Here is a 144,179-nt window from a genome sequence, read left to right on the forward strand (position 1 = left end):
TGCTGAGTGTTACTGTGATTTCCTATGACAGCCATACACCAGTGCAACATTCATTTAAAGCACAAAGTAAGCTTTGTCCATTTCTTTTTGTTAGCGTGCATATACGGGTGTGTGTGCATATGAGGCAGGCAGAGACTAAATGAATGGAGAAAAGTGTGCGTTTCCCAGCCAGGTGGAATCAGACAGCGTCGTCTTTAAATGACAGATGAGCTCGGAGACCATCTACATACATCATGTTTTGCTAGACTGATCAGGAGGAAGAGAGGGAGACAGACAGAGAAATCCCTCGAGCCCAGGATTTTGGACTTAATAATTTCATGAGAGGCTGAACACTGTGAAAATTACACCAGACAGACAGAGGAGCCCGCTTATTTTCAGCACCAGTTGGGTGGTATTTTCGCTCAGCCTCCCCGACTGCTGTTTTCTGTTGAAATACATCGCTGGGTCAGACACACAAGCTCTGTGCTGTTCCCTCCATTTTGTCCCATCTGTTTAACATGGCGCATTACTAACACAATCAGCAGATCTTGGCACGGTGTGCGCCAGACGCTGGTGGAACAACTGCCACAGAAGCCTGTGTTTTTACACCACGTTTTCTTTCTGTGTCAAAGGATTCATTTAGCGATTTTATTGCTCCTGTAGGGGCAGAATTAATCTCTAATCTGCTTTCGTGTTACACACTCGCCAGACGTCTCAGGTCACTGACTGGTCTGTTTACTCTGGATTGAGTTTCACCAGCTATTTTTAAATGAAATATAAATTCATAGTAACAAGTAGTTTCAAACAACCATATTGTACCATTAAAGGACCTTGAGTGGGTGCAAAACCATCCTGAAAATGCGAAAGGCCGTATGCAGGGCTAGTGTTTGGATTGTCCATTCTGGGCTACTGTAGAACCATGTCAGTGCAACATGCTCACATCTGTAGATTTGAACAGCTTACTCTAATTTTCAAGTAATTATACACTCAGGAAAAAAACATTCTTATGAATATTATATTACATTTAGCATATCTGTATTCTAGCATATTCTGCCAATAAACCCACACAAATCTTATAAACACTTTTAGCTAAAGAAAGTAGCTAGTAGTGTGTTAATCAGCTACAAGGAAAAATCTGTCGCACCATCCAAACATAAGCAGTCTGTGTCAACAGAAAGTCATTGCAGTATTACAAGCTGTGAAATACTTTCAAAAGTAACAGTTTTAGAGTCAAAAGGGCTGTTAAATGTGACAGTTCTTTGTAAATGTAGAGAAGACTTTGTTTTATTCAGGTTTACATGCATACATGGACAAACATGTATGTTTGTCGGTATTAGCTCATTATAAGGCAGTTTGGAGAGAAGTACACCTGATGTGTGAAGTGTCTCACTTAAGACAACCATATGACCCTCTATGGCACAACCCAGCTGTACTTACTGGGATAAAGTCTGTTTACTGGGATCAATGGCTTATAAAAGGGATATATAAAACCAGTGATCTGTCCCTGGATGGAGTATTTTTTTTATCATTTTCTGAACTTTTCTCATCTGGAATATAGAGGTAATTTTGGAAGTACTGAGGGACAAATCATGCAGGATAAGGACCCAGCGTTGGACCTTTTGGATCTACTTTGTACAGGGCAGCTGTGTTCTACAAAGCCTTTAACGGCTTACAGAAAGATATTTGTAAAAATCTGAGGATCATTTGGCAGAAGGATCGAAACTGTGAACTGAGTGATGAGGAATGGTTGAAAATTCTGGCAAATACTGGAAAATATATAAAGGCAATTTATTCAATATAAGTTACGATTTCTAAGCTCCACGGGAAGGGCTTACTTACCTTTAGAGGTCATGGGATGTTTTTTTTTTTGCTCATAACATTGCTGGGACACTGTAATGATACTGTTGTGGTTGCTAAACAGTTTTGTTTCTACGCCTGTGTATTTACCATTGGCCTATGGATATATTATTGTGTATTATGAATACTGTCTGTTTGTGTATACTTAGATAAATAAAAACCTAATTACAAAAAAAAAAAAAAAAAAAAAAACGTCATGCAGGCACTGTAGGGTCTCCTACACTCTTGGAAGGGGAGACTGAGGCAAGGTCTCAATATTCTATAAATTTGTAACATGTACCAAACTTCTATATTCATTTCCAAAGTTTTGCATCAGTGTTCCTCACTTCCCGTGCCTTGTAAACTTTTTTTCCTAACCCAACTGTGATGTACATAATATGAATCTCTCTTGCATAATGAGTTGACTTAACTGTGCTTCTATACACGCGCAGAGACACACACACACTCACATTCACATGCACGTACTGTATGTACACACTGGTATGCACACACACACTAACGTACTTTCATTGCATTGCTTGTTCATTGTTTGCCTGTTTCATGTTGCTTACTTTATGTCTACTCTTTGATCCTATGCTTGCCTGTTGGCTTTTGTGGATTACATGACTTTTGTACTTCTTTACTTAAAAAGCTTTTTGAGGTGAGATTCCTCCTATAAGGCTCAACTATAAATCTATAAATATTCTCACTTGCACAATTTGCTTCTTTCCCCTTTTAATGTTGTGTTTCTGCTGTTCTGTTTTATTGTGCATAATAAATAAATAAAAAATACTCAGCAGTTTCACAGGGCAGCTACTGTTTGGTGCAACCCATTGTAATTTATCCATGCCGGTGGCCTGCACTTATATTTAGAGCTATTTACTGCGTGGAAAATGTATCATAGCTTTTATTTCTGTGATTTATTAATTTGGTCTGTCTATATTTTATCCTATTCTATTACAAGTTTATACAAACTCAATTCCAAAAAAGTTATGATGCTGCGTAAACAGAATGCAATGATTTGCAAATCTTTTTCAACCTATATTTAGTCGAATGCAAAGCAAGATATTTCATCTTCAAACTATAAACCTTATTGTTTTAGTAAATATACACTGAATCTGTGTAGTTTTTGTCTGCACCAGAAATGGTGCAAGCGTCTTCTGAGGGACGGGCGGCATCTACTAGTGTGGTTTTTGGTGTGCCGACAGCGAGAAGCGTCCATGGAAACGACTCATCTCGAGCAAACGATGGCGGCTTCTGAGGAGGTTAGCGTAAATACTGCAATAGCATCAGTTATATCTGAACTGGTGAGTATTTCTTCATCGAGAGAGGAGCAAAGAGCGGCACTGAAGGCTTTTATCGATGGAAAAGAGGTTTTTTGCTCTTCTTTCATCCAGCTTCGGCTTTGGATGGGTGAGTTGATCTGATTGGTTGAAGTAAGCCTGTGTTAGACATGACAGATGGTTCATCCAATCATGGTTATCACTGTGTTACATAACCTTTTATTTTAACATCACTCAGAATAGAAATTCTGACAAATTGTATTTCAATTTAAGAACCTAATTTTGAAGTTCTGGAAGCAAAATTCTTTCATAATTTTGCAAACCAACTGGTCTGGGATCTCAGGTCACAGGTCTGGACTGCTGGCAGGTCAGTCCAGTACCTGAACTCTTTTGCTACGAAGCCATGCTGTTATAATACATGCAAAATGTGTCTTGGCACTTGTCTTGCTGAAATAAGCAGGGACGTCCCCGAAAAAGACGTCCTCTGGATGGCAGCATCTGTTGACCCAAAACCTGTGTGTACCTTTCAGCATTAACAGTACCTTCAAAGATGTGATAGTTAACACCAACACCATCACGGTGGCTTTTGTGCACAGTCCTTTTCCTCTTTAGCTCAGAGCACACTACATCCATGACTTCCAACAGCAATCTGAAATGTAGGACTCGCAGACCACAGCACGCTTTTCCACTTTCCGTCAGTCCATCTCAGATGAGCTCATTCCCAGACAAGTCTGATGTTGATATATGGCTTTCACCTTGCATAGTAGAGTCTTAATTTGCATTTGTAGACGCAGCTTCAAACTGTGTTTCTGTTTTTATCTATGTTTTGCACAGCATACCAACTATTTTGGCATCTCGGGTGTACAAATTTATATTTATTTTCCCACTCATAGTTTTTAGATGTTGTTCTGCGCCTTTTATAAAGTACTTTACACCAGGAGTGCAGCATCATGTAGGTTATTTTTTTCATGATTTTGGGACTTCAGCACTGTTTTGTTTGTGTGTGCTGTCTGAATTCCTCAAGCTTCCTATCTCCCATGGCACTGGCCATGTCCGTGGCTCTGAGAACCATTTGTTATGCAGGTTCATGAGATCAAGTGGGTGTTTGTCATTCCCAAGCTCGCTCCTTCACAGTGGTTGGCTGCCTGTCTCCCTGCGATACCACAGTGAGGAGAAAACAGCATGACACAGGCCACGGTCGTCTGCCTCACAGAAGAGGAATGTACAGAGGCCACTCATCTCATTGCTCTGATTTGCTCCAATGTTACATTGATTTCCTGGCAAGATGGTCAGGCAGACGGTGTTTGCTCCAGCAGTACAATTCTGCTGTCAGTCATGCAGCAGCTGCTCGTGCTCTGCTGGAGATAAAAGAGATGCACATGGAAAACGGGGCTCACACAAACACACACACACACACACACGCACTCATCGACAGTCATGGCAGGCACGAGTGTGACCCCACAAATAGTGATGAGGTCATTACAGCCGACACAGGCAGAGCGGGAGCCTGGAGGCTGTGCGGCACTAAAACAGAAGAGAGTACAGCATGTTCTTCAGAAAGGCCAGAGGTCAGGACGTGCTAGTCCCTCTGCTTGTCCTCAGTGGTGGAGACAGAGGACGGGGAGCTGGTGACATCACACAGGGCCACTCGCACTGACTCACAGACACTAATTATGGTTTCAACCTCCTGCTCTGGCTCAGTTTGACTCCTTTCCACCTCGCCGCTGACATTTCCACCTGCGACATTTTGACAATCTCTCTCAAATCTCTCGTTTGCTCTTGCTTGCGCTCTTTCTCTCACCTTCCTCTACGTCTCTCTCACACTCGCACTTCCTGCATGCAACAATTAAACAGGCCTACATACCACAGCATCATTTATATTCTGTTTTAGTTCATATCTTCTAAGTATATTACATACACTTAAAATTGTGCTGTTCTACAATTTAATTACAACTAAAATATACTGTTTACAAAACAAGTTGTTCTAAAATAGTAACCTTCAAATTAACTATACATTAACACATTAGAAGAATATTGGTGATTAGTCTGACAGCAAGTACACTCAAGTTTGCTATAATTTAATATTTAGCCTATTTATTTTTCCCCAGGGTGGCCTTGCTCTCTGATTATCTCTCCGTGGACCTTGCCCTGTTTAGAAATCACATTTTTAAGAGCAGAGAAGCAATTGTGAGCTGCAATGACTAGAGGAATCGAACTGAATGTAGATAACGCTCTACCACTTGGCTGAAAAAAGGTGCTAGAGTAAATCAAGGCCTTCTTTTTGATATCCTGTAAAGGGATGATCCACCTCATATCCCGTCCAAACAGGTGAATAGAGAGCAGTGGAGAGGTTACACAGTGAAAGGCAAGATGAAGCGAAGAATATAACGAGTAAACTTTGTGAAAAAGAGGTTTATATATAGCGAGAGGAAGGGTTTGGTCTGCAGCAGCAGTGGGTGGGTTTCTGTTTGTGCTCCCGGTTAGCTCTCAGCTGGCTGATATGAAGGAGCCTTGGCAGAGCAGTCAGCCAGCAGCCAGCACACCTGAGGAGTAAACATGACAGATGCTGATAGACCCTGACACAGACTGATAAGCGCTCTCCCACAATCCCCCAGTGCTGTCCACAGCAGTGCAGAAACCTTATCGTGCCGTGCACCATGCCAAGCCTGCCTTCCCCTCGCATTGCCACCATCGCAGCCAGCGCCGTGCGACCACCCTGATAGGCGGGCAGCGCAGAGCGATCCCCTCCCAGGGCGTGACGTAGGCCGCGGCTGGAAATTATACTTGACTCCTGCGATTATTCATCTCATCTCGGTAACCAGCATATTTTATTAACATCCTGAGGCTTGATTGAGCACCACTCCAAATCCAAGTGTAATGATGTAGAGCGGGCTATCATAGACGGAGAAAATGAGTGATGAGATGCCAACATTACAGCAGTTCTATGCAAATTGGCTAATAAAGATATCTCTCTATAAAATCATGTGTAGGCCAAGAAATAATCAAATCAGACACATTGGCTGGTTACTGTAAAATATTTCTTTACAAGGAGAGCCACTGGATGTAGTGCACACAGTTATTCATGGGAAGATGTAGTAATATTAGACATAATGACTGTGCTGCAGTTAAAACAGTAACAGCACTTAAACGCAAGTACTGGAAGTAAATGTATAAGAAACATGTGAGCAGTTACACCAGGGTCCAAGCACCCGATGCAACCCAGGACCAAAGGTGGTTTAAGAGACGTTTGTTTTATGTTTGGGCTAACTTAGATTGCAGATCTAAGGTAACAGACGATGAAGCACCTTCAGCAATGCCACCAACCAGAGAGATTATCTCACATAGACATATGCAAAGTTTTTAATCAAGTATTGTTGTGTGATACTTGTATTTTATATCTAATATAGTATTTTTTTTTTCAGAAGCATAAAATAATGGTATTGTGACCAAATGTTTCTTAATAAAGAAACAATAACTGGGATAATAAGTCCAAACCTTTCAATTTAAAAATTATTATTTATTTAGAACATCATGTTATATATTTATTAGAGTGGGTTTTAAATTGGGGTCGGGACCAACCAGGGTGCTAGAGTGGGTTGTATGGAGTCCCCAAGAAAAGGAGGAACAGAATATTTTTAATTACATTTATTGGAAGTTGCTGAGATGCAGTTACTGTGATTTTCTTTCACATTTGTATCTACATCTGTATCTTCACCTTTCTAAAAAGAAAAATAAATAATTCAGAGAGGATTCCTAGAGACAAAATCCTCTCAAATTTGGGGTCTGTGGTCTGATATGCATCTATTGTAGAGGTCCTTGACATGAAAAAGTTTAGGAACATTAGATGCAACCAGGTGGCTTTACAACAAGATAACAGACAGAGAAATCTACATTTCTGGAGAAACCCACAAAAGCCGAAATGCTTAATAATTCAGATTTGATGTTGCCTGTTCATAGATCAGAGCCTGCATGTCCCAGTGGAAGTTGCGGCTATTCAGAACGTTCATGTTTTGGCATAGAGCAGATCAGATCACCCTCAGTAACTGACTGAAATTCCAACAAGTAGCCAGTATTATGTTCAATTTCAAGTCAACTTCAAGTCTTCCTCATGCCTAACTTTAGTGGATCATAACATATTGGTTAAGGAATTACTCTGCAGATGCTCTGTTTTAAGATCAAACCAAACTTTTCTATTATTATTCCGAGCCACAACAACCGCCAAAATGTGGCCAGAACAGATTAGTTAAGCATTATTTTTAGCCTAGCAGTTGGCCAGTTAGAAAGAATAAGGAGTCAGAGGGTAGAGATAACTAGGCCTGCACACTGGTGTAGCAGGGGTCCATGCACCCAGCACAACTCAGAAGGCATTTAAGAGATGTTTGTTTTAATGTTGTTGTAGTGCACACTCCTACGTTTTGCTCCAGTGTTGGAACATAAAGTTAGTAATAAGTTTCCCGCTCTTTCACAAGTGTTGAGATGTCTCCTAGTGTACGTACTGTCTTCTGCATTACACTTAAATAAGAATAATCGCTAATTCACACAGGCTAAACTCTTGGTGTCACTCACTGGTGCTTGTTAAAATGCTTATAATTTCTATTGACCTGTTGCCATTGATCTCTCTATCTGTTTATACACACACACCTAATCAATTGTAACCTGGCTCTAACTGATCCCTATCACTCTCAATTACGCCAATCAGAGTTGGGTCTGCTGATACCCTCCGGCCTCTAAATATGTGGACTCTGCATCATGTTAACTAGTATCGGATCCTCTGGTGGGCGGACAGGCTGGAATCAATAAAAGCAGAGAGGATCCCAGTGCAGAAGCAGCAGCACACCGCCGAGAGTGGGCAGGTCATGCTGCCGCAGGCAAACAGACAGTGAGTCTGCTGGGAAAGACGTATCTCAGCACCAAACAACAATGTACTATAGTATCCCTTTCTGCGTGACTTCTTAATCCTGTACTTGTCGTTGCTGTGGGCAGTAAACCATTTTGCTGTAACCAAGTGATTTAACCCTCGAGATTCCCAAAATCATGGAAAATATTTTAAGTTCTAGTCAAAGGAACATGGACATGTACTGTGGTGTGAAATAATACATCATGAAAGTTTGCTCTCATACAAAGCTCTGGTCTTTACAAGAACATGTCATTACTGCTGAAATTACAGCTTTGAACGGCTTAAGAAGCGCCTCTGTTCAGCCGACTGCTGCGAAGTCATCCTCTTAGCACAGGGGGGCTTTTATTTAAAAAAAAGCAACAACGACACATTAGGAGTGAGTGCTGGAAGGTTAAAATGGCAGTTCATGCAGAGACAGTACAAGGCAGCAACAGGCAATCAGCGTGCCATGACAAGCACTTGAAGATCTGTAAATGGTTGCATAAACCTCGTTAAAGGGAGAGTTCGTAGGATTGGATCAGGACATCAAATACCTCTCGCTGCAGACTGGGCCACAATTGCACACTCCTGACTGGGTCATAAGTGGTTTAATTTTTCCTAAAGCGGCCTTAAAGGAAAATTTGAGGGAGATCTTAGCCCAGAGGTCTCAAACTGGGCCCCTGGGCCTTTTGCAGCTGCCCCTCCTCCTACCTCCAGCCCCTGACAAGATGTCAAAAATATAATATAATCCAACCCACAAAATTACATTTTCATTTAATTATTTATTCTAGTTGTTTCACACCAATTTACACTGTTCTACAGGAATATAATCTGAAGCGTCATTACTCACCTAAACATGGAGAACAGGGAAAACTGGCCAACGTAGCTACAGAGAGGAGTTTGAGACCCCTGCCTGAGCCCAAGAGGTTTTATGCAACCAGACGCAGGATTTTAAATGCAGCTTTGAGTGTGTCAGTCAAAAAAGCACTCAGGCATAAGACAAAGGTGATCAGCTTCATGACAGTGCTCATCTTCTTCCAGTGTGTCTTCCTGAGACAAAGCAGTTGGTTGCTGTTATCTGAAAGACGTGCAATTGGGAAAGTGCGAAAGATGACTCAAACGCTGCATTAGGGCCTGTTTGTCCAAAAAATATATATATATATCCGCTCTGCACCATCCTCCATTTCACTCAAGAGGAAAATGGCCCTCTCTGCAATGATGGCATAAAGACTGTGTGTCATATTTAATGCCAGTCATTTTCTGACACGTTGGTTGGTCCGCGGTGATGTTGTGCGTAATAGCCAGAGGCATAATGGTTATGGTAGGAGTGGGGTTAATAAAAAAATAAGAAAGGCTTGGAACTGGAGTGAGCAGGAAAGCCTGCTCTCTGTGCCTCCATCTGAGTTGCGGGGTTTTTATACCGCTCTCTCTGATCCTCTCTGGCTGCATCATTCACACATTCATCCTGGAAAAATAGAGCTGCATCTGTCACATTGTCACTCGGTGAATCGTCCTCCATCTGAATTACCTCCTTCAAAAATATTCAAAAATGGAGAGAAAGAGGGAAAAAAAAAAGGTTCAGATGAAAAAGTCGCCTGCCCATTACTCCAAACCCAACCGGTGGAGGTGTTGTCACGGAAACCAGCAGCCACTTTTAACAATCAAACATGCGTGACAGTTCATTTTCTCTCCTGGATTAGAAGTGCTAGCGCCAAAGTGCGAGCGGAGAGACAGCGAGGCCGAGCTGAGTGTGACAATCGAATGGCAAAGGCACAGACGCTTCACGACTAGAGGCGCAGTGGAGAGAATTAGCAACTACTAATAAGATCAGTGGGTGGCAGCTGTCTGCTCACCATCTTCAACATCTGTTTATCACATCAAACAATTCAGGAATTTACAATTCAGAGGAGGTAATTCCGCATGACAAATGTTTACATGTTGCTGCTGCAAAAAAAATGGAAATCACATATCAATCCATCGCTCCTGCTCCTGTCATCTCGCCCTGCGGCTGGCATCAAGAGATATCCCGCTTCTTTAATATGCACTTTAGTATAATGTTCATGCAAATCATGTTAAATATTCACATCCAGTCAGGCTGTCTCAGACATTCATAAATGTGGGTAATGAAAAATGTCAGCGCGGGTCATATTCAGGCCAGGCGTTGTGAATTCAAAGGTTAACATCCAAACCAGTGTACAGAAGAGATTGGCAGACGTGGTTATGGGAAGATATTTCCATATTGCATAAAGGGTTATAGCTATGTCTCGTCTCACAAAGGCGTAAAGTCTGAGTACGCCCATGTTCATTCATACCTTTAGCTCGGTGAACATATGCCGTATATGTGCATGACCGTAATGGGGGATTATAGCAACAGACCACCCAGTAAGGTAAAGTATATGGTGTGATTGCCCAGCCATGACCTGTGTGAGAAATAAATTACAATGCTGACGGAACATCACATCCTCTTAGCCCGAGGAGGGCTGAAAGACGAGGGTTCTCCGTGACACCATTTCTCTGCGGATTGTTAAATGCCACTATTTGATCTTTTCCATTTATGAGTAATATTTTTTCCCGCTGCCCCTAAGCACTGTGCTGTGCTAAGCTACATATGGCAGGCCAAGTCAAATACTGGGGCAGCCACTGACCTCCAACCATCGTATTATGCCTCCCACGAACCTCCAAAGCAAGAGTTTGAGGTTGTTTGACCTGCAGTTACTTACAGTTGCAGTACCATCCTCGAGTCTTATTTAGTCCAGGCATTTTACCCCAACTTGTGGATTAATCTCACCCAAATTGCAACATAAACTCAACAGATTTTTTGTTCTCAATGGAAAATATAAATATGGTCCAAACAAAAATGAGAGCAGGTATTTTATGAAAAGTACTGAACTTCACACAACTTGCTAAAGAAAATCTAACAAATGTTTATAGCTCATAAAAGACTTCCAAGGGGTGATTCAAAGGTGTTTCTTACCTTTACATCTGTACCACTTTTTTCTTTCCTAAAATAATAATTTAAACCAATATCACTATATTTATATACTTGTTTGCAAGGCAGTAAAAAATTGGCACTAATCTATATAAATGTAGGCATTAATTAACACAAAAACAAAATCAGGTATCATTTTATTTTTAAGGGATGTGGGTAAGATTGTCTTTACACTGCCATGTCATGTCATGTCATGACACCTGTCATGAACATGCTTATGACTATAATTCTATCATTTTTAATGCAAAGTTTGCATTGTTTGAGATGTCTTTGTTATTACAACTTGACATTAAGTCAAGGCAAAAATGTCCTTGTTATGACAACTTCACATTAACTGAGACTGACAGCTGCCAGTTTGATGACAGTGAATACAGTACAGATATGATTTTTTTTGCCAGGTTTTGCTCCTGGCACCCTGCGGTTGAGTCAGCTAATTAGCCATCTAGCTCCACTGCTGACTGAGCTAACTAGCTAACTAGCAATGGTCAGGTTGGTCCACAAAGACCAATACAGTATCTACATATATAAACAGTGGTAAACTTTCCCACTCTTAACTGTCTGTTAGAAACTCTGTCAGCCCAGTACGGTACTGTGTTGTTAAACTGGCCTTATGACATTTAATGACATCATTATGACCAAGTCCAAGTCCAAATGGTAGCACTTTACTTAAAGTCCAGGAGATCATTTATCACACTGTTACAAAAGCATTTGAAACTGTAATAACATTATTAAGAATAATCGCTAATTCACACAGGCTAAAATATAGCTCTGGCAACAGCTCTTAACTGTTGGTGTCACTCACTGGTGCTTAACTGACATCTTTATATACTAATTTACTTGAGGTCAAGGAAATGACACACTTTTAATCATCTCCTGACGGCCAGTGTCAAAAACCAACCACATATGACAGTTAAACTTAATATTAAAACATAAAACTAAACAGTTTCGTTAAGTAATATCAAGCTGACATGACAAAGACAATACCAACTTTGCATTAAAAATGATATAACTGACCGAACGACATTCAACAATCTTGATAAAGACTCCTTCATGTTCATAACAGGTGTCATGTGTCAGGTGTGGTTATGGTAATGACATCCTTATGTACACACCTTCAAATAAAGTGTGACCCAAAGTTATTTAAATATAACTTAAAATAGTAATTTTATATTGCTTTCAGAATATTCATGACTTCTAAACCTTGTTAAAAAAGATTGTTTTCATTACAAAGGTATTGCAATAAAAGAAACCCAACAGGTCATTCTGGTCCACCTCTCCATCTAAAGGCTAAGAATTTCCTTATGCACATACACTGTACTGCGTCCAACTCCGTGTCTCATGGGAAACACAGTTTCTGGATAATTGTGGACAGCACTAAACCCTTTCTGGGCATCAGGCAAGAAGACATACACAAATATATATATATATTTTTTAAACTAGGTGACAATTGGAAATCGTGCCATCACTAATTTCAGTATTTTTCAATACTTTCCCTGACTTTGAGACTTTTGTTATGTTTAAATTTATGAGACTAAAACAATTGACACAGTCTCTCTTGCAATTTGTGTGGGGTCATGTCAGATAATGCCTACACTAATTGTGTGTTTTCAATTCAGGCTGAACGTTATGAATCCAGCTTCTTCATTCACTCTTCCTCCCTCACCTTCCACTTCTTCCTCAAACCACCCTTGAAGCCTCTCTTCCTCTTCCTCTCACTCGTTCCTCCGCCTCCACCAGCCGCACGTACGCGAAGACAGTGGGAGATGTCGAACGCAGAGCAAAGATCAGGGCTATCTGTTTGAACATCTTCTGTGTTCACTCTTTGATTTGTCTTTTTGTTTGGCGAAGGCTGCTCCCCCGCTGCGCCTGCCCTATGCTTGCTTCTCTTTTCTGCTCCAGCTCTACTCCACCACTTCAAATGGCATGGCGTATTCAATTAGATATGCCCCGAGCTGACAGCCTGATCGAGGCTGCGCTTCTCTCACTCTGTGTGTTTTTTTCATTTCACTGCGACTGGAGTGCTCCTCCCCAGAGAGCTGCACAACACCTCCTGTCACCTCACCTTCCAGAGCTCCTCCATGCCTCCTCATCCCTGCCACGATCACCCTCTGATGTGGAGCAACACTGCCCCCACAGGTGCGTTTGGGTCAGGCAGCACTTTTTTCACTGCAAGGTGGAGAGCAGACTGTGATTTATTGACTGACTTGAGGGGCTCGGTGTCATATACAATAATGTGGGATGTTAAATTCCATCAGTTGAAGGGTCCTTTTATTCACAGCGTACAATGTTAAAATAATACAGAAACTTAGCAGAATCAACTAATCATTGCTCATTACTTTAATGTAAATATCCAAGATTTCTTTATCCAAACATTTAAATTAATTACTCTTACAGTTTGTAGTATCTATGCTTTGAACACTTCAGAACAAGTTCTTCTAACTTGAAGTCTTGACCTGAAATGATGAGTTTAATGAATGAATGTACAATCAACTCATTAATTTAAGTTTTTAAAGAAACATGATCAGCATATCAGCAATTTAAACTGGTATCAAGTTTATTTGATTAGGAAATGTATTTGTCTTGAATCAGCACAAAATTACCTCAACTTGTCTTTTCTTTTCAAATTTAAAGTCAAACAGCTGGGGCACTAACTCTTTTAAATTAAAACAAATAACTTATTTCTACAGTTTCATCTAGGATCCGTGGCATGCATGGAAATCTTCCTGTATGATTATACCTCCGCCCGCCGAAGGTGCCGGGCTGGAGGCATACTGTTGTCCAGTTGTCCGGCCGTATGTGAGTCCGTGCATCTGTCCTTCCGTCCTTCCATCCGTCCGTCACAGATTTTTGCTTGCGCGATAACTTTTGAACGGGTGGACGGATTTGCACCAAATCTTGTGTGCTAACACTCTATAACAGGTACATGAACTGATTAAATTTTGGAGACCAACGCTTTTCGAGCAAAATGGCCGCCTAACAGACCTGTCTCTAAAAACACACTTATGCCAATAACTTGGTCAATTTTAAAGCTTTTTTATATTTGACTTTGATATATTTTTGAATAACTATGTTGGATACTATTAGGTAATAAAGGTAATAGCTCTTTTCTCATTAACTGTATACTGTATCAATAGAGCCATAATTCTCAAACTCCTGGGACAATGACAATAATGAATCAATGTTTTCAATCAGGTGTAGGGAACACAAAAAGTCACAGTTGTATGAAACTGTTGCAGGCAGAGGCATCAGAATCGACGCTTTAGCGTCGACTTCTACCCATTTTCATTTTTTTTTACAGTGTAGCATTTAAATTCTGTACATAAATGAGCCTGTCAGCTCATTAAATTAAGACTTCCCAGCATGCATTGTCAGAGACTCAAAACTCTGCTGAGACCCTTATTTTTATAGTTTGAAGAAAACATTAATTCAGTCCCTATACCCCTTAAAAATGTAATAAATTCACTGGGAGCAGATTCACATATTGTCTTTGTGCCGATGCTGGAACAAAGTATCTCCAACAAGAACAGCTGAAGAGGTTCTGTAGTGGAATGAAGAGCTGACTCTTCAAACTGTGAAACGTGAAAGACAATGAAATTTGTTTGCACGGACACTACAAGGACAATCCGTTTTTTTGTTTTGGGTTGTTGTTGTTTTTGTTTTTTTTACAGTATACATGCCCTTGATTTTGTAACAGATTCTCCACAGCTGTGCACAGATGTTTGATGGATTCCTCATGCAGGGTGTAATTTATGGAGTTTAGCATTGTGCCAGCCAATAGAGTACACACTGAATACTAAAAAGCATTTTGCGGGATACTTTTTCTATTTGTCATATTTGGTAAACAACACATTTTTCATTTCTGGCTCTGCACGTACGACTTCATCTGTGAAATTACACAGCGACTAAGAGGTGTAAATGCAGATCATCTGCCCTAACTTTTCTAATAGGTGAGGCATTTCATTCGCTCTCACATTATCCAACAGGTAAGAGTCCTCCTGCCTATTAATATTCAGCTTGATATTGTTTATAGAATACAGTCTTTTGTGCTTCACAGGTGGATAATTTGCTTTCTTGCTGGTAAATTTTGTCAAGTTTGCAAACTGGAAAATTGTGATGCACAGCGTCTTTCTAAGAAGTCTTTAGGTACATTTAAATACTCCCCTGCATTTAGAAAAGATATGTACATACATTATAACTGTTATAAGGTAAATGTTAAATAAGTCAAATTGGGTTTGACTTTCCATCTGACTGTTGGGGTTTTGATAAAATATTTGAATATCACTGAAAAAACTACTTTATTGTGATTTTTCACTTTGAATTCCATGTTAGGAATCAGAGCTGTACCATCCACTGCTGATAAAGATGCAGGTTGGTAATAATGGAAAACGTACCAGTCGACCACAGACATTGATACAGAATCTGTACTGATTCACTTATACGGTATTTGTTGTTGTAGTTACTGTTGTAATTGATAATGTGAAGTCAGTTCACTCAGGTCATAGTAGAACTACTACTCTTAGATATGTTCACAACAACCCGTTTGTACCAACTGAAAACTAAAATGCCTTCTGTCCCCATATATTTATTGGTCTTTACCACCTGACGACCAGCAGTCTGAGGAGTTTTTGCCTCCCTGATAGCAGAGGCAACAGATGCGGATAGTAGTTCTGCTATGTTTCCATGACATTTGCATGACATGATTCTGATGCTTTTGGTGACTTGAAAACCCAGAGGTGAAAACACGAGTTGACTTGGACACCAGTCAGACTCGAGTCACAAATATGATAATGTCAGACTTTTGATAAAATAAAAAAATAATTGCAGTCCTATTTGGGCGTCAGTGACTCATGACTTCACTTAGACTTGAGCCTTTTGACCTTGAAAAGACCTGACACCAAGCCCAAAGATGAAAAAGTATGTTATTTAAAAACATGAATCAATTCATCTCATGAATCAACTAATGCTAATACTATTATGCAGGCTGACATTAATTAACCCAGATCCACTTAGTTTGAACCAGTCTGACTGCATCCAATCAAGTTGTAGGAGAGAACAATTACAACACAACAATTAATAAAGAATTAAAGTCATGTTACAGAGCTTCAGTTGGAAAGAAAATATCACCAAAAATAAGTTTGTGTTTGTACAAAACAAGAGATCAGTCAACAAAAACGTGTGGTCAGAAACTCATAGACAGAGACAGGACAACTTCCAGGTTTGGTCCAGATTTGAAGTTGCACAAATAACAGTAAGAGGTTAATGTTAACATAGCAAGCAAGCTGTTCATACGTTAGCTTAACAGCTAAGTAACAGTGTAAAACAATGAGATTGGAAACTCACTGTTACATTGTTGCTTAGGGCACCAGTATCGATGCTAACCATTATATTTAGAAAATAAAATATTATATCATGTTAATAATATGCACATGAATAGAAGTTTAGCACTTGGGATTTGTCATAAACAAGGGGAGATCATAATAAATTTAATGAAATTAGTCAGATAAACTTTACATTTAAGCTACTGTCTAAAGAAGTGAAATCAGGGATATAGAGGGGAGAATGTAGAGCACTCACCAGCTACTGATTAGGACTTTTTTTTTTTTTTTTTCCAAATTTCAAAAGAAAAAAAGAAAAAGAAAAACATTTCAGAGGTTCAGTCTTTATCAAGTGGTATGAAGTGGATCCAGGCACAATAAACATATCAATCTCCTCTGGATGAGAAATGATGGTTTTTCACAGCAGCCATTTTGACTTGTTATAGCAGGGAAAAGGCACAGGTGTAACTAATAACACTAATGATGGCTCCGCTCCACTGAAACGCCCCAGTAAGCCTGCCAGCGAGCCAGAATGCAGCAGGACCCTGGAACTCGCTCACCTAAATGGAGAGCAGCCATCGTTAGTGTTATTAATTACACCTGTGTGTTTCCTGCTGTGGTCTGTCAGCTGTGAACGAGTCGAACACTTTTACTTTGGCCGCAAGTCTTTCACGAGTGACTGGCAACACTGACGTTTTGATCATTTCATGTAACGTTATAGCCTGAAGATTACAGACACACTTCTCTGTGGTGCGATATGAACAGTAAGTCTGTGTCGTGTGCACTGCAGGAGCAATTTCTTCAAAATCCCAGCAGGGATCTATAGAGAAATGAATGTTTGCAAAAGTCACCTAAGCCTATATTGAAGCTTTGCAGCAGGAGAATGCTTTCTACACTGGGACTTGAAAATTAGGATCTGTTTGACTGGAAAAATTGAGTCAGCCAGGTGCTGCGTACTGGACTATAATAAAGCTCGGCATAGAGCACAGCTCACACTATTAGAAATGAGGCTTCCAAGAGGGTTCTTCCTGAGGGGTCGACGTTCTACCCGAGACCATTTGCTTCTGAAGAACCATTTCTTGATGAAAGAGTGTGTAAAGGCTTTTTTTGTAAAATTGTGTTCAATTAAGAACCCTTTTTATCCAATGAACCCTTTTTGGAAGAAAGAGCTGAAGAACCATAGATGGTTCTAGTTAGTGCTTTTATTTCTCAGAGTGCTCTTCTCAGGGGAATCCGGTGAAATGAGAAATATCTTTGAAAAGCCTGCAGTCTGGTGATGTTTGTGACTGTGGATATCACAGTTTTATGGTTAAAAAAAAATAAATGAATGGATTATTGAGGATTTTCTTAACCTCTCCGGTTACTACTGCCAAAACAAAATGAGGGTATTGTGAGGAAAACACCCGGTAATTATCAATACTTAGAGCTGCTTACACCATAGCCTCTTAGTCACTGCATAATTTCAGGGAGAACAAACTGCTCCTGCCTCTACTGTTGCTCCTTTTTCTCAATTAATCTTTCTGTTTGTTCTCTCTGTCCCTGGCTGCTGCACTTTTTTATTTCCTTTTATTTGCCACCACTCAGCCAACAGCGATGCCTCTCAGTCGAAATTGAGGGAGAACATGAATTGTTTGCTCACAGGCCTTTTGAGGAACCTTGCAGCGAGGAGTGCCTCTTGGTCTAACAATCGAAGGCAGGTAAACCCAGCCGCAACATCTTCAATTCACTTATTTTCCCTATAATCTAGGAGATGGATGCGAGATCTGCCTGGCAGTCAGTCACAGCAGCACTGAGACGTCCCCCCCCCCCCCCCCCCCCCATCACACACAGCGTTCCCCTCTGATATGCTCGGACTGGTGTTTTATTCAGGCTTACTCTCAACGTTAAGATGTGGTTGTATCCACAAAGTGTGCACACAGTAATAGATTTATAAGGGAGCGTGTACAGGGTTGACACATGCACTCATGAGTGCACACAGACAAGTCTTTCAGGACCACAAACAATTGATTTTTTCCTCTCGTGTTCGTCGGCATGGCAGCAACGCACTTGCATCCACTGCTGGTATAGAGACACAGTGGCCTCATCATGTCAGCGCAGTGAGGAGGAATTAATGATGTTGATTACAAGATGCCAGTAAATGCTTTGAGTAAGTTAGTCTAAACCCATATCTGTATGTGAATGTTGGCTAAAGTAATCAATATTTTTTATATTAAGACGATGTACAGTCGGTTGCTCGTGGTGACCCAAGCATGCAGCTTTACTGAGCTGTTTTTTTAGCCTCTTTTAGTTCATTGTTTTGGTTTTATGGCCCACACATTTCAGATCATCAGGATAAGACTTTTTGAGAATTTTTTAACAGTAATTTTAGTTTAATGACTGGAGGAGTGGAATGAGAAAGAATCGGTCATTTAGGAGGCAGTGGGATGTAATGAAAAATGCTATCAAGTTGTATTATGGGAAATGTCAGATTTTGTAACGATGACAAAAACCAGAAAACTGGACTGATACCCACAGACTCGTGTGCATTACGCAGTAAAGGACATTGGAATTGAACACCGGGAGAATTGGACACGGCCTTTTGCGGGACCAGATCAGTTTAGGTATGAATATGAAAAAAAAATCAAATGATCCTTGTTCTAAAATATGTAACTCTGGGGGGTGAAACCCAAGGTTTATTTTTAGGGTGACAGAATTTACCCTATTTCATTAAAGGTCCAGTGTGCGAGGTTTACAGTTATTTATTGAACGAAAATGGCAGGAATGGGATGTAATACTAATAAGTATGTTTTTATTAGTGTATAATCATCTGAAAATATGAATCACTGTGTTTTTGTTACCGTAGAATGAGGTGTTTATATCTACAGAGGGTGTGGTCCTCTTCCACTGAGGTCGCTGCCACCATGTTTCTACTGTAATCCAGAACTCACGAAACAAACACTCCTCCTCCGACACGCTTGGAAGAAGTAGGGTGATGTAAGGTGTTTGCAATCTGCAAACTCACTGCACAATGCCTCTAAATCCTACACACTGGTCCTTTAAATCAGTCACTCCCAGAGACTGAGTCAGGACCCACAGGTGGGTGACAGGAGATTTGACTTGTGTTGCCAAATAGATAAAAGACTATGGAGGAAATTCCACTAATTTAAGATTCAAACTATTTTAACATTACTGAGTTATTGGAAATATTTCACCATAACATCATCATGACTTTGTGTGTGCTGGTGCTCCACCGCATGCAGCTGGTGCCCTTTTTATTTATTTCACCCCTGCCCTTAAATAGTCCGCCACTGCTCAGCTCTGTGACTGGAACGTAATGGTGTTACATGAGAGACACAAACTGGGGTTACATTTCACCAGTAAACCTGTCTGACCACACAAAGGAACTGGACAAGAAAGAGTCTTCTTGAGAGAACTCAGGTCAGATGAAATAGACTTCTCAACGTGTCCTATCAGTCAGTTGTCCTTGCAGTGGTATGCTGAGGAGGCAGCATAACAAGAGCATTAATACACTGAACTGAATGGAACATCAAAGACAACACCTTCCTGCCGCCTCCGTTATGAACTCATGCAACACGGAGCACTTGTGAGTTCAGCTCCCTTTGTCCAATCAGCACACACTCCTCATAAACTCCTTTATGCATGTGAGTTAGTGCTTATACAATACATACAAGGTTAAACCATTAACCTTGTACATAAACATTCTACGTACACAGACATCCTCCATCTATAAATGCACATTCTGTGCATTCATTCCGACTTCCCATGTCTTCATAATGTGATTTAAGTGTACATCAGGTACAGTTATATATTGCATGCCTTTTTTGTCCATCAGTGTAAGTGTATATTTCATTTTGTGCATACACTGGATTTTCAGTGCATCATGAAAGGTAAATTAATGCTTCTTTTGAAGGGGTGTGCATAAGACTGTTATAACCATGTCTTGACACCTGTCATGAACATGAAGGAATCTTTATGGCTATCATTAAGCATCATTCAGTCAATTATGTAATTTTTAATCCAAAATTGGCATTGTTTCCTTTGTTATGACAATTTGACAGTCAAGCCAATAATGTCTTTGTTTCAGACAACTTGGCATTAATCAAGACAAAAAGGTTTTTGTTATGACAGTTTGACCTTAACTAAGATGATATAAACTCAGAGAAACTGTTTAGCTTTAACTAGCTAATGTGGTTGGTTTTGACACTGGCCGTCATGTGACCATTAAAACTGTGTCATGAAAATTTCCTTGACCTCAAGTATCGTGGTACATTTTGAAGACACAGTACAAGACCAAGGTGACTCAGCTTACAGAGTTACCCCATAGACAGATGGCAGTTAGCTAGTTTACTCGTAGCTAAAGTAGGCAAACTGCTGTCTACTCTCATCTGGCGTTAGCTTGTTTGCTTGATTAGCTGTGGAGCTAGCCATAGATATACAAGTAGACTCCACAATGAATCATGGTATATTCAACATGGAGTAAGTATTTTTCTTTCTAACCAAGCTCAGTAGGTAACACCAGCTCAAAGTAACAGCAGACAACAGTTAGCCTACTTTAGCAACAAGTAAAATAGCTAACAGCTGTCTGTCTCCCAGGTAAGTCTGTAAGTAAAATCACCATTGATACTGTATTATGTTGTCAAACGGACCTTATAACATAATTGACGAAATGACACTGAATTACAACAGTCAGAAACTCCTTCATGTTCATGACAGGTGTCATGATGGTTATGAGAGTGTAATCACAGTCTTACGCACACCCCTTTAATAGAGTGTTACCAGAGGTGCTACTACTCCAATCTTGTGCATTGCGATTCACTTTCATTCATTTTATAGTCTTTATACGATATGTTCTTGTGTTGAAACTGTAGGTCATGTACTCATCTCATCTTGTGATTTTATTTATTCTTTGCCACATTCCAATTTCCCCACCGGGATCAATAAAGTTCCATCTTAATCCTGCTGTGCACAAAGAGATCTGTTACTTATGATAAACAAGACTTTGACAAACATCATTTATTTGTTGCCACGGATTAAATGGGCCCAAACCCAAACCTCTGCCTGATAAATCATCAAAGTGCAAGGCGTGATCTAAATATACACAGCAGATTTCTGCATGAATCAAAGTAAATGTAGAAAATTATTTAAAAAGAAAAAATCAAAGCAACAGCATATCTTCCTGAGTAAAATATTTTCAGTGCTCTCTCAGTATGTCTTTTCATCAAACTGTGTGAAACCTCACATTAACCAATGTGGGCTGAACCAAAAAAGATTAATTTAATCTAAGATTAGTCAATCTAAAATTTAGAAATTAAGCAACACTCAGTTGCACAATTGAACTGACTAATCTCAGTTAGTGATGTAAACTGAAATCAAATAGAGTTTAATCACTATGGAGATTATAAAACTATACTAGACTATAAAAGAATGACATTATTTGCTTGCTACCTAAATATTTAACCAAACGTTAAAACGTAGCTAAAAGTTTTTGTAGCCTACTTATCCCTGATGGGTCTAATTCCCTAATTCCCCTCCTTTGAGAAAAACGTGTTGACAGGGCACTTAATTTTCTTGGAGGAACTTGACTATTTTGCTCCATCTATCTAAAATGGACTGATGTTAGAAGTTTAACCAACTCAGGTGTATGTTTAAAATTAATACCAGATCACAGCTGAAACTGGAGTTTTAAGTTTTAGTGCAACAGAATTAATCTAGATTTGGAGTCAAAACTAAATATAAATTTAAAGAGAGGCTTAAATTTCATATTTTCTTACCTTGAAGCTAGTTTAAAGGTTTAGTGCAAAACAAGTTAAAGATAAACCGTGATTTAATGGGATTTAAAAAGTAATCCTTGTTGGTGCAACACAGCTATGGCGACGTGCCAGAACCTTAATTTAAACTTCTATACCCGTGTGATAAAAAAGGGGAAAATGTCTGGTTATCCGGATATTATAAATGTTGTGCTGATAATATCTGAATGCATGAATTGCATTGCATAGTGCTCTAGCCATTTCTGCTGTACTGTTGCTGGTCTTGAATCATGAATGTGAGGTGCTGCTGCCATCTAGTGCTTTAAATTAGCCGAACCTTCTGTTTTCAAGAGAGAAGGGAAAAGACATATTAGGCTACATTAGTAAATCCTGGCTAAAGTCTATGGATCTGCAGAGAATCCCACCGACTTACAGAAGTATACTGACAGCAACAGATTTGACAGGACACTACTCGGTCTTAAAGACAACAGTTGATAGCGTGGTGCTTGTGCTGAGCTTACTCAACATTTCAAATGTGATAGTCTAGGCCACCAAGGCACTAAGCAATTAGCCACACTACAGGGGACTTATCAGATTTGATGCATTTTGAACAAGACCAATATCTCAGCGTGTTAGCAATTCTTGGATGTGAAGGGGGTGAGTCAGTTCATGTTAATGCACGCTGACTTGGAAATTAATCAGTAGCTCTTCACTGTAGTGCCATTTCGTATTTTATCTACAGCTGCAGGGGTCCATTGTACAGCTTCATCGTGCGGCTCTGCAAACATCTCTTGAAGTCGTTAACAAAGAAATGTGATCACTTTATCATAAAATACAACCTCAAAAGTTTAGTTTCTGCATGATAAATTTGGCATCAAGCTGTCTGGTTTTGTTGAGTTTTCTTTTCATGTCAAATTGGAAGAGCTTTTCTATCCTTATACTTTTTCATCCCATCAACCTTGTGCACTGGTTTTCAAGGATACAAACCCCTCCCGGTGTTATCCACTTTTTTTTGCAGACGCTTAAACATATTACCTAAGCAGCAAGGGTAAAAACCCCTTTTGGAAATGAGGCTATGCACAGCTCTGCAGTAAATATCTTCATTACCATAACTTTGTTGACACTGCAATAGACCTTTTTTGCAGCAGCTATTTTGACATCAGACCAGTGATACTAATTAAGATTTCATCTCAATCAGGTCAAACAGTCATGCATGCTGGCTCAGTGGAAAGGCTCTGCTGCACTAAACACAAGACCTTAATTAGTATCACTGGTAACACCTGTATCAACCCCACTCAGGGTTAAGTTTTAAACTTTTCAGACCATTGTGATTGCAATTTAAGACCTCTTTCTTATCCGTACTGGCAAAAAGGCAAATGAAGCTTGCGTGTTTATTGCATCAATGTTGGGATTGATTTTGTAGCTCTTACAAGGTCAATACAATTTTCCCCAAAAACACATTTAAAAGAGATCTGTGAAAAATCTTGTTTCAGAAGGTTTCTAAAGGTCAGACTAGATATTAGATTTTACATACAGACCTAAAACTAATTGAGTCAAAAACATTACATTTCATAGGCATTAATTGCAGGTCAGTGCGATTTTAATGTTCAAGTAGCATCTCCATGGATTATACCTTCTTTTTGACTTTAGCAGATTAGATAACTTGAGCAGAATGAGTATTCATGTGCATCAAACCCTTTAAAATAAATGGTCCATCCAACCATCATGTGCAAACTGTTTTAAACTAGCAGTCAGGCAGAAACTACTTGTCAGTCAGAACAGTTATTTCATCATTTACATTAAAGTATACTGTTGCCTATACACCAGTATTGTAAAACTATACATATTTATTTGGTGTATTATAACTTTGAGAGTGACAGTGGCTATCAAACCCATTTATGCTCAGTAATTTGTTCATGTTGAGACTTTCACTGCTTAATTTCCACTTCTCCCTGCCTGTACATTGACATTTCTCCCTGCATCATGTGAAGAAAACAATGCATGAATAAAAACATGATACATTTATCTTGGACAAAAAAACACATTTATTTGCAGTGCTGAATTATCCCATCTTAGCTGGCCATCCAGAGATCACTTCACCCATCTGAGGAGGTGTCAGCGCAGACATTTAATCCAGCTGTGTAGAAATAAAGGCAGAGTGAGATACTCATTAGTTAAATTATTAGAGACGACAAAGTTGTCCAAGAAATCATACTTTCAGTGTGTTGTACTAACTTAAATAAATTTAAAACTACACTATGCCTGAAAAAAACATGTCGTGCGTGACAACTTTACACCCCATGGCAAGCAGACAGCATTGTTTGAACTTCACCAAACCACTCATTCAAACTGCTGACTTAGCAAGGATGCTACATTCCTGTTAGGATGCGCTTCAAAACGAAAACTACTGGAAAACCAATTGTCACCATGAAACATTAAAACTTAAATTTGTTAAAATACAAATGTACAGTAATGAGAACTATGTAAACCAAGTTTTAGCACATATTGTGGTCGCGCTTTGCCAGCAATTTAGCAGCAAAGTCGTTCACAATGACACTAATAATAGAGTATGGCTTTAGTATAAAACAAAGACAGTAGTACATACCTTGACAAAGCCGATGTCTTTAGCGTACTGCCTGAAGCACTGGCGGCACATGTTGAGCCCGTATTTACGGATCAGACCGTGTCTGTTCGAGCATACCCGGCTGGAAGATAGAAAGAAGAAAGAAAAAAGTGTTAGTGATTAAATTTGCATGCTGAGAGTAAATCCATTAAACGTTCATGCACTAACTACAGGCAGAGTGCGGAAGTTCACACAAACTTGCGACCGGTTATCGTTCTGTATGCATTTCTGGGTATCAAGGCTAACCGTGAAAACTGAAATTAGCTCCAGTACCGTAAAATTTATTCTACCAACTCTACAACTCAAGTAAAAGTGTTATCAGCTTAGTGGAGACTCAGTAAAAGTAGTTTCGTTTTAATAAAAGTGAGCGGCTAACTACACACAATGCTAGTGCTATCGAGTTGCTAGCAGGGAGCAACATCCTCCGCCATATTAGCTGAGGAGCAGCTTCCATGCGGTGTCAGTTTGGTGGAAAATTCTTAAGTCTTTTACGCTACAAACACGTTCAAACTGACTCGCTTTAATACAAATATCAATAATTGACACATTTCAAAGAGGACTGACCAGGATCGGGATCCCTGACCGAATTTTCTGGGGTGACTCCAATAGAGCTGCTGATGTCCCATCTTGTCTCTTTCGCTCGAGCGTCGGAAAGGAAGAAAGAGGGACGCGCCTGCGCACATGAAGCGTTCAGATCGTAGTGTTTCCGGCTGTGGCGGTGTTGTTTAGCGCCCCTTAGTGGTCGAAAACCCTGCGGCATGTAGTGGGACAAACTGCTGCTGGAGCCACGGTGAAGCCACTAAAACTGTCGCTGTTAATATCAAAACAGAGTTTACTGAATAAGCGGACGAAAACTTGGATATTTAGAAAAATAATATTAGCATAATGTGCAATATTACTTTTTAACATCATATGCAATATTGCTATTTCATGTGCAATATTAGTTTTTATTTCTTTTAAATATCATCACCAATACCACGTTTTTTTATTTAGTTTTCTTTTACTGTACTCATTTTAGTTTTAGTTTACTTTTTGCTTAGCTTGGCTTATGCTGATTTTTATTGTTCCATATTTACTGTTCTATTATGCACTATACACTTTATATTTATTACTCTTTAATTCTTATGTTACTGTAATTTTTGAGCAATCTGTAGTGCAAGTATTTACTTACTTACTTTTTACTTTGTCGTTCAGGTCTTGAGTAATTGGGACAGACATTTAATTTTGACTGACATATGTTTATACCAAAGTGAAACTGGAGAATACTAGTATCTGAAGTTCAGCCCAAAAGAAGTAGTCTTTCTTTATATTTTCCTTTTAATTATTTTTAAAGTGTTATGCCTATTTTTGCACACTTATGTTAGGAAAATATATTTTAAAAGCTTATGAACAGAATTTAGTAAAAAATAAATCATCATGCTGAACATGTATTAACGATAGATGATTTAAGGGGGTTGCCTACAGGAGTATAACAGCGCTGCTAGAAATAAATTGGTTAAATAAGCTACACATTTACGGACACAAATTATTTGTTCATATTTCTTTTGTTTTACTTTGAAAAGTAGCTGATAAATCAAATTAGAATATCTACAGTTGCACAGGCAAAATTAAAAATGTATACTTTATTAACGAATAACAGCTGTTACCGTATCTATATTGTTAATGGAAGATTTGATTGAAAATACTGGTGGAGATTAATAAGAAATGAACTAGACATGGAGTGGACAGTAAGCAATAATAACTGAATTACGTGAATAAACGAGAAATATTTCGACAGATTAATGGACAATGAAACCCTAGAGAGCACCCACTGCGATTTAACTATATTAAGCCATGTGTTTTAATAAAACTGTTAGATAAAACATTTAAAGACAAAATTTAAAGTACTGCTGGTCTGTTTTCCAGTTTCGGTTCCAAATTTGTTTGCACGACCACTGTGACAGGAAGAGCACAATGAGACCAAAATTCAGTTTTTAGGTGGATTTTCCATGTAAATGTATAGATGTGTACCTGCGAACTACTTAAAGCTATAGTGAACCTATTTCAGCCTATGATGAGCCACAGAAAGACTGTCAGCATCAGTGATACATGATATTTAGGGTGTCTTGGGTGCCCCCCGCTGGACCAGTGCATTGTGGGACAGCGGCAGGCAGTGGTTCCGTATTTGGGCTTTTTTACCACAGCTAGCCGAGCTGACAGACAGCAGCATTTCCAATGCAGCCTGCTGGAAGAAGCTATGGAGGAGAATGGGACGCCGCCGTGCTGATGTTTGTCGCTGAAAGGACCGCTCGGCTGCTCCAGTTTTAGGTGAGCGGTGTAAATATGGAGGTTGTGGTGCGACATGGACGCTGTTGTTGACGAGGTTTGCTCCGGTCTGGACGGGGCTGCACTGCTCGTAAGTTGCTAGCCGAAGCTAACTTACTGTTAGCATCTCCAGGATGCTCGCTGTCATAAAAGAGCGAAGCCGCGACGCCAACTGTTGTTTTCGGTTGAAACGGGAGCGTTTCGTGTCAAGTCGGTGAATTAACGGCGACGGTTTCCCGTGTTTGAATCGGCGAAAGCTGTCGGTGGCTCGGTGTGCCCGTCGGCGGCCAACACAGGACAGAAAAACTAACGCTTAGTAGGCTTCTGGTCAAACATTGAGCGTTTACACAAGAAAGGAAACGGGATAGACGCAGACACTGAAAATTAAAGCAGGTCGAGTTTTAGTCAAATTAATACAGTGGACTGTAAAAAGGCAGCTGTACTTTGACCTGAACAACGAACGTTTCACTTGGTTTGACAAGAGTATGGAAACCATTGAACATGGAAAACCCATGTAGAAACAGGCTCATTGCATATGTGTGGTGGTTAGATTGCTTTGGCTTTTAAATCAGCTGGAAAGCCCTGTATTTAAAGTAAATTCAATTATTACTATTAAGAAGGCAGAAGATGTTTTTTTAGTCAATAAAAATAAGATATCCAATAATTTCACATGTTAAAAATGAAGTTTGTATAACAAGGGTTGCACCATATTTAATTTTTGCAGATATCTGAAATACTGATATTTCATTTTGGCCAATGGCTGATGCCAATACTGATAGATGTACATATTTTTTTCCACCTAATGAATAACAGTGAGCATCAGTTTGAGAATTATGATGTTACGCCTTCTCTTTTCTCCTGAGGTGCCTGTTTCTCTTTGTTCTTCTTTGTCGTAATTATCAGGAAAATGATTCTTAAGATGGCCAACTAAAAATCTAAAAAATATATTTTCTGTTGAAGTACATCCAAAAACTTCACAAACTTTGGCTTTTATAGAGCCTTCTTCCTGAGACTTGAATTTGACATAATTCATCAAATCAGATTATTATACCCAATAATTTTGATAATTTTATAATTGGAATAATAGATAGCTGTTTCCTATGATTATATATCATGCATCTTTGATTACTAGGGCTGGCTATTGTTTAAAAAAATGTTGATACCAGTACCCTTAAAGTGATACTGATACCAATAATAGACAACATCATTTAGTAAAATTAACATATTATGCTTACCTTTCTGTCCAGAGTTGGCTTTTTCTCTATGTACTTCCCACATTCATTGTAATTATCAGGATAATGACTCTTCAGATGGACAACCAAATGCAATTTGGCTCTGATGCTGAGCAATTTTTGCAAGTAGCAACTTTGCTATCTGTTTTTGACACTTAAAAAAACCTCACCACCACCACTCACGTTACACAATGGGAATAATGAAAGAATCATCATATCAGCTCATCACATTGTGCATCCCTGTTTTATAGAAAAAAATCAAATATTAATATTAGGAATGTACAATATGGATTTTCTTTTTTGGCTGATACAGTAAGATAAACAATAAGATAACCAGTAACTTAACATGTTTATATTTTAAAAAGAAGCTTGTATAACCCGTACTTTATGCACGCACAAGTTTGTGCACACCTGAGGGTAAGAAAGGCTAAGATGTGAGCATAGATGGATGATTTAATATTTCATAGCTCTGAGTGGACCAGATCTAACTGACATCACTATCACAACAAAAACATAGAATAGATTTGACTCTTCAAATTCTATTATTAACAGTATTAACTTAACAACTGTAACTGTGTCTTTTACAGAGCCTTATGCCTGAGATTTCAGTTTGACAAATCAGATTATTATAGCCAATGTTTATCAGCATTGACCTCATAATTGGAATAATAGATGAAAATATAATTTTTACATGATATTTATCATGCATCGCTAATTGCTAGGGCAGGGTACTGGTTAGAACATGTTGATACCAGCATCATTACCAGTACCCTTATTGTGACACTGATTCCAGCAGAGTACTTTATTTAGTACCTTCTTTTTTCCCTCCTTTGTTTGATGCCCATCATTTGAATGTTAGCATTCCTTAAATATTCCTTCCTCATTTTATGCATTTACTTTTCTAAGATGCCACAGGTGTGTAGTTTAGCCACACTTTCAAACATTATGGTAGCATCTGAGAGACCAAGCTGAACTTTCAACCTAGTCAAGTACACTGCGCTTACCTTCAACACACCACAGTCTGTATGGGTTGTAGTTGCTGTGTAAAGGACCAATCTCACGTTACATTATGTCAAAGAACGCTTAAGGTGATTGTGGCAGTTGGGAGCAAAACCATACAAAGTCATTTTTTTTCTAGATGTGGTTACAAAAGGGATTAAATTCAGGTGCAATTTGACTGGAGAAGTTTTGATACATCTTGGTATTGGGTTATTTCAGTTGATCCTTTTTTAAAAATATTGAATATCAATATCCAGCCCTACTAATTACGATGTTAGAGTACATGTTTACTGGTAGCATTGGTAGCATTTTGCTGAGTTTTATAGTAGCTACCAGGAATGTATTCATTATGTTATATTTGCCATTATATTATCACAGACTCTAATGGGTATCGAATGCCTAAACCAGACAGTGTTAGTGATCTTTCAGTGGAGGAGTCTCCAGGCAGGGAGAAGACAGATGAAGGGGTCAGGTAGGAAGCCAGAGAGCCCACTAATTTAATAACAAATAAAAGATGGAGGTTTGTTCTGCAGATCTTAGCAAAAATGGCTAATCAATATTGATAATGCAGTTAAGGACAGAGATTTATGCAGGGGAAAATATAGAAGCATGCAGCAATAATCAACTGATAATATAACTGAAGAGGCACAGGGAGACTAAGTACCAGTCAGGGTGATGCATGTATTAAACTGTGGTTTTGGTGATATTTTTCATACTGAGCAGTACTCTGTAATGGGAAATTAAATCATTGTTATTGTTGCAAGTACGCTTCCATTAGAGCTGGGTGATTCAGCTGAATCATATCATAAAATGATCTTATCATGTTATCGTTTTACAGATTTCTGCTGTCTAAATTAAAATCTAACGAAATTAGTTAAGCTTTGGTTTTAGTCCCACACTCTTATTAGCTTGTTCCATAGCCTCCTGCCACATCTCAATGTCTTTATCAACAAATGGAGTCTGCTCAGTTGTGGAGCAGAAACAATTAGGCTAGTCAATTATTTGATTAGCTGATATACAGAAAGTTAGTCAATAACAATTTTGATATTCAATTAATTTTATCATTTGTTTAACAAGCAAAAATAGCAATCATTTGTTAGTTCTAACTTCTGAAAAATGTAATTCCTTCATGCTGCGGACTGTTGAGTGGACAAAAAAAGACATTTAAAGGGATAGTTTGGATTAATTAATGTAGGTTGTATGAGTTTCTCATTGATGGTCAGTGTATTACGTACAGTAGATAGCAGCAGACACGCACCCAGTTTGGAGAAGCAGAGAGGGGCACAAGCACAGAAGCTAAGCTTAGTTGGACCTTTTTTTTAAGTGGCTCTAACACCTTTTGTTGCTGACCCTGTCCAGAGCAGTACCCTTTCTGCTTTTCCAAACTTGGGGCATGCTGACTTGAATCCACTATTGATAATACACTGACTATTGATAAGCACCTCATACAACCCCACATTAAATTATCTGAACTGTCCCTTTAAAGACGTTCCCTCACACTCTCAAAACCTGCCATGGGCTTTTTTGCATATCTTTGCCATATTGTGCTATATTGCATATCAGAAGTGATTATTATTAAGATTGTGATAGTGATTTCAACCACATTGCTCACCCCTAATTGCCACAATACCCCTAACTATTTATTGATTTATTTTCCATTTAGGTGGTTCATGCTCACTGCTACCCTGCTGCCTCCCAGCAACCGTCATGCCTTATGGAATATTCATCTGCCATCAATGACATTCCAGCTGGATCCATGTTTACAACAACAGTTCATTTTGCCAACAATTAGCCTCATAACAGCTTCTTTTTAATCAGGCTTGCTCCCTGTGCAAACACACCATCACAGCTGAAAACCTGCACTTTTTGTTTCACTACAACCGACTTCTCTTCCTTTGCAAGAGGCTGAGCCCCTATCATGAGATTCCGAATCTACAAGAGGAAGGTGGTGATACTGACTCTGGTGGTTGTCATCTGTGGCCTAGCTTTCTGGAGCAGCGGAAGGCAGAAGAAGAACGACGGGGGCTCGTTCCCCAAGGAAGTAGAGACGGTGAGGAGAAGCAGCAGCATTAGCAGCAGCAGCAGTAGCATCAACAATCATATCCAGGTGCAACAAGCCACACCTGCTGTCAGCCGGGCACCTGTTCCACCTCCTATCATACAAGCAAATGACACACACCAGGAAAAAACTAAGGAGAAAGAGAAGATACCCAAGCCAGAGGTGGATAATACCACTTTAGTCTACCGTGGCATTGTCTTTCAGCTCAACTTTGACCAGACAATAAGAAATGAGGAGAAGTTTAAGCGACAGAAGGACGATCTGGTTGTGGTGGTTCAGGTCCACAACCGGCCAGACTACCTTAAGCTATTAGTGGACAGTTTGCGGAAGGCCAGAGGTGTTGAGAACATACTGCTGATATTCAGCCATGATTTCTGGTCCCCCGAGATAAATAAAGTGGTGGCCTCTGTTGACTTTTGTCAGGTACTTCAGATTTTCTTTCCCTTCAGTATCCAGCTGTACCCCCAGGAGTTCCCCGGAAACGACCCCAGGGACTGCCCCAGAGACATTTCCAAAAAAGACGCCTTAAAGCTGGGCTGCATCAACGCAGAGTACCCCGACTCGTTCGGCCACTACCGTGAGGCAAAGTTCTCTCAGACCAAGCACCACTGGTGGTGGAAGCTGCACTTTGTATGGGACAGAGTCCGCATTCTGAAGGACCACAAGGGTCTCGTCCTGCTGATTGAGGAGGACCACTACATGTCCCCAGACTTCATCCATCTCTTAAAGCTGATGTCTGCTCTCAAAAGGGAGCAGTGCACTGACTGTGACATCCTCTCACTGGGGAGCTACAGCCACATCGGCTACTCCAGCAAAGCAAATAAGGTGGAGGTGAAGGCCTGGAAGTCCACGGAGCACAACATGGGTATGGCTCTGAGCAGAGAGACGTACCAGAAGCTCATCCAATGCACTGACACCTTCTGCACTTACGACGACTACAACTGGGACTGGTCCTTACAACACCTGACCGTGTCCTGCCTGCCCTCCTACTGGAAGGTCATGGTGAGCGAGGCACCACGGGTTTTCCACGCCGGCGACTGCGGCATGCACCACAAGAAGGCTTCTTGCATGCCCATCAGCCAGAAAACCAAGATAGAGAACATCCTACAGAGCAGCGGGAACCAGCTGTTCCCAAAGAACCTCCTGATAGCAAAGAGACTGCCTGCCAACGGGGCCGGAGGGGTTGCCCCACATGTGAAAAACGGGGGCTGGGGAGATATCAGGGACCATGAACTCTGCAAGAGTTATGTTCGATTACAGTGACCTTAATTGCTACTATTATATATTATTGTCTCTTTTGCATCCTCTATAAAGAAAAAAGCCTTTTAAAAGTAAATCTTTATGGACTATTCTTCATATTGCCTGTTTTATTGGACTGTTCCAAATAAAGACGAATGTTGGATTTTTGGCTTCTTTAACACAAATATGTCTTTACATTGAATTATTTAAGTGGTTCCTGGCAAGTCTGCTTTGTTTTGTAAGTTGTAATTAATAATATACTAAACAATATATTGTTGTGTTTTCTCTATGGAGACTTTCAAATTGGTTACTTTAAAGGAGCGATAAGTAACATCCTAGTGTTCAAAACTGAGTACTGCAGTCCAAATTGTGATTGGGTTTTTTCATACATATATATGGTTGAAGCGAGTTGTGTCCCCCTGCCTCCCTCCTCTCCAGACTCCCAATGTTGCAGGGATACTGAACCTACACAGTGTAATACGGCAACAACACAGCATTAGACTTTGACAATGACAAGTGACGACAAGCAGGAAACCGTTAAAGTCTGCAACTCAACGGGTACCCGTGGTTAAACACACATATGCAGTTACTTACTTATGTTCTTTATTGTCATAATAAAATCCTCATGGCTGATTATACTTGATATTATTAGCAGATAGAAGTGGTGAAAAAACAAAAGCTGCACAATAATTTTCATTTCTGGAAGAAAAAAAAAAATTGTATGTGTTATATTATTGTTCTTACTTGCTGCCCACCTGCAACTATCTGTGCCTGCACCCATGAGTATATATAAATATTTTTTAGCCAGTTTTTGTATTTAATCTTTTAGTGCAGGACTCTAACAACTCTAACAACAAGTCTTACAGTTGATTGGGTGTTTGTGACTGTCAATAGTCTGTCAATGTAAATTTAAGCCTGTTATCCTGAAAACAAAAGCCCACTGCTCTGAAAATACACACTTCTTATTTTCCAGACTCCGTTAACATGTTACTCAATTTAACCATTATAAACAATTTCTCCTTCTGAAAGATTGTAATGAATAATTTCTTAGAACTCACAGACACTTGCTCATTCAGGGAACATTCATTAGTTTTAACTTGAACTAACAAAAACAGAAGTTTTGTGCCAGAATGGAAATTTCAAAGGAGAACATCCTGGTCGTACCATTGTTATCAGAGAAGAAGAAGAAGGCATTTCAATTTAGCACATTTCCTTAATCTCTGATGACATATCATGGTCCTTTTACGATTTAATATGGTAAATACATTACATATTTCTCCTTTAAGTTACCTAAAATATAGAACATCTCTAAATAGAAGTAAATTGAGAAGAGCAGGCAAGTGCTCATCGGGGCAGTAATAAATTTGGTGAATCTGTGGATTTAGCAATCCCACTGAGCATGCATAATTAATTTGAAGATATTTATATCACATAAATTTTCTGAGATCAAAGGAGATCCTTTGAGACACCTTGTTCCATTTAAATAATCTCCCACTTAGCTTCTCCTCAACAGGTTTTCCAGAGCACACCAAGAGTGCCATTACTCCTGTGACTGCAGTAAGAATGTCACCTTAGGTACACAGCATTAATAAACATGCCAGTGGTCCTTACATTATTGGGCGCGTGCTGTAGTAGAAACTCCAGTATGAGGGAGTTTATGGCCAGTGCAGGGCTTTTGTTCTATTTTGTTGCAATGCATCACTGTCAGCGGTAGAATATGCCAATTCAGGCACCTGTATCGTTGTGCAGAGATTTTGATTTCACAGATAAATGCACACGATGCACCTGGAGAGATCCCAAGACACTGATACAACTTTTCTCGTTCGTGCTGTTGCTGTTCAAGATGCATTTACATTTTAAGTGCTTAGACCAGAGCTCAGTATCGATGGTTTCCGTTGAGGCCCGAGCTCAGTGGCTTCTCTGAAGCTGCATTGAGTCCCCCCCCTCCCTTCCCCCCTCCGGCAGTGTTTAACAATCAGTTCTGCATACTGTTCAAAATCTGGTATAACTGCAAAGTTATCGCTGACTTGACTCTCCATACAGTTCACATTAAATACAGACTCTGCTGGAGGCCTTTCAGAGACTTTGCCCTCAACATAACATTCCTGAATACGGCATGAATTAAATATGACCTGCTAAATGTAAGGCATACATCCTGAGCGCACACGTCAGAAGGCTGAATCACACTGACGAGGCCTAACAAAGCTTCCTCTGACAAACCATCTCTGCAGGGAAAGAAGTCTCATTTCATTTCCTATGTGTGAACTTTAATTCCTAATGCAGTGTGAAGACATGTGACTCTGCGACTGCTGTGCTGAGGTCATGTGACTGGCAAACTGTGCAGCTGCTCCCATGGTGGAGGCCCAATTATTGGGCCCACATCTCAAGGGAAACGCGGCTCAGAATAGAATTGAGAATGGGAGGAAGTGGCACTGTGCTCTTGATTCTTGGTGACTAATGGTGAAGCGATGCTGGAGCCCTTGAAACTGGAATGTACTGTTGCCTTTGAAAACGCTCTACTTAGTTTGATGTTTCAGGGCATGAATGAAAGGTTTTGCATGTAATCTTTTGATGAGCCAATTATGGGTTACACTTTATTTTAGAATACATTAATACGACATAACAAGCCATAGTTTGTATCGTACAAGACAAAATTATTATTAGACATAAAACAAACACAACTATACCCTAATTTGACACCACACACCCAACAGTACACTAACAAGACATAACATGCTGTACTGTACTCTTACTAGACTTTATTAGAGGGTAGTTTGGGGCACACTACAACAGAGTTGTACTGTCAACTAAAGTGAAACCATACATCAACAATATGTGAACCAGATCTACCAAGTAAAAGCAATAAATTATAGCAGTAAAGTAATATTTGATCAAGTAAGTGGACATCAATCTGACAATTGTACCAGCAAAAGAAGCTGTGTCTCAAGTAGCAGATATCTGATTTAATTTTAGTTTACAGAACAGCTCTGTTGTAATGCATCCCTGATAACCCTCTAATAAAGTCTAACAAGGTTCTAATACTGACTAATAAAGAACATATTTCTAGTTTTGGTCTAGTATAATACACAATTAGGCTAGTTACATCTCATTAGTGTACTGTTGGGTGTCTAATTAGGGTATACCTGTGTTTATGTACTGACTAATGAAGAACATATTATTTCTAGTTTTTGCCTAATTTAATACTGAGTACAGTTAGTTAGGTTTTATTAGTCTACTGTAAAATTAAGTGCAACCCAGTCATAGTACTGCCTATTAATCTGTGAATCTTTGAGTGTGTAGCACTTTTATGCCGATATAAGACAATCAGAAAACATAAGAGAACAGATCAACCAATGAAATAGAGAAAACCATTCAGATGAATTAAGGCCTAAAATCACAAATAACACAGATCATAATGAATTCAGTCTGAGATAAACAAATATAGAAACTATTTGGGCTGAAGAAAGGGCTGTATGAAAAGATAAGCTACTGTTTGTTATAATTTACATGCCATAATTGACTAGTGATGTGCCTCGAGATAGCCAAGGGGCTAATCGTTCCTCTTAATTAATTATTGTTAGAGTAGAAGATTTGATGATTTTCCTTCTGCTTTACCAGCACTCAAACATGGAATGATAAGCTGCTGAAGCACGCAGTCAAAACACAATCTTCACTGAGTGTTAAGAATGAAGGTTTTAAACCCTAAGTGGTTTCAGTGATCTGTCTAATTAAACACAAAAAACAGAATGGACCTTCTTCATGGCAGCCATATTGATATGAATCAGTAGGGTAAACGCAGGTGTTGCCAGTGGTACTAATTAAGGTTGTGTTCCATTTAGTTCAGCAGAGCCCTTCCATTGAGTCAACATGGACAATAGCAGCACCCTGAATCTGTCCTGAATGTAACAGAACCTCAATTAGTATTCTTGGTTACACTATTTCATGTCAAAATGTCTGCTGTTAAAACCATAGTGACCCCTTTTAACAGTTCAATGTCATGTTAAAGCAGCTACCAGGTCTACATACAGATGCTATTAGATGTCTTTTAAATGCAAAATTGCTCGCATGGCTCACACCTCTTGAAGGTTAGCAGTAGGTTTAAGCGGTTCTATGTTTCCTGGATTTATAGAGCACATAATGGAAACATAACATCCAGTTCTATGTTACCAGGGTCTGATGTTCCTCAGTTCTTTGTGCTAACTCGCGGTCCTGTGTTGCCAAGTTTAGGGTTTTGACCCGAACACAATAAGAAGGTTAAGTAAGGGATCATGTACAGTCAGGGGGTCATTATTGCAAAATAAACCCTGATGGGGTGCTGCAGAACCCCAATGCTAAGTGGAGAATCAAACCACGAAGGGATTTATTTTGCAATAATGACCTGCTTATTGTACATTATCCCACATTACATGGCTACTTTCTTATAAAAAAACATAATAAACTGATGAGTCTATGATCAGAACTGTGTCCATAGCAATGGCCTGCTTTTCTGAAACAATAGATCATAGAGTGGCATAATTAACCAATCACAATCGCACATTTTAAAAAGCTGTGCAATAATGTGTGTTAACAGAACATGAACTGGGTAACTTAGGACCCTGTGGGAACATAGCATCTCATACACTGTACCCATGTTCTGTCCTGGCCCTAATTCCCAGATACACAGGTGCTTATCTATTTTTTAAAATCGACAATGTGCTGGGTAGAACATTACCTCTACGCTGGACTGCAAGATCCCGAGTTGCCAAATGCCGATACATCCATCTTTAAGGAATGAGCTTGAATTTAAGTGTTCCATCTAATTAATCATCCACTTCATTATCCCTTCTTTTTTACCACAACTCATTCCTTCATTTCTGAACTCAATACAGGTCTCAATAATGGGCTAATAAATATCCCTGCGGAATTTGTGAAGAACTAGGTTAATTTGATCATTTCCGTAATCTGACTAGACCTGTTTGTTCAAAGGAAATCCATCACTGATGTAACTGGAGAGCCATTTTGCGAACTTAATTGTACGCGTTCATTTTCTCGGTCCATTATCTTAAACTGTCAGGTTTTTTTGCAACACATCGAGAGCTGCTCATCCTTCAGGCCTGTGGCTCTGAGAGACTATATTAATCATTCATAGCCGGTGCGCACATTGCTGGGTAAACAAAACTCTGGGTCAATAATTGAGGCGTGCATACGAGGGGATTGCATCACTGAGAGGATGATTAAAGCGGCACCTTACAGAAGCAACGGGATTTCTCTCTCGATCTATTGAATTCCCATCAAGTGGAACCCAACTCCCCAAGGATGCAAGATAAATGTAGCTGTTTTCCAAAGCTCTAACAGCATTTTGATTGCTATTCAAATGGCCTGTTAGATTAAAGCGTGGTTGGATTTGTATATACTGAATAAATGCATTTGACAGCAGTCCAGAAGCAGAAAACAAAATAAGAGTGCATATATTATAGTCAGTGTGACGTTTGTGATGACGAAGCACCAATGCTGATTGATACCTGCTCAGCATTGACGTGTGCAGCTCAGGGGGGGGGATCAGAAAGTATGTCAGAGCCCGTCGTGGGTTGAGTGACACCCTGACAGGATGATCGGGCCTCTGCGGCCTGCTGATCACACTCCACGCCCCTTCCCTCATTGTGATGCCACAGGCTACTGGTTTAATGGCTGCGAGTGCTCGTATTTCTTCTAAAAGTGACTCATAAATTATGGAGGAGCAGTTTTATTCCCCACTTGGAATATAAAATATATATGAAGCAGTAGGAATGCATTTGTAAAGCGAGAGTATGAGAGACAACAGGATGTACATATATAGACAATGTTTTCCCCGTTTGATCAAGTGATAGCTGCTATCATATGCAAGTTCACTTAATGGTTATGAGGAATTCTCAGGCTCTCAATTGTCTGAGCAACACTGCCACCTACTGACCGACTGTAACCCAAACAGAAGAACCACACTGAGAATACTTGACTACAAGTAAAAGTCCTGCATCGTATTAGTATACGAATATTATGAACATTAACTTGAAGTATTAATTTTGCAGTAAAATGGTTCCTGTCAGTATTTTACTATTATATGAGATGTTTTCTGGATTGAGATTATGAGAAGTGTTGTTATTATGCAGTAGTTTTACTCATCTGGCCCTCTTGAGATTAAATTGGGCTGTGTGTTGGCCGTGAACTAAATTCCTTTGAAACCCCTGATTTAAATAGTTTGTTATTTAATATGTGCTTCTAAAATATAGTAGAGTAGAGGTATAAAGTTAAAGGTACAATCAGTAATGTTTTGGTTTGGTAAAATGATCTGAGCACAGCACAATAATGAGAATATAAGGAAATACAAAAAGAGGGTCTCTGCAGATACAGACACCACCACACACTTCTAATGGGACATAAATTACAATTGAAAGGGATTACGTTCATCTGGGTCTATACCAAAGGTGGATATTTCATGTGATGGTTTATGGGTGGACAGTAAACGTGTCCCAGCCTGTTGTTGCAAAGTTTCAGAGTGACAGATACACAGAGTGTCCCTATAATAATCATAAAAAGTATCAGCCTCTGGAGCAAGGTGTGAGTGGAGACGGAGAGATACTGTGCTGCTGCCAGAGGAGCGCCGAATGAGATTACAGTGAGGGAATAAATAGAATTGAGTGCCATGTGAGTAAAACTTAAGTTAAACTTTCAATAGGATTTCATATAACAGCTGTGCAAAACAAAATGACTGATAAAATCCACAGCTAATAAGACCTTTTTCACCGCCGTTTTAACATGAAATAATAAACACAGGCTGCTTTGAAAAGGCCTGTATCGATGTCTTGATCACCCTCTTGTTGTTGCCCACCCATACAGGCGTTTTCACATATTATTCCTGATTCGACCTCTCCTCAGTTTCGTGTGGGCGTGTACCAGCTGTGTCTGACTGTCTCTCCCTCAGTCACCTGTCAGTTTCAGGCATCATTTTTTTTCCCCTCCTCATGTTCAGATGGGACAAATTCCATCTTTAAATTTATCTATGAATCACATGAATTTTGGTGACTTCATGTAATTCTCAACATGGCTCATTGCAGAGGTCTAATCAATGAAAATAAGTGAAAACACCTGTGTGGGTGTGAAAGGTTTTTATTATGAGGACTTTGGTTTAATTTTCTAATTTTTATATAATTTCCAGTAGAGTGGAGGTCTAACTAGCTTATAATTGAAAACACCTCTGTGGTGAGGCCTTGGTGAAAATATTCTAAGCATACCATAGCATTTTTAGGTGGGCCTTTTCCTCAATGACTAAAATTGTGGCTTCTGTGCTGTGCTCTTCTCTGCATCTCCAAACTGGGGGCGATCATTGGTACAACCCCACATCAAATAATCCCAAACTACCCCTTTAATTACCAGTATTATCCACAAGAAACATCAGCATGTCAGAACCATTTTCTAGTACATCTTGGGCAACATTTTTGTACTTCCTCATGTAATATACCTTTAACACAGCAGCCGTTTAGACATGAAATAGTGGAGTAAACACAGGTGTTACCAATGATACTAATTAAAGCTCCATTATATTCAGGTCAGAGTCAAAGTACTGCTATTATGAAAGTTAGCTCGCTGGAAAGGCTCTGCTACACTACATGGCTGCTAAGTTCTACAGAATTACAGATAAGTTAAATGCTATTATAGTATAATTGAAGTACTATTATATGACTGCCAGTGGAGTGACATGTTTTGCTTGACCTCTGACCTCATGAGTGGAGAAGTATGATGTAATTCAGGTATTATATGACATGACCCCCACACAAATTGTAACACGAAACTCTTTCAACTGTTCGTCTTTTAAATATGTTACTTATAACATATCAAAAGTCTTAAAAAATCCAAATAGTGGAAAGTATTGAAAAATAGTTTTATCAGTAATGCCACAATTTCTCGTTACTGTCCATGTAAAAAAAAAAATAAATAAAAAAAATTTATGAATGTCTTCTTTTCTGACAAAAGGTTCAGCGTGTCCACAATCAACCAGAAACTGTCATTGTAGTGGAGACATGGAGTTGGACACGGTACAGTGCATGTGCAAAAGGAAATTCTTAACCCTTAGATGGATAAGTGGGTCAAAATGGCACAGCACTGAACCCTGAAACACCCTCAGTCCAGCCACTGGATTATTTATTAATATGAAGAAAAACAAATATATATACAGTTTAGGCATTGGAAATGTAAAGGTCTGCCCACTTGGCACTTCATTTATTTACTTTTCTTCAAATCTGGCCATTTAAGAAAAAGGTTTTGGATAAGCCTGACCTAGTGGGTTTGTTTTCATGTTCAAGTTCCTGTTCATCATTGTCAACATTTATATCTATTAGTGCCAAGTGTGCAGTCTTGAATATGTTGGAAGGAACAGAAATGTGGAATTTAATTGTTTCAAATGTATGTTGATCAAAGCCAACATTTATATGGATCGGGGCCAATGGCAACATTGATTTAGAAGAAGCTATAGAGAAGGCTTAAACATTTGGTTTTTGGGGGGGGTCATTTTGTTTTTCTGTCATAATTTCTTTGAGGTTCATCCCCTTTTTTTCCCACAAAATGCTTGGTTTGGGTAGAACAAATTTCAAAACTTTATTTTCATAAGATGCCTAAATCTGTCGAAACTGTTTCGGCTACAATTTGTGCGAGTTTGACTGACGCATTCGGGGAAAAGGCCTGGACTAACGGTATATTCCCAACTAATGAAGTATCACATTCACAATAAGCTACATGGAGATGTTGATTCATGTGGTGAGAACAGTAAAGTAACACAAATGGAACATGTAATCTGTCAAAGCTGTTTTAATTAGGCGTCACATGGAGGAAAAGGCTCCCACTGTTATAATCCTCAGTCTTCCTGCGTGGGCGCTCTGAAAAAACACGCTCACCTCAAGCATTTATTCCATCATCAAGTGCTGACATTCAGTCAGTTCAACACAGTGTCAAAATGTTTGTTCACAAGTTCAGCATCGGTTTCAGTAAATTATTACTCACAATGACAGGACGCACATATTTCAGCCCTGGTTGTCAGTCTTATTTGTTAGTTAAAGTGAATTTCACACACGTTGATGGATGAGACTAGTGAGGGGAACTATGCCGGCGTTAGTCGTCTTCCTGTGATTTTTACCTGAGCTCGGAGTGATGGCTGAATTAGACCGCTGCGTCTGCGCCTATCTGCCTACGTTGTAAAAGGAAATCTGCAGCAACAGGCTAGCTAGCATTCAGCACTACCTGTTAGATAAGAGGATTTCATAGACATCTCCTATACCAAACGTTTCATTAATAAAAATACACCTGAATTCTCTGTATGTACAACAGAAAAGAAACATTTTCACCTGCATATTCAAGATTCATTTTAATATTATGTATAGATTTTCTGTATTAGAAATATCACTATTTTCTGAAATGAGGATCTTTCAACTAATGTATTAATGATCATTTCACCCATAAATCATTGAAGTACAATATTTACATATAATACAGAGCCCATTTAATCTGAAACAATATTAAAATAAATGTTCAATAGATACAAAGTTTTTTTTATTCTATTTATATTTCAACCTTGTCAAGGAGTCCTTACACACTCCAAAAATGTAAAGCCATTTCCTCTAACAAACTATTAAGTGCAAACAATTTTTTTCCATATAAAAAACTATGATTGCAGCATCCAGCGTTGAGACAGAGGGCAATAACGAGCCACCCCTCCCCCACAAGTGCTTCCAAAGCTGTCTTTTGCTTGTGTTCCACTGTCATGGATTCAAAAAATGGGAAAAACAAAAGAAAGAATGAAAGAAGATCTGTGCAAATTCATTATAAAGTGTGATAGCTGATTATTTAGAGGAAGTAAAAAACAAAAACAAAAAAAAAACAAACTCCAGTCTCTCTTGAACAAGTGTACAGAGAGGATTGGGGCTGCTGCACAAGGGATCGCCCAGGAAGTGAGAAATGAGAGAGACTTGGCATAGGGGATATGCTGCTGCTCCAAAACAATCCCTCATCTTATTCCCTTTATATGAAGAAACAAAATATTGGGGGAAAAAAATCCAAATTAAATCCATACAAAAAGGTTACAGCGTGTCTAGTCTGTGAAGGTCTACAGGCACAAAGGATTGGGTACTATAGTTAGTTATTTTCAGACTAGACGCGACTTGATATGACCGTAGATGGAACAATGAGCTAGTCAACCCCTCCCATAAACCTCCTGGACGATTTAAAGCTTGCACTCTTTACTTCCAATAGCACCCTTTTTTTTAACCCCCTAGACAAAAACGCGGGGTCATGTTGCTAACCCTGGCTTGGCCAACATCGTTTAAAACATGAGCAGTAACACAAAGAGAGAGCTGGGGTGGTTTGCAGTGATGAGGAACGAAGGTGACACTGGAGGTCGTGTGGTGTGTGTGACAGTGTGTGAAGAAGCGCTGCAGGGCCTTGGCCTTGGTCATCCCCGTCTCTGTTGCATGGAGCTGTCATTAGCAGCACCAGCACTGGGGCTATACTACTGTTCCACTGGGGGAGTTGGCTGGGTTGTTTTGAGATGATAGCAATCCCTGTGGAGAGACAGATAACACACATTGATAACAAACAACAGTGTTACTTCAATGTATTACAAACACCAGTTCCAAAAAAGTTGGGGCACTGTGTAAAACGTAAATAAAAACAGAAATGCAAATCCTTTTTTGACCTGTATTCTACTGAATACAGTAAAAAGACAAGCTATTACATGTTCAACTGATAACTTTAATTGTTTTCTGTAAATATACACTCATTCTGAATTTGATGCCTGAAATGTTGGGACAGGGCCATGTTTATCACTGTGATAGATCACATTTTCTTTTAACAACAATCAGTAAGCGTTTAGGAACCGAGGCTTTTGGAGCGACATGCTGCCATCCATCCTTTTTCAGTGTTCTGGCACTAGACTGGCCTGCCCACAGTCCAGACCTCCCTCCCATTGAAAATGCGTGGTGCATTATGAAGTGCAAAAAATGGCAACAGAGACCCCGGACTGTTGCACCTGAAGTTGTGTATCAGGCAAGAATGGGAAAGAATTTAACTTTCAAAACTTCAGCAATTAATATCCTCAATTCCCAAATGCAACTTTTTTGGAACATGCTGCAGGCAACAAATTCAGAATGACTGTATATTTATAAAATGCAATAAAGTTTGAACATTTAATATCTTGTCTTTGTATTGTATTTAATTGAATATAGGTTGAAAGGTATTTGCAAATTATTGCATTACATTTTTATTTACGTTCTACACAATGTCCCAACTTTTTTGGAATTCGGGTTTGTAAAAGAGGCAGAATAGTGAGGCCGTGAGGTTTACTGTCGGAGATGTGCTATTAACCATCAAAATACAGAGGGTTTAGTGTAAATCTTGTGTAATATAACCAAAACCTTTGGCTGCACACAGTGGCATTAAGAGCTTCTGAATGCAGCAAGAAAAATGCCTGTACTTGAGACAATACAAGTTAAGAGGTGTCACATGACAGTATCCTCGAGAGGCCTGTCACTCACCACTTTCCCAGGCCTAGCCCATGTGCAAACGAAACCCTCCTGACAGGCTGTTACCAGACAGTCCTCAAGGAAGATTAACACAGTGAGTCTCTCATGAGCGATCTTCTTGCACACCAGCGGTTCGAGCAATGGCACGTCCTCCATGCGTGGGCAAAGCGTGGTGCCCAGAGTCTTAGCTACTTCCGCTTTTGCCGTCCGTGACGAGCTCAGCTGGTTAAGCTTGTCGCTGCTCTTGCTGCTGATATGACCCATGCTGTGGTTTCGCTTGTGGTCCTTCTCGTGGCGTTCCTTGCGCGAGTCATGTAGCGACAGAGTTGCAAACTTGCTGACACCGGTGGCAATGAAAGCGCTGTCGATGATGCTGTTGCCCTTGGTGGTGGTGCTGCTGTTACTGTTGCTGCTGCTGCCTGTATGACTGTTGGGTGTGCTGCCCCCTGTCGGGGCGGAGGAGTGTGGCAAGCTGTTGGACCGAGGAAGGGTGTTGGGGAGGGAGTTAACTGGGTTGCCACTGGTGCTACTATTGCTCACACTGTCTTTACCATTGGTGCCACTGGGATTAGTGGTGGATACAGTAGTAGTAGTAGTAGTAGTAGTAGTTTGTCCAGTGGCCGGAGGGCTTGTTGTTGCACTCATGACATTAGTGTGAGTTCTAGTGCGGGACAAAGGGAGGTGAGGGAAGAGAATGTCCTCCGTTAGGTCCCACAGACACAGCTGGGTGTCCTGTCCCACTGAGCCAAACCTGTAAGTGACACTAACAGGCCGACTGTCTGTAGAGTTTCTCTTAGAGAGCCGAGAATGAGCGCTGTTCGCTCGGTCTCTACCTGCACCAAAGTGAATCTGCTCATGAAAGTCCTCGTCACTACCACTGAACTCAGCTGGGGGGTCACCGTCCTCCACGCTGGTGGTACAGTGGTCAAAAGCCACCACACTCACCCATGACTTGTGACCATGCCCCCGTGCAATCACTCTGCAGTCTGAAAATGACCACACGGTCACCAGGTCGTCCTCCCCTCCCGCCACAATATACCGTCCGTCCGGGCTCCAGCACACACACAGTAAGCCACCAAAGTAGCTCTTCATTGTCCCATGGAGCTCAGCAGCATCAAACCCGAACACCCGCAGGAAGCCGTCCTGGCTCGCACAAGCCAGGAACTTCCCATCCGGAGAGAAGGCAAACTCGTTGAGTGCCCCCTCGCCTACTGTCCAGCGCAGTAACGGGTTGCGAGCCGACTTGCTCTTGCAGGTATGCACAGCGTAATTTTCACCCTGCTTGAGGAGCTGGTAGTGAGGCGCTGTGGTGCCACAGGTGTTTTCCACGTTGTACAAATACATACTGCCACTGGAGTGAGCCACCAAGAATAGGCTCTCCGAACCAGGAACCCATCGTACACACGTTACTCGTGACTTGTCTATAAGTCTCTGGGGGTTAGAGGCACAAGGTAACAGAGAAAGAGAAAAAAAAAACAGACATGAGTCAGTTATTCCACTTAGGGCTTCAATGATTAATCAATTAGTCAATCGAAATAAAATTAGTTGCAAACTATTTTGATAATCAATAAATTGTTTCAGTCATTTTTCACGCAAAAATATCAAACAAACCAATGTCAATATTTCTTTGGTAGAGTCTACTGGAACTACTTTCTTTCTACTAGAAAGAAAGTACAAATGTATTTGTTTGTTGCTTTGAGCACCACAAGCAAAGTGTCATATATACTACCATATTAAAAAGAAGGCAGGCATCTCTATGGCCTATATCTCCAAAACACTGAAACTCACACCAAATCTACATAGATAAAAAGCACCCCAGGCCAGATGAAAGACAAATAATTTCAATTTGGGGGTGAACCGTCCCTTTAAATGTAAGAATTTGCTGTTTTTCTTTGTCTTTTAAGACAGAAAATGAAAAATGGCAATTTGAAGATGTCACTTTGAGCTCTGGGAAGTTGCGATAAGCATTTTTCACAATAAATCAATTAATGTGAAAATAATTGGCATTTGCAGCCTTAATTCCATTATTTTATTAAAAGAAGACAACTGAACATAAATGTTAATATGATTAAATTTTTCCTCAGTATCTAATCAACAGACAAATTTAATCAGATGCTGACTGGAAACCCACCTCTTCATTGAAGAGTTTGCTGGTCTCCTTCTTTATTGGGTCTATGAGCTGCACCTGGCCCGCTGAGAAGCCTACCAGCAGGGAGACGCTCTCTGCTGTAGCTGTGAGGGGGTTGAAGTCATGACACGTGGGCTGCGTTCCTTTGTATATCCTCTTGTCTATGGGCTTACTAAGATCGGCAGCCTAAAACAAAGAGAAACATACACAAATGAATTTAGAATAAAAGAGTTTTTAGTCTCAGCCATTTTGACACTGCTTAGAAAAAAAAAATAGAAAGTAGAAATTTATATCACTACTATTTTTTTTTTTTTGTTCAAACTAAAACCTGCATATGAACAATATTTCAGATGTTGCCTTTTCTGCAAGGTGACCTCAGATACTTACCCCACAGCTCAACACTTATGTTTATCTCACAGTTTTCTGTAAAGACTTCTTGAAAGAAGATTGACACATAATCCATTTATAGTTCAGCCTCAGTAAAGAACATCCAGCCAACAAATTACATTTGATTCTCTCAAACACCACCCTGGGACAAGTTATCCCAGATGAGAACGTCAGAAATGGGGTCAATTTCATTTTCAGTCTACAGAAAAATACCAATTTCTTTTAAAAACTAAACTCTTTGGAAACTCAGTACAAATAGCTCAAGAGCATTGTTGTCTGCCATCTACGCTTTGTTGTGCCGACCCAATGTTCCCGGTGCATGATAATAATGAATTGTGACACATGGAAAGTCATTATCCAAAAATAGAGAGGAAGACCAGCCCAGCCAGACAATACAGGTTAACTGTTTAGTTTGTCTTCCAACAGGTGGCTGACAACACAATTTAAACCAAACAGGACACACTGACATTTTGATGAAATTAAAATGTGGTGTGTTTTAAGTTGATTTTCCCTTTGTAGGGTTTCTGTAGGTTTCAACAAGTAAAATTTTAGACTTTTTGAGACCTTCTTAAGACCATTATGAATGTAATTTAAGAACAGTTTCAAACAACTACTACTAATAGAAAACATTCATTTATTCACAGTACAGAATTAGACAGTAATGCTACCCAAGCAACTAAAACAGGTCATTAACATTAATGCTAGCAACTAATAAAGCTAACAATGAATTCTGATAGAAATATCCATTAAGCGTGGTTTTGTTCATTTTAGATATGCCGAATTGAGGAGTGGACCCAAACCTCTCACAGTATATTTTGTGATATATTTAAGGACGTATGTGAAGTATGATTTACAAGTATGTCTTAATTTACTGATTTTTTTAAGCATGGTGTAATGCAACACTCTCTTCTGCCAGATTAACGTTAGCTTAGCTCATTAGGCTAACACAACAGGGACAGAAACTGTGATTTAGCTAAAGACACAACAATGAGCCAAAGTATCACATCTGAGTGACAACTTTTTGTTATAACTGAAGGTTCGCCCAGTCTCTGTCTGTTTTGGGTTCTTCCACTGCAGAAATGTTATATTATGAAATATTTAACTTAAAGAGTTTAATTTGTTGTGTTTAAAAAAATGTACACTTTGTGTTAGTGCTAATTGGTGCCACCTTGTTTGCAGTTTTGTTAAAGTGTGATCAAATTTTTATTATCATTTTTAAAAAATAGAGACTGAAGTTAATTTTTTTAAGATTCTGATTAGTTGACTTCAGACTTTTTAAGGAACTTTGCAAACCCTGCATAGGTCATTATCATCAGTCATTACCTCATGTGTAGATTTGCATCCAAAACTAACCCAATTCATCATTAGAAAATAACCGGTTTCACTATTGTCAGAAAAAGACGACTAAATCAATTAGGTAAACCTCTACTAGGTCTGAAAAGAAAATGGCAATATAGACCTGATGAGCAGAGCTACAAACCTGACAGGAATGTTATCAGGCATTGGTGCAGTAAAAATGTGATATTTGTGACAGCCTTCTGCTTTATCACTGAAACTCTCCTGTGGTCTATTTTTATGCATTAAAGGAGAGGGAGAAAACGCTTAGGGGATGTAACTATAAAGTGTCAGTGTCAGTGTTGTCAAAGCAAGGCAGCTCTAAATAAGACAAGGATCTTCGACAGACTTTAAAATTTCAAGTGCTACAATGATGCTAAGCTTGACCTACTGACTGCCAAAATATTTTACACAACCTTGAGACCGAGAGACAAGAATAATTCTATAACAATGTCCTAAACACAAGTGAGAGAGGCATATAAAGAACCCAAGGCTGACTTTTCTGTCTACTTTGGTTAAAATAGTTGGCATGATGCCAGACAAGTTCAGCTGCTCAATGGAAATCCAGACCACACAACAGTAATTAAATCAAACTAAAGCTGAGTCTAGACTACTGGCCCAATGTACAACAGTAAAATTTTGTAGGTCAGCTTAGTGGTGAGAATTAGATGCAAGAAACACCATTAAAATTGATATAAGAGGGAACATGTTGAATGAATTTATGTGTAGTGTTTTCCACCTATTGACACAAGTGGGTGGGCTACATGCTAATGTCGACAACTTATCCAATAATCCCCATCTCCAGTCATGCAGCATGGCTTCTTATACTTCTGTAGTCCTTTTCTGACTTTCATCTCACAGCGTCCCTGCTGTCTCACTCACTCTCAGCTGCTGTACTATCAGAGCTGCAATGAAGCCTTAGACGGAGATGTCGTCTTGTGATGTTGAAACATTGCAAGGGAGAACGGGTAAAAGAAAATTAAGTTACGATGAGTTTGTTAAATCAAGAGCTGCAGGGAGGAGGCGTTCATTAAAATTTGGGGGAACCGCCAGAACATTATCATGGTAAACAACTTTTTTGCTATAATGAAAAACAATTGCACCATGCCTGGCTAGTGTTCCAAGAAAGTGTTGTCAAGAGTACGGCAGTAATATTTTCCAACCCAAATGCATCACTCTTTCACTCTCACCCCAAATTAGTCACTTAGCTGATAATTAACGGATCATCCCAGCCTTCAGTCCAGCTATCACTGCAGGAATGTGGGTTGGCTATAGAAACTTGCAAGTTATCTAGGTTGAAAAACTTTTTAACAAGATGATCTCATTTTATTTCACCACCTACCCTGGCTGCATCTAAAATGCACTATCAATTAGTGGTTGACTGATATGGGTTTTTTCAATGGCCAAGATATAATTCTGATACCAAAACAAAGAAAAGTTGTACATAATTCCATTATTCTGTGAACATTGCAATCCAGAATACAGGCCTATTTATTGATGAAAACAATACACAGAGTTATGCTGTAAATTTCAGAACATGGACGGCATTTAAGGGACAGTATGCCAGAAGCGACATCATTCAGCTGCGTTATTCTACACATCATATATATTTAATGCTGCCGGTAACTGATTAGATTTGCTATTATTTAGGTGGGGGAAAATGTGTTAACATTAGGAAAAGACTACAGTGGCTCTGAAAATTTAGGCAAATGTTTACAGCAGGATGCATGCTTGCAGATGTCTGTAGAAATTTTTTGTTCAATGGCCTCACAAGCACAGGCATTGGCCAAAGATAATTACCTCAAAATTCCAGATAATTGGCCTATTGATTGAGCGGTCTTTAGTCTTGTATATCCAGACCTCTCTCCACAGCACTAAGCACTGGACAAAGGTCTGGCTTCATGCATAGACATTCTGCTATAGGAGAAAAATGCCCTGCCTTGTTTGCATTTCTTTAAACCAATCACAAACATCTTGGGTGGTGCTTAGCCCAGGATGCAGCGACCGTGCTGCTGCAAAATAGTGTTGAGGGGGAACTTGTTTTGGTGGAACATTTACATGTCAGGAGGTGAACTCTGGCATTAAAATGATTACATCACTGCAAAAGAAAAGGTTATCTGCAATTTTCAGTGAGTAGGTTGCAATTAGGATGTTGTTGTTGTTGTTGTTGTTTCCCGGGGACTTTGAAAATGGCGATAGTAGATGCCACAGTGCCACTTGATGCAAGCAACCAGTGGCAGGACTTATGCCTGCAATGTGTAGCCAGTGAGTCAGACTAATTGGTATGTCACTATTAGCAATATATAGTGAGTCTTAGTGCAAGTACAGGTGCAAAACTTGTTGGATTTGAGACACGTCGATTTTAAAGTTATCAAAAAAGTTAAAAAATATATCATACTTTCAATCTTTCATACTATATGAAATTGTCCAAATAGTTAATCATTAAAAATACAAAAATATTTAAATCATGTCAGATAATTATCTGCATTAAACGCAATACTGGAATAACACATATACTGCTTTTAAAAGCTTAAATTAGCTCATACTGACTGACACTGTTGAATATTTTTGTATACTCCACAATCTAATAATCTGTTTGCCCCAACAGCGATATGGGAAAAAATCAAATAACAAAATATTTTTGACCAAATAGTCCAATATTATCAATTTGGCAACAATATTGTAGGAATGACTATTTCTTCCACAATATATTAACACATTGATATTTTTGATAAATAATCATCATTAATGTGGGTATAATGACTAAGTAACTGATTTTTTTTATGGCAGCTATACTGATATGAAATAGCAGGGTAAACACAGGTGTTGCCAGTGATTCTAATTAAGTCAAAATTTATATTATTAACAATAGCTGTGTTTTCCAAACTATTTCATGTCAAAATGACTGCCGTGAATAAGGTCTGTATGACAGCTAGAAAAGTCTGTCGAGTTCAGAAAATGACATCACTTTACTGTAATGCAGCCTTTAAAATAAGGAAAAACACAATATTACAATATCAAAGTCTAGGAAGATATCTAGTTTCATATCGCAGTTTGGATAATTACAATATATTGCCCAGCCCTATCTTCAACTCGGTTGAGACTACAGAAAAACTAAATTCTACTTCATCTCATGATTTTTACTAGGCTGTGAGACTGAGAGAGACCACTGAGAGCACCTGAATTGGAAAAATAACAGCAGCAGCAGAGTTCTCACTGGGAGGCTCGGCTGCTATTGTTAGATTTTATATTCTGTAGCTGCTTCAGGGACAGCCACATCATCAGCATGATCACCCCTGTCAGTCACCATCCATCCCCGCTAAACAAGACCAAACGTGGCTTGCTGCAATGACATCACCACCATCATCATTGTGTGTGCAACCAAACAGTGGATCACATTGCATCACGTCCAAAGACTGACAGTCGAGTTACATCACGAATAACAAACACCCCTCGGTCACTACCACTCCCCAAACTTACAATGTCAACACTCAGTTCAGCGGTAGAAACACCTGAGCTGACCCTGCAGCTGATGAGCACTGTTGACAACTTGTCTCTTATAGGTTGCTTTATGTAAAGGAGGAGGATAAACAAACACACCACAACACATGACATGACAAGCCTTTTTCTCACCAGTTCACTAGAAAATCTCATGTCACAGCTTGTCACTGACTAAGAACTCAAATAAACCGGGGGACTCTGAAGTGCACACAAAAACAAGTACTGTGGCGAATGTTAGCTAAGAATGCTAATTAGCTCCTAACTTAGCTAGGTCTGCTACATGGCCTTGTCTTGACAATCTGCGCACTTCAATGACAGAAGCTGGGAGAGTTGACAGCCCGGGTGCAACACGTCTGAAGGCGCAAAATCAATGGGCTGATCCCTGACAGCGCAGGCTCCGTCGCTGCAGTCAATATTGTTTACCTTTCTCACGCCTTTGTAGATATAAAAGTAGAGTTCCCGGCCCACATTGAAACAGATCCTGTCGCCGTTGCCGGACTGGTCGTTTACATTGACGAAGGAGACCTTGACGGGGTTGGAGCCCTGCGAATTAAAGGGCACCCTGTTCGGGCGGCTGTATTCGGAGTGAGTGAGGAGTTTGTAGACGCCTTCTCGTGTGGTGAATTGAGTTTTAATTTCGTTCATCTCCTTCCCTCCTCCCTCCGCCGCCATCTTGGAAATTGGCGTTCATCCTTGTCCGACACCCGGATGTTGCCAACTGCGCATGTCTTGGACCGCTGAAGTCCTGCAGCCATGTGTATAAAGTCATGTGAGACGAGACGAGAAAAATAAACAAATACATTTGTTACCGAAATTAAATCAGTTGAATTCAAAGCAATTGACGGGATTTACCAATGTGGGGAATTCTTAGGAGTTGAGTTCAATGTCTGTATTAATGTTTGTACATTTTGTCAGACAGAATTTGAATATCAGGAACATCTTTTTTGCTCTTGTAACAGGGTAAAAAATGTGACAGACTTGATTTTAGGTATTTTTTACAAATGTGTTTTCTAAAAACGATTTGTTTTTAACCTTAAAAAACTGAAGACAAGTGCCTTAACACTGATTTACTTGTTAACACTTAATTAAGAATGTTAATATTTTTTTTTTTATTTTCTTTAGATATTATTCCTATTTGTTTTGTTTTGGTTTTTGTTTACTGTTTTATTTTATTAGATTATATTTTTTATTGCTTAGATTTATTGTCAGATGTGATACTGCCTATTTGTTATTTAAAGATGCTGAAACTGAAAATTGTACTTAGAAAACTAAACTAAACAAAAACATACAGGAAATGTTTTTAAGTTTTAGTATTTGACAGTTGATGCATAATGTTTAATGAAACTGGGATGTCATGACTGTGAGCTTTAAAGTATTGTGTTTGTATTGTAATACGTATTCTGAGCTTCACAAATCTTGCCCCTGAAAAATACTCCCCATACTATAATTTAAAAAAACTACAAGAGTGCACTCAGCAGAGTGCAGATCCCCACCATGCAACTGATGTATGCAATGCCACCACAACTTCCTGATGCAACTGGCAGAGCTTTACAAAGTTCCACCAACTTTAACATGATCCCCACACACGTTGGACCTGCTGAAACAGGTTTTGATCACTTCCTGCCCCTAGCAGCCAGTTAAGAAGAGCGCAAAGTCAGCTGTCAAAGGTTGTATTAAACAAAGCGGTCAAAAAAGGAATTACTGCCTTGCAGCTGTATGTCTCTACCAACCAGTCAGGTTACAGTTTACTGGCCCAACGAATTTCAAAGAAAGATGAGTTATGGGCCTTTTAATGTTCATCCATTTTATCTGATAAATAATGTATTGCTTGTTTAACTGGCTCCTGGTCTCCTGTCATTTTGCAAAAGTCATCCTCAGGCAAAGCAAGCTGAGTGTCCCTGCTTTAGAGAAAGTTAAGACTTTCAAAACATGATCCAAAGCAGTTGAGAAAAGCTGTAAATAATTAGCTATATATTGCAGAGTGTATTGTAAATATATCTGAAATACATGCAGCTTATGTTGTCATACATTACATTGTGTTCAGTACATATACAAAATGACAAAAAATATTATAATCTGCTTTTGTGTCACTCACCTCTGCACCCCTGTCACCTGTCCATCCTGACATCCACTGATTTCCCCGTTGTCAGGGGAACACACCCTGAATTCCAAATCACATACTTTTCTTTTTACTTTTAGTATATACTGCAGTTGTCCTTAAAATGTTTGATGCAGCATACATACAATTACTACATACTACTTTGTTGGTGGTGATGGTGCCCTGAACTTTGAAGACTTGTGGGTCAGAATATCCAGAAAAACACTCTGGCTTGCATACAGAATACTGGGACTAGATGAGGTAGGACATCTTAGTATTTTTGGTATACTGCATTTGACATACTGTGTATTCTGACATACTAAATCATAAATAGTATGGTAGAATAAAAAAAAAAAAAGGAAATAAGGTGTTCAAATTGTTTGCAAAACAAAAAGTCAAAGTGGAGTTTAAAGTTTGGTTGTTTTTGTCGTTGTTTTTCACACTTTTGTTTTTTGAAAGTTTCAAGGCAAACATGGAGCAAGATATAACAATTATGATGATGGTAGTAGTATAAAAATAAAGATAAAAGGGAACTAAAAGGAGATTTAATAATGATACAAATAAACTTAGTAAAATAAACAAATAATTAATTTTTAAAAATGGCAACAATAATATACAGATAAAATAATTTAAACAAATTTAAAACATATCCAATCTTTAAAAAAAAATCATCAAACTAACACACACACACACACACACACATATGTATGTGTTTATAATTTGTGTGTGTGTGTGTGTGTGTGTGTGTGTGTGTGTGTGTGTGTGTGTGTGTGTGTATACTTATAGGGCAAGCAACCATTTGATATGTTTAAATTTGGGGTGAAATAAAAAAGTAGATATCCTCTGCATGGTCAAAATGCATAAAAAAACACTACACAAGTAATAAATCTCATCCACAGACTTCAATGTAATCAAGTTATTTAAATCAATATATCTGATCAATGACATCACAGGACACCAGGACATACACCTCCATCATCCATCTCGACTCTAGAGACATACATCTCTGTGTCCCTGTTCAGTTCACAAGGACTCACTAACTTATTCCAGAAAACTATTTCAACTGTGGAGAATTTGGCTCGTTGCTTCAGAAAATATCACCTTACAGTGATTGCAACAGATCTCCATGATTCTCAGTTACACACATGGACAGTCAGCTTCTGCAGTGTCTGCTGTCAACTCAGAACATTTTGATTACATAACACAGATCTGTAGCAGTGAAATACACTGCCATCATCTGGTCAGATGAGGTCATTAACCTCCAGAAGAGACAAGAATTTTGTCTTACACAAGGTTGTATTTACAAAGTAGTCCCACATTTGAAAACGTGTGTGAGTTGAACAGTATATTAAAAGTGTTATTATGGAGGCTGATGGGTTCAAACTGCTGTACGCTATTGAAACATCACCTTTTTCTCTTATCTAGAGGCTCTGACAGCTCTCACCAACAGTTTTGGAAATTTGATCATCATAATTTTGTATAATTACTGCTCCTTCTGTCTCATTACGTCGGTTCTTACCAAACCATGTTTCATCTGTGTATGAGAAGTTAGTTTTGATTCATGTTACATCTTAACAAATTCAAAAATAGTTCATATTTCCTACAAATCATGACAGTGAAATGTCAAAAACACAGGGCAGAGCCTACATTTATGAAATTTTGAACCCAAAGTCCCCTTAAACCTATAATATAAAACATTTCTGAATTCCAAATGTTTCCAACAATGTTAAAACAACACAGAAATACATAATTTCTCAAGGTAATTGTGTTTTTCCTGCTAGCTAATTGCTACCTGCTATAACTTCCAGGGTAACAGGATACATCAGCTATGTCAGAGAATGAGTAAAGTTTTTGAATGTGACTAAATGTAATGTGAATAAAACCTTAATATTACCCCATGCATGAATATGATTTCTGCCTTAGCCATGTCAGACAGATCTTTATCAGCTAGGATTTAACAGTGAAGACAACAACTCCCATGATCCCAACAAATCTTTGCAATCCTGGCCCATAAACTCTGAGACATATACATGTTAAGATGGTTGTTTCTGTTTGCATTCTTCGAGTCCATGTGATGATGAAGGCCACAAGAGGTGAGTGAAAGCTCTTTTTTGTGTCAAATGACTACATAACCTTTATGAAAGTTGGTGTAGGCAGTTTATTTTTGGTGTCACTGGACAACATTCATTGACAACCTTTGAGCATAATGTAATTGTCTGAAAAAAAGTGGTGTGAGAACAGACTCGAAATGACTAAACTTCTGCTCCTGCTCCCAGCTCCATTTTCAGGCTTTAGAAAATCTAGCCCGAGATGGTTGGCTAATCACAGGTTGGTAATATGGTTGATTGTTAAGTTTCCAAAATGATGATATCAGAATGAGACTCAACGATTAACAATCTTTGTCCAGAATCTCTTCATGTATTTTCAATATTAATCACGTTTTAAAATATGACACAAGGTCTTATACATACACAATGAATCTCTGGAGGATTTTCATTTCATCTTTTTCTGCTTCTCCTAAGCTCCACATTGTTTGTCCAACTGCTTCAAACATGTGAAACTTTTGAGATTTACCACAATCTGTCACGCCAAAAAAAGAAAACGGCCTGCTGTCCATAGGAAGCCCTGTGGTATAAGTGTGTGTGTGTGTGTGTGTGTGTCGAATGAGGCACCATGACAGCAGCTGATAGCAAAGGGTCTGCACAGCTGTGATGCTTACAGGGGGGTATGGGGCGTAAGAGCTAGACAAGCTATCAGGAAGGCTCTCACTGTGAGTGACAGGCACTCCTTGTGACTCTGCAGCCCTATAAGGGCACATAAACTTTAGGGCTCTGGTGTCTCTCACGCTGCCCCCACCTTCCCGGCCTTTCCTTAACACCCCCCCCCCCCCCCCCCCCCCCCTCACTGTAGTGAACGTATCTTCTGGAAGCTTCTGAATGGGAGCTTCGAGAAACCACCCCTTAAGTATAAAAAGACACCGGCATGTCTCGTGGGCTCTACAGAGAAAAAGACACCCACTGGAAGTCACCAGGGGAGACCTACCACCCAAAGGAGCGGCGGCAGAGCACACTATTGGAGCTCTTCAAGAGAAGACAAGCTCAGTGACACATCTGACAACTATCTTCAAGGAGTAACTGTAGAGAAAGAGGATATTCAAGGTAAGAGTGTTAAATTTCAAGTCAAACACAGCTATATTTTTGCAATTCAGTTAAATTCAGAAGAAAAAAATCAAAGGCAAAAGGCAAAATTAACAGTATATCGGATGCTTACTGTAAATGGTAGGAGCAAAGCCAGAACAGTGAGGATACTTGCTAGGAAGTAGTAGGACAAAGAAAAATGCAACAACTGATAAAATTGCATAAATAGGAGTAAAAGTACACCTCATTTAGGTGTTTCATATCAGTTAATGGTAATGTGGTAGAACAGCCTCTTTACCATTAGGATCCCAGCCAGACTGTAACATGCAGGGAGCACATGGCGAGCAGGGTGACCCTGAATGTGAGAGTAATGGCACGTAAGCATGAAAACTGGCTGGCACAAAGAGCAGATACAGCAATTTCACATGTTGATGTAGAAAAGTATCAAAAAAGCATTACAGTAGTAATGTTTTAATGGAATGGAATCACGTAGACACAGACATCAATGTTTGTATGAATATTTAATCATGATAGTTTACAACTTTTAGTAACTGAAGAAATGCTACTACAAGACAGATTTTTTTTGTTCTAGATCTAAATCTATATCTCTTGTGAAAAAGATAATAGATCTTTACTGCTCTATTATGAAAAACATTTAGTTTTTCTCCCATCTTTGAATTTATAGCTGCTAGTGCTTCCTTTAACATAAAGGTGTTGAATGACACATGACGAAGCCTGTGGGGGTTGGGGAAAGCATCAGAACTCCACCCAGTCACCAAATGGCAAGTCTTTGATTGACAGAAGGAACATGTGTTCATCCACCATCAGCAGCTACCTTTCTCAAACCACATGGCCGACAAAGATTTCAAATATAACTGCAAGAAATTATTCCCAAGACATCACATACATTACATTTTTTTTTTACTATAGCACAAATAAGTATGTTTAAGCACTATCAATCTAGAATAACATTTTGTTAAACATAATATTATTTGTACTTCTCTTTAGATGCCTGAGAAAGCTGGACATGTTATGGAGGAGGAAGCGGAGACCTTTGCCTTCCAGGCTGAGATCGCTCAGCTTATGTCCCTTATTATCAACACCTTCTACTCAAACAAAGAGATCTTCCTTAGAGAGCTGATTTCCAATTCTTCAGATGTAAGTGAAATCAGCACTTTCTAAACATTTATCTCAATTTTTCAAATGGAAGCAGCCCTCATATCTGTGCACTATTTTAACATGCTTATTTCTTCTGGACAGGCCTTGGACAAAATCAGGTATGAAAGCCTGACAGACCCCAGCAGACTTGAGTCCTGCAAGGAGCTGAAGATTGAGGTCAGGCCCGATCTGCACGCTCGCACCCTGACCCTGATTGACACAGGTATCGGCATGACCAAGGCTGACCTGATCAACAACTTGGGCACAATCGCCAAGTCTGGCACCAAGGCTTTCATGGAGGCTCTGCAGGCTGGAGCCGATATCTCCATGATCGGTCAGTTCGGTGTGGGTTTCTACTCTGCCTACCTGGTGGCTGACAAGGTGACAGTCATCACCAAGCACAATGATGATGAGCAGTACATGTGGGAGTCTGCAGCTGGAGGCTCATTCACAGTCAGGCCTGACACCGGTATGTTTCATTTCCATAACTGATACAATACTCCATTAATTTATTTGGATGATAAAGATAATTAGACTTATTAGTGGGCACTGCTCTCATCATCTTTCAGGAGAGTCCATTGGCAGAGGCACAAAAGTGATCCTTCACCTCAAAGAAGATCAAACAGAATACTGTGAGGAGAAACGCATCAAGGAAGTTGTGAAGAAGCACTCACAGTTCATTGGCTACCCCATTACACTTTATGTAAGTTCTAAGTTCCATTAACTATAAGAATTTGCCATCTTAAACCACAGACAGTGGTGAAAAAAGTGAAAGTCAATGCAAAAGTGCCTTAACACTTACATTCTTTTTAATGGCCAGCATGGGGCAACTCAGTAGGTTGCAAAAACAAATCCAATTGTCTTACGAGAAAACGACCCTGCTTCTCACTTGATTTATGGCCTGAGTAAACAGTTTCAAAATGAGTTCAAGGTCTCAGTTGCAAGTTCAAGCCTTCTCCTATACTGCATGATGTTCATTTTGTAAATCAGTGTCTTGTTTAGAGTAAAAAAGATAGTAAAGGAGTGTATGCGTTAGAGTGGTGCTACTGGGAAATTGATGGGTCATTTTCAGTGAGTCTGTCCACACAGGATTCAGGAAACTCAAGCTGTAAAACTAGGCAGTTTTGATTGAATATTGATCACAATTCTGATACTTTACCTATAATAACATATAATATTTTTAGAAACATATTTTAGTGCCCTGTTTAGTTGTAATACAAGAAAGATTGTGATCAGGCAGGCCAGCATTATTACCTGCTGAATGGATGAGCAAAAGTCAAGCACCACCGAAGTTGCAGTATGTCACCACCAGCTCCATGCTCTCATTGGTAATGAACATGCTGTGGTTGTAAAAAACCGAGGTAGCAACCCCCGTAATGCCAAACTCAAAGCTTCAAGACAGTAGTTCACACCAGTAGGTGAAGTTGACTCTGTCCACTATTTCGACTGTCTATGTTTAAAACCTAATAACCAATGATGTTGACATGCTTTTCATATATTCAAGGTGGAGAAGACGAGGGAGAAGGAAGTGGACCTTGAAGAGGGAGAGAAGGAAGAAGAGGTTGACAAGGAGGCTGCCGAGAACAAGGACAAACCCAAGATTGAAGATGTGGGCTCTGATGAGGATGAGGACTCAAAGGATGGCAAGAACAAGAGGAAGAAGAAGGTCAAGGAGAAGTACATTGACGCTCAAGAGCTGAACAAGACCAAGCCAATCTGGACCCGTAACCCTGATGACATCACCAATGAAGAGTACGGAGAGTTCTACAAGAGTCTCACCAATGATTGGGAGGACCACCTGGCTGTCAAGGTAAGCAAAGTCTGCTGCCGATAACTGCCTCTTTGCAATTTCATCATCACTTAATGTAATGTTTTTAAACTAATTAATTAATGCTTCATTTTTGTCTCTGCAGCATTTCTCAGTTGAGGGTCAGCTGGAGTTCCGTGCCTTGCTCTTTGTCCCCAGAAGGGCTGCTTTCGACCTCTTTGAAAACAAAAAGAAGAGGAACAACATCAAGCTGTACGTGCGCAGGGTCTTCATCATGGACAACTGTGAGGATCTGATTCCAGAGTACCTCAGTAAGTACTAATGAGCAATAAATTACTAATGCCAACCCTGTGACACACTGGTGTCCTGTCCAGGGTGTCAGTTGGTATATGCTCCAGTCCCTTGCAACCCTTCAAAGATAAGTGGTTATAGATAATGGGGGAAAAAAAGGCTTAGCAATCTTTATCTTCTCTGTTCAGATTTCATCAAGGGTGTGGTGGACTCTGAGGACCTGCCCCTCAACATCTCCAGAGAGATGCTGCAGCAGAGCAAGATCCTGAAGGTCATCCGCAAGAACCTGGTCAAGAAATGCCTTGAACTTTTCACTGAACTCTCTGAGGACAAGGACAACTACAAAAAGTACTATGAACAGTTCTCTAAGAACATCAAGGTAGGTTGAGTTGTCAGAATTTATTTCTTTAACTCTAACCCGTGACATAGTAAATTTGAATTTCACAGGTTTAAATGTTCAACATTAGTAATGCATAATTTCATGTTTTAGCTTGGCATCCATGAAGACTCTCAGAACAGGAAGAAGCTGTCCGAGCTGCTGCGCTACTACACCTCAGCCTCTGGAGATGAGATGGTTTCCTTGAAGGACTACGTTTCACGCATGAAGGACAACCAGAAACACATCTACTACATCACAGGTTAGCTATTGAACTTGATTTCCCATTTTTTCTTTTTATACTTAAGCTTAAATGTCATCTAAAAAGTGGTTTTAGCTTATTGATTCATTGAATTTACAACAACGTCCCCAGGTGAGACCAAAGATCAGGTCGCTAACTCTGCCTTCGTGGAGCGCCTTCGCAAAGCCGGCCTTGAGGTCATCTACATGATTGAACCCATTGATGAGTACTGTGTCCAGCAGCTCAAGGAGTATGATGGCAAGAACCTGGTTTCAGTGACCAAGGAAGGCCTGGAGCTCCCTGAGGATGAGGATGAGAAGAAGAAGCAGGAGGAGCTCAAAAATAAATTTGAAAACCTTTGCAAAATCATGAAGGATATCCTCGACAAGAAGATTGAAAAGGTAATTGCAGAAAATCACTCTTGTCTATAATATTTCAGTGCTGTTATGCTAATATAGAACCGTAAATGTTTCTTGATAAAGACAATCATACTTTTTATTATTAACAGGTCACAGTCTCCAACCGCTTGGTGGCTTCTCCATGCTGCATCGTCACCAGCACCTATGGATGGACGGCCAACATGGAGAGGATCATGAAATCTCAGGCCCTGAGAGATAACTCCACCATGGGATACATGACAGCTAAGAAGCACCTTGAGATCAACCCTCTGCACCCAATTGTTGAGACCTTGAGGGAGAAAGCCGAGGCTGACAAGAATGATAAGGCTGTGAAGGACCTGGTCATCCTCCTGTTCGAGACTGCGCTGCTGTCTTCAGGATTCACACTGGAGGACCCACAGACTCACGCCAACCGAATCTACAGAATGATCAAGCTTGGTCTTGGTATGTTTTTTCTCCCTAACTACTGACAGTATGCATTACAGAAATTAGTCCATTTATTATACATTAATAAGTGGCTTTGGTCGCTAATGAATGTACTCTCATTCACAGGCATTGATGATGACGATTCCACAGTTGAGGACCTCATTCAGCCTGCTGATGAAGATATGCCAGTTTTGGAAGGAGATGATGACACATCAAGAATGGAGGAAGTTGACTAAAACACTTTTTTTTAGACTCTTTCCTACTTTCTTAATTTTTATTTTTGTAAGTTATATTGCTTCTTCCATAACACATTTCATTCTAACACACTTCTCATCTCTTAAACAGTATTAACTTGTATATACAAGTTAATTAATAGATTAATGTAGGCCACAGTGTGGCTTAGTCTACATCGTGTAAGCTGCTTACATAAAACTAACAACCATTAAGAGTAATATTAAGTCATTGGGATTTGGCTTATGTCTCTTTTTGTAACTGTTACATTTTTATTAAATGCATTCAGATTTATAATAAAATTGATTTAGAAATGAGACCTGCAGTCTTGGTTACTGGATCTAATATATGGTGAATTTTCTTACTTTGTTTGTTTTGTCTTGGTTGAAAATGAATATTCATAACACAGGTAAAATAACTTTAATTCATCATCTTCATCTTTTGTATTATTCGATCTTCCAGAATTTTCAGTGGCCACACATGATTCATTCAGGTTTACAAATCCTCTTCTCCCTTTAGTGCCACCCCCCTCCAGTCGATAATGAGCAGAAAGTGGTCATGCCTAGAAGGTAACCCTTGATTTGCGAAGAGCTGGCGAGATTTGTAGACATTGTTTCTTCATTTTATACCTTGTATAAAGTAATTGTATTTTTTAATGTGAAAATGTGTGTGGTTAAAATTTGGGTAGGTTAAAGGGCAGAAAATATTTTGTTAATGTAAGGGAAAGATCATGGTTTGGGTCGTTCTCGCGAGATCTTTTGCTGGTGTGGAGTTCCCTTCTCGATACGAGCAGCTCAGACTGTCCTCCCTTTAGTCCCGCCCACTCCAGCCAAGAATGAACAGAGAGGCATACGCACACATAATGATTGACAGCTCACTGGACCAATCAGCGACTAGAACCAAGGAAGATTCCAGATGGTTCTGGAAACTAGCTCAGGACAGGATTTCTCGAACGCTCGGAAGGGGTATTAAAGCTGCCCAGCTACCCTCACCGCACTAGACGTCTTAATTCAGCCGGTCTGCCTGCACCTGAGCCGACGGTCATACATTTCACACCGGTGTGTTCGAGTCACCGAGGACCAAGGTAATTTAATAAACTATTTTTTATATAATACTATCGTTCAACAGAGGTGACAGCGGCTAAAATATAATATTGTACACTTTAACGTTCATGTTAGCTATTGTTAGCTTAGTCGATAAAACGTTATAGCTGTAGTGTAGTTATTTTTTAATATAAGATGATATTTTATAACATTTCAATAATGATAAAATATACTGACATACCTGAATACAAATGGTGATGACTTACTTGAAGATATTATAAATCGAGTTAGCTTAATGTAGATCGTGCTATAATCAGATTATGACAAGATTATAACCATGTGCTTGACATGTTTGCCAATTTTATATCAAAATGTGTTACTAAGTGATTTCCCTGGAATATCAGTGTTATTTGCACACGTCCAAACTTTCTCCAACATTATCTTGGTAACTATCCCGACCACAGTACCTTTGCATCATTCAGAGCTCATAGCAACATGATGCATCCACGGTGCACTTGTAAGGCAGGAGGAATTATGTTAAGCAGGCACACTCTTTAATGAGCCTATCAGATATTCGAAGAGCAGAGAGATTTCTCTCAGATTTTCAGTCCGTGCCCTCAATCTGCCGCCATAGTGATTCAGTTACAAGATCATGGAACTACAGGGGCATCATTCACAGAAATCTCCTCAAATATTGGTTAAAGAGGAGGAGCTATCGATTCCTATGGAAACTGCTAGAGAGTTCCTCTGCTGGACTCCTGGTACCTTCTAGAAACCTGCATTTCGCCTGGGAAACCGATAGATGGAGTCACTTGTACTGATGCTGATATGCAATTCAAGCCACGTGCTCCCCTCTGATCAACCAATAACTAATAATGACAATTACATGTAATAACACTGTCGTGATTTATCTCCATTTGTGGGCTGACATACAGTCATTCATTACTGATGTCTTGGTTTTGGAACCAAATAATCTAAACTGTCAATCTGGATTTTTGGAATCTGCTGAGCACTTTATACACTCTGTACACATACTTTTTTATTTAATTTGCTGAAAATAAAATATGTATTACGTAATCTGAATAAAGGCAGAAGCAGATAGGATGGATTAAAGGCAGGTGGAGCAGTGAGCAGAGCTGGACCGTCTGTCACACCACCTGGCTGCACAAGTGATACACGCTCACACATAAGCTATCACTCACACATAAGCTTTTATTACTGATGTATGTACTCATTGGTGCTTCAGAGAATAGAGATAATTGTCAACGGTTTGTAGGTAGACCCTGACCAATCCAGGATTTTTGGGGCTGATGCTTATATTTTGGAGTAAAAACAATCTGATATATCTATCTATCTATCTATGACTATTTTTATACAGAAGATAGTACAGGCAAACACATTTTTTGCAGTGATCCCTAGATAGATAATGGAGGCTGAATATTTTACATATTATTTTAAACTCTGTTATATAGTATTGGAAACACCATTGTCCTTACATAAATACTTTGACAAGAATTTTTAATATTTCAAAGTAAAAACATAAACAGAATAGAAAGAACAGTAATTTTCATATCAGTGTATATTAGACAACATATATGCCGATACTGATAAAGACAGACTGATAATTTTCAGATTCAGACATTATTGTCCATTAAATTAACTTAAAATGGAAATTTGTCTTTGGCACTAGAATAAAGGACAATGCACACTGTACACAACAATACAATCAACAATACTGGTTGATCATAACATGACCATAGACCTGGGCAGTAAAACAGTATTGATATGCATTGTCAGTAACCACCATCCAGTGAAAAAATTGTTCAATAAAATGTTCAGTAGTTTTACTTAAATGCAAACTGCTATAAAGGCAAATAACAAATGTGTCCTGGCTCATAAACAGTCTATCATATCCTTTGATAATGAAGTCTGCTGAAGTCTGTATGTGAGTGACATGCAAACAGCCAAGTGTGAGGTTCAGTTCCACCATCGACGTGTGACACAACAGAAATGGCATAGAATGAGTAAATGTACAGACAGTGAGGAAGTTGTTGATAAAATGGACAGGACAATTCCCCAATATGGCAGTTTTTTCATCTGTGTGCCTTGATACATTAAGTGGATAAATTCGAAATAAGGCAGTTAAATTCAAAATTAGATTGTTAGATTCAATAGTTTTTCTGCTGGTCTTTTTTTTTTAATAGGTCATTAAAATGATCAGTTATCCCCATTGTCTGTAGTTAAACATATTATTGTTATAATTTTTTTAGCTATATCGGCCAGTCATTAAACAGCCTGTATAACTGCAAAAATAGATGACAATAAGTATAGAGTTAGACTGTAGTGGTACAAAAATGTCATGCGTTCAGTTCTCTGATCTAATTCAAATAATAGTGTGAGCCTTTGTGCATCAAGCTTTAGGGAGACAAATGTGTCCAGCTGATAGGATGTACCACTTATTTTGTGTGTTTGCATTTGTAATCCACGGGCTATGCATGCTCTAAAAAACAATATTAATTTTTTGCCCTCTGCATAGATGCCTGAATCACATGACCAACCAATGGAGGAGGAGGCTGAGACCTTTGCATTCCAGGCTGAGATAGCTCAGCTGATGTCCCTCATCATCAACACTTTCTATTCCAACAAAGAGATCTTCCTTAGGGAGATCATCTCCAATTCTTCAGATGTAAGTTTGCCATTGTATTAGTCTAAAGCTGCTCTTAATCTCACATTGTGACAGGCATTTACTGAGTAATCTGAAATGTAAGATATTGTCAGAACTTTTCATTAAAGAATTGTTTTTCCTTTAGGCTCTGGACAAAATACGCTATGAGAGTCTCACTGACCCCACCAAGCTTGATACTGGCAAGGACCTCAAAATCGAAGTCATTCCCAACAAAGAGGAACGCACGCTGACCCTGATTGACACAGGTATCGGCATGACCAAGGCTGACCTGATCAACAATCTGGGTACAATCGCCAAGTCTGGCACCAAGGCTTTCATGGAGGCTCTGCAGGCTGGAGCTGACATCTCCATGATCGGTCAGTTTGGTGTTGGTTTCTACTCTGCCTACCTCGTGGCTGAGAAGGTGACAGTCATCACCAAGCACAATGATGACGAGCAGTACGCCTGGGAATCCTCTGCTGGAGGCTCATTCACAGTAAAAGTGGACAGCTGTAAGTAGTGTAAAGTCATTAACAATTCAGTTTTGTTTTTAAAGGCATACTTGTAGGATAATCCTGACATTGATCCATTTTTCTGTAGCTGAGCCTATGGGACGTGGCACCAAGGTGATCTTACACTTGAAAGAAGACCAGACAGAATACCTCGAGGAGCGAAGAATCAAAGAGATAGTGAAAAAACACTCACAGTTCATTGGCTATCCCATCACGCTCTTTGTAAGTGCTCATGTAAATAGTCTGAATTGAATTATAAATCAGGTAACTTGGGTGGACAAAGTAAAAAATCATGGCCAGTGACTGAGTTGTATTTTTATCAAGGTGGAGAAAGAGCGCGACAAGGAGGTGAGTGACGATGAGGCAGAGGAGGAGGAGAAGGAGAAAGACAAAGATGAAGAAGAGGAAAAGGATGAAGACAAGCCGGAAATTGAGGATGTTGGCTCAGACGACGAGCATGACCACGACAAGGGTGACAAAAAGAAGAAGAAGAAGAAGATCAAGGAGAAGTACATCGACCAGGAAGAGCTGAACAAAACCAAGCCCCTGTGGACCCGTAACCCTGATGACATCACTAATGAGGAGTATGGAGAGTTCTATAAGAGTCTGACCAATGACTGGGAAGACCACCTGGCTGTCAAGGTAGGTCTTGTAATGATTTTTGACAAGATGTCCATATTGGACACATTTTAATACAAGTAGTATCTGTATCTGACCTAACAACCCCTTTTCCCCCCACAGCACTTTTCAGTAGAGGGCCAGCTGGAATTCCGTGCCCTTCTCTTTGTGCCCCGTCGCGCTCCCTTCGACCTCTTCGAGAACAAGAAGAAGAAGAACAACATTAAGCTGTATGTGCGCAGGGTCTTCATCATGGACAACTGCGATGAGCTCATCCCTGAGTACCTCAGTAAGTATTGACCCAAATGTGGAACTGACTCTTCCTAAGTCCTGCTTCTGTTGGCTCTGTGCTCCAATAAGAGTATGGTTAGCTTGGTTCTTCAGTCAACTTTCTCATTCTCCTGTTAAAAGCAATATCTCAAGTTAGATAATGCTAACTAGCAAGCCAATGAATGATGTAGTTTAGCTAGGTAGTTCGTTAGTGTTTTGATAACATTAGCTTACCCAAGATGTCGATATATTGCTTTTACAGCAACAACTGCAGCAACATCTTTTAACAATATTCAAAATGAGTTTTTCTTTTCAACATAGATGAGCCTAACTCAGAACATATGTAAGTAAAGGAAAAGAGAACATTGACCGAAGTGCCAAGCCTGCTCGTCTGTTATTGGAGCACAGGGTGAAAAGGGGAGAGATCTAGGAAGGATCAATTATTAGCTTTTAGTATGATTAGAATGATTGAAAAGTTCTGGACACAATATTTATCACAATATTAAAAAACAACGAAAAAAAATTAAGTAATAAACATGATGTGTACAACATCTTCAGAAAATGATGTACAATTAAGCTAAAAGGATTAGGCCATGACCAAAGCATGTTTTGACAATGAATGTTTAAATTATGTATGAACAATTGTAAAACAAAAATTACATTAAATCAAATAAATATTAACCATGTACTAGATAAAGTCAGAGTCCAGTACTGTATTAAGACATTTTTTGTTTGAAATTGTCAGTATATTGTTATATATCTACAATTTGTTCATAAATCAAATAACCATAATATAACATCTTGAAATTTTAAATACATTGCTGACCAGTTTTTTTGTGAAATTTCAGAATGTCCAATTTCATTAATGGTGTGGTGGATAATTTTTTTATATTAAAACTTTGAATTTTAGCTCTCATAAAGCATTACTGTTAGTGAGATTATTATGTTTTGAACTTAAGGGGAAAAAAAGGCTCAGCAGTCTTTATCTTGTCTGTTCAGATTTCATCAAGGGTGTGGTGGACTCTGAGGACCTGCCCCTCAACATCTCCAGAGAGATGCTGCAGCAGAGCAAGATCCTGAAGGTCATCCGCAAGAACCTGGTCAAGAAATGCCTGGAACTTTTCACTGAACTCGCCGAGGACAAGGACAACTACAAAAAGTACTACGAACAGTTCTCCAAGAACATCAAGGTCAGTGTCCTCACCTTGCACCGTGCAAGCTGTGAGATTGCCTAATGATGTCACATTCAAGCTTTTGGCAGCCACTTTGTTTTCACTTCTTATGCTTTGGTTTGATACTGCGTTAAAATGCTGCCTATCCTATAGACCAGGAATGAGCTTACTTTTTTTGTGCAAAGCGCAAAGCTTAACAAGAGCCTTAAGGTAATTATTCTAGTTTTTTACTTTGAGCCTCTGAGCCATCTGTCTGATCCTTGGCCATATTGTCCTGATGTAAAGCTGCTTTCAGTCTTGTTGGAGCTCCTTGTTGGCAGCTTCTGTTTAAATGGACACACTCTGCTTATCAGTATTTTTTATATGTTTTAGTTAAATATTTTTGCATTTTTAACACTGGTATTGTTGAAGGAATAGTTTAGATTATTTAATGTGGGATAGTATGGGCTACTTGTTACCAGCCAGGGTCAGCAACAAAAGGTATTTTAGCCACTTTAAAAAAGTAAAATAATATCAATTCAAGTGTACGCTATATTTAGAATATGTCTGCTGCTTTGCTTTATCATCACACAGAATTATCTGTTGGGAAACTGCCATTAATAAGCCACATATCGCTTTGTCCAAACCAACTGAAAGGTTAGTTCAGATCCACCAAAGTAACACAAACAAACTAACAGATTGAAGCAGGTGTGGACCAGCAACCCCTGTGTTCTGTGAGATAAAGTGGCTTATTTCACAGATTTTGTTTGGTTGGTTTGGATAGAGTGATATTTGGGTTGTATAACGGTGGTTTTCCTGTTAGAAAAGGCCGTCTAATGGCAAGGTAAAGCAGTGAAAATATAGCATACATTTAATTACAAATACAAATACAAAATTCTTTTTTTATTTTTTTTTTATACAGATGGACCAAGCAACAGAAGGTGTCTTAGCCAGTGGCTACAACACCTTTTGTTGCTGACCCTGTCCACAGCAGTTGAATGTTAACTTCCGTGCTGGTATCCCACTCTGCCTCTCCTAACCAGGGGATTACCGACCAGCATCTACTGTAGCTAATACACTGACATTCGATTAATACCTCACACTACTCCACTTCAAATAAGCCAAACTATCCCTCTAATGGAGAAATAGTGTAATTTAAGTCACTTGAATTGTCTACTGATGCAACTGTATTTCCAACTGCATGTTAGTGACCTTTAGTTTTATTTGTCTTTTAGCTCGGTATCCATGAGGATTCTCAAAACAGAAAGAAGCTGTCTGAGCTGTTGCGATACTACACTTCAGCTTCTGGAGATGAGATGGTGTCCCTGAAGGACTATGTTACACGTATGAAAGACAACCAAAAACACATCTACTACATCACTGGTAAGGATGCTCTTCATCTGTTAACTATTAATGTAAATTAGGGCTGAACATTTAATAAGAATATTATCGAAAATTGCAATACGGCAAAGTGCAACATCCAAATTGCAGGAGCTGGTATTTCTTGATAAAGGTAAAAGGTGTCAGAACATATATTTTATGAATGAAGCATTGTGGCACTACAAAGATGCCCTGGTCTGCAAATCATATTTTCCAGATGTTGAAACTCTAGCAGAAGTCACACTTATGTTTTTTGTTTTATTATTTTCAGTGACAGTGAAATGCAAAAAATCCTGATGAAATTTGTACTCATATTGCTTATATATGATGATATGATTTTTTTCCAAGTCACTCAGCCCCAATGTAAATAAAAAAAACCATTTACAAATAAGGTGAATTGAGTTAATGATGTGATATTACATGAATGTGTGATTGGATTGCCATGTGTGTATTTCAGGTGAGACTAAGGACCAAGTGGCTAACTCTGCCTTTGTGGAGCGCCTTCGCAAAGCCGGCCTTGAGGTCATCTACATGATTGAGCCCATCGACGAGTACTGTGTCCAGCAGCTCAAGGAGTTTGAGGGCAAGAACCTCGTTTCAGTGACAAAGGAAGGCCTGGAGCTGCCTGAGGATGAGGATGAGAAGAAGAAGCAGGAGGAGAAGAAGGCTCAGTTCGAGAACCTGTGCAAGATCATGAAGGACATCTTGGAGAAGAAGGTGGAGAAGGTGAGCATGAATTAAAGCAACCAAAAGCCTACTATATAATCTGTAAATAAAGCTGAAAATGGTATTAATTGTTGTTGACGTCCACAGGTCACAGTCTCCAACCGCCTGGTCTCCTCCCCCTGCTGCATCGTCACCAGCACTTACGGCTGGACGGCCAACATGGAGAGAATCATGAAGGCCCAGGCTCTGAGGGACAATTCCACTATGGGCTACATGGCTGCTAAAAAACACCTTGAGATCAACCCTGACCACCCCATCGTGGAGACCCTGAGGCAAAAGGCAGAGGCTGATAAGAATGACAAGTCTGTGAAAGATCTGGTCATCCTGCTCTTTGAGACCGCCCTGCTCTCCTCAGGATTCACCTTGGATGACCCCCAGACACACTCCAATCGCATCTACAGAATGATCAAGCTCGGTCTAGGTGAGCGTTAATGCAAACAATGTAAAGCATTCATGACAATTTTAACTCTGCTTCTTGCAAATAATTCCCAGACCTTTACTTACTCATAATCTGCTTGCTTCCTCTTTAAGGTATTGATGAAGATGATCTGACACCAGACGATGTCACCTCTGCACCCACTGAGGACATGCCCCCTCTTGAAGGTGATGACGATGACACATCCAGGATGGAGGAGGTGGATTAGGCCTGTTTCTGTTGCCTGCCAGCGTTCAGAAGTAGTGTTGTATAAAATTTAAAATTTAAAGTTTAATGTGGTAAATGAGACTGGAGTGCCCCACCCAACCCTTTTTTGACCAAGTTCACTTTATTTCCCCTTGCATCAACCATATGCAGCTCAGATTCATTCCTTTCAGAACTTTATTTTTTGAAGTTGTCACTTTTTGTATCTTAAGTTTTATTATTATTAATTAATGTATTTGTTTTTGTATTGACATTCCAATGTTCTTTGAGTGTTCTTTAACTGTAAATATATCAAAAAATTGATATGGTTACTTGAAACGGGTTCGGCCCATAAATAAAGATTTACCATGTTAACATGTCATGCTTTGGTCATCCTTACTTATTCTTTGATAGATTTACAAGAGATGAGTTACTGTAGCTAATTGCCTCAGGACAATAGATGGTCTGGATAGAATTACATTATTGATTAATAATAGAAGATAAATTATATCTTTGCAAAAATTAAGGGGTAAATTGTTGATCACTAGCTGCTGTGGAGTGGGTCTAAAAACATTTCATAAAGGTACAAGAACTTATAGCTAATGGTATGCTTGGTAAGAAAACTTTGTAACAGCATTGCAAAGCTGTATTCAAGAACATGAATAGTGATGGAAAAATATAATTCTGTTACATTTTTGAGGCTGTAGCTATAGTGACGTGGATCTTTCATTGTAACTTTTGTGACAGATTGTGCAAAAATAAATTGTACGAATTGATTCTTCCAAGGACATCAGAGTCAACCAGTAGTTCATTGTAATAGGACTGACGATAATCTGTGAAGGCGTAGCTCATACTGGAGTGATAATAGTGCTAAGACAGAAAATGAAAATTCATAACAAGACAGTTGATGTGGCAAGAAGATGAGCAACAGGCAAGATTACAGAAAATGATTGTCACTTCACTGCTCTGTAAAGTTACACACAAATACAGGACTTTTTCACTACAGACACTTTGGCTTGTCAATAGGAAAAGCACAGGTGTTACATTAAATCAATGTACGGAACTGAATACAATTCAGGGGGCAAACAGACATTGTAAGTGGCGATAGAATTCCAGTAGATGGCAGTAATGCAACTTGTTTCTACTGTGAGAGGAAACCAAGTTCGTAGACCTGCTTCAGAAGAATGTTAGAGATATTCAGCAACGGAAGATCACACTTAGTTATTAGAAAAGGAGGTGCAGAACTTAACTATTACAAGCACAACGTGCACAGGAAGTAAAGGCTATAAAATGTTAGAAGATTATAAAAATTGCCATTAGTTTCCTCACGCCCAAACTGACCCAGACTGAGATTTACATGTAAGAATCCTTTAACATTTTTTCTGGAAAAATGACTTAAAATGATTTTGTTAATTGTGGAACCAGACAGGAAAATCGGTCACCTGATGTTATTGGCCCATGGTGGCTTATCAAAGGCCTACAGTAGTATCAGTGTATATGTTACTGAATTTGTGGATAGAGAACATAATGCAATATGTATATTTTTTTCGTTTTATAAAAATACCAGTAATAGTTTACTGTTTTAATAATCTGATTTTATGGGTATGGGTATTTACATAATACAATTTAGATAGTTGAGTTAATTAATTAATTATGGGATGTGAAAGTGACAAACAGAGAAGATAGGGCAACTTGTAGGCCAGTCTATGACGCACAGGAAGAGCATGATGATAGTTGCTGTAATCATGTGTTGTAATACCCTCCCTGTCACCGGCAGGGGGCTCCCGCTGCCTCTCAATGCTTTCAGCGTGTCAATCCGAGCCGTTGGAGTCAGCTGACAGACAGCAGCCAATCAGAAGGCGAGGACGGGCTGAACCGCCTTACAGTGTGGTGCCCTGAGAGTTGTCAAGGTTTTGATTGTGGAGTATCCGAGAGGGGAGCAAGGGCGGCTACGGTTGTACAATGCCGAATAAAACGAAAAAGGATAAGGTGGGTTTGAGAATTGCCAAGAGGTTATGGCGCCTGGAAACAAAGTTTGCATGAGGTGCATTCCAGTGTATTTATTGATAAACCGGCCTCATAAGAAGACATTTAAGCTAGCTATTAGCGCAGTGTCCCATCACATTAACGTTAGCCAGCCAGCACCAGCTAGCCGTTATCCTGCCAGCGCCTGGTACGTGGAGCTACCTATACAAATAAAGAAAGCCGTATCCAGACGTGAGATACGTTAGTTCGCTTTAAATGCATATGCTTTCTCGGGCAGTGTTTGTGTGTATTTGTAAGCGTAAATGTAAGGACGTGTCTTTTTCAACGCTGAAAGCTGGGGTCGTATGAAGTAACGTTCGCTAGCTAGCTGCAGACTCACCAGTGAATTCAAACGGGAGTGTGAGACAGGGTGGGCAGGCATGCTATATTTAGCAAGGACTACTGCATGGCGGCATTCATTGATAGATTGCTTGCTGGTGCTATCCAATTGACTTAAGAACTGAAACTTTTTCTTCCAGGACACCCCTAAGTCTGGCAAAGTGGGCAAGAGTGGTGGACAAGAGAATTCAGAACATGAGGTAGGCTAATGTAACTCAGGACACCTTACCAGAAACTGCCTGGAAGATAGCATGACTTTGTCTGACACGAGTTAAAATGCTGATTTTATAGTATTAGTGTTTGAAAGTGGACTGCCTTATTAGACAGTGACAAAATGAATCATCAAGCTCAACTCCTGTGCATTATCAGAGTTCAGTGCTATCCTTTGCAGTAATTCAGGGTAAGGTCTGTGAGTCGTAGCTGGGCAAAATGGACCCAAAAAATTACATTATTTTTGACCAAATATCTCGATATGTCAATATTATGACAATATTGTAGCAATGACTATGCTTTGAGCTGTAATCTATGCTTTCACAAAATGTTAACACATTGAGATGTTTGATCAATAATCATGAATTATGTCCATATCATAATTAAGTGGCTAAAGGCTAGACCTGCACCATATGGTAAAAAAAAGAAATGCATTTATTTCAAAAGATATGATGATTGCTATATGATTAGTGGGGGAAAAAAAATCACAATTTTCATTTTCAGTCTAAAAAAACATTAAATCCTGGTGATGTGACATTTGTTGTGGTCTGTATTAACAAAAAACAACACCTTTTTTTTTTTCTGGGGCACAAGATTTCTAGGCCAGGACATCTCTGCAGCCCTTCAGCACATCATTTTGAGGCTGTTTTGGCACACATTTTACCTTTATTAAAAATTACAGCTTCCTTGATTTGGATATCACTCTTTGCCATTTTGCAATTTCAATAATATTTCAATTAATTGTGCACCCCTAATATTGCACATAGCACAACAGCTAGAACAGTCTGGTAAGTTAAAAAAATGACATCACTCTACTGTAATACAGCCTTTAAAATCAGGAAAAGACAACACATATAGCATATCACGATAAGCAAACTCTTAAGACGATATGTAGTCTCATATCATGATATTGATACACTACTGATATATTGCCTAGCCCTAACTAAACTAATGTATGTATGATGGGAAATCTTAATTGTATCATGTTAATTTTCATATCTGATATTGTTACTGTAGATACAGTGTTACTGTATCATGTGAATCAGAGTTTATAAATAGTGTAGCGGGTGGCTGCAATATCTGAACTCTGAAAGCCACCACGATAGCCCTCACTATAGATATATAGAGCTTATATCATGTCATTTACATTATAACGGTCAGCATAATGGTAATGTTGATGAATCATGATGGTAATTCTTAAGACCGTAGGGCCTTTGTGACTGTGTTTAACCCTGATGTGGTATAGTTTGTTGCTTACCCAGACAGACCCTTGATTGGACCCTCACTCCTGTTATAAAGTGTCTCCCTGCTGGTGGTACATCTGTGCTGAGGTTTCTTACATATTTTAACCTGTTAAAGGGGCTATTTGGGGAGTTATTCCTTCTCTGAATCAAGAGTCTACAGATAGAGGGAGTCATATGCTGTATATATAGTTTGTAAAACCCCTTGTGGCAAATTTGTGATATGGGTTATATAAATATAATTGACTTGACTGTACTAGGAAAGCACTTGCATGGAAAACAGAAAACATCTTGTGGAGTGGAAGGAGAAAAGCTTGCTAGATTCAGGTCTTATGGTTCTTTAATAGTATCTAAGTTGCAGTAGAGTTCTTGTAGTGGCTGAGTTTTGTTGTATAGAAAGCAAAATGGGTTTTTGACCCTTGGTTCGCAGTTTGTTTGACTTTTGTGATATAAAAGTAATAAACCTTGAATGTGAATCAGGTTCAGACTGTGGTGAGATGTATGAGTATATCCTACATATGATGTCTTGTAGCAGCTGTAACTCCTTTAAATCAGAATCTCATATAGAAATAATGTGCTGTGGATGTTTAGTTGGCTGGCTTCTGTTGATGAATAGAGCGTTGTACCTGGATCATGGTTGCTCTTCTTGTGACTCATGATGCTGTTTGTTGATAACCTGGTGCGAAATTGCTTGTAGATGACATCAGTTAGGGCATCAGCCTTCACCAAGGTTTCTCTACTATTTGGACTGATATGTTTATGTGGTGCTATTTTGGAATATGCAGTTGAAATGCTGATATTGGATAAAATCAGTAAAATATAACTGTGAACGCAGTATTGTAAAAAAAAAATGCATGCCTTCTATTATGGGTGTACAAATAATATTGGGACAGTATTATTATTTATTATTCCAATAGTGAAATTAAAGCCAATATGTATTGGCAAAAGTAAGTAAGAATTATTGAGCCTAATTTGAATTCTTAGGCAAAATGCCCTATAAAAAGTTTTTTTTTTGTATTTAGCTCAAATATAATTCAACATAGTCAGAACTGTTCTTTGTTCTTCTTATTCAGGTGATGTCAGTTAGTTTTGTTCAGAGATATTTTGGTGGTATGCATAAACTGCTGATTATATGAACAATTTAAAATACAAAAATGTTAAATTATTTTATTGATTTCATCCGTAATGGCTGAAAAAAATCTATATTGTGCATCTTTACCCTCCAAGCCACTTTACTATGCAGCATTAACCCAGGTGACAGACAAAATGACTTCAATGTTTGACTTTTTCCCTACATCTTCAGGATTGGGTCATTCACATCTGGAAAGGCCAAACGGGTCCCTTCAGCCTACATTACAAACTGTTGAACATTGTGTTGGCTCTGTTATAACATAGGCCTCTGGTGTGAATCATTACATCACAGTATTGCATTGCATGGTCATATGCTGTATTTGAAAAATAGTATGAAGGCATTCAGTGGGACTGGATGCATAGTATATTTTCAGACACTTCTCTCATGATATTGTTTTATTCCAAGATAAAAACGCATCTGTTAACAAATTCACTGAACAACTGATCAGACATCTTCCATGACCTCTGCAATCACCGTATCTAAACATCATTGAATTATTATGGAATGATTTCAGCTTCCATCATTCTTCAAGGAACTGCAGGCTTTTCTTTTTCACAGGAAGTCAAAATCTTGATGTACTCATTTCAGGTCTGAAATCTGTTCATGCAGTTTGAAAAGCAACCCCCCCCCCCTTACTGGACATTTAATATTCATTTTGTAAAGCCTGTTCACCACCTGTGTATATTTGAGTGACTGCTGCAATACATCGTCCAGTTCATTGTCATATACACATTCGTCAGTTATAAGGCTTAAAGAAATTTCCTGCTCCCTATTTTGAAACTCACTTAAGAAAAAGTGTATATTCAATTATTTTATGTGTTGCCCAAGACATACATTTTGTATAAGGGAGTTAGATACATGTTCCCTCCACAGTGCACCTTCTGAATTCACTTTTTTATCAAACTGTGGTTTCAGCCACCTAACCATTTGTGTTGGATAATACCAAGCAATATCGGCTATCAGTATTGCTGTGGTGTGTCAGCAGCCATGTAGCAGGTCTACTACTGCAGCACCAGCCTTGTAACAGATTGAAATTGCTGGGCTGCAAGCTGTTGTTGTTACCCCCCGCCCTTCTTTTTGTCCCATATACTTGGTAATCAGAACTGTTTGAGACTATAGGGAGTGTTATAGTATATATGAGGGCTTCATTTGCTGTCTCGCTGACAAACATATCTGTGATGAGACAAATTTAAAGCATTAAATTTGAATTCCAGTCATAGATGACCAATGTTTCTACTTGGGATTAATATACTTACAAGTAGAAGAGTTCTTTCCTATCTTTGTATTACATGACCATCTAATTTAGTTCATAACAGAGGCCAGCTCAGCTTTATTTCCCACTTTACTAGACAGCTTGCTAGAGGCCCACCTAGTAGCACTGCAGACTGTGGCCAACTTTTGCTGGGTCTTTAATGAATTTAATAATTCCCCTGTGACTCCATCTGACACAGCTCTACAGCTGCATCTGGTGAAGTAAGCTCTGTGCCATCAGGTGTGTGGTGATGAATGGATCCCAGCAGGCAGGTGGGACCAGCTGTGAGAAACTTGCCACATTCACTTGATCCCACATCAGGATTATATCCAGTCCTGCAAACCCTTAAGGATTTTTTTAGTCTCATGAGACATGGCTTTGTGGGTTGATGAGTGCATAAGAAAATATAACGGTCTGTTCCATGTTTGTTTGCATGGGAGCTTAAGGAGTCCCCAGATAAATGTACTCTTATAGCCTTTGTACGTTGGATGAGGTTTATGACCTTAGTTTCATCATGTAAGACATTGTTACATTATTTTGTTAAGTAAATAGTGACATGCTGTCTGTATGTAATAAAGAGGTCCTGTCTAGTTTATGGCAGTCAAACTGTTAAACTAGTTGCTACACGCACACAGTTTCATCAGATTCCTAAAGCAGTACATGCACTCTGTCTCACACTCTGTGCACCACATGTGCTTGCTCTTGCTCTGTGTCATTAATGTGGGTTTTTTTCTCTTGTTTCAGCAGAGCTCAAACAGGAAGGTTAGCAATAGTGTTCCTCCAACCACTCAGCTGCTAAAGGGGAAGCAGCCAGGTTCCCAGACACCTGTCAAAAAGGACAAGAGGCAGAGCTCCTCTCGCTTCAGCTTGAGCAACAACAGGGAGCTGCAGAAACTGCCTGCTTTCAAAGGTATTTACTGATACAATGACTAAATCCTGTCAACAAATCACACCATTAACAAACTGCCCAGTGCTCTAGGTTTTGGAGTTGTAGCATATGCATACAGGTATATTTAGTAGAGCTGCTGTTTACAGGCTGGGAGGTTTTGCTCTTGATTGTGGAGTTGGGCACAAATTGCCATTTTGTGGACAAAAAGTAATTAATTGAAAGTGTTTTGAAGCCTGAATTCAAGGAGCTATGCATAGAGCAAAATTTTCCTTTAGGCAGGCTGTGTAAGGAATCCCTGTAATCTTGACAAAGATAAGTGCAGGCCTCACTGACATGCATACTTACAGGTACACACTCAGTTATTTACTCACTCTTTCTTTGCTGAAATATCTATGAACATCCCCCTGCGACATCACACTCATTTTAATACCAAGCTGAGCATGACATTACGCAATACATGGAAACAAACAGAGGACGTACATGGCATGGACTTTGCGCTGGATTTAACCCAAGCGTCTATATTTAGTGGTAATCCAGAGATAAAGCTTTAATTCCATGGTCCTTGTGTTTCAGGATGTTGCCAATGACCAGCAATGTCTGGCAGCCATACTTTTGCTCCGTCTTCTCTCTTCCTCTCCTTGTAAAAGAGAAACTGGTGGATTTTGCTGATGTATATTGATGTTTACTTAATGTCAAAGCTCGGTGCCAGCATTGCACCAGATGGAAAAGAGAGGAGTGGATGCAGCCGTTAAGCCTCTGGGCATATTATCTATGCATGCTTCTGTATATGCCCGCATGCATGAATACACACAGCAATGTTGTCCTCTGCACTTTCACAGCACTTTGAAAATAATTATATAACCTGGCAGTGCAGCAATCTCACATGTGCACAAGCATCAGTACATTGTTAAAGGCATTTCTCTGCAATAAGTTTAGGAAAATTTGAACACTGCATGTTGTGCACTGTCTAACAGTGTTACTATGTGTGAATTAGACATGATGGCATGCACATCAGAGTAGGGATGTTCCTGGCAACAAATTTTCCCTGTCGATTAAATGGAAATTTAGGCCACTTAGGCCAGTCGACTTGTCTAAAAGTAAAAAAACAAAGAAAATAAAGGGAAAAAATAAATCTTGCCATAATTTTATTTTTTGTTTTAGAAAAGAGTGCTTGTTTTTTTTCCTTTTGTCTTTAAAAGGTCATTTCACAGGCATTAAGAATAACTATATAGAAATCCTCTCTGATTGTCAAGCGGGTGTTCTTGTCACATAGAGTAGTACTAAATTGAGACTCTATGTAGTAGCTTTTAAGTTAAGTTTTACAAAAAGTTTCTTTAGTCTTCTATGACACTAAACTGAATATCTTTAGGTTGTGGACAAAACAAGGCATTTGTGAATATCATTTGGGTTTTTAATGATTTTCTGACATTTTATGGACCAAACAGGTAATAAATTACTGAAAAAAGACAGATAGACAAAATAGTGGATAATGACAACAATTGTTAGTTTCAGTCCTGAAAAACATGTATTTTTGATTTGGGGTTGGACTGTCCCTTTAAATCTGAACCTTACTTGCATTGCTACAACACACCGCAGCAAAGGCAGCATTCCTCTTCAGGAAGAATGTACAAATGTTATTACTCTCTTTGGAAGACTTGGCTAAAAGGTTAAAGTAGAGTTACTATTTGGGACAAGGGATGACAGCAGCTGCTGTGCTACTCTGAGCCATTTGTACACCATTCAGTCTTTTCTGCAAGGTTAGAATTAATGGACACACATAGCAGTCGATTCTACCATAAAATAATATACCCGTATCTTTATCTTGGTTAGCCATTGCCCTTTTACTGTGTCGAGAAACCAATAACTTTATTTCTGATAAAAGCTGCTCATTTCCCACATGCCAATGAAAGCTTTGATAACATTCTGCAAAACATTATCCCACAGTGGCCCAGTTGATGTTATCACTTAGTCCTGTCCAAACATGCTCCTCCTCGCTTGGCCTGTTTTTCTCTCCAGGCATGATCACCACCTCCCGATGGAAACACATGTCTAAGAGCTCACCCTGCAGAGCCACAAGGCTGTAGCTAGACTGAAAACCCTGACCAGAAGCAGGCCTTTCCCATGAACTTGCCCCATAACCAAATGTGCCTGTTGTGACTCCAGACTACATGTTAACTGTCCCAGCATTTGAATATGGCAGCACAGCACTTGAAATACGTTCTGTTGAAGGTATAATACGGGGAGTTTGTTTTATAAGGCTCTACCAAAGTACACAAATCAAGAAATTTGTGTTTTGGATAAATGTTTGCTGGAGATATATCTGCCTACAGCTCGTAAACAGAGGATAAATGCTCTGCAGGGGCCTGTTTATTTCACTGCGGTCTTGTTTCAAGTGTAAACGTACTTGCCAAAAAGCCCAGAACAGCAACAGTTGTTGCCCCTGTATGTGTTCTCTATTAAAGCATGAGCTGTCCTGCATGAAGCATCTGTTTCACAGGGTTTGTCGCCACCTGCTGGTCAGAGTATCAGATATTTGAGTTACTGTAATGTTGGTTAACTGGGACAAACATTTCCTTTGTCAGGACAGTAATGTAATGAAAACCTTCCCCTGATATTTTAGCCATGGAAAACAAATAAAACCACTGATTCTAATTTATGAATTAAAGTGCTCTGTAGATAAATGTGTATTTAATGTATTAAAGTTTAATGCCCCAAGTAACATAAGTTATAAGATTAGGACAGTTTTGGAACAAACTATATTTTAGTACCTCAAATGTATTTCTTTTCCATCAGTGGATAAACTATAATAATTATTAAATCATCATGGGAAGAGAGAGAGAATATCATTATTTCTTTTCTGTTTGAAGGAAACAATTCTCTTGTAACATCAGATACTAAAGAAGTTACATAACTTACTACAGAGATGGAGTGTGTAATATTAAGACAGTGAATGTACTTAAGTGTTTGCTTAACATGTGACATGCGCACATTCTGTGCTTAACAAATTTATTTGACCACCTGTCATAAAAACGAGAAAACATAAATATTTTAGAAATCTTTCATAAACTTCTTTAAAACTAAAAATGATGTTGTTATTTATTTGGCAAATAACAAACTGAAACAACTAAATAGTCCTTTTTCACACAAACCTAATATTTTGTATGGCCTCCTTTGGCCTTGATAACAGTTTGCATTCTTGCTGGCATATGTACTTTTCGACAATCTCTTTTGTTTTTGACTTCCAAATAGTTTCTAGCTGTTCCCACAGACTTGGTTTAGATGAAACTTTTGTGTGATCAATCTTTGAACCTACTAAATCCCAAATTTGTTAAATAGGATTCAAATCCGGACTTTGACTTGGTCAGTCCATCAGTTCCAGGACTCCAGATTCCTTTTTCTTGGTCAAATAGTCTCTGCACAGCTTTGAAGTTTGCTTGGAGTCATTGTCTTGTTGGTATATGAACCCACGACCAATCAGATTCAGTCCAGAAGGGATTCCATGATGCACTAAGATGCTGTGGTAGACGTTCTTGTTCATGATACCGTCGATTTTCACTAATTTGCCCATGTTGTTTCCACAAATGGAACCTCATACCATAATGGAATCTGGATCGTTGCAGGCCTCAATAATGGCTTCTTAGCAGCTATTCTTCCCTTTAAGCCTTGTTCCATCAGTCGTCTGCTTATGGTCATCCTGGAGACTTTCTCAGACTCTGATCTAGAAGCATTTATCTCTGCCTGAAGATCAGCAGTGGTCTTCCTTCTGTCTCTAGTACTTAAAATCTTGAGGTGTCTGACATCTGCTTCAATTAACTTTCATTCCCTGCCTCTTCCTTGGCGCATTTTGTAAGTACCAGTCTCGGCAATTGACTCCAAAGCATACTTGACCACACTGTGAGAACACTTTATGTCTTTCCCTATTTGTCTCAGAGACCACCCAACATCATGAAGTGATTTAATGCGGACTCTTTCATTCCAGTGAGCTCTCGACGTTTTACCATTTTGAACAGGAATGAGGAATTTCAAACTGAATTCACCTTTTTATACCCAAATTTGAGCCGGCCCACTGGGCTTCTCTGAGAAGTCAGAAATTAATCAAGCGTAACATTCAACCACTAAAACTAATTTTTCTGTTCAGGAATGTAAGTAAATAACTAAAATTTAACATCTTAATCAAGAAATAATAATGTATTTTACTGTTTTTTTTGTAAAACAGTAAATTTGAAAATTCATTGATCACAATAATAATTTAGCATTAAAAATATCATTTTGGTTAAAGAGCTTCTACATAATGGTGTATTAACCATTACAGAAACATTAAAATGATTTTGGTAATTACCAATGCTGTTAATGTAGTGCAGCTGTGGCATAAACCGTACACTGGTTGGTGGTCTAATAAATTTGTTAAGCATTGTACATGTAGATGACACATTGGACAAGAATGCTCAATGTTCATCCAAGCTTTCTAAAGTACTTTTTGTATGTTTTGTAGAAGTTATTATCTTGTCTGTTTTTAACAGCCAGGTTAAAAGTTTGAGTGTCTGGCAGCTGGTTAGAAAATCTTTGATTCTGAAACTCAGGGAGATATATATTTTTTTTAGCATAGTTGGCAGGTACTTAAAGCAGGATGCAAAAGGGCAAGGCAGGATTCAGGGAAGGGTTTCCTGTCTCACTCCTGCAGGTGGCAGAGGAAAAGACTCCCATACCTCATGAGAGACATTTCCCTGGTCAAACAACTCCCATAAAAACACAAAAAAGCATAACTCACTAGCTGTGATCAGAGCACAGTTATTACAGTGAAAAACATTTTAGTTAAAAAAAAAAAAAAAAATAGAAAATATATATATATATATATATATATATATATATATATATATATATATATATATATATATATATATATATATATATACATACATACATACATACATACATATATATATATATATATATATATATATATATATATACATATTCAGGAGATGTCTTAAGTTTTAGTCTTAGTCAGTTGTCAAATTTTTCAACACAACAAGCACTGGAGGAGGCACTGTTGCATCTTTATTGAGACTGATGTCTATGTGACTGTGAGTCAGTTGCCTTCACAAAGTGTTTGTATTTTAATACCTATTCTGAACTTCTTAAATCTCACTCCTACAAAAATAAGAATATTTATGGTTATAATGAAAAAAACAACAACTAATAGTTATGAAACAACCCAACTTGGAAACCTACCTGAAACTAAACTGAACTGGAAACAAAATTTTAAAAAAGACAGAAACAAAACTATAATAACTCTGGATCAGACTGTTGGAGCTTTAAATACCTTGCAATGGATTGACTCTAATACAAGTCATTTTAAAGAACAGCCTTGAGTAATAAAAAGCAGCCAAGTGAAGAAACACAAATGTTGAGGTGATATTTATTTGAAGTGTCTCAAATTAGCGATGGGACTGATCCCATCCGGTATCGATATTGGAGCCCAGTGTTCAATGGCATCTCATATTTTCTATTTGTAAAATCTATTTGTAAAAGCAGTGTGAACTGAGAGCTGAATAACACTTTTCTGTTCTCTTCTGCATTTGCAAGTTGCAAGGAGTGAAATAATGTGCTAGCCATCACACTCATGGTGTAACAATAAACCAGCGCAAAAATGACAATTACCAACATAAACCATTGTTAACAACTTAGCCTGAACAAATACATGATAAACACATTATGTTCTATCCATGTTGTATTACATCATTATACAAGTTAGATTACAGAAACTACACCAGCTTTTCAGATTGAAGTTGACTTTCAGTTGCATGTAATACTACTGCAATTACAGATGATGATGATGATGATTAGAGCTGCAAGGGTTAATTGATTATTACTTGATTATGAAATTAATTAGCAACTATTTTGATAATCGATTAATTATAATAAGATCAACTGATAATTGATCGATTTGTTTGAGTGATTTTTGTAAGAAAAATGTGAGAATTCTCTAATTTCTTAAATGACAGTATGTTTTGGTTCCTTTACTCCTCTGACAGTAAAATGAATATTATTGGGTTGTGAGTAAAACAAGACTTTTGAGGATGTCATCTTAAGCACTGGGAACTTGTTAGTTGCAGCTCTGATGATGATGATGATGATGATAATGATGATGATAAACAAAAAAGTGCTGGTATTAGTTAAGTATACAAATTCAGATAAAGGAATTGGATTGGAACAGAAAAAAAAATAGTGAATTAGCACATCTCTATCTTAAATGCAAACCTGCAGAAGAGTGTTTGTGCCCACCCTGGATCATTTCAAACTGTTCATTATACTGTCTGGTGTACTTCATACAGTAACAGTTTTGGCATGATGTCTAATGCTTCTAATATTTGTAAAGAATAGCTCTTAGCTCTTACTATTTGCAATAGTAATGAAATAGTCAACTGTTGGATATAATTATGATAAAATACTCCTCAGCAATGTAACAGCTTTATCAGCAGTATTTAGTATATTTCTGTTGAGTGTGTTAATCTTATGTTTCTGCGGTGGTGGCGTTGTTTCCACTTAGAATGTCTAACATTTGTGATTGCCTGTGTTCCAAAGTAATGCTCCCGATATAATCACAGCAAAGTTGTTCGTCCCTTAATATTTTCAGTCTATTTGTGAAAGGTATACACAGTACCCATAATGACATCATTAATTTGAATAGATCACGTTATATAAATGTTGATATAAATGTGAGCAGAGAGATGAGAATTGATCCAAGACACTGATTGAGGAACTGTATTTCTGTCATTGGAGGCTGCTAAGGGGGAAAATACTATAGCTACTGTTGAAAGAGCCTCAGCTGTGTTGATTGGCCTGTTTTTTCAAATAGATTTCAGCCGTAAGTGCTTATTACAGAGCACTATGACAGTGAGAATCAGCAGACCCGTAAATGAACCACTCAACTGTGTATTTTCGGCTTGCCTGCTGCTGCTATCAATGATGAATTAAGAAAAACACACAAGTGAGAATAGTCTCCATCCCATCCAGGACCAGACTCATGACGCTTCGCAAGTTCACTCTCTTTCCACCTCCTGAAATAGCACAGACGCAGCAAAAAAGCTCAAGCCTGACAAGTGCATGTGCCAAAAGAGCGTTTGGAGAGCATTTGTAACAAGTGGGTGTGTTTAGCGTTGTCTTGTCTTGGTCAGAACAACAGAGCTTCTGATGGGAGGTTGCCTCATGACTAGGGAACAGAATGGCAAGAAAGAGTCCTTTATACGCTGAGACTAGACCCCACTGCTGACATACCCCACTATTGTATATATTAGAACCAGCCAGACTTAATGTTAGAGTTCTGCCGCTCTGCAAAATTGTGTTTGGCGACTGGATCATTATGCTGGGAATTCATTAATTTTTACATTGTTGCCCAGTTAAAAACATTCAAAACAGATGACAAACATAGATTTCTGGTTTATAGTTTCTAGCCAGTGTAGTAAAAACAACCACCAGTAAAACCAGAAACCTCAAAGAGTTCAATCAGGAGAAAAATGCAAAAAAGAATCTATGACCCTGTATTATATTTGTTCCCTCATAAGAGTGAGAGTTTACTTGCATGACATTTTTAATTACATTTTACCCAATACACAATATTTTTTCAAATTAGGCACTGCCGATATGCTCTGTTAGCCTATCTTGATGATCTTTAATTAAAAGAGCTGCATAAATACATAAGTGAGTAGTCATAACCATCCAGTTGCACAAAATCGTGTGCCTGTAAAAATCTTTGTGAAAGAATGTTGCTATTAATTTATTTAATTATTACCCTCATTATGTAACTGGGATACACATAAGGTAGAGACCTCACTTGCAACGTAATGAAATCTTGAAATATAGCTTAGTAAAAAATAAATAAAAGCTTCTAAGTAAAAACAACAAATGCCAGAATAAAATCGTAAGAATAAATAAAGTTAAACTTTAAGGCAAATGAATCGACTAAAACCAGAAAATTTGGAAGCGAAATGTGAAACTATATTCTGCACTCAGCAGTCAAATATACTGTAACACAAAAACAAAACAGCTCAACAGGAGATGAGAAGCTATACTAACAGATGTAAACAGACGATAAAAATCGTGCTCTTGCCAAATGTGGCATCCCAACTTGAACCACCCAAACACCTCCTACATCTCTGAAGCAGCCGTACAAACCCACAGGGAGGAGATGTGACACACTAGTATGTGTTAAAACAGATGTGCTTTCAGAAAACCCAGAAATTAATGCATTTGCACACATTATATACACATTATATATAGTAACTATAGACATCTTTGACGTGAAAACACACAGCTTTGATCATGAAACTCTGGAACCCCAACCATATTATATAAATGTGCATTTTTATCTAGAGCAATGTTTATAGATCTGCTGGTCAAAAGAAACATTATTAATCAACAACCAAAGATTTAATGCCTGTTTTGGAATGTAAAAACACAGAATAAAATTAATTTGATTCTACATGCAACAAAGTCTAACTTGACTTTATTTGTCCTTGTATATTGTCTTTGACCTTAACACAGAAATGGTCAATAGAGAAAAACTGAGTGCATGTTATTAATTTAGTTGTTTTTATGTCACCATAAACTAACACTGACAATCATAAGGAGTAAAAATAATGCTCAAACTAATTTTAAATGTGGAAATGATGTGTTTAACATCAACCCAAGCTTTGATTAGGCCTGTATAGAAAATGTGTGTGGCTTGTTTTTGTTGGTACAGGTCTGGTTAGAAGTTTCAATTCTCATGGGGTAAGCAAAGTACGCGGGAAAGGACTTTTCCTTCGTAGTGTCTCACTTGTTGATTTTCACGATATCCCTCATAAAATGTGAGTGCAGCAAACATCAGCAATATCCACATTTTGGACTGTATGCTGTCCTACTTCAGAATGCAAAAAAACACCCCCTGCATTGAATTTGCATGGTTTTGCATGGTTTTATTTGTATGTATGGGTCTGTGTGTATTGCTCATGATCCCCTCAGTATAATGACACAGACAGTACACATAGAGATTGGTGATCATATATGTCGTGATCGTGGGTGAATGCACTCTATGACTCAACCTTTATACTCTGACTAAGAGAATAATTATCTTGTTACTCAATTTGCTGTGCATGAAGAGATCATTTACTTAGAGTTAGTTTGTGTAATTTTAGTGCATTTAACTGTCTGCGTCATTGTCAGTTTTCTTCTCACAGCTTCACAGTGCAGGGTTTTGTCCACAGTGCCGCCGAGACAGACAGTGCTGCTCGCTACATATGCACATCCTGTGTGGCTCACATTGAGACTTCCTGCCTTCCTGTTTCTCTGTCACATACACCTGGGCTCAGGCTGTGGTCCTGGAGAGCCATCTGTCATGCGAAGACTCGCACACGTACACGCAAAGACAGCACACACATAAGTGTTAGTCTCTTCTCTTTCTTGTATCAACCTCAGCTTGTAGTTGTTGTCTAGTTTTCCTGTAGTTGTCACAAGTATATAGCATATTATGTCTAAGCCTGCTCTGTGGTGTGTGTGCTTAACAGTTGTGGTTTCATATGTCATAAATAAGATACTGAAGGTTTTGTCATTGACTTGAGAATTGCAATGTGTTATGTTGTGGTTTGTTGTTGGGTATTGGGCTCTGATAAGGTTGTCAAAAGTATCAATACTTCAGTACTTTTGGCACTATAACTGTACAATATCAGTTAATTATAGTAATGAAACTAAGGTATAAAAATGATCAGAGTGCTCATTCAGGTCCTCAGCTTAGTATTCAATGTTTTGTCTGAAATTTGGTGTTGAGTGTTAAGTGACATTTTCTCTACCACCAGAGTATGCAGGTTGTTAATAAAAAAAAAGATTTACAATTTTTTTTAATTGTATTTGCCTAGGACTTTTTTCCCCTTTTTGCTGTGATATTGGAAGAAATTAGGCTTGAGCGGTATAAAGGTATTATGGTATACCAGGGTATAAAGAAATTCTGATGGTGTATGATTTTCAATACCATCATAATCACAAAAGCTCCTTTTCTACAATTGTTAAAAGCTAAATTGATAAGGAGGTGCTGTATTATAGTGTGCAGCTTACATCACCAGGGGTCAGTCCCTGCGTGGTAGTGCAGCTGAGCAGACATGCCATCAGGGGGATAAAGTTACAGGAATAACTAATAAAAAATAGAGGAAAAATGCTTGTTTTGGAGTATGTTGGATGTATTCCCTATGATAAAGGCAAGCCAGTAAACACTGCTGACTACTGATTAGTTAGATTGGCTTAACATCCCAAGCGAGAGTGAGAGAGGGCGAGTAGCAGAGATGGCAGATGAAGGTGAGCAGTGAAGCTGTTGGTCTGGCAGAATATGTACAGTTAGAGCAGATGTACAGTGTAGGTTTCACTTTGTCAGTGAATGAAAGCTGCAGTTTCTCAGACCAAAGCTGAGCTCCTCTGTGTGTGTGTTGTTCCTGGCTGTGGGAATTGCACCGGTATGACAATTAGCTCTGCCTACATTGAGGGAGTACTGCGGCACAGTGGAATACAGTCTAGTGTGCTGTTTTACACAATCACTGCCATAATAACCTATACCCTGTTAAAATGTCAGGAAGATATGGAAAAAATAGATACCACCCTACCTAAAAGAGGTATTGTTTTTTTATACTAGTATTGTGTTGAAGTTCAAAATTCTGGTACTGTGACAACTCTAGGCTGTGAATGTATGGTTCTTACAGGTGCTTGATTTGCATTGCAACTTCGTAATAAATCAATTCAAAAGAGCTTTTATTGGGAAACAGATGTTTACATTGTCAAAGTAAGTTTGAAAAACCACAAAGAATGTACATAAACAGTAGAAATATGGTTTCTTAGACATATTTTTATATATTCAAAAGATAACAAAAATGGCTAAAATAAGTCATGTTATAAAGGATGCCAAGTCTACTTAGAGACAGGTGATACATTTTAAAACATGAAACTATGTTGTGTTTTCCTTTACTAAATTTTCCATCACAAAACAAAATTTCAGCTGTCAATAGCACAGAACCATTTAATAAGTATGAATATGCAGTATACCACAGCTGAAAGGTACTGGAACAGCTTGAAAATGATCCTTGAAAAGTCTTGAAGAGTGCTTAAATTTGACTTTGAAAAGGTGTAGGAGCCCTGTGAATGAAACATGAGGGGTGTCACTTAAGCTGTCCTCTGCTTCCCCTCAGCCTACATGTTGGATAACAATGTGTATTTCCTGGCTTTATTCCTTCATTTAAATAACAAAACAGGCTGAACTGATTCATATCTGTAGATTGTGCTTTAAAACTCTTGACAGATGTAGCTCCTCTTGCTCCAATCACAGAAACAGTCCCACCCCTTTCTTCTCAGCCCACCAGCCAATCCCTTCCCTCATGTTTATGTATTCTGACAGCCAGCCCATGTGACCGCAGCCAGCCAACCGGGTGGCCGCAGTGAGCTATGACATCACTAACTAGCTGGTTCCCTCCAGCAGCAGGGGAGCTTCATTTTCTGCTCAGAGTGTTCGTGCTAAAATGGAGGCTGGCTCCTCGCCTTAGCCTGGGCTGCCCTCTTCTCCCCTGTCTCTTGCCTCAGCTCACTGATGTTGGCATGTACTAGAGCTGCCAGTGGGATGGTTCTGGATGCACCGAGCTCCAATGGGCCTTTCCAGCCTGTGGCCCTCATGCATTTTAGAGGTGAGAATAGGAGATTTGCCTCCTGTGTTGCTCTGTGTTTGTGTGCTTCAAGGGGGCAAGAATTGTTGCATTTTAACAACTGCAGCTGTTACTTTTGGATTTTGCAGAAGAATATATTTGTGTCAGATGACTTTTCTAAAAGTTGCTGCGAGAGACTGAGAGCATTTATCCTCTTAGCGTTGGAGGCAGGAGTATTTTTGGAAAAGGAAGCGGGGGATTGTGTTTGTATGTCAACGAGGAAGGGTTTTTGCCAAGACATTGCATAGCTTAGCTTGAGTCAGAGAGGGAGGGTGAGAAGAGAGTGAGGAGTGCTAGTTTTGAGTCTCCCATCCCCCCATCAAGACTGCTGATGTCATAGGAAGTGAGGTCAAAGCTTGTTGTCAGCGTGTGCATCTCTATTGTATTGTATATGTGGGTATGTGGTGTCAGCTGACACACGTGCAGATTGAAATGCTCTGCTTGTTGTTGAAGCTGCTGTAGCATAGAGTTACAGTCTAACCACAGGGGAGTCTGAAGCTGGGACCTTCAGCAAGTTTTGAACATGGAAAACAGAAACTGGCAACTTCTCTAAAGAAGTATTTTTGTGTAACAAATTCGAGGCTAATAGTTGTTCATATATTACTGTCTTTGCAACCAACTACCCTCCTGAAACAGATGTGGCAGTGTAGATTTATCATGCAGCCTATTATTGCTCACATGCTGTTATATGTGAGAGGTTGCTCTCATGCTGTGCCTGGGTATGCTTTTTGCCTAATTAGCATTGGGTAGACAATGTCTACGTTGACAAAGACGGTGTACAAACTATTTGCCACCAGTGCCAGTTTATTAATCAGTTATATATTTCACCAGCTGATACCGTAGGATTTGAGATCTGTAGTTTGCAGTAATTTGTTTTCATGACTGGTTTCCTGTGCGCATGCTGGAGTCTTTAGAAGAGTAAAGGTTATTTTCCCATCCATGCAGAGAGGCCTGTGTGTGAAGTCTGAAGTTGCACAGCATGTCTCTTAATATTTTAGACCTGTTCAGAAACCCTAGTGCTGTTGTGTAACAGGAGCTGGAAGACCTCGTAGCACTCAGGGGTTGAGATGAGATGAGGTGCTTATTGGTAGTAGACCCATGTTTCAGCTCATTAGTAATGGGCACAGATCTTTCAGGTATTGATGAATTAAGTCTAAGATCAGTTGTTACGTGTCAATTATGAACATATGATCTCTGTTTAACTTAGTTATCTTGAAGGATAAAATATGTTATATACTTAATGTATTAAATCATAAAATGACCATGATATGTCATCAGATTAAGGAAACCCCACAACTCCACGGTATGTATTTTTGGAGCAGTGGGGTTTGTTTCAGGATAACAAACATAACTTTACATTGACAGACAATTGACAGTTATAAATTGCTGATCAACTTAAACAGTAGAACTTGTCACTCGTGTTGCACCTGTCTTGTGCTCCTGTTCAGTGTATCTGCAGCCAACCTGCCTAAGCTTCAAGTCTGGGGAGGAGGTGGTGGCAGGAATTAACTTGCTTCAACCATAGACTGGAAATTAAACAGGGATTCAAGCTATTTAATATACCATCTGCGGGTCCAACTTGCCATTTGGATTGCAGTACTCATTTTTGAATGCCAGGGTCTTATATATTTCTCATTCAGAGACAAACAAAACAACATTTAGCTGCTGAGTAGGGATGAACTGATTGCTAGTTTCACAGTAAAGCATGGCAAAATTCCTCATAATTAGTATTACCATTTCAAAGTTTAATTTTCATTAAAATTAGTATTGATTATGTTCCTTTGAGAAAGGGAGTCCTGTCTGGCATCCACCAAAGTTGTCCAAAGCAGCACGTAAGGTGGCTCTGTATAACGTCATTGAAAACATTGACTTGCAAGGACGTAATGCCATTACAAATTGTTGTTTTCAATATAAAACTTGATGCTGGTGGTGTGTGTATCAGTAGTTTTTGAACATTTTCAGCTCATTTTAACAATAACTCTATAATACCGGTGCTGATAATCTACTATAATCAAGATATGAAATTTTTGGACCATTTGATCTCTACTGCCGAGGTGATGATTGTGGGGTGTCTCGAGGCCAAGCACTTTTGTCCTTTTGTTAATTTGTTTGCAGTTTGTTATTAATGTCCTGTCTTTTCTTTTGAGCATCAAAAAGGCTGAATACTTCTTTTAGGTATTGTATCTGTTAGACAAGGAGCAGGGAAGTAGTACAGTGATGGACACAGAAAGTGGCAGCAAGTTTTTCCCCAAGAAAAGTTATATTGCTCAATGTCAGCAGCTTCACACATTAAAATCACAGCTTGTTGGAAAGAAAGACAGAACAAAAGAATATACTCAGCTGTGCCTTACATAAACACTTAGTTGAAACAAAAACAGATCTCCATGAGGGTTCTCCACGGATGTGGTAGCCAAAGCTCAGGGCTGAAGCAAATTGCCAGCTGTTTGACCTTTGATGTGGTCGATTAGATCCTGTTTGTGGCCTGCAGTTTGGATAGTGGGAATGAAGTATGATATTACCTCAAAGCTACTTGCAGACTTGACACTATTCTACACTCTGTTTTAATATAGTCTCAGAAATGTTATGTATTCAGTTGGCTGAACTCCTTGTTTCAAGGTACTGTTAGGCACAAGCAAATCCTTAAGGCTGATGTAGACGGGAATAATGAGCTCTAAGTCTGACACATCATCTTCTATCTCAGGATCCCCAAGTTATGTTTTGTATTTTTCTGTAAATGTGGGGAGCTTTTAGTGGGGAATGTCCTGAAGAAGTATTTCTATATGATACTGGATATAGGATACAGAACAGAAAATATGGCATTTACAGGTAGCACACAGGTATCTGCATTTTCTGTGTGTATGACTCAGAAACGTGGAGGTGTAGGGAAAGTCCGTCCTTTGGTGCTGTCAGTCCCAGGTTCAGATTCTAGCCTGTGTGGGAGTGTGCACAACCTACAGTACTGGATCTCTTAGAATTTACTTATTTAAGCAGTGCCAAGTAATTATATTTTTGATTAGTATAAACTCTGATGTTTGGAGCAGTGCCTCTACATGCTGTAGAGGCAATATTCAAAGGAGGACTGTGCAGAAAATACTGAAAATTAATTATTACACATCCCAGTATCTGCTTTTTCCAGCTGCTAGATAAGTTTACATGTCTGTTATGGAATAGAACTGCTAGCGTCTACATGCGCATTGTCTACAGCTTAATATGTTGGTTATGAAAAGGGAAATTATACAAAATGATGCAAAATGATGATGATGCAAAATGTTATTTAAAAAAAAATAAGCAAGACTAAGGGCTTTTTTCTATGAAGAGGAGTATATACACATGCAAGTCATGAGTATTTGATTATATGTAGAGATATATATGCATCAAGTATGCATCTGTACCTATACAAAACTGGCATGTACTTTGTACGTTCATAGAGCAGCTCACTTCAACCAAAGACAGTATAATATTAAATAGGATTTCTACTTATTTAATTACTGCCTATGGTTCCAACTAATTTAAACTGCAGTACTCATTTTTGGATGTGCAATTGCTACATAGTGTTCTTTTAATCTTTTTTTTATTATTAGAGCAGTGTTTTCTAGTTTTGTGTACTTTTGTGGTTCTATTTTAAGGTGTGTGTGTGTGTGTGTGTCTGTCTGTCTGTCTGTCTGTGTGTCTGTCTGTCTGTCTGTGTGTCTGTCTGTCTGTGTTTTTTTCTTTGAACATCTTGAACTGTCTTTTGGGAATTTGTTGCCCCAATGTAAAAGCTAGGTTTGACACTCTTCCTGTTGCCTAGCCAACCAAATTCCCACTATGTTTAAATCTGTTTCACTTATTTTATGTGAACATAATGACAACCCCGCATTTCTACCTTTTTATTAAGTGTTGTATAAAGTGTGACTGATTGGTATTGCTTATTCTCTCGGCTCCCATTTGGTTTTACCTGTGTTCTATGAGGTCAGGTTGGCTGACACATCTCCCGGCTGCTGCTGATGGACACAGAAAATCAGCAGCATATGATTCCAGTGTACCAACAGCAACAACAGCAGCCCGCATGCATCTCTTGATTATCAGTGGTCACCCCATAGTCCAAAGTCCAGTCTCTGCCTGTGGTCCCCATGGTTACCTGCAGTACACATACAGCTTGTTGATGGGGAGACAAGACTGAGTCATAAATCACATGCTGTGATGGACAAATTAATGCTCCCTTATAGGTATATAAGAGATTATAATCTCCATGTTTGATGAAAACAAATGTGCACCATTGCACTACTTTTTGGTCTTAGGTTCATTTTTGTAGCTTCAGTATCCAACCAACTGAAGCTGTTTGCATATTGTCATTGCTTACCGACATTTTGTCAATTTTTAATTAAAATAGTTATTTCTATAGTGAAAGCAGCATGTCCCATTGCAGTACCTACATCATGACAAAGCGTGTAACTACTACTCATTATAATGTGTCCTATCTGGTCTTCCCAAAAAAGCCAAAAGTCAGTAACACCTCATTCAGAACACACAAAATACCTATTTTCAAATCCCTACAATGGCTACCTGTAGTTTTAACACAGTTCTAAAGTTATTTTACTTGTTTATAAAGCGCTACATGGCCTTAAGCACCTTATGTGTCTGAAACATTTTTGGTGTACGAGTTGGGAAAGCCCTCGGGTCCTCTGGGAGGAGACTTGAAATGGCTCCAAAGTGCAGAACAAAAGTACTTGGGGAATCTGAATTTAGCTCCTGTGCTCCTGGCTTTTTAAGGTATTGCTGAAAGTTGATATATATTTTAACTTTAGCTCAAAATGTACCATTTTTGGCACAACACTCGAGAAATTATTACATTATTAACATTTCTCTCATTTTATAATGTTTATTTGATTGCTTGATTAATTAATTGCATATTATGTTATGCAACAGCGTTTTGGTTGATTTGTGCTAATCACTGGTTATTTAAGGCAGCTGTTCTTTGGAGATAATGCATGCACACTGGCAGAAAATGGAGGTTGGTTCATTGACACTGAATGTGCAGCAGCTACAAAAACGTGTAGTGATTTTTAAATTGCAAGTTAATGATTATACACAGGTGTGTCTTAATATTCCTGGCGGCAGATTTGGAGCCTGCGCTGCATCATTGATGTAGTGGTGACACAGTCTTTGACACAGGCTGTATTATTGATTTATGAAGTCTTTAAATGAAGTATCTACATGTCACCGCATGAACTCTACGGTAGCAAATTACAGCTGCTCTGAACCCAAATAACCTTAAAGGTTTAGTGTACTCGAGCTGAATTATAACTGACTGTGAAAGGATGAGGGGAGAAAGAAAATGACCAGTTCTGATTTTTGACATGGATTACCATGGCAACAAACAATATCATGCCGGTGTTTTCCTTGATATTGAACTTCCAGCAACTTTTTTTCCCCAACCTTTCAGTCAATTATGTTCTGTTAAACATTTACCTTTTCTTGTATCATTTGGTCCTGTTTTGGATCACTTGGATCACAGTCAAGAATCTGGTAACATTTTTATCCATGCTGATGAAGAGAAGTGTGATCAAATTAATATCTGTCAAACTATGCAACAGTAAGATGGCAGTCTGTGACAGTGTGAGGGACAATTTCAGCGATATAGTGTTATTATCTTTATTGTGTTGTTAGGATTAACATTTGAATTTGCTCCTTTTTTCCAAGAAATCTTCACACACAGTAGGACACGTGTTGATTCTAATCCTCCTTCCATTTCTGTCTTGTAGATGTTCCCCCTGCAGAGCAGGAGAAACTGTTCATCCAGAAGTTGCGGCAGTGCTGCGTCCTCTTTGATTTTGTCTCAGACCCACTGAGTGATCTGAAATGGAAGGAGGTGAAACGGGCAGCACTAAGCGAGATGGTGGAGTACATCACCCACAACAGGAACGTCATCACAGAACCCATCTACCCAGAGGTGGTCCACATGGTCAGTATTTAAATGAACTCAGATTTCCCACTGACGTTGACAAAGTCAAAATACAGTCATTAATATTCGTTATGTTCGCTATATAGTTCTCTACATAGCAATCCTTAGATAGTGAGAAGGCAATAGTGAATCAATGAATGATTTTAAACACAGCCCCTGTAAGGCAGTGCTTATACTAGGGATGTTCCTGGTGACTAATTTCCCTGTCAATTAAACACAAAATTTAATTTAGACAAGTCGACTAGTCTAACACTAAGAAAACACTCAGAAAGCAGTTAAAATTTAGCAGAATTGATTAATTTATAATGTTAAACACTGTCCAAAAAATACTGTGTATTAAGAGCCATTTGAAGCCGTTAATCACAGTCTACAATCGCCAGATCGTACATGAAAAGCTGAAATGCGTGCTACTTTGTGCTGTGCAATACAAGCCTTACACATTAATGCACAAAACATGACAACAACTCACTAAACGCTTCACCTTTTCAGAGTGAAGAGGGACACAGTGTCTGCGGGTAAAGGACCCAGAGCTAACGTTAGCTGCCAGCCTGACACACAGTGTGGCTAACATTAGCAGTGCTAGTAGTAGCAGCAGCAGCAGTCTGACAGAGCCGCAGCCCTGACTAGTGGAGGGTGGCTGCATAAACTCTTAGAGGCAAGAGATAACTGGCATTGTGCATGAATGAAATATTGATTGACTACTGTTTCTGGTGCTGACTAGTGTGAGTGCAGACGTTTAATTGTATAGTCGACTAATTGCACGCATCCCTAGTTTATACTGAAGACCCGACAAAGAATGTGTCTTTTTTTTTTTTGTCTTTTAAGAGACAAAGCAACAGGTTGCCTTCTTTCATCTTATTTACTGTACCTCTGGATGACAGTTGAGCCTCTTGCACTCAAATATTGCTTTTAATACCACATTAGTTGACTTTGCAATCAGATTAGGCTGCTAACTGCTTTAGTTATGTAAATCACTAACCCTTGGTTTGTCCTATAAATAAACTGCAAAATATTGGTAGACTTAGGATCTAAACATGGCAGGTGCTGACATCTCTGCCAGTTTGCCTTAAACAGTACATCTATGGCTGGTGGCATTAAGCCAGAAAAAATAAATACAGGTTTTCTTATTTAAACAGTAAATAGTATGACAGTTTCATGATGTGCATAAAGCCAGGTTTCATGTGAAGTTTTGTTATTCGTTAAAATAATCTCCATTATCCACAAATGAATGTTTCTCCTAATTTAAATTGGCAACCATGATCACTGTTGATGGATAACATAGGCCTACCCTACCTAGTGTTAATGTTATCCTGCAGCTAGTTTAAGCCTGTTTTATATAATAAGCCCCTATTATTAAGCTCCATAACAAATGCATTGCATTTCTTGTGTGTTTGGTTCAGATAAGTGTCGCACCACAGTGCTGTTGGTTGTTTAGGTTTAAAAATGTTCACCTACATTAATTCCTCAGTTACATTTTGTCATGATGTCTCATTGAGGGTGGGAAGGATTTTCTTTCATTGTGTGTAAAGCTCTATGAGGCATTGCTGTGAATAAGGCTCTGCTGTGTTTCACTAAATGTGTATGACCATGAAGAGCCATCTGACTCAGTAGAATGTAACTGTTGCTTTTATATTCCATTAACCTCTGTATAAGGATCTGCTATTTGTTGAGACGCTAGATCTTTCTTTTTCATGTGGGCTTAATTTCTGCACCATGGGAAGAGAATGCACTGTGCTTTCTACTGCCAGCAGTGCTTACTGCTTTCAGACTCACTTAGTCTTCATTTTTGACTCTTCACTGAGTCATAGGAAAGTCACATGAGCATCACTGACCTCAATTTGAACCTTCTAATTGGAACTTTTACCTTAAAAATTATTGCTTAGCCTTTAAGTGATGTTGTTTCCCTCAAGTGGTGTTTCTCATTTTCTTAAATGAACTGAATGAATGAAATGCATGAAAAATGACTAACGCTAAATTTAAGATCAAATTTCTATTAGTTAAAAACTTATTTATCACTTGCCTGATATGGCATTTTATTCATCCTGGGCAAGTGGGCAGTCCTTATTGTCGTTCCCTGTATTGTATGTGGTTTTGAAAAAGCATTTAAAGTGTGCATACTCTTGACAGCCTTAATATAAGATCACTAAAACTAAACTGTCTGTAGCTCCCACCTCTGTAGGTTTAAACCTGGTCATCAACATGGCTATCACTGAGCTCCTACTGTATATTTATTAGAAATGAGTTCCTCTGAGGTTTTGGCCTGGATGCGCTCATGGTGCCAGGTTTGCTTTCCCAAGCCAAATTAAAAAGCCTTTGATCTTAATCAAAGCCCTGCCTCAATGCCACATGGTAAACTGCAGGTGATCAAGGTGCAAATTTACCCCCATCCTCTTCACCGTGGCTTTATTTGATCAGTGCAGCAGAAAATGCAACAGAGCTACCAAATCAACATGAAAATATACTCTTATTCCTTGCAGCCCCTTTCCCCTGCCCCCTTAAAGACAAAGACTCTTTGAAGCCCACTGATGGCTTTCATCATCAAAGTATGGAGATAGACACGACAAACTAATTTATAGCCATAAAGAGTGTATTCTTATGTTAAGGCTCTACGTATTATTTTCTCCCATAAGCCCTTGTTCGTTCAGGGCATGTTTGATGCCTCAGTGTTCAGGTTTTAGAACAATATTTTGGCAGACCTTTGGATGACACGACAGTAGTTGTTCCATTAGTCCCGTTCTCTGGAGGGGGAAGTAAGAAATGGTTTCTGCTAAGAATATAAACATGATGGTGAGTGAGTGTGTTTTGACCTTTGGTCGACTGCACTCTGGAGGGACTGCCTTTAAGTGTGCTGTCTGGAAAGTGAGAATAGACTAAGAGGGAAAATGGATGGATGTTTCCCAGTTTGGGGAAAGGTATCGCCAGTGGAACAGGCTTCTATCTCAGACAAGCAAAGGAGGGAATAATAAACCATCAGCAGAACTTTTCATTCATTCTTTCAAGTTCTTTTAATAGAATAAGGCAAGCTCGTTTGTAAAACACACTTCAAACGTAAGAGAAACAAAATAAAACAAATCCAAAAATGGCTTTGTTTGTCTTTTTACTGTTCCAACAATCACCAACTTGGCTTTAGTTAACATAAATCCTTTATGCAACGCATTAGATGTGGGATATTTTGACTTCCTGCTGCATCTCTGATGCCAGACTATGCTTCAAGGCTAACGGCTGCGAGGAGGCTAGCTCCAGCCAAAGATGGTTACAGCAAAGTGTACAGTGAGATAGAGATAGCAGTTACTCTGGTGATATGATGCCCCCTATTTGTTTGGAGCTACTTATGCATTGCTCGTTTTAACATTTTGAAGAGAGATTATGAAGATTGATTAACATAATGGAAACTTTACTTACCAGTATTTCTATTGACTTGTCTCTTGGAATAGTTTTGGGTAATAGTGGATCGTATTTAGGTTGAGTTAAGTCGTTCTCAAAAGCTAAAAAAAACAAAACAAAACGAAGATAAACCAGTTTGCAGAGGTTACAGACTACATAGTATTGCACAAGTGTTCGTTTTAACTTTTTTTTCCCAGTACAGTAGCCAGCCTCTCAGACTGTTTTAGTTCATGTTGGCATGGTAAAACTGTTGCAAAGACGGTTTTTCTCTCTTGCATTTAGCAGTCAACTTCCTCAACAACCTATTGTCAGATGTGTTTTAGAATCAAATGTTCAGTCATCAGTTGCCAAAGTTGCAGGCAGAATGGACAAACTGAACAACCAGAGCTAATGTTTACTTGGATTTGGCAAAAGCAACTGTTATATTTTCACCCTAGCTTGAGCAGCATAAAAGGTGACTGTATGTCAATGTTGGGTGATGGGTAAATGCTCAGTCACCTGTTGAGCATCCTGTGTAAATGGAGAAAAAAGGGCAATGTCCACTGCTTCCACTGTGTGCATTCAGTTATTGTAGAGACCATGTCTTTTTCAGATTACTGATGTAGTTTGTTCACCTGCACTTAGAGAAAGCAACTTGGCAGACTGAAGTTTGTCATGTCTTTCATCAGTGAAATTATATTCACATTTAAGTGAGCCAAATATAAACAGGAATGTAATTGTATTTTGAAAAGATTTAACTAATCTCATTGAATTTATTTAGACTTTGTTAAATTTGCTTCAATCAATAAACCCCAAGCTCCACACTCATAATTTAAGTCTAATGCTGAACTATTAATGTGAAATCACACAAAGTGTAAGAATGTTAAGCTGACCTACTTTTGTTTCTACCCCCACAGTTTGCCGTGAATATGTTTAGGACATTGCCGCCATCATCCAACCCCACGGGTGCCGAGTTCGACCCAGAGGAAGATGAGCCCACGCTAGAGGCAGCATGGCCACATCTACAAGTACACGGCGCACACACAAACACAACACAAGCACAAGTCTTGCTTGCTTGCACTGATGAGAGTAAATAGGGCTGGGTTTAAAAAAAATGATTTTTCCGATTCAAGTTAATCTTCATTTGAATGATCTGATATTGAGTCATAAAATCTAAGACCGATCTTTGAATATTTGCCCTTTCTCGTGGGTGTGTGACGCTTTAACGCTGTTTTGTCTTGTGTCCATGCAGAGTGTTTGTTCTCTGCCAGCTGTGCTAGCTTAATGGACTCTTTCTATGAGCTAAAAACAGCACATAGATGTGCTGAACGTAAGGTGAAGGAAGTTCACAAACAGTGTGCATACTTGTTGACAAATAACAAGACAGCATTTTAGTAGTTTTGTGATGTGGGTACAAACCTGCTTTTCATGTACACAGGCTGCCCGTCTCATCTGAATGACTGCTGACTGCCTGAGTGAGCAGTTATTTACAAACAAACTATCTCAAAATGTCTATTTTCTTTTATTTTTGCTGTCTATTCACTATGTAGCTCTGACCTGCGACTGCTGCCAGTAATCGCTATAGGGTCAATTCTCAATGCAAATGTCAATATTTTTAATAATGCACCAGTTTACAGGGTTCCTTATACTGGTTACAGCATTAGTTCTCTGAGAATCTCTTTCATATCCAAGCAGAATTGGTTATAACTGAAATATCCATCACCAAATCGATATTGAAACAAATCCGATAAGGACCTTGTCAGCTGTAATAGTTTTGGGAAGAGGGTGGTGATCTCCAGCTCTAAGAGAAAATTCATTCAGCTGTTATTTTCAAGTCTTTTAACCTCTTCTCCTCTTTCCTCAGCTCGTCTATGAATTCTTCCTGCGATTCTTAGAGTCACCTGATTTTCAACCAAACATAGCCAAAAAGTATATTGACCAGAAGTTTGTAATGCAGGTAAGCTTTTAACAATTAGTCGTGCGTATGGTTACAACTGTTTTAGAGTAAATGTGGGCTCTCACAGTGTTTGAGTGTATTTCTCACTCATATACTTTAGTATTTTGTGCTCAGTTGTATTTGCTCTCAGTGTCTCAGTAACCTTTTTATTTGTGCACAGCTCTTAGATCTGTTTGACAGTGAAGACCCCAGGGAGCGAGATTTTTTAAAGACCACTCTTCATCGCATCTATGGCAAGTTCCTGGGCCTGCGGGCGTACATTAGGAAACAGATTAATAACATATTTTATAGGTGAGTGAGTAGTGGAGTTGGGTACATTAGTGACACTTGTTATTGTGTTTGTGACTAATGGAGTGTGTTTTGTTCACCATATATCACCGTGTTTTTGTTTTTCAGGTTCATTTATGAGACTGAACATCATAATGGAATAGCAGAATTACTGGAAATATTAGGCAGGTAAGATGTTTTTGAGAGGTGCACCCATAAAACCTTTCTGGTGTTTATGGTTCAAAGAGAAGTTTTGTTTTTGTTTCAAAAATGGTTTTCAGTAGTAAAATGATTAAATAGGTGCATTTTGACTGATTGTTTTCTCTCTCTGTTTCTGGCATCTATTAGAGTCTTAAATAGTACAGTACTATTCATCTTCAGAACTCCATCATGAAAACTGTTTTATTTCTCTGACTTATTTTTTCACCCATTGACTGTAATAATGTTTGTTTTTGTGAGTAGCATAAAGGGGATCAACTAGCATATTGTTAAACAACCCAACCCAACCAATTGTAAAATGATAAATGAACCCTGTAACTTATTTTTCTAATGACCACCTCTCTCTGTGCAGCATAATCAATGGATTTGCATTACCATTGAAAGAAGAGCACAAGATATTCCTGCTTAAAGTTCTGCTGCCATTACACAAAGTCAAATCTCTTAGTGTTTACCACCCACAGGTAAATATTATGTTATACTTGGCCATAAATAAAACCTGGTAAGGTGTTTACAGCATTGCAGTGGTAACATTATGTTTTTTCTCCCTTAGCTGGCCTACTGTGTGGTACAGTTCTTAGAGAAGGATAGCACTCTCACAGAACCGGTAAGATCTGATTTATTAAGGTTGTTGTGTCGTTAATACTGTTGATTGAATTATCCTTCAATATCCTGTCTGCTCAAGATGAGTTAATGACTGTCTGAATCCATTGCCAGAGTCTAGTTTTTGATATTCCCTTACTCTGCTTAGTTGCAGTGTGATTTGTCAGGTACTCGTGAAGTACATTGTCTTGTATATATGTCTTCAGGCTTGCCTGATTGTATAATTTTCAAATCTTATTCAAAAGCAAAGGAAATGCACTTGAATTATTTTATCTTTCTAATAATGTGTCTGTGTCTGGCTGGAACTTTATAACCAATTAGTTGCATAGATCAGACATCCATTCCTCGTCCTCCTCCTTCGTCTTCTTCAAACGCGCTACAAGGAGTTGTTAACTGGTTATCAAACTGTATCAATTTATCACTGATGCCTCTATATGAGCTTCACAAGCAAACGCGACCATGAGCAGGATGATTTGCAATTTCTATATAGTTATTCTTAATGCCTATGACCGGGCTGGATTCTCCTTGAAATCAAATGAAACGATTTACGACATGTAGATGGGACGAGCCTGTGTTTACATTTTCCCAGGCAAAGTTGCAGCGAGTAGAACGATAGCCAGTTAAAGGAGAAATATGTAATATATTTACTGTACCAAATCATAAAATGACCATGATATGTCATCAGAGATTAAGGAAACATGCTCAGTTGAAATACAGACTTCCCTGACAACAACACTACAGCCAGCTTGTTCTTCTTTGAAATTTCCATTCCCGTCCAGAACGTCTGTTTTTGTTTGCCTGATTCATGTTTCGTTAGAATTTGCAGAATTCTTGCCGCATGAATAAGTGTCTGTTTGAGTCGTAAGAAAACATTAACAGTCTTTTAGAAGGAGAAGATGTTTGATGGTTAAATTGAGAAATATGATAATGGAGTTTGGCTGTCGGTGAGCTCCAACTCCATAGTGTGTATTTTCAGAGCAGTGGGCTCCTGTTTTCAGGATAACAGGCTTAGCTTTACATTGACAGACAATTAACAGAGTCATAAACGGGTGATCAACTTACAGTGAAGGACTCATTGCTTGTCATTGTCAAAGTATAAAGTTGCATTTGTCGTGTGGGTTCAGTGTCTTTGCAGCCTACAGGCAACCTGTCTGAGCTTCAAGTCTGTAGAGGAGGGGGTTGACGTAAACAACTTGCTTCAACCACAGATTGTAAATTAAAGAGGGATTCAACCTATTTAATATACCATCTAATGCTCCAACTTGCTATTGAGACTCTGGTACACGTTTTTGAATTCAGTTCTAAGGACTTGTGTATTTTGCCTTTAAAAAGAAGCAGAAAGGGGTATTTTCATTAATTTCATTTTTTTTTTCACACTATATATGAAAGTTGTTTGTAACTGCTTCAATAATCTTGTTGCTCCCTTGTGTGCAGACGGTGATGGCTTTGTTAAAGTATTGGCCAAAGACCCACAGTCCAAAAGAGGTGATGTTCCTCAATGAACTGGAGGAGATCCTGGATGTCATCGAGCCTTCAGAGTTCGTCAAAGTCATGGAGCCGCTCTTCAGACAGTTAGCCAAGTGTGTCTCCAGCCCTCACTTTCAGGTCTGACATTCATCCCACCACACGCATGATGTGATCTAATATGTTTGTTATACACGTGTTTCTTTTTTCCACATCAAACCTTGTCTGTCTGTAACCCTGTCATGAAATTCTGTGTTGTTTAGGTGGCAGAGCGAGCTCTGTATTACTGGAACAATGAGTACATCATGAGCCTGATCAGTGACAACGCCGCCAAGATCCTGCCCATCATGTTCCCATCTCTCTACCGCAACTCCAAGACCCACTGGAACAAGTGAGTCAGCACACAGGCTTTCCCTCGTGTCTATCTCTGTGTTTGTCTTCTAAATACGTAAATCAAGTGACCCGTGGTAATGCTCGTCTGTCTGCAGGACAATCCACGGGTTGATCTACAATGCTCTGAAACTCTTCATGGAGATGAACCAGAAGCTGTTTGATGACTGCACTCAACAGTTCAGGGCAGAGAAAAGCAAGTAAGTCACAAGCGAGACATCACATCTGAGCTTTCCAGCTCAGCTACAGCTCCATTGGTCTTATTACATGCTTACAAATGTGGTAGAAAACATCATACAAACATCATTAGAAATGGAAAAAATGACTAAGCAGGCGAGCAAAGCCAGAAAAGTAAACTGAACCATACACTCCTGAAATGCTTTGAACATAACAGGTTTGTGACATCACTGTATATTTCTGTAAATATTTCCTTATGGTGCAGTCTCTAATGATGTTGCCTGTTTTGTTTGATTTCTCAGAGAGAAAGCCAAATGGAAAGAGAGAGAAGAAGCGTGGCTGAAGATTGAGAACCTCGCAAAATCAAACCCACAGGTTTTAGAGATTTTAACTTTCTATTATACTAATATTGTATACATGTTACTGACTGATGCCTCAGGAATTACAGTCTTGTACAAAATGTTTCTTTTTCTGTTATTAGAATAAGCACCCAGTATATTACAAGTTTCTCACTTACACTTGCAGCATGCACCAATATAGCCAAATAAAAGCAGCTGAGTAGGAGAAGTAAGTAAAGGCTCCATATATTGTATGTTAACAATGACACTAGAGAAAAGGTCATTGAGAGTCCAAAATGAGCCTGAACATGAAATCTAAAAACTTCTTACAGTTGATTTAAAGTAGGACTAAACAAGCATGCATCAAAAAAGTTTTTAAGTATCCTTTCTCTTCTCTTCTCTTCTCTTCTCTTCTCTTCTCTTCTCTTCTCTTCTCTTCTCTTCTCTTCTCTTCTCTTCTCTTCTCTTCTCTTCTCTTCTCTTCTCTTCCCTTCCCTTCCCTTCTCTTCTCTTCTCTTCTCTCTGTGCAGTTTCTGATGTACATCGACTCTATAAATTCAGAGAGTCCGATGGACATGGAGACAGATGGGCCGCTGCTAGACGACGTCAACTTGTTAAAGAAAACAGTAGAGGAGGAAGCCACACAGGTCAGGAGTGTGTGTGTGTGTGTGTGTAGTGTGAATATTGGTGTATATTTGTGAGGCTTTATGACTGATGTCTCAGTGTGATTGTTTCATAAACTCACTAAAGCTGTAATTTAATAGACTCATCGGCTGGCTTTTACTCAATGAATTCACAACTGATTACTCTCATTTGATAGGTAAACTACTGTACTTGAGTTCATGTAGCAGCATGTTGAGCCACTTGTTTGTCCAAATTTGACAATAACCTCATTCACTTTATCCATGTTAGTTGCTTTTGGCTCTGTCTGAAGTTTTCACTCATAGATGTTTTACTGTGTTTTTAGGTTGAATATTGCTTATTACATTAGCAAAATTATTGAGGGCCTTTTATGTCTTTATTTATTAGTAAAACCTTGATTCAATAAAGGTGGGACCTTGTGTAAAACATAGATAAAAACAGTGCAGTCATTTGCAAATTAACTGTGTTTACCAACATGTTCCTGAGCCCATGTGGTGATATCCTTTTATACAAATGTGTTTCACAAAGTGGTGAACCTCACCCCATCTTTGATTCTGAACAATTGAGCCTTTCCATAAAGTTCCAAACAGGCAACCATTTTTTGACCATTCCTCTTCTTTCCCAGTCTTTCCCAGAAATGGAGTTGTATGTTTAGATTCTATTGCATGTAGTGTGTATGCTTAAATGGATGTGCTTAGTTGAAACTATGTACATGTGATTGGACACAAATTAACTTAGTAACAGGCCTCCACTCAAGCATTTAAGGCCATTTCAGGTAATGTTACAAACTAGGAAGAAAAACAGCCTCCTTCACTTTGTCCCATAAATATTTTCTTCTGTCAAGATGATTATTCAAAGCAGACATGGGTCGCATGATTCCGAAAGTATCATCCCAGCTGTCCTCCAACTGTTTCAAGTGGAACAGGGGACAAACCGGGAGAACTGGCACTTATGCCAGCGTGCCATGCTATTATTTACTCTTCACAGGCAAATTTGCTTTGAATGTGCAGCCATAGTGAGACATTTGGATCAGACTAAATTGTGCTGAAAAAAAAGTCTTTGTTATGTGCTCTTTGAAAGAGATCAGGTGCTTGAGAATTTCAGACATAGGTGACTTTATTGTGTTCACCTACTGACCAGAGGTGATATTGACTTAAGTACAACCCTGATTGTAAATGTAAATAATACAGAATGCAATGATTTGCAAATCCCTTTTGATCTATATTCAACTGAATACTGTACAAAGCCAATATGTTTAATGTTCAAACTGATAAACTTTGTAACTTTTGTAACTTTTGATATTCTGTATTTGATGCCAACGGACATGTTCCAAAAATGTTGGGACAGGAGCATGTTTACCACTGTATTACATAACCTTTTCTTTTAACAACACCCAGTAAGCACTTGGGAACTGAGGACACTAATCGCTGAATTCTTGAAAGTGAAATGAAATTCCTGCTTAACATAGGACTTCAAGTGCTCAACAGTGCAGAGTCTCTTTTGTATTTTGTGGTTCATAATGCACCACACATTTTCAATGGGTTTGAACTGCAGGCAAGCCAGTCAAGTATCTGAAACTCTTTTACTATGAAGCCATGTTACGTTGTGATACATGCACAATGTGACTTGGAATTGTCTGAATGGCAGCATATGTTGCTCCAAAACCTGTATGTGCTTTTCAGCATTTATGGGGCTGATGTGACAGTTACCCATGATGTCATGGGCACTAGCACACACCCGTACCATCACAGAACCTGGCTTCTGAAAGTTAGCACTGGTAACAATCTGGATGGTCCTTTTCCTCTTTACCCCAGAGGACACAGTGTCCATGATTTCCAAAAATATTCTGAAGGGTGGACTGTGATGTGACTGCGAGGGATGATGTTGATATATGATTTTCATTTTGCAAGGTAGAGTCGTAAATTGTCTTATCTTGTAATGATATTACGGATTATAGATGGTGAAATTCCTGAAATTCCTGCAATTGTGTGTCATGAGTCATTGTTCTTAAACTGCAGGACTAATTTTCCACGCAGTGTTTCACAAAGTGGTGAACCTCACTCACTCACACTTGTAAAGAACTGAGCCTTTCACGGCTGCCTCTTTAATACCCAATCATGATACTATCACCTGTTCATCTTTTGAATGATCCAAACAGGTGTTATTTGAGCTTTCCACACCTTTTCTCAGTCTTTTGTTGCCGCCATCCCAAGTTTTTGAAATGTTACAAAATTCAAATTCAGATTGAATGTATATTTACAAAAACAAGTACATTTATCAGTTTCAACATAAAATATCTTGTCTTTCTACTATATTATATATTATATCATTATATTCAACTGAGAATAGGTCAAAAAGGAGGTGCAGTTATGTTTTATTTGCATTTTACACTGTTCCAATTTTATTAGAATCAGGGTTGTAGGTCAGAGTGTCTTTTAGTGTTCAGTGTCACTGATCCCTTTCTGTTCCACTGTCTTCTTGTGTCTAGATCCAAAAAGACCAGCGTAGAGAGCGCCCCTTGATGCGGAGGAAATCCGAACTCCCCAAGGACATCTGTACTGTCACGGCCTTGGAGTTGCACCGGAGAGCCGAGGAAATGTTGACGACGCACGACGGCCATTAAGAGACCACCCCAGATCCACCGTAAACCAGCAGCAGCCACAGCAGCAGCGACATCCACCACAGAGGAACCACAGGCCCACAGAGGCCAGCCCAGCACAACAAGAGAACTCTGGTATCTCAGTCCAGCCCAGCACAACACAGAACTGAACAGTCCCAGCTCCACCTGACACAGAAAATGTCTAAAGCCGTACACCTCTAAAGCCTGGTTCAGCTTTGCAGGACAGGCGGTGCTCGGTCCCTACTCCCCCCCTCACCCCCCACACACACACTCTTTTACCCACCTGGTTGTTGTCCAGCAGAGACGTCTGTGGTGACCACGACATGCACCGTGCCCTGAACTTCACAATGTAGTGTCGTTATCTCTTTTTCCTCACTTGTTTGTTCTCTTTTCCTGTCCTCTCGACTTGTTTTTTTCGGGGTGCTGTGCTGCCCCCTTCTGGTCATTTCTCTCAGGTGTTTTGTTCTGTGTGTTTGTGTGTGTGCATGTGTGTATGTATGTATGTGTGTGAGAGAGAGAGCTGTCTTCTCTTCTTGCCTCTTCTTTATAGATGTCAGGTGCTTGTACAAATAATATGAGCCCCCACAGAGGACGTCTCTGGATTAATTTTGTTTTTTAAAGCATCAGTTAGTGAGAAAATGTCTGTTTCTCTACATTTAATATAAGCTGTTTTTCTCATAACATTTAAACAAGACAGCTATTCATATGTTTTTCCTACATTAGTTTATTAGGAGCTCCCCTCAGAGTCAGACTCACTTCTATCTGTATAATCGTTCTGTTTGGAGCTTGCTATTTTTTCTCTGTTTATTTTCCATTAGCTGTGAAGATTCATTGATCATTCTGTTAATCAGGACAGGGTCATCCGGGGCTCCCAGCAGAGTGTGTCTGGATTAAAAGCATTACAGCCCAGCTCTGTTGATCAAACAGTGCTGGCCTGACAGAGGTCAACCAGGTTCAAGGTTTGTCACCTCACAGATCTTTGCTCCTGTGCAAAAGCCTCGTCAGGTGCCAACTTCTCTCCTTAATTTAGTTCCTTTCTCTAAAACAAACATACAATCTCAAAGTGTATGCAATAAATTAAAGGGATTATTCAGATTATTTGAAGTGGGGTTGTATGAGGTACTTATCAATGATCAGTATAATAGCTATAGTAGATGGCAGTCAGGAGTTTGGAGAAGCAAAGAGGAGTAGCAGTACCAGGGTCAGTCAACTTATCTTTTCAAGTATATACTTTACTTAGCCACCAAACAGCTTTTCTGACAGGAAACCGCTGTTAGGTAAACCAAATATGGCTCTCTCCAAAGCGCCCAAAGTGAAAAAAAATTCAGTGGTAGTCCAGCAACTCCTGTGTTCTGCCACATAAAATTACCGATTTTGCTTAAGGAGTTTGGTTGGTTTGGAGAAAGCAGTATTTGGCTAATGTAACAGTAGTTTTCCATTAGAAGAGGCTGCCTGTTGGCAAAGTAAAGCGGTGAAAATATTCTGAATATAGTGTACACTTGAACTGTTTTGTTTGTTTAAGTGGTTAAAATGTTTTGTTGCCGATCCTGTGTACTGTTGAGCTTCTTACACAGGTGCTTTTGCTGCTTCTCCAACCTGCGGTGGTGTGTTGACCGTCATCTACTGTAGCTCATACCCTGAATTTTGTTAAGTACCTTTTGCAGTCATTCTTTCAGTAGTCCTTTACCACAGGTTGCAGTGCGTGTCGGCAGCTCAAACAATGGTCAGATAGTTTAGTACATGTTTAGATCCATCTGATCGGACTTGGCCCGGCCTGCCACAGTAGTTACACGAGAGGGGATTGTGGGATTTATTTTTGGTTGCCCGTTCACGTCCAGCCGTTGCAGGAGTGTGTTCAACACAGTCATTAGCATTCAGTACAAGTTGCTGTCATTCATGTGAGGCTTACGAGAGGTCAGAGAGATGTATTTGCTCCTTCTGGGATTGACACAATGTTGTTGTGCGTTGAAAGAGGTCAAATGGGGGCAGAAACCATGCTGATAGAGATCACTTTTTCTACTCTTCTCAAGCAAGACCCTTTTGTTTATAAAACACTCGTTTGAGATTAGACTGCTTCAAAGATATGAGGTATGTTTGGTTTGAAGAGGTCAAACATGAGCCTTTCTTTTCACAGTGCCTTTTATAGTCTAAGGGGATATTTGCTCAACGGAGAATCGAGTAGTAGCATGAACTAAAATGCCGGATTCATTAAAAACGGTAACATTGGTTTCCAAAAACAGATCATGTCCGTATTTGGCGCACTTCCAGCCGCTTGCCTTGTTGAAGCTACAAAGCCGATGTTTGTAGTTAGAAGCTCGTGAGGAGAAGCAGAATGGTCGCCCCCAACTTCAGCAATGAAGCACTTCCTGATAAAACTTGAAAGAAAATAGAAACACAACGGAAAAAAAACGAAAAGAATTGAAATCCGTGATGCTGTCTGTCTTGGTGTATGGGGCTCACCTCGCCTGGGTTTCTGTCAACAAGAGCACAGGAGAGGAAATCGCCTCCCATTGTGACTTTTTCTGTTGTGTGCCCCCCCACACTGTCCCAGTCCGCTTCAGATTCGTACCATTGTTTGGACCCTTCTGCCCAGACCTGCACCCCCCCCCCCCCCCTCCATCCCGGTCAGTGAAAACCTGCTCCCCTGTAGGGCTCGTTACTTGGACATCTGTTTGATCTGCTTCTGGATGCTTGCAAAGTTCTTTCTGTTGTGATTTTTATTCTTCCTTTGCCTGCAGAACCTCCTTGTCAGTGTTTCAACTGAATGTGCAAATTGTAAATAATAATAACTGCAGTTGCGTTGTTCTGTTCTCTCCATGTTTTGTCTTGAAGAACAACATTCACCAAAGGCTTTTAGAAAAAAACCTCACCCCCTTCCACCCTGGGTATTAACAGTGGATCTGATGATCTGCTTCTTCCATTGGTGACTGCTGTTCTTCTTGAAATGGCTTTAATATTGGCTTCTTTGGAGCTCTCTTCATTTTACATAAGCTTTGTTTTCTTTTTTCTTTGAAAAGAATGAAGTGTCCTTTAGTATATGTCTCATACTAAATGGCTTCATCTAATATTGTACATATAATGTACTTTTATTTTATGTTTTAACTATTATTAAATGGTAGATTTCATATTTTGTACAAAACACCCCGTGTACAGAATACAGAGGTTATTAGCAACTGCAGACAGTTGGTATGTGGCACAAACTTCAACACATGTGACTATTTACATTTAGAAACCGTATAGAATTTGGATAGTTTTTTATCTATTTGTAATCCAACATCTTTTTCCGTTTTTTTTTTTTGTTTGTTTTTTTGTTTGTTTTTGTTTTTCATCTCCGGACATGTGTTGAGATTCTACATACATGAGCTTTTTGTGTGTGTGCTTTTATCCAAATCTCCAGTGGTGTACATCTATCTATATACAGCAAATAAAGAGAACATGTGAGTTTTATATTTTCATCCTAAAAAAAAAAAAAAAAAAAAAAAAAAAGAACTGTTCTGCGAGTCGTCATTGGTCATAATCACGCTGAGTGATGAACACCAGCCCACCTCTGGCCCAGATTAGGCCTGTTAGAGGGATTTTAATAGAAACAAACCTGTCTCTCTGGACAGGTTAACAGCTTTTTGGGGCTTTATTGTCAGGTTAGCATGAACCTCACTCTTCAGTTTCAGAGGAAAAATGATTGGTGCCTTATGCTCTACTTTCTGAAAACCCTTGTAGTGGTGCACTTTCACAATCTTACACAACCACACACTCTGATGCAGGAACACAAAACTCTGGTTGTGATTTCATACAGGTCCATCCTGTGCTGGATCACTGTGAGACTTCAAGCTGAATGTCAAATATTCTACTAAACTTTGAACAAAACAATACACAAAGGTTAAGTACATTTATTTTTACGGTATACGGAAAACAATCCGTCTTAAGTCTCTTTTAGAATTAAGAGCAAGTCATCAACAAGTCAAGTCAAGTGTTAAGGTATCTAGAAAACCAGTTCACGTCACAACAAACCACTCTGTTTCAATGCTGTACTGTGAATTCATATGAAGAGTTCAAAACACAGTTATCGCTTTATCCTTTTTCTTAATCCTGTTTTAGTTTGGTGCACTCCAACAAGTATCAGTCAAGCAGGCATTGGGTTGTTTTGTACAGTTTGTTCAATCAGTTGTTCCATCCAACCAATTCCCCAGAAGTAACCAGGGTTTCTGCAGCCTCTTAAAAATTCTAAAATCGAATAATCACAATTTTAGGCCTTGAAATGAAGTTAACATTAGTTTTATAAAGTTGGATTTGACTTCAAGTCTCGCTTTGATGTTTTCGGGGGGGAAAAAAAATTGTACTGATCATGCTGTACCAACAAAACGAACCAACTTCAGACAAATGAATATTTATGAAAGCTGCATGTATGGATGTGAAAAGAGTGTTAAATTGTATTCTTAAAGGTCTTAAAAAGTCTTCCATTTACATTATTGAAACCTGCAGAAACCCTGACTAACATTCATATAATTTAAAATAGTTACGTTCTTTGCATTTATAAGATATTGCATTTTTGTTAAAATGTTATTCAACCATGGAAGCCCACATTTATTATTCATTAGCATTAAACCACATAAAAACCTTAAGAAACAAAACCCCTTAATCTTAAAAATAAATTGTAATTCTCCCTGTTGAATTTGACAGATTTAAATGTAAACACAGTCTTCTGCTGCCACCTGCTGGACAAATTGGAGAACCTTCAACACTGCCGAAACCCTGATGATTCATCTCAAGAGGCTTATCCTAATCATAAATATTTTTGATCACTGCAGTGCTGAGTTAACAACTTATACAAAAGGTGTAAATCCATCTCTGTCAGTAGTCACCGCTTCTGCCTCCCAGTGGGAACCTTTTCATGAAGTTTTCAGAAAAAAAAAAATAGAGAAAAACGATCAAGGTTTCAATTTTAATGTCAGTTCAATTGAAGCTTTTTTCCTTGAATTATTTAACATTATACAAAGAGCTCCAGTCAGTACTGTTACCTTATAACTCAATTATAAGAATCACTCTTTTTGTTTAAATGTGTTGATTGCTTATGTTTGAAATATTTTCAAAATCAAAGCGTTTATTGTCATACTTACAGTTAAAACTAGTTTCCCTGCGCAGTGAAATTCTTCCTTTGCCTTCAACTCTGTCATTAAACAAAATATGTTTTACAAAAGTGAAATCTCAGAATACAAGGAACATAAAGATAGGAGAGATAAAGAGAAAATCATTTAAAGTTACTAAGGAACACTATGTAATAATTTGTCTGATCATGCAGCAGTATTGAATTAGGACGCATTAAGAGATAATTCATGCGTCTCTGACTGAGCTGGCATCGATATTCTGATTTAATTCATGAGGCAAGTCATATTTTCATACAGGATAATTTGAAGGACACTGCTTGCTTTTCTTCTTCTCTGGCAGATGTTGCTAGGTGCCTCCATCACAGTTGTTGCCCAGGTCACCTAAGTTCCTCTCTTCATTTGAAGACAACAGTGAGGTTCAGCTGGCCCCCGCCCACCCTCTTGTGTCTAGCACCCCTGCTGGGATCTGCGCTGAACCCGAGTGAACCTGCGGGGATTTAGAAAACAAACGCACATTTGTCGCAAATGTTGGGCCGATGATGACGACACAGTGTAAAAGGATGCCGCAATGATGTAACTGAACTTTTTTTTTCCTTTGTTCACTTGATTGATTTATTCTGTTGATCACATCTGTCAGGGTCAAATTAAATGTACCTACTTGAGCTAAATATTGTGGCATAAATAGCCTTTGTGTCCAAAACGACTGGCCTAATGAGGGTGCAAATTGTCTCCCACAAAAAAAAAAAGAACCCACCCAATTTGCCTCATTATCAACACATTGTACTCCAATTATCTAAGAAGAAATATTCCTCTGAGCTGGATGCGTCACTGAAAATTGGAGTACGTCAGTGGTTTTGTGCGTAGTTAAAAGACTCAGTGTAGCTCTCTCTTTTTGCTCTTGTGTGAGGTCACTTGGGTTCACTGTTTCTGCCTGCAGTCAGAGCGCTGCACTGTCGTTCTTCATTTGAAATACGGTGGTTCTCTGTTCCCTCTCTCGATCAGGATGTTCTGACAGCCATCTCTGACTGTCAGAGCTCGATCCTTGCTGTGCACCCCCCCCCCCCCTCCTCTGGTCCCTGCAACCCCCCCAAAAAAAAACATCTTGTCACGACATAAGATGTCAGAACCTATCGCCATGGAAACAGTGCTCAAAAGTTTGGAGCGTCGACCCCCATTGTGACTGCATCCAATCAGATTTTAGGAGAAGCTTTCAGTGCTGCATTACTTTACTCTGAAGTGCGGTGTGGGTACATCTGTGTGGACCTGATTCTCTATGTGTGTTTGTGAGGACTGGGAGCCAGAAAGTGACTCATCGCACCACCCTGGGGGTCTGAGAACCGACTCAGCTTCGTGCTCTCGCATCCTCCATCCTCCTCTTCATCTCCTCCTCTTCTCACACTGAAGCACCTGCAGTCAGTCATCTCGAGCGGAGTCAGAAGTCACGTCTTGCACTTCCACCGTCCATTCTTCTTCCCTCTTCGCCCCCCGAGGACTGAAGGGTTTTGGGGTGCAGCCCAGTCCCAGTTTCTTTGATGCTTGACACTCGCCTTCAAAGTCCTCAGCATCAAAGCCGGGGACTTGGGATCAGGCCCAGCAGCGGACCGGCATCCTGCCTTACACACACACACACACACACACACACACACAAAAACACAAAAGAGGAAGAGAGGATAGAGTCGTCTTCCCTTTGGGTTCATCCGGATTTAACAACTTCCTTACAGGAGACACGACAAGACAAAGTTGATAAAATATCACTTAAAAACTAAATCACTGAACTCAAAGCGCAGTGAAAGTATTTTTCTCACAGGAATAACGAGTTATGAAGTAGTACAGAACTACAAAAAATTAAGATTGTAAATGTAGTTAACGGGGGCACTCTTCACTTTTCATGTGTGTTCAGTCAGCTGAAAAAATAAATTCCTCAGTGCCTACATGTACCAGGATGCATTGCACTAAAGCTTCAGACTCCCACGCTCATGTTGCTGTGTATCGCCACTTTTGCCAGTGACATCACTGTGACATAATTGGATGGAAGAAAAACAAGACAGCTCAGCTTTCTCAGTCAATACAGAACACTGAGGAATTTTAATTGAACCTAAATAGAAAACACTGATTTCTGGTATTTTCTCCTATATTAGTAAAAGGCTGATAAATATATACAAGTTCAAGACAAGACAATGTTACCAAATAATTTTGAGATGCAGTACACCATTTAAAAAAAAGTTAATTATTGATTAATCTAGACATTCCTAAATTTAAGAGTGCTGGGTCCCAATTTGAAATCTGAAAATCATCTGTGGTCCATCCAAACCTTTAATCACAACTCTAATCAGCACATGAGACCAATCGTACCAATGACGATATAAGATACGCTTCAGCGTTTATGTGACAGGTCACCAAATATGGTGTTATACCTGTTAAACTAGGTCACATAAATAATGTATAAAATTTAGTTTAAATCCCATGGCTTTGTTTAATTTATCATGATTACTTTTTAAAAGATATTAAATATTTTATGGTAATTTCAAACATAAAATTGCAACTTAAAAAAATGATTATTTATTTATTTGACATGACCTCAAGGCCGACCCACAGCCCACACTTTGGAAACCACAAGATTAATGTGTTCATTAAATTCTCAATTAATGCTTTGGTCTATTAAAGGTCCAGTGTGTAAGATTTACAGGGATTTATTGGCAAAAATATTGAAGACATGGAATATAATATTCAAACATTACTTTTGTTACTGTATAGTCACTTAAAAATAAGAATTGCTGACTTTTTGTTACCTGAAAATGAGCCATTTATATCTACAGAGCGTGCAGCTTCTCTTCCATGGAGGTTGAAAATATTTCTACTGTAGCCCAGAACAGACAAATCACGTGTGTGTAATCTGCAAGTTAATTACAAAATTCTACTAATGCCACACCAGTTCTGTAAAAAAGTTCATTATTGATTAATCTGTTGATTACAGTCTTGATTAATTCTTTGGTCTGTTAAATGTCAGAAATTAGTGATAAATGTCCTTCACAGTTTTCCATAAGATTAAGTCTTCATCTTCAATTATCAAACTAGCATAATTATAAATTACAGTGCAACAAAGTGGCCAACCATCTCTTTCTATTAATGCGATAATCAAAAAAGTTTCAATCTTCTATCAATCAAAACCTTTGATCTGTGCTTCAACACCCTGACATGCAGACACTGTACATGTCTGCCTTATTTACTGGAGTAAATACTGCAGACAGACATGAAGTGTCCTCATCGTGGTTCCACATGTGCATCTTACACTGTTCTCTGTCATTTTGTCACTTCACAGGATTTGGACTCAGAAACCTGCAGCACTTTCCAGACAGCATGAGGCTGACAACATGATGGCGAAAGGAATAAAAGGTGAGAGGGGCGGTACTCAGGAGGTGGTAAGAGTTGTGACAGATGACAGTGAAGGTGTGTCACACTTTAACTGATGTTGGTGAAGCTGCTGAGACTGCAAAGACGCAGAATCCTTTTTCCCACAGAGAAGATGGTACATATTCAGAGCTGACTTAGAAATGCAGATTGTTACATGTTGAAGAGACGATGAAGCAGTTAGTTTATAGCAACACCTTAGTCGACTTGGACAGAGGTCCGTGGATTTACTGTAATTGACAAAGTTGTAAACTTTCCCTGTGCGCCTGAAATGAATTCCCTTGGACCAGAATCTATTTTCAGCATGACCAAATATCCGTATTCATTTTTTAATATAGTATGTATAAAAAGTGTTTTTGTATTCACAGTGGAGTTTAAATATGATAATGATGTACATTTAAGGTATTAGCCTCCAGAGGATCCTGCTGACGCTGCCCTTTAGCAGCCTGTACTTTACAGGATTTCATGCTCAGTATATTCTTGATTTTAGTTTAGAGCTGAAACAATAACTCAATTAAATTATTTGTCAGTCGACTGAGAATTAATTAGCAACCATTTCAATATTTAATCTTTTCGGTCATTTTGAAGCAAAAAATAACCTTGAGTAATCACTGGTTCTGGTTTCTCAGATCTCATATTTGATTGTTTGCTCTTTCTATTTTTTCACTGTTTCCTAACATTTTAGAAACCAAAGGATTAAGCACTTAATCAAAAGTAAAACCAATCAATTGATAATGGAAATTAGCGTCAGTTGCAGTGCATGTATTAACAGGTTTCTGATTCATCCAAATACTCAGCAGACTCAGCCATGATGTGAGTACTCCTGAAAAGGGTAAAAGTGCACCGTTTGTTAATTGCTTTTATTAAACAGACAGAGATAAGCACTATCTTGGGAAATATATTAATATTTATTTGAAACATACGTTTTTGATGTGCACATTTGCTAATTTTCATTTCCCCTTTTTACAAGAAAAAAAAACCTTTAAAGCTATATTTTTTTAAAATCCAGGGCTATCTGTAAATCCTGAGGTTGGTAAATAGCTGAAATTAATAGGTGACGTAAGAAGTAGGGGCTCAATAAAGAGGCCACAGCAGTCGGTGTGGGTTATCTTCCATAACTACGTATTCATTCAAAACATTTACTTAAACTGTAAAAGAAAAGAAGAGGAAAGGCAGTCATTTCACGGCTGGAAAGCCAACCACACACTGATGAGAGAGGTGGGACTCTTTTACTGGTGAAAAACACAAACCAAACCACACTTCAAATAAAAACACCACACTGATAAAATGTGCCACCACAAACCATATCGGTATCAAAAGTGAGTGACTGGAGGCCAACAACGGTCACAGCGCTATAAACAAAAGGAGACAGTATTGAAACCCTAAACTCTATAAAATCAATACTAGAAATACAAGAGTGCACTCAGGAGAGCCTGATCTCTGCCAGGCAACAGATGGTGAAGCACCTACTGCAATGCCACCACAACTGCCAGATGCAACCAGTGGAACTTTGCAAAGTTTCGAATGAAGTTTCCTGTATAATATAGTGTCATTTTTCTTACAGATGTACGCAACATTTTTAATACACCATCACAGTCAATTTTTCATGTTTATAATAAACTAAATTCAATGAAAATCAGTTCAGAAGTTTGTAGTGAAGTCTGCATCTCTCATATGTTTACTAGCAGACCTTGAATGCTACAAAATAGATACTTTGCAGAAACATAGTGGAAATGGCAGCAAAGTTAAGGAGGTAAAGGTAAAAGGTATTACAGAGCAGTCAATATTGTTTTTTATGTTTTTTCAAAAATTGAGAATCACTGCAACCATGAAATGTCCTTGAGCATACGGTCATAAATATGTACAAAAAATGTTCCATCCAGCAGTATGTGAGACACGACCCATTGCATGACCTCCACCAGTCAGTGATGGTGAACAACACAAAAAAGTGTAAGATAGTCAAGACTAAAACATTAAAAAAATACTCAGTGCTCTGCTGGTAAACAAAAAGGATCACTATTTCAAATTAACGTTTATAATTTCCAATGGTAAATTAATTAAATACCTCTGCACCAGCCGACAGTCAGTCATCTCTGTTCAGGTTTTCTACCTACAATAAGTTCTGGCAGACCCAAATTATGTTAAGTAACATATTATATAACTGATTTACAAGTTCAATACCTCAGGGTGCAAATAGTAAAAGTACCAAAATCAATATAAAAAAACAGGTTTACAGTGTACAGAACAGTCACAGCTACATGGAGAGAGCACACAACGTCTACTTATTATTTTGTGGCTCTCACACCCTGCATGGCTCTTAGCGTCCCTGTACTTCTGCTTCATTAATGTGCTGTCAGAATAAACAGAAAAATGGGAAAATTCACAACTGCTCAAGTTGAAACAACTCAGACAGTCATTGACATCATATATGCAAAAGTACATAGGTAAATGCTTGGCTGATAACTTTTTTATTAATTCACATACATCAATTGTTTGCTCACATGTAATTTGTAATATGTTTTAGGCTGTAACCTCTAGTTGTTCCATGTAGTCCTAAATTAGTTAAAAAGTTACTTATTAGCAATAATCCTGATAACAAATGTGGCTGTAGTCAACCCAGAGAAAATCTTGGTCGACTGAAACTGTACCGACTCTTCAACCAATTGATTTGATTGATTGAACCAACAGTCCCTCAATATTACAACATTAGTCCAACATCACTCCAGTTTGTAGGAATAGCCACATTAGCAACATGCTAGTACCAAATTCAACAGTATATCCCACAAAATAAAGAATAAAACAAAATGTGGCAAAACTAACAGCTTTTGACTTTGAAGTCGGGCAGACAGCTGGTATTTATCCATTATTGAGCTTGAAAAGAAGTGGCTGACCCTCATTGCTAAAGCTGTCTGACAAAGGAAAATCCTCACACGATGTAATCAGAATTAAACTTGATGAAAGAAAATGTGCTTTAAGACTTAAAAGTGAAAGCCATGTACCAAAAACATCCAGAAGTGCCACTGACTTCTTTGAGCCCCAAGCACATTTGAAAAGTAAAGAGGAAAAGTGTGCTGAAGCCTGATGACCTCCAGGTTAAAGAGGGAAAAGGCCGCCCAGATTGTTACAAGTGTTGACTTCAAAAGCCAGCATCTGTGATGCTACTGGGTTGTGTTCATGCCCATGGCGAGGCTAACTGTCACATCTGTGAAGGCCCCATGGATGCTGAAAGGTACATACAGGTTTTACATATCCTGCCATCCAGACAGCGTCTTTCAATGCCACGACACTTTCTGCAGGTGTTACAACAGCATGGCTTCATAGTAAAAGAGTTCAGGTACTAGACTGACCTGGCTGCAGTCCAGACCTGTCTCCCATTGAAAATGTGTGGTGCATTAAGAAGCGCAAAATACGACAACACAACAATATGAGACCCCAAAGTATTGAGCAAGAATGACAAAGAATTTCACTTTCACTTTCAGTTCCCCCACATGTTCTGGTTTTATTTACATTTTACACGACATTCCAGCTATTTTGGAATTGGGCTTGTACATTAAGAAGCTTCTCTCCTTTAAGTAACATCAGCAACTGTCCACCCAGTGAGAATTTGGTTGGACAAGACCACAACAATCAACCAACTGACTACAGGCTGTCAGTGATAGAATAAAATATATGGAATAAAGCAATTTTTTAGTGGTTTTAGTGGGTGGACTGTTGCATCAACAGGTCTTGGACAAAATCACTTAATAAATAAGTAATAATAATGGTAATATAAAGCTTCAAACTGTTTCAGCATACTTGAATATCAACATGAATCTCCACTGGGATACTACTCTCAGCCAACCCATCACCCAAACATTACAAATAGGCCTACAAGAACAACAACCCTACCCTTCCTACATGTATGGATCAACATCTTGAGAGGGCATTGATCAATGACCTTTGATTCATGAACGCCTTTATGACTGTAGCTGCCTTTAAGAACAGCGTCTAATAAAGAAGAAAGATCAGTTTCATAAAGCACCACATCCAGATGCTTGCATCCTGATTATGATGTAGCAGCTCAGTCTGATTGGGTTCTGCTTTTAGATAAATAAGATCAGTGTTACCACCCAACCCTGGATGCCCCTTTGCCTGATCAAAAATATATAACGATGTTGGTGTTGCGAGTCTGAAAACGTGTGTGTGCACGTGCTTGTGCTTTTGTGAGATAAAACTGTGGTAACCTCTTCAAGCAGTAATCCTGCAGCCTGTCAGTCCAGGATGCTCTTCCACTCTGACTGTCTGGTACACACACACAAACACACAAAACAACCTTTATTATCTACCCGTTATCTGGGGCACCTAGGGACATCCCCATTGTCTGAATCCACGCAAACACATAAGCCATCGTCTGTACAAGTGACACAGGTAGCTGTCTGACTATATGTGGGGCAGATGAAGCAGAAAAGTGAACACGGTGGCCTCACCTGACCGTCTGGAGCCGCGCAGCTCTCAGCACACAAGGTCAGAACACACTTAAGAGACATGAGGGCCAGAAAATACTGGCTTGTGTTTGGAAATAAGACAAGGAGGACAGGGAAACAGAGACACGTGCAGAGGCCTTTCACACTCTTTTGCTCTTTTTCCACTTGGCTAAACGACAGGCGGATGTGCAGAGGCAACCTTTTCGGAGAAGGGGATGTTCAGATGAGAGACTTTATCTAAACAGCATGCATGAATGATTTTTCTCAGCATCTGCGTGGATGCATTTATGGTTGTTTTGTACTTACTGTGTAGGTAGCAAAAGGTCTGCTCAGTGGGTAAATTGTTTCTGAGTGTGTTTGTCACAAAATATAGTGTATGTATTACAATGATTTATACAAAAATAAGGATTTCGTCTCATTTAACCCGCCTTCAGGTTCCATTCAGACAAGCTGTGAGCACACGTGTACTGTGTAGACTCAATTTCAAGCTCATTTCTAGGGCCTGTTATTACACTCTTAGAAATAAGGGTCCCAAATCAGTTCTTTCTGAATGGCTGAGGTTCTACCATCAATAATTTTCCTTCTAAAGAAAGGGTTAGTCAAGGGTTCCTTGAAAAACTAAGGGTACGATTAGAAACCCTTTTCATTCAAAGAACTGTTTTTGAAGACAAAGTTCTTCGAAGGACTTTGAAACTCCTGAAGAATTCTTTCATCAAAGGTTCTTTGTACCATGATGCAAAAGAGTTCTGGTTGAACCACTGGGATGGGTTCTGGATGAAATCCTCGAAATATAAAAGGGCTCTTGGTGGAAGCCCCCAAAGGGTTCTAGATTAAACCTCTGGAATATTTAAGGGTTAACTGTTAGAGCCATCTGGGTGGGTTATAAATAAAACCTTCAGAATACAAAACAGTTCTCGGTGGAACCTCCTGGGTGGGTTCTAGATTAAAACTTTGTAATACAAAAGGATTCACAGCAGAACCCTCTGAGTGGGTTCTTTCAACATCCTTAGAAGGTGGAAAGGTTCTTGATAGAACCCCTAGAGAGGGTTCGGAGTGTAATGATATCACCACTGAAGGGTTCTCTTTTAAACCCCTTTCAACAGGGGTCTAGGTGAAACCTCTCATAGATGGCTCAAGGTATAACCCTTTATGTTGGGTTCGAGGTGGAACTCTCTCAAAGGGTTCCAAGTGAAACCTTCATAAAAATGGTTCTACCAGGAACCAAAAAGGGTTCTCCTATGGGGACAAGCCAAAGAACTCTGTATGGTTCTAGTTAAGACCATTTATTTCTAAGAGCGTACATGAGCTCCCAAGCATTATCGCTAAATATAAATATATACTTTTCTAAAAGAAAAAATGCTTTCAATTCAGTTTATTACAGATTCTCTCGATTGTAAACACATCATAAATAGCAACAAGCATCATGTAGCAACAACAAACTGATTATACTGAGTATGTTCTGCAATGACTTGTAAATGATTCTGTCCATGAAGGTCACACTGCTACATGTGATCTTTTTATAGATGCCCTCCATTGATAGAAAGCAAATATGAGCCTCCTCTGCTGGATCTAATTGAAATGATCACTGGTAGTCATGTAAGGTCAGGCTGGTTTAGTCCTGCTAGAGTGTCTCATACCAACACGGAAAAAATCTGACTTTGCTGATTTTACTGCAGGTGATGTAGGAAGGATCATCTACTGGACGTCCACCCTCAGTTTCTGGAGGAAGCCTGTTGCTGTTTTGCACTGACTCTCTAACCTCTAAAGATAATCATAGGTCATGGTTGTTCGCTACCCCTGTCGACACGTGTTGTGTGAACTTTGAAAAACTCTTGAAAACACGCTGCCTAAGGTTATGTTAGGAATCTTGTGAGAGGAGATTGCACAGCATTAGCCGCGGCTGTGCCTGTGAACTCGGAGTGAGAGCTGTGCCAACTTTGAGGACATCTGACATGTGCACTGAGCTAACTGGGGTTGTGAAGTGCATCAGAGGTCTGGAGAGCATCCAGTTTGGCTTCAGGAAATTTGATGAATAAATCATTTTTCATTAAATGTGTCACATGCATGGTGGTCACAAAGAGACCAGACTATTCATCCTAAAACCATGTTGGTCTAACAACCAAGCATCCAAAACTTGTAAGGCTCATAATACGGGTCAGCTTAACTCTATTTGCTCTCACTTAAGTATTGGGACCATGTAATGCCCCAATCATATGAGCTGCTCCAACATCAAAAGGGCCACAGCTGGAAGGTCAGATTTATTTATTTTGTTTTATTTTTCTGGTGGCAGGCTTGCAAACCATTAGATGGACCAGCCCAGCTGTTTTACTATCAGGGGTGAGGCATTTTACAATGAACTGCTTTAGCAGCTAGCTAACGAGCTAATGGGCTGAAGCCTGGGCCTCCCTGATTACCGTAATGTACAAAAGCTTTACTTGTACAAAAACACTATTTAATGACTCCATTCACTGATTTGGTTACACCTTGATAATTTCTGCTAACTTAGCTGCTGTTAGCAGCCAACAGAACCAGGCTCAGCAGCCTCCTAGTGAACAAGGCCAGACCAGGACTGAACACAGCCTCCAAAATCCACGAGGGAATACAGTACCAAGGTGATTTTGCTAATGGACAGATGGCTTTGCTTATGGCTTGAGTAGCTAACTGCTAACTGCTTTTAGCTTGATTAGCCATGCAGCTAACTTAGCTGCCTCCTGCCAAAACTGTCAAGAAAAACCACCTTTGTGCTGTATTCCCTGTCGTCAAACCTTCTTTGGTCTTTCATCGTGTTCACTGTCAACTCCCAGTCTGTGAAGGGTCAGTTAAGGGACTGCTGTCTGTAACTGTATGGTGGTGGTGGTGGGGGGGGCATAGCGTCATTCAGCACTACTGGCTGCTGCAACAAGTCCCTCCCTACCCTAACCTTACGCTTCTCGTAACTCTTCAACCCAAACAAAGTCTCAACCATGGTGTTATAAATAGTTTATCCTGTGTGTTAATGGGAGTAGAGTCCCTAAATGCGATGATTCAAACAGGTTTATGCCAATTAGTGACGAAGACAGAAGAGCAATAAATAGATTTTTATATGCCGCTCAGGGGTATTAGCAACTGGAAAGGAAGTAGGTGGTATTCCCACTTCTGCACAGACCCACACGTCAGAGGAGCAAAGACATGCGTCACGCAGGGGGCCTCGCTGTACTGCACAGCACTGAGGCTCAGAAGTGGAGGAGGATGGGAGAGATGAGTGAGGCTGGAGGGGAGAGACTGTATGTCAAGCTGCACTTTGATCTTGACTGGCATATGGTATTCATCTGCTGTACTGAATACTTCACAGTGTGCCTTTGGTTCGGTATTTTCTGACAGACTGATCAGAAGAGGGAAGATGCAATAAACTGCGATGGACTGAAGACACGATGATATCTAGACTGTCAGGCACTTGACTGACGTTTTCTGTCTTTATTAAGATCTTATCTGTCAGCCGGGGTCAGAATAAGAAATGAGTGTGAGCCTTAACTGTCTGTAATTTGACCGAGGCTTTGTTATTGAGAGCAGCACCCAGTGACATCTGCAACCGCCAGATCTCCAGATAAATTGATCTCATAGCAACCGCATTGCCATGGCAACCGGGATACAGATGCCATGCTGAGGTGATATGCAGAGTGACTGGCTGCCAGACTGACACTTTTTCCAAAAGAAAAAAAAAAAAACATAACTGAATGATTCATCTAGTTTCCGTCCCTAAATTATTGTCTGCAGCATCATGGCCTCCTACCATTTCCTGCATATTCTTCTCGCACTAATTACTTTTTACCATCTCTCCAAAACAGCCTCCTCTCACCATGATTGAAGTCTTCAATATGTTTGTAAAAGTTGACACAGGTAACACGTGTGCGTACTTTATTCCTGCACTTTAAATTACTCTTCATACAAGTTTAGGAGATAGGCTTATTACATTTCTCAGTGGCTGTGCAGCTGTACATGCAAATATAGATTTGCACATATGCCCGGGCACTAAAAGCAACCTTCAAAACATTTATTTTCATTGCTTGTAAATGTGATTAGTCACCCCTCCAGAAATATGACACAGTGAAGTCATTAGATTTCAGCATTTTACATAACTAACACACTCAATCCAAGACTGGCTTTAGTACATAACATTAACCAATACACAAACTTTATACTTTACAGGGGCAGGACCCAACCATCACAAGTAAGCAATTAAAACAAATGTAATATTATCGTGTTGGGCTGTTTGGTACTCTGTTGGGCAGTAATATATTACTGAGTAATGTAGTATACTACTGCCCAACACTGCAAATCAATGAATGAAAGTTCTGGCAACTTGAGGGGGCATAGGGCATATGACACCATTGACGGGCGACTGAGTGAAACACACCATTGCAAGGAACATTATGAATTTTTCTCAGTTGGAACATGATTGGAAACATTTGGGATAATGTACACAACTAAACAAAATTCAGGCTGTAACACAGGTCTAGTTGTTTTTAGACATTTCAATGCAACAATCTTATTACATCTTTATTATACTTAATATTATATGTTTTAGAAAGCAAGAAAATATGCAAAGAATAATGTGTTTTAAATTTCACGATTGGTTGTACTTGATGCAATTCCACTGTCCCAAAATATCTTCTCTAATTGTTATTTATTTAATTATAATAAGACCAATCACCTAATTTTTAAAAGGATACAATAAAAACACTGTATTCATCTCAGCATTTATAGAATATAGAACTGCTTATGAAAGTGCTTCTTTCCACTTCTTCTTAATCTCTCAATGTGTTTGTTATTATTACTATTTTTTTCTGTTCATTGTTTCCATTATTATGCAACCCAAAGTTGCCAAACTTTCCTGTAACAAAGTGTGTCTGTGCTTGTGTCTGTGCTCAGACTTTGTCTCAGATGTGCATAAATTCTAATGCCAATTAAAGGAGGGCTCATGTTTTTTTTTACCCTGTCTTAAAACAATACTCATGTGCCCATATTTAAGTTGAACACGTTGTTGTAAACATTCAGTCTCGCCACGCTGTCCATGAGGAGATATTGTCCTGGTGTAACTCCGGAGTCAGAGATGGGGGACAAAATCCTCTTCATTCTTCAAAAATCCATTCTAAAGTTCACCTGAAGCTAATAGGATTTAGTCTTGGTTGGTCAAATCAAATGTACTTTTGAGAACAAAACTCCTTTTTCTTATTTCTAATTAAATTAATTTGCACATAAAAAATGCCTTGGAGGGAACACTGCAAAACTGAAAATAAAGTTGCAATATTAAAAGAAAAAAGGGGGTTTTCTTTGCTTGGCTGATGTGGAAAAGAGGACATTTCTTAATGTGACAAAGTGCAATGGAAACAGCCTTAGTGATTAAATCATGTAAAATTAAAGATCTTCTAAAGCCACAATAAATGTGAGTTTTTCACACCACAAAAACATGTGGTATTCACCAGCCAGCCAAATTTGACTGAGTAAAAAATGTGTACAAAATTAGGTCTTAAAATGATGAAAGAATTTGCAATTTTCTCTGCTCCGTGTCTGCTCCAGTATCTCAGTGTCAGACACCACTGCAACCTGAAAGAGACCTGAAACATGGACACTATATTAGCTTCACTGGGCATGTCCAGATATGTTTGACCCACCAGAGCCAGAGGACAGTGACAGGACAGCATCTTTTTTTCTTCTGTATTGGGTTGTTGGAACTGAAGTGAGCTGAAGTGAACTGAAAATGGGGACTAAACCTGACCTTCAGTTGGCATGAGGGTGTATAGCTAACGATTGAATTTTCATTTTTGGGTGAACTATCCCTTTAAACTTATTACATTTAAGTCAGATACCGACATACTGCCGTCTCTGGTCAACTCCCCACTGATTCTCTCAATAATATTATAGCTTATGCTGTGTGCATAGTTTATGAAACAGACTATAACCCTCTGGTGTTTCTGCCGAGTCCATTTTTTATTTCTTTTAGTATATGTTGTTTTCACAAGTTATATTGTCTGCACATTTTTATACACTATATAAGACTAATATCCGTTCTGCACAGGGCTCAGACTTGCATCTATTAAAATGCTGCCGTGTTCAGAACAGGTGTGTTGTCCTGCAGAAGCCTCTTCGTATCTTCCGTCACCTGTGTGCCGTTTATTATATTTTAATATTAAGATGAAGAGCCAAATTTCTGCCTTCAGTCGTATACCAAATAAAAATCTCCCATGATTAAACTGCAAAGTTATCCCAGGATCACTGAGGTCAGGAATCTAAAATTGTAAAGTGTGTTATACAGCGTCTCTCTGCATGGATACACTGTCCCATGGCTACAAACCTTGTTTTCTACATCATATGACTTCAAGGGCTTGCAGCTAAATGGCAAGTCATGGGATTGGCTAGATGAAGAGATATTATTTAACAAGCAATTTTATGTCCTGTTAAGCTGTACCTTGTCTCACAACAGCATAATGAAAATTTTATTTCATGAACTGTAAGACAGTAGGGCTTGGGAATATCTTTTGACTCGTGACAATTCAGTACTGAAGGCCCTGATTCATGGAGAGGAAGGAGGGTACTGTGTTGTCGCGCCAAAATGAGACCTTGTTGTCTGCAAGTAATCCAGCATGCAGGGGGTGGGACCATGGGTGGAGCTGGGTGAGTGGAACAACAACAACAACAAAGAAAAAAAAGATGCAGACATGGAATATGTGTCTAGGCTACTTAATCTGCAACGCAACCTACAGAAAACTATACAAAAAAGAAATGCCAAGAACATTTAGAAATCTATAAAATATGCTGATCAAAAATTTTTATGAGTTAAAGATGAATCAGTTTTCTTTCTGGTTATCTAAAGCTGCATTAATTTACTGTATTTTCTTTGGCCAGTTGGGGGCATTGCAACAAGTTTTTCATAATGGATTCACCTGTCGATCATTTTCTTGATCAATCGATCAGTTGTTTGGTCCATAAAATGGCAGAAAATGGTGGAAAAATTTGATCACTGTTGCAAAATGACATCCTCAAATGTATATTAGAAGATATTTAATTTACTGTCATAGAAGGATAAAGAAATCAGAAAATATTCACATTTGAAATGTTTGAATCATAGAAATTGGATATTTTTTCCTAAACAAATGACTCAAAGCAATTATTCAGTGGATTAAATAGTTGATTACTAATCCATTAATTGACTAATCATTGCCACTTTACAGGACAACTCTCCAGTGAAGGTGAAATATCTTGATCGCCCCCTGGTGGCTGGCTACAGTATAGATCATAATGTCCATGTTAGCTGTTTGGGCCAAACTAAAACATTAAAGTACACATCAAATTATTTTTTCTTTTTACCAAAGATGTTTTTTGTCATTTTTGGTAGTTCCTGTCATGCTGATGTGTGTTCAAGCGTTTTTTTTTTCTTTAAATCTGTTTGGTTTTACTTCGTTTTTTGATGCTAAAAAAAAATATATATTTATCAAGTTTCACATCACTGTTAACAGCTGAATCCTTTTTCGTGATTGAGACAGTTGGCTGTATGGGCAGCACCTCAACACTACAGCTCTAACCCTGATCACTACTGGGCTGCAAATTACATCACCAGCACAAGATGGCAGAGCTCGTGTCTGGGATACTTTGGCTTCATTTTTGTACAGTGGAAGGAAACAAAGACACAGAATCCGTCTTTATTTACAGTCAATGAGGTGAACATGTTGACAAACAGTTGCCTTATGTTGACTTATACATCCAGCAGATATGGAGCAATATTAACATTCGTATGAAATTGTTTCTAACCTCCTGATGACTGTAAATCAAATATTCACAGTTATTTTCTGCTTTTGGTTCTGAGGGAAATATTTGGCTGTGTTTTAGCTGAATGCTCCACCATATTGGCATGGCTGTAGTCTGGTGTTAGACAAGTAGCATACATAATGGGTTTTTATAGTTTTTTGCACTTGTGTCTGGCAAGACTGAACCAGAACCAGTAAATCTGATGGCTGGAAAACCAAAACAATGAGCTAAAAGACACTAAAATGCTTTGTTAAGCTGAGGGTGCTGTGGGGAGTGATTCTCTGCAGATTTATCACAATAAGCCGCAGGTGATTTGTTCATTTTTAACAGAGAAGATCGACATGGTTCATTTTACTCACCCACAACTAGTGAATGGACTTAGAAGCAACTTGTTTCATCAGGTTTTATTTCCTTGGCCATCTCAGAATCAGAAGGTAAGGTTTTTTGTTTTTTTTTAAGAATTAGAATAATCTGACACTACTTTTTATCTAAAAGATGTAGCTGTAAAACCACAACACATGCTGACACATTTAAACACCTGAGTGTAAAACCTAAAAGCAGGTGATTATTTTAGTGAATAACTCTTCTCTTCTTTGACCTGTCCATGGGATGTCCATGTGTTTAAAAACTGTTAATTAAGCGCTTAGTTTGCATTCAAAAGGCCGCTACAAAACTTTTTTTTTTTTTTTATCATTTATGTTATGTTATTTTATAACTTATAGTTATCATACTGTAAAGACAAATTAATTATTTCAAAAGTCCATAACACAAAAATTACTAATTATAAATGTTGTAATTTAAATCCTATATTATACAACTGCAGAACTGAAGAAAAACTATGACCAGTTATTTTGCACAAACACATGAGCACTCAAATGAGCGTAAGTGTTCACAGATTCTGTTTTTACCTAAGAACACATCTGACATAAGAAAACAGTGAGTGCCAGAATCCTTGTGAGAATTGCGTAGATGGGTTTTTTAAGAACACATTTCTTCTGAAGAACAGGTGAGGAATGAGGCCAATAGATTTTAGCTTGCATCAACTTCAATCAAAGGATCAATGAGACAGATAGACTAGACAAATATTTAACTACACTATCTCTCTGGCCCTGCACTCTCCATGCTACTAGTGGATGGTGAGAGGGATGCATTTTAATTTTGTTAAGAAGGGGGGTGGCATCCCCACTCAGATCACCAACTGTGATGACTTTCTCATTACACACATGCTCATTTGATCCACTGTTAATATTAAAAAAATGAGAAGTGCAACTTTAAATAGAGGTTAAGTTTACTTTTATACAGATAAATCCAATAAAGGAGGACAGGGTGTCATAGGATTTTGTATCAAAAGTTGCTATAACATTAGAGCATAAAAGGCAAATAGTTATTTGTCCAGAGTTTTATATCAAGCATTTTGTTATAACTGATATTTTAGAGTCCCAGGTTGCCCCTTGTTGGAATTTCCCTGCATATTACAAGGATTATGACTTGACTGTTTTTTTTTTATTGTGTGTGTGTCTGTTATTCAACAGTTAATAACTTGATTTAACCACGAAATGCATCACTGAGCGAAATTAAGAGTCTTTTGTATGCTGGCCAAAACAGCAAAGAAACTGTTTGGTCCAAATCAAATCACATTTTATAATCAGTAAACGTCTCAACAACAAAAATGATGTCCTTGACTTCTGCCTGGTGCCTCTATGTCTGGGAGACAAATGGAGAAATTAAGCAGCATAACTGACTAAATCAAACACAGAATGTCACCATAGTTTTGATAAATGCATGTGCAGTATGTGTCAATAACACTTAGACATACTGTCATTCCATTTTTCTGAATTTCAGTTGTTCTTTCAGTTCAGTATTGAATACCAAAAGGTCACTTGATTGCAACAAATAGAGACTTTGCACTGCATTTGCAACACTGGTTGCTGCTTATAGCAAGTGTCACATAAGTTCCACCCTTAGACCTTCAAGCTGCTCTAATTCTAATGTTAACATTAATTTTGTTGTATAACTATAAAACATACATGTGCTGTACAAGAAGATATTTTTTAAAGAGTGACTGAAAGTATATTACATTTTCAAAAGCTGATGTTTCTTTAAATAATGAAAAAATGTGTTAAACCCAGAACCCCTATTTAACCATGCAAATGTGTGACATTTACTCCATTAGAAATATAGGTCATGCATTTGTTTTTCCATAGTAAATTGAATCAGGTATTATAGGTAAAAGAGTCATAGATGCCTCTGCCTCTCATAGATGAAGGAAAGCACCTGAATGCCTCACTTTTGTATGCACATGTACTGTACATCACATTTCAAATCACACTCAAAGCTGTAGGCAGTTAATTTTTGTTGTCATTTGGGAAAAAATTCCATGATAACCTTTCAGCTCACGAGGTCTGAGAGAACACTAGGCTTCTGCTCCTCCTCTTGGCTCTGTTTTTTAGGCTTTAGAAATTGAGCACGAGGCGGGCGACCCCAGCAAATCACAGTTCAGTAAGATAGTTGATTGTTGAGTACCATTCTGAAAACATCAGTATTCAATGACCTGGGAAAGATCAATTTTCTCTAGAATCGCTTACTGCACCTTTAAACCATATGCAAGAGTCTAGTCAGTCATAGCAACACTTGGTTCTATGGAAATATATTTATTTATTTAATTCAAAGGGACTGCATACAGTTTAAAACATAAATCTCACCATTTTAATACACTTTACCAGATGATAGCTTCAAGTGAATTTACATCTCTAGTCTTTTGGCAGATCAAATAAAAAAAAAAAAAGAAACAAAAACACCACTACAACATAAACAGATGTGATTCCTTGGAAGACCATATCGTCTGATGCAAACATTGGCATGATCTGATAAAACTCCATGGTAAGAAGTTCTGCTTGTAGTATGTCAGCAGTGTTTGAACCCTCATGCAGGCCACATTATGCGTCCCAAAGTCCAGACACAGCGTTTTACCTTTAAAGGACCAGTGTCTGAGATTTACAGGGATTTATTGGCAAATTATATTAATATACTATAATGTTGAAAGGTGATATAATATTGAAAAGTATGTTTTCATTCATGTATAATCACTTGAAAATAAGAATTGTTGTGTTTTTGTTACTTTACCATGTTGCATCCCCATGTTTCTGCAGTAACCCAGAATGGAGCATCCTGGTTGTTGGAAGTTGGAAGGGGAGAGTAACACAAGGTGTTTGTAATTTGCAAACTCACCACTCGATGCCGCTAAATCCTGCACATTGGCCCTTTAAACAAGTTTTTCTACTTTAAATTGTGATTTTTTTTTTTTTTTTTAACAAATTGGCCTTGATTGAGAATATTTCACCTGTTTCCATTACAAATTCCAGGTTTAGAGAATCTTCTCAAACGAAGTGTCTTCTTGATTTTTGTGCTTCAATCTGTTGTCTTTGAAAGTTCCTGGAAACCTCCTGCAACAAGATGTGAAAGCAAAATCAAAATCAATGTTTTCTTGTATGGAGAAAAATAAATTCTGAAAGCTAAATCCAAAATAAAATCAGAAAGTCACTGGAATTTTATTTGTATAACGCAAAATTGTGATGGAATTTGTCTCAGGGCCCTTTGCATATGAAGCAGAACTACAGCGCACTCTTTATGGTATTATTTACACAGACCCAACAGTTCCTGTGAGGAACAAGCACTAAGATGACATTGCTGAGGAAAAACTTCCTTTATATAGACAGAAACCTCGAGCCTCGGCCTGACATCCACCCCACCTGAAGTTGAAATTTTATTGCAGTTTTTAATAAAGGTTTAACTTGCTTTAAGTTGTTTTTTAAAGAAGTGTGTGTCTAAGAGTTTTGTGACATTTTTTGTTATCAAGATTCATCACATATCAAACTCTGTATTAGTCTATCACATTACCTTGCCTGTAAAGTGGAAGTTGTTCCATGGCAGTTGTTCTATTTCTACTGCTGAGTTTTCATAACACAGGAAAACATTTTGGATCTCTTTTTTCAAGAATCCAGGTCCTATCAAGTGTAAACGACCAAAAGTTTATTTACTGTGTCCGACACATTCGTTCAACCAAGGCCCTGTCGAGGGAGACATGACAGAATATGGTAATCGTGAATTTCTCCCTGCAAGCAGCTCAAGCCGTGACGAGAGGGAGCTGACCCCAGTTCAGATAATGAGCTGCGTCCACGCCCACAGCTACTGAGCATGCAGCTGATGACACCCTGGATGGTCAAAACTAACTGAGCCTCTCAAGCCAAACGAGTTTCCAGCCAGGTGTTTTGAGACGGTAACTAAGGCTTTCGAGATCATTCAAAGCAGGTTTTTTTCAATGGCAGGAATAGTGAAAGAGACTGATATAAAGCCTTGTGCTTCACCTGTTGAAAAGAGGCTTCTCAGACAGGAGACGATAGGAGCTGCTCGTGAAAGGAGGCTTTTTAAAGCAGCTGTAAGCAAAGAAAACATTAGAGAGCATGAAAAGTCTTGTTTTCCTCTAAAGGCTGAAAAGATTGCATCACTGAGAAACAAACCCATTCATATGTTGCTGCTGGACCTGATTGGGGAAAGAACTAAACACTGCTATGCTTTGATGTTGCTGCATGACCCCACTAAACCTGAAAGGTACCAAACAGTCCACAAAAATAGAGAATTTATGTTGAATCTGCATGGGGGGGAGTGTGTTTAGTTTAATTTCTAATATATATCTAGTTGTCACTAAAGTCAATACAGAATTCAAGTCTTGCATAGCTTAAACCTAACATTAACTTTCTAGCTAATGTTTGACCAGCCAGTAAGTTAGCTAAAAACTCACATTGTTAGTTTTGTAATAATGGTTGAAGTTGGATATTGTGATGGACCCTTCATACCATTGTTCTTGTCTTGCTACCACATTCAGCAACATAATCCTGGAATCAAAATTGTATAATTGCTGGACTAGCCCTCTTCATGGTAGCTGCTGCTGGACCGTTGCATTAAACTAGATTGTCAGGTTTGTGTGCATTGCTCTAGAAATCAACATAAAAGTAACTTATAATAAAAATATAAATATTTAACTTAAAAAGTCCCTTCCAGTCATCTGTCTCAAGTCAAAGTGAAGTTTCAAGACATGAATACCAAGTCAAAGTCGAGTATTTTATCAGTGTAAGTCAAGCAAGTCTCAAGTCTTCAAACTTGTGACTTAAATCATGTCTCAAGTCATGTGATTGTAGTACCCAACCTCTGGATACCATATAATGCAATGATCAAGCATCATTATTTGTGCAACATTGCATACGTTTATTTGGGCATAAATGCTCAATAAGACTTGGACTTGTCCATCTGCTGTACACTTTCCTCTGTAACTCCATGTCGATGTTTTGAAGCACAGACAAAAAAGAACAAACTGATTTGCGGCTACAGATTTAAAAAAAATGGCAGCTGAAATAAACCCATCAGAAAGACCTGATCTTCAAAGTTCCTGTAAGAACAACCCCCCACCCCTTTAAGCCCTGGTCCCTGCAGTGGTAATGCACTAAGTTCCTCAAAAGGCTCCTAGTCCCTGGGGAAAGTTCCTGTGGTGGAAATGCGGTCTTTGTGTCTGTTGCATTCTCACACAGATCTTTCTTAGGGCTTTGTAGGCTGAAAACTTGTCTCCATTACACTGTCACGTAGCTTCAGCACCCCCAACTCCAATTACCTTCTAGAATGTCTCTGAACATGGCCCAAGACTCTGCTCTGTGGTTTTAATGTATTCAGGTTCTTTGATGCCTCAGTTGATTCTCATTATATCACCACATGCATGTTCAGTACGTTGAGGCTGTGCGTGTCCTTATACAGCACGCTGCATTAATGCATAAGTGGAAGGGTAACTGAGAGCAGGGGAACTGAGTTGCCCCCTTGCCTCCATCTTGAAAACTTCTTCACTGTTTCTATGCAAAAGAGGAAAAACAGCCTGTCCCCATTTAAACCTCCTTTTTCAATCAATTACAGCCCTTCAGGCGCAATCACAGTGATAAGAGGGTCAGTCAATCAGCGATGTCTGACCAAAGAGCTTTTTAAAATTACAGTGGTGACCTGGGACTGACTGATAACGCAAGAAGAAAGCCTATCACTGTCAAGCAGAACAGACCTCTGATTCTGTGTAGAAAACATCTGTCCTGACAGCAGAGACAGTGGGAGGTGATTGGGGTTGTGGGCGCTTCATGTTGTTTTCATTCGTCTAGATGCCTGTAGGAAACTCAACGTCATAAACTATCATCACATCACATATTTATGATGTGCATCCTTTATAGACTGTACAAGAGTAGAGAGGGCATGACTTATGCAGTCAGAAAGTATTCAAACTTCAGTCAAATCAGGTTTTCATAGGACATTAAAGATTGTGTAATGGAAAAAGGAAGTTTTTCCTCTAAACACATTGTACATTGTACTCTGGCTCTGGACATGTCCTATGATGCTGCTAGACAGTTTCAGGTAATTTTCAGATTGCAGCAGTGTTTGATATGCCCCCAACATTTCAGAGCAGACTGAACTGACTTTGACTTGATTGAAATGACTTTGAGACCTAATTTTATACACTTATTGTTTTTTTTTTATATCATTCAGATCTGTCTGGGTGATTAATAACATGTTTCTGTTATTTGACAAAGTCAGAACACACATTTATTGTTGCTTTGCTCAGCCTTTAGAATGCAGCGACAGTCCGTATCCCCCAAATTCTTGCTCACTCTGAAGGCTTCTCGCCACGGCCTTGGACGGACCACTTAGTGCCTCCGTCAGCAGTTAGGCCATAATATTTACAGTCACATGCCCGAGAGGCAATCTTGTGCTGAACAGCATGTGCAAGGTGTTCTAGTGCTTCATTCTGCATCATATCAGACGTCGGATTGTCTCTCCTGAAGAGCCGCTCATGAACTGCTGGTTGTTGCCATAACGCACCACAGCGACGGGAGCAGCCCAGTCCTTCAGGCTAAGGGAATGACTGACCTCAAAGGCAGTCCCCAAACCAGCCCGGCTGTGTTTTGTTCTTTCGCCTCCAGGTCCAACTGCAACACACTGATGCATTTGTTTAATTAACAAATCTTTCTCACAGCTCGACTTTTTGTGCTCCCTAAATATTTCTTCCCTTTGAGCCAATTTCAAAAGCCTCCCTTCACAAATGCGTTGTCAGCTGTTATGGTCTCTGGGTTGAGAAGCCTCTATTTATGTGAGGAACAACAGGTGAAGCACAAGGTTGTACCAGTCTCTTTCACATAATGGAACGGTTTCTATTTTTGAAACCAACCTGCTTTGAATGATCTTGAAAACTTTTCATTGCTGGAAAATCAAACTTGTAGCTGTAGAAGCTCAGTTAGTTGACCGTCAGCGGTGTCAGCAGGTGCAGGTTTAGTAGCAGTGGGTGAAGACACAGTGGGGCTCGTTAGCTGGACTGAGTTTAGCTCTTACTCCTGAGGGCTGGCACTGTTATCAGGACCGGCAGCAGATGTAGGTTCTGTAGCTGTAGGAGTAGCCACAGTTGGGATAATGAGTCACCTATCGAATGCACCCTCTCCTCAGGGCTGGGGCTGCTCTTGGGAATATGTGCACAATTGCCACACTCTGTAATTGTCTAATAGCTGGCTTTAACTAGCTGGATCAATATTATCTCTCTTTCTCTCTCACTGGGTCATGCCTAGATGGGAAACCCAGAACTGTGAATAACCTTTCCCTAATCCTAACCCACACAGTGTTGTCACCTTCTGAAATCCAATTAGTTAGTCAGCTGTGCCCAGAGAAGAAACAAGGCATACAAACCTCGTGAGAGTTTCACAAATCTGGGGCTCGTTTCTAGACGTGACCCTTTCACTGGTGCTTGGGTTAAAAGTATAGGGGGGAGGATCATGAAAAATAACACTGAAAAAAGTCGCTGAACTTTGGCAAATTACATTCGCTGTGACCTGGACTCTTGAAAAGATCCAAAATCTTTTTCTGTGACACTAAAAAATTGCCAGGAAAAAAATACAACTGCACCACAGAAGGATATGTGATCGACTAATATGGAGTTTCTTTGGTAATGAATCTTGAAAAGAAATAAAAGCTACAAAGTCTCAGTTTGAGTTTTGCGGCTGTCTCAATCATCAGAGAAAACTTTGGCTCCCATCACCAGATTAACTCTCACATCCCTGCCAGATGAACGTCCATCAGGCATCACCATGCCCAGTTTAAAAGGTTTTTCATCTCCACACTTTATGTCTGTAACTTAATTCATCCTCTGATGCTTGAAACAATGTTGGCTGGTTGGCTATACTGAGGAAGCTAAGCTAAAATGACAATAGAGCAAATAACAACGGCAAGTTTGATAGAAACACACCAACAGTGGCCTGCAGAAGAGAAACACCACTGTCACCAATGTATCTGAGCCTCTTGGGTTCACCTAACTAGACAGGTTTAATAAGAAAACGGAAAATGGAGATGTCACATAAAGTTAGTGCAGTGACAAGCAACAACTCTCTACTTGCACAATTTGGTGTGATGTTTATCTGTTTTATGAGCTGTGCGTCTGTTTACTTCCTGTCAACGCTACAGTAGCATTACCTTTGTCAACAAACTTGAACTAGTTAGTTCACTTTTCACAGTTAACTTAGTACATATTGTTAATGGTATTGACAGTTTGTTTTGTATATAGTGTTTTTGATAATCACATCCGTGTCTGAGATAACCAATAGTAATGTTAGCTGGTTAGCTAGCGTCGTCGTCTTCATTCAGACTCGAGAGAAACAAAATCAAACTCACCAAAAATGTCTTGGCCACTGCTTCAACATCACCAACTCTGGTTTGGTTGAAATAAACTCTTCATTCACCTTCATGTGCATTAGATGTGAAAATATTCTGGCTTTACACACTTTTTCTCCTTGCTGCCTTTCTGATGTCCAGCCTCCCTCTTGCTCATCTCATGCTGGTATTCTCACATCTAACACGGTGAATTAAGGGTTTATTTTGACAAAACTAGAGTTGGTGATTGCTAAAACAGTGGAAAGGTCAGCCAAGATGTTTTTGGTGAGTCTGATTTTATTTCCGTCAAGTGAAGAAGACAATGCGGGCTAGTAAACATTGCTAACAGTTATCTAAGACACTGAGGTGGAGGTATCAAAATGCTTAAAAACACTATATACAAAACAGACAATATACCAAGCAAACTATGAAAGTTAACTCTGAAGTAACTAACTTAAAGATGAAAAATCACTAAGTATGTTGGTTAAGGTAACCTTACTATAGTCCTGACAGGAAGTAAACAGATGTGCAGCACGTAAAAACAAATATACATCACACTACATAGTACCAGTAAAGAACAACGGACCATAGAAAAGAAACACCGCAATAACCAATGTACCCGAGTGTCTTGGGTTCACCTAACTGGTCAGTTTAATAAGTAAATAATAAACGGGGCATGCAGATGGAACGTTAGTGCAATGACAAGCAAAGAGAGCTTCTTTTTTTTTTCTGTCCTACATATAAATGGAAGTTCACCAACAGCTCCTGCCTTGTGGCAGCTCTGAGGGGACCTAAATACAGAAGGCTTTAAATGCACAATATGTAAATTGTGCTATTAGGGCTCTCTCACATTACAACAGTAACAAAAGAAGTACTTTGATGACGCTGTAGCATGGGATCATGGGAGTTGTTATCTTCACTTTTAAACAGCTACCGTAGGTGATGAAAATCTATCTGAAATAACTCAGGCAGAAATCATGTTCATGGACGAGGTATTGTTAAAGTTATAACAACTTGCAACCAGCTACCAACATTTAGACGAACACGCAGCATTACCCTGACAAAATTACACATATTTCTCTGGGTTAGAACATTGAATGATTTGGTATAATATAAGTACACAGCTCAACAAAATATATAACATGTGGCTACGGTTATTAGACTTTTTAATGCAGAAATGTTACATATTATAGCTTTAAATCATGATGTGACGATGGCAGAGGGCTCAGTGGTCGATGACTGACAGCCATCAGTGGACCTTACTACAGGCAGTCCTAGTTATACCCTTTAAATTTGAAAAAAAGGTTAAATAAAAAAAAAAATGTTTGTGATGTAATGCCTGGCAGTAGTGGGTGCAGCGGTCCCCTCAGCACCCCTACTTCCCCCGCCCATGGCCACGTGGGATCTACAGTAATCGCTTTGCTTTCTAATCCTAATTACATGTGGCCGTGTGTCTGTGTGTGAATTCCTGCTCGTGCGTGCATGTATGTGTGTGCGCACATGTATGTAGGCTATAAGGGAGCGAAGAGAGGAGAAAGTGAAAATGAGAGAGATTCTGGAAATAATGAGAAAGCAAGAAAGTGATAGCCCTAAGATAAATAGATTTAAGATGCTGGCTGCATCACACCACCCTAATCAGCTCAACTCTCTTTTGTTTCTTTAGACTGATCTACGTATAGGAAATGTCACGGCTCGAACATGAAAGAAACATTTGATCCAATCTGATTTTTTTTTTAACAAGCATGTTTACTTTGATCTACTGTTTGGTGGGTGTGATTTCCTGCAGCATGATACAGTTGTTTTTAATGACAAAACACAGCTTTCTCTTTTTGAATCAGATCAGAAGTGACTTGACTCAATTCCTCAAATTAGCTGCCAAGAAAAGGAATATTTAAACTCAATAAAGAGAATAAATCAAATTATATTTTTCCCCTGAAACTTGAAGTGACTTTTGTTAAACTGTGAAATTCTGACCTTTTCTGACCTTATTCAATAGACAGAGAGCTCGATAGACAACATGAAACAATTCTCTTCCTTTCAGCTGTACAAATAAAACCAAATTGACTTCTGTCTTCTCTATTCCCCTCACATGAGAAGAAGATTTCTAGCCTCATTTTTTCCCACATTTCATGGCTGAGAGTGGGTTAATGAAGAATGAATGGTTTACTAATCAGTCACAAGGACACAGTATTTACACTGCCGTAGATTACTATGCTAATGGTTACCGCTTTGACCCGAATAGCCTGATTATAGATGCAATAGTTGGAGGCAAGTTTGAAAAAACAAAACCAAACAGGGATATAAACAATCACATGAAGATAAATTCTGTAAACAATCATGAAACATCCTATGAAAGTGATAAAGGCAATTATTGTCATCAGATTTTTGGGGCAAACACACAAGACTGACAGTCAAAGGAATTGGCTTAGTAACTGACCCTTTTCACGGCAGCCATATTGATGAAATGGTGGGATAAACACAAGTGTTACTAGTGATATTAATTGAATCAATTCTGCCACTCGCATTAAAATAATAGAAAAAGACTTGGTTTGATGACATGGTGAGGTGGCAGGGGATCATGGGAGTTGCGGTCTTCATTATTTAGGCTAAGAGTCACCATATCTAATGAAAATCTATCTGACATGACTCTGGCAGGTAATATTAAAGTTTTATTCATGTCATGTTCAGTCATGTGCACCAAATTCCTTCCTCACGCCACGTTTTCCTGAAAGTTAGGCTAGCAATTTGCTAGCAAGGAAAAGCTCCATTCCCTTGAATAAATTACAGATTTTTCTGTGTTGAACATCGAACTTTTGCAACATTTTAATGCAAAAATGTTGCATGTTATAGCTTGAAAGTTTTATTCACGTCATGTTTGTGTTTATGCGCTGACTTCCTTCCTCACTCTCTGATGTATTTGATGTATCCTGTGTTTTCACCAAAGTTATAGCAACTACAGCTAGCAGCGGCTAGCAAGGGAACGTGCCGTCACCTTTAAAAAATTACGGATTTCTCTGTGTTAGAACATTGTTGGAAATATTTCAGACAATTAAAGTACACAGCTTAACATTATAAATATCATACAGCAAATTTAGACATGTTATGTGGAAATGTTACATATTATAGCTTTAAAAGTTTATTCACATTAAGTTTAGTCACATGTGCCGACTTCCTTCCTGACTTTCTGACATATCCTATGTTTTCCCGGGAGTTGTAATAACTAGCAACTAGCTAGCAACAACTAGCAGGAAACATACTGTTACCTTGAATAAATTATGGATCTAAACATGTACGTATCCAACTCAACAAAATATGTAACATATGTATAACATTTTTAGACATTCAGATATAGATATGTTACATATTACAGTCTATTCAGGTCAAACAGAGTTGGGTTGCTCACTGGACCTCAGTCAGTATCATTGTTTACAGCTGTGTTTACCTCACTATTTCATATCAATATGGCTGCTGTGGAAAAAAAACTGGCATCAAACCTGAAAGTTTACAGAAACATCCACACCAATTTTCCTTAAATAAGAAAAATCAACAAAATGACGTACTTCAGAGTGTTTTGTTCCACAGCTGAATCATAGTAAATCATCATGTGATCTGACATTTATTTAAAAACATTTGTTCAATTACATGGTTTCAACATTACATTACGTTTGGCAGTCGATCATCTGTAGGAAGGCATCCTGCTAATATGGACCCACTCCCGGTGTCAATAAACATCAGTGTCGGTTTTCTGGCTTCGCCTTTTAAAAACCGAACTTCACAGAAACACCAGAGTGAGATATTAGCCTGAACGCACGCACACGCACACGCACACGCGCAACACACACACACACACAACACACGTACGCTCACACACCGGTATTGTAGAAAAATAGAGTGATCATCACTAATCGAATCCAGTTTCAACTGATTCAAGACTTTTTCCATACAAAAAATAAAGAACAATCGCTATGAGCAATTAATTAAGGTAGAGACGAGCACAATAAAACAGCCTACAGCTTGAACATGACTTTCGGCTATTTGTCAGAGTCCTGGATATCTTTACGCAAGAAAAAAAAAACAACATAAATGTGCCATGTGTGAACATTTGATAGCAGCATCTGAATATTTTGCACTGTGTCGGACACTTAAGCGGAATGGGCAGTTCAGCATCTCTTAAACTACACATGGAGCACCGCTCTTTGGGATTTCACCACATCGTTCCTGTATTGCTCCAGCCAGTTTCTGAGCTCTGAAATCCGGTATCCCTCTGGCCCTCTGCCCCCCTGGTACACCACTTTCTCATCCCTCACGATGTAAAGTCTCTCAAAGTAAGCTCCGTAAGCAGCGTTGGATGAGTTGTCCATATTATCCACCACTACGTTGCTCCCCGGCACCTCGGCGAGCATCAGCTGAGCGGCTCTCAGTCTGTCCTCCAAGCAGCGGTGCTTGGGTATCTGGTACGGAGCGTCCGAGCTCACCCAGCCGTCCGACGGATGCGCCTCCTCGATATATACAACTAAAAAGTCCGCAATGTCCGCGTACTGTCTCACGACGCGCTGAAACGCCGCCAGGCGAGTCATGAATGGCGGTCAGGAGCAGCTGCCAAAGTTAAGGATGAGCGGTCTCTTCCCTTTCATGCAGTCCAGGATCCGGACCTGCCTCCGCTCCTGCACTAGCATCACCTCGGTGTTAGGCGCAGCGCTCCCGAGGTGCGCCGATTTGAGAAAGTCCAATTTCTGGCCGTACCACACGGCCCTGAGGGACTCCAAGGTGAACATCTTGTTGGAGTCAGAGACGCACACCGGCGGGTCGTCCGGGCTGTCCTGCCGCTCTCCCATTTTCAGCAGCACTTTTTTCCTAATGCACATGAAATCCAGGAGCCACAGCATGACGGCGGCCAGCAGGAACCGGGGCAGCAGCATCAGGCAAAGGGCTGCGTGTTTCAGCGCCCTCGCCATTTGGACACCGCCGGAGTCGTGCATCATCTCTCTTCCCCCTGCCGATAGGATGCGACTGGGCCGGCAAAGGAGACAACTAGTATTTAGTCACCTTTACCCATTGGAGAAAACTATCTGACGCACACAGGCACTCTTTTTATAGGTACAGCAGCATTTGAATAATGGAGAAAAAAAGAAAAAGAAAAAAAAAAAAAACACGCCTCCGGTACCCGCGCCGCCCACTCACATGGTGGGGATTACCTCCCGTCCACCCTGGGTTTCAAACATCCACAGAGAGACAGAGAGGGAGGGAGGAAAGAGACAGCCGGAAAGACTGTGCCCTCAGTCTACACATGAAGATAAAACATGACAGCTGATGGATGTCTCTTATATCGTTGTGAGACACTTGGGTTAGTTTTAATTGGCTGTAGCTGAACGCACGGTTAGTCCTGAAAGTCAGCAAAAGAAAAAAACAAAAAAACAAAAAAAAAAACATTGACTTGACTTCACTCTGCGTGTGGACTCAGATCTCCCTGTAATAATGAATGAACGCCTGCAGGAACCTCTGCGACCACTAGAAGGCGCTGGACTCACACAGACTGTGAAGGCTGCCTGGATGAGTCATTCACAGATCTGTCAGGGCCCCCTGAACATCTTGTGCTGAATAGAGGCTGTATAAACCTGCCACCACCAGCTCCAAAACTGAAACACATTCAGTACATTAAAAGTTCATTTTTCCTAGTATGCCTACCATTCAGCTGAGTCCAGTGTAGCGTATTGTCCCTCTCTGTGTCCAAATCTTTTATTTTCATACATGCCCTTCTAGGGATAAGTGTTGCAAATTTGCATCCAGTTAGCATTCACAACACTATGATACTTGCATCAGATAAACATGAATCAATGAATGAATGAATGACTAATAATAATAATAGATAAATACATACACACATACAAACATACATACATACATTTACTGTGCTTTTCACTATTTAGCACTTCTTAACATCCTTCCTACAACATTTAAGCAAAAATAAACATCATACCTTCACAAATGTTTAATTTATAGGATAACGTTATAGAATTATTTTCTATTGTAGAGGTGTCCAATCTAAGTGATTCAAAAAGAGGCTTTGAAAGAGCCAAGCTCATTTGCAGATAAGATATTTATTATTATGATGTAATTGTGGAATTTAATTACTTATTTAATTTGTAATTTAATTGATCACTTTCAGTGCTAAACTGAATGAAATTGTCTGACAATCCAAGTAGAGCAGGACCGATATTATTAGCCCGATACTGACCATGCACAGCTATATGAGTCAATATCAGTATAAGCATACTGTTCTATATTTCTTTACAGAACATAATGCAGATTGCTTTATTTACTATTCTTATTTAATTTCATAAGCAGCATTTTATGTATATTAGATCATTTTTCTTAACTTAAGTTGTTCTATTTGTTTTGTTTTTTCTTCATGTTTGCAGTTTTTTTTATAATTATTAAAAATACCAGTAAATATGTAAATAAAGAATATTGGTCAATATATAAATATGAATTTATTTATTTATTTTTTTTATTTACATCTGTGTTAACATCAACCCAAAAAAAATCTAGGATTTGACTGTAAAATCTATGGTCAGTGAAACAGACAGCCAATATCTAAACTTTTAAAAGTGTGTGCAATAATAGATAAAATGTAGCTCTTTTAACCATTTTATTTTGGTATATCTGTTCTTAGTATTATTTTATCTTATCCACTCAACTTACCTTGCAAAAAATGGGCTTTCAGACATATCCACCAAATATATACTTAAATAAAATAAAAGACTGAATCACTACATGCTTTTTTGAAAAACTCATCCTATCAGCTGAGATACACAAAGATAACGGTTCAGATCTGACTCCTAGCAAAGTGTAATGTGCAACGTCAGTGTCGTCACCTCACCCCCAACATATCAAAATCCGTCTACCAGCACCTTGTCATTATCATGCGGTTGCCAGGCAACCAGCAAGGACTCTAGGAATTTTGTCCAGCAACATAACCTCCACCCCCCCACCCCCTGGAGAACATCAATGTGTGCGTTTATACATTTTTTTTTTGCATTAATGAAAGAACGTGTTAATTAGAGATCTTTAGATGTGCAGTTAGATAGATTTTATTAATTTTAGACAGAGCCAGGCTCGCTGTTTCCCCTTGTTCCCAGTCTTTGAGATGAGCTAAGCTAACTGCCTACTAGGGATGGCTTTGTATTTACATGAGAGATGTAACAGTGTCTAACTCTCTGCAACAAAGTGAATAAACATATTTCCCTAAATGTTAAAGGGACAGTTCATGTTATTTGAAGTGGGTTTGTATTGATATTCAGTGTATTAACTACAGTAGTAGTAGTGGTTGGCATGCCCCCAGTTTGGAGAAGCAGAGAGGATTACCAGCACGGAAGATAAGAAATTAACTGCTGTGGACTGGATCAGCAACAAAAGGTCTTTCCACTTAAAAGAGTTCCTCCTAAAAATATCTATATTAGTTTG

The 144,179-nt window shown here is 39.1% G+C and overlaps 7 protein-coding genes across 10 annotated transcripts; 4 read left to right on the forward strand and 3 right to left on the reverse strand.

The window, feature by feature from the left end:
* Positions 1-24,046: 24,046 nt before the first annotated feature.
* Positions 24,047-25,289, reverse strand: rps29 (ribosomal protein S29). The gene is made up of 3 exons (XM_084737404.1): positions 25,213-25,289; positions 24,631-24,730; positions 24,047-24,162 (listed from the first exon to the last, which is right to left on the reverse strand). The coding sequence occupies exons 1-3, from the start codon at positions 25,272-25,274 to the stop codon at positions 24,154-24,156; spliced, it is 171 nt and encodes a 56-aa protein (XP_084593530.1). The 5' UTR covers positions 25,275-25,289; the 3' UTR covers positions 24,047-24,153.
* Positions 25,290-26,786: 1,497 nt separating this feature from the next.
* On the forward strand, positions 26,787-32,666 carry mgat2 (alpha-1,6-mannosyl-glycoprotein 2-beta-N-acetylglucosaminyltransferase). Of its 2 annotated transcripts, none has more exons than XM_084737403.1 (2): positions 26,787-27,043; positions 30,847-32,666. In XM_084737403.1, the coding sequence occupies exon 2, from the start codon at positions 31,102-31,104 to the stop codon at positions 32,503-32,505; it is 1,404 nt and encodes a 467-aa protein (XP_084593529.1). In that variant the 5' UTR covers positions 26,787-27,043; positions 30,847-31,101; the 3' UTR covers positions 32,506-32,666. The 2 variants fall into 2 exon arrangements, with proteins under 2 accessions (XP_084593529.1, XP_084593528.1); XM_084737402.1 differs by having other exon boundaries at positions 26,787-26,955.
* Positions 32,667-41,280: 8,614 nt separating this feature from the next.
* On the reverse strand, positions 41,281-52,176 carry wdr20b (WD repeat domain 20b). The gene is made up of 4 exons (XM_084737621.1): positions 51,778-52,176; positions 46,135-46,317; positions 44,016-45,434; positions 41,281-43,043 (listed from the first exon to the last, which is right to left on the reverse strand). Exons 1-4 carry the CDS (start codon positions 52,024-52,026, stop codon positions 42,987-42,989), a joined length of 1,908 nt encoding a protein of 635 aa, XP_084593747.1. The 5' UTR covers positions 52,027-52,176; the 3' UTR covers positions 41,281-42,986.
* Positions 52,177-56,436: 4,260 nt separating this feature from the next.
* On the forward strand, positions 56,437-61,795 carry hsp90aa1.1 (heat shock protein 90, alpha (cytosolic), class A member 1, tandem duplicate 1). Its single transcript, XM_084737805.1, has 11 exons — positions 56,437-56,610; positions 57,598-57,747; positions 57,850-58,216; positions 58,317-58,450; positions 59,252-59,557; positions 59,661-59,826; positions 59,995-60,185; positions 60,297-60,444; positions 60,556-60,824; positions 60,932-61,265; positions 61,374-61,795. Exons 2-11 carry the CDS (start codon positions 57,598-57,600, stop codon positions 61,481-61,483), a joined length of 2,175 nt encoding a protein of 724 aa, XP_084593931.1. The 5' UTR covers positions 56,437-56,610; the 3' UTR covers positions 61,484-61,795.
* Positions 61,796-62,402: 607 nt separating this feature from the next.
* On the forward strand, positions 62,403-70,844 carry LOC146314183 (heat shock protein HSP 90-alpha). Its single transcript, XM_084737804.1, has 11 exons — positions 62,403-62,562; positions 65,058-65,207; positions 65,332-65,698; positions 65,787-65,920; positions 66,023-66,340; positions 66,440-66,605; positions 67,586-67,776; positions 68,973-69,120; positions 69,575-69,843; positions 69,931-70,264; positions 70,375-70,844. The coding sequence occupies exons 2-11, from the start codon at positions 65,058-65,060 to the stop codon at positions 70,485-70,487; spliced, it is 2,190 nt and encodes a 729-aa protein (XP_084593930.1). The 5' UTR covers positions 62,403-62,562; the 3' UTR covers positions 70,488-70,844.
* A 1,494-nt stretch (positions 70,845-72,338) lies between these two features.
* On the forward strand, positions 72,339-107,892 carry ppp2r5cb (protein phosphatase 2, regulatory subunit B', gamma b). 3 transcript variants are annotated; one of them, XM_084736932.1, is made up of 16 exons: positions 72,339-72,451; positions 72,967-73,026; positions 77,406-77,571; positions 95,009-95,208; positions 99,489-99,599; positions 100,436-100,528; positions 100,689-100,819; positions 100,925-100,984; positions 101,367-101,475; positions 101,565-101,618; positions 103,049-103,219; positions 103,342-103,469; positions 103,567-103,668; positions 103,948-104,020; positions 104,514-104,630; positions 107,114-107,892. In XM_084736932.1, exons 1-16 carry the CDS (start codon positions 72,425-72,427, stop codon positions 107,246-107,248), a joined length of 1,737 nt encoding a protein of 578 aa, XP_084593058.1. In that variant the 5' UTR covers positions 72,339-72,424; the 3' UTR covers positions 107,249-107,892. The 3 variants fall into 3 exon arrangements, with proteins under 3 accessions (XP_084593058.1, XP_084593059.1, XP_084593060.1); XM_084736933.1 differs by having other exon boundaries at positions 77,409-77,571; XM_084736934.1 differs by lacking the exons at positions 72,339-72,451; positions 72,967-73,026; positions 77,406-77,571 and adding an exon at positions 89,050-89,246.
* A 32,392-nt stretch (positions 107,893-140,284) lies between these two features.
* On the reverse strand, positions 140,285-141,853 carry LOC146314185 (thyroxine 5-deiodinase-like). Its single transcript, XM_084737726.1, has one exon. It carries the CDS (start codon positions 141,695-141,697, stop codon positions 140,891-140,893), a length of 807 nt encoding a protein of 268 aa, XP_084593852.1. The 5' UTR covers positions 141,698-141,853; the 3' UTR covers positions 140,285-140,890.
* Between the last annotated feature and the right edge of the window lie 2,326 nt (positions 141,854-144,179).

Source organism: Lutjanus erythropterus, chromosome 15, assembly GCF_056507025.1.
Source record: "Lutjanus erythropterus isolate fLutEry1 chromosome 15, fLutEry1.hap2, whole genome shotgun sequence".
Taxonomy (NCBI): domain Eukaryota; kingdom Metazoa; phylum Chordata; class Actinopteri; order Lutjaniformes; family Lutjanidae; genus Lutjanus; species Lutjanus erythropterus.

What these genes read in the sequence shown, in the direction of transcription:
- rps29 (XM_084737404.1), bottom strand. Translation starts at nt 25,274, where the DNA reads ATGGGACATCAGCAGCTCTATTGGAGTCACCCCAGAAAATTCGGTCAG. An exon ending in GGTCAGGGATCCCGATCCTG is followed by an intron (nt 24,731 to 25,212) that starts GTCAGTCCTCTT and finishes TCTATCTTCCAG; the next exon opens with CCGGGTATGCTCGAACAGAC.
- ppp2r5cb (XM_084736932.1), top strand. Translation starts at nt 72,425, where the DNA reads ATGCCGAATAAAACGAAAAAGGATAAG. An exon ending in ATAAAACGAAAAAGGATAAG is followed by an intron (nt 72,452 to 72,966) that starts GTGGGTTTGAGA and finishes TTTTTCTTCCAG; the next exon opens with GACACCCCTAAGTCTGGCAA. An exon ending in AAGAGAATTCAGAACATGAG is followed by an intron (nt 73,027 to 77,405) that starts GTAGGCTAATGT and finishes CTCTTGTTTCAG; the next exon opens with CAGAGCTCAAACAGGAAGGT.
- hsp90aa1.1 (XM_084737805.1), top strand. Translation starts at nt 57,598, where the DNA reads ATGCCTGAGAAAGCTGGACATGTTATGGAGGAGGAAGCGGAGACCTTT. An exon ending in GCTACCCCATTACACTTTAT is followed by an intron (nt 58,451 to 59,251) that starts GTAAGTTCTAAG and finishes CATATATTCAAG; the next exon opens with GTGGAGAAGACGAGGGAGAA. An exon ending in AGTTCTCTAAGAACATCAAG is followed by an intron (nt 60,186 to 60,296) that starts GTAGGTTGAGTT and finishes TTCATGTTTTAG; the next exon opens with CTTGGCATCCATGAAGACTC.
- mgat2 (XM_084737403.1), top strand. Translation starts at nt 31,102, where the DNA reads ATGAGATTCCGAATCTACAAGAGGAAGGTGGTGATACTGACTCTGGTG.
- wdr20b (XM_084737621.1), bottom strand. Translation starts at nt 52,026, where the DNA reads ATGGCGGCGGAGGGAGGAGGGAAGGAGATGAACGAAATTAAAACTCAA. An exon ending in GCAAACTCTTCAATGAAGAG is followed by an intron (nt 45,435 to 46,134) that starts GTGGGTTTCCAG and finishes TCTAACCCCCAG; the next exon opens with AGACTTATAGACAAGTCACG. An exon ending in GGGCTAGGCCTGGGAAAGTG is followed by an intron (nt 43,044 to 44,015) that starts GTGAGTGACAGG and finishes GTCTCTCCACAG; the next exon opens with GGATTGCTATCATCTCAAAA.
- LOC146314183 (XM_084737804.1), top strand. Translation starts at nt 65,058, where the DNA reads ATGCCTGAATCACATGACCAACCAATGGAGGAGGAGGCTGAGACCTTT. An exon ending in TCATCTCCAATTCTTCAGAT is followed by an intron (nt 65,208 to 65,331) that starts GTAAGTTTGCCA and finishes TTTTTCCTTTAG; the next exon opens with GCTCTGGACAAAATACGCTA. An exon ending in AATGATCAAGCTCGGTCTAG is followed by an intron (nt 70,265 to 70,374) that starts GTGAGCGTTAAT and finishes TTCCTCTTTAAG; the next exon opens with GTATTGATGAAGATGATCTG.